This window comes from Hypanus sabinus, chromosome 1 (assembly GCF_030144855.1).
Source record: "Hypanus sabinus isolate sHypSab1 chromosome 1, sHypSab1.hap1, whole genome shotgun sequence".
NCBI classification, from domain to species: Eukaryota; Metazoa; Chordata; class Chondrichthyes; order Myliobatiformes; family Dasyatidae; genus Hypanus; species Hypanus sabinus.
In genome coordinates this window covers 115,115,805-115,248,543 of record NC_082706.1, presented here as the reverse complement: position 1 = coordinate 115,248,543, position 132,739 = coordinate 115,115,805, and the positions used below count along the sequence as shown (strand labels likewise).

At 41.8% G+C, this 132,739-nt stretch overlaps 1 protein-coding gene and 1 long non-coding RNA gene across 6 annotated transcripts; one reads left to right on the top strand and one right to left on the bottom strand.

Annotated features, from left to right (window-relative positions):
• The first annotated feature begins 12,195 nt into the window (after positions 1 to 12,195).
• On the top strand, positions 12,196 to 128,750 carry LOC132396921 (zinc finger protein ZFAT-like). 4 transcript variants are annotated; one of them, XM_059975043.1, is made up of 16 exons: positions 12,196 to 12,389; positions 24,070 to 24,240; positions 30,238 to 30,504; positions 32,467 to 32,631; positions 42,681 to 42,834; positions 61,226 to 62,547; positions 74,735 to 74,967; positions 86,934 to 87,021; positions 90,793 to 90,942; positions 94,982 to 95,155; positions 100,569 to 100,657; positions 104,617 to 104,755; positions 113,050 to 113,171; positions 119,343 to 119,472; positions 125,262 to 125,389; positions 127,499 to 128,748. In XM_059975043.1, exons 2-16 carry the CDS (start codon positions 24,087 to 24,089, stop codon positions 127,742 to 127,744), a joined length of 3,561 nt encoding a protein of 1,186 aa, XP_059831026.1. In that variant the 5' UTR covers positions 12,196 to 12,389; positions 24,070 to 24,086; the 3' UTR covers positions 127,745 to 128,748. The 4 variants fall into 4 exon arrangements, with proteins under 4 accessions (XP_059831026.1, XP_059831012.1, XP_059831002.1 ...); XM_059975029.1 differs by lacking the exon at positions 12,196 to 12,389 and adding an exon at positions 17,782 to 18,505 and having other exon boundaries at positions 119,346 to 119,472; positions 127,499 to 128,750; XM_059975019.1 differs by lacking the exon at positions 12,196 to 12,389 and adding an exon at positions 17,785 to 18,505 and having other exon boundaries at positions 127,499 to 128,747.
• Positions 90,988 to 114,346, bottom strand: LOC132396953 (uncharacterized). Of its 2 annotated transcripts, none has more exons than XR_009513196.1 (3): positions 114,270 to 114,346; positions 108,083 to 110,481; positions 90,988 to 93,961 (listed from the first exon to the last, which is right to left on the bottom strand). It is a non-coding gene; the product is annotated as an uncharacterized LOC132396953 (long non-coding RNA). The 2 variants fall into 2 exon arrangements; XR_009513192.1 differs by having other exon boundaries at positions 108,083 to 108,183; positions 114,270 to 114,334.
• Positions 128,751 to 132,739: the final 3,989 nt, after the last annotated feature.

The following is a 132,739-nucleotide window of genomic DNA, read 5'->3' as shown; positions in this document are numbered from 1 at the left end:
TATCCTAGGACAACCAAGTTCAGCTGCAATATCAAGGAGCTTCCTTCAGTCACAAAGCCAGAAGCAGGGATGTTCACTGACAATTGCACAATGATCAGTTCCATACAGAACTCAGTAAATGAAGCAGGCAGTACCTGCATGCCACAAAAGCTACACAACATTGAAGCATGAACTGAAAAATGGCAAATAAAACTTGCACTATAGAAGGATAGGCAGAATCACAAGCAGGTTTAATACCACCGACACAAGTCATGGAATTTGTTGTTTTGTGGCAGCAGTACTGTGCACTACATAAAAAGATTTCTATAAGTTACAAAATCAATTAAGTAGTGTGAAAGACAATGAACAAGTTAGTGTTCATGGGCCATTCAGAAATCTGATGGCAGAGGGTAAGAAGCTGTTCCTGAATGAAGGTCTTCAGGCTCCTGTACCTCCTCTTGACAGTAGTAACAAGAAAAGAGCATTTCCCAAATGGTGAAGGTCTTTAATGATGGATGTCACCTTCTTGAGGCACTGCCTTGATGGTGGGGAGGGCTGTGCTCATTATGGAACCAGCTGAGTTTACAGCTTTCTGCGGCCACTGGCAATTTTGTGTATTTGAATCTCCATACTCATCTGTGATGCATCCAGTCAAGACAATGCACATCTCTAGAAGTTTGCAAGAGTGGTGACATACCAAATCTCCATTTCTAATGACATCTCATCAGTGGTGTACGTTTTTCATGTTTGTATCAGTGTGGGTCCAAGATAGATCCTACAAAATGTTGATGCCTAGGACCTTGATGCTGTTCAGCCTTTTCACTACTGATCCCTCAATGAAGACTGGTATGTGTTCGCCCAACTTCCCCTTCCTGAAATCCACAATCATTTCCTTGGTCTTGCTGATACTGAGTGCTAGGTTGCTTTTGAAACAGCATTCAACCAATCAGAATCAGATTTAATATCTCCGGCATATGTCGTGAAACTTGTTAACTATACAGCAGCAGTACAATGAAATACATGATAAGTAAATACAGTTGGGGGAAAAAACTGAGTTATGTTAAGTATATATATATTAAACAGTTAAGTTAAAATACATAGTGCAAAATAACAGAAATAAAAAAGTAGTGAGGCACTGTACATGGATTCAATGTCCATTTAGAAAATTGATGGCAGAAGGGAAGAAGCTGTTCCTGAAATGCTGAGTGTGTGGCTTTAGGCTTCCGTACTTCTTTCCCACCAGTAACAATGTGAAGAGGGTGTGTCTTGGGTGGTAGGGATCCTTATTGATGGACGCTGCCTTCCAAAGGCACCGCTCTTTGAAGATGTCTTGGATACTATGGAGGCTGGTACCCGTGATAGAGCTGACTAGTTTTACAAGTTTCTGCAACTTATTTCAATCTTATTTCAATTTATTTCATGGTGATGCTGCCAGTCAGAATGCTCTCCATGGTACATTTGTAGAAGTTTTCAAGTATTTTAGTTAGCAAATCAAATCTCCTCAAACTCCTAATGAAATATAGCTATTGTCTTACCGTCTTTATAGCTGCATCAATATGTTGCATCCAGGTTAGGTTGTCAGAGATATTGACACCCAAGAACTTAAAATTACTCACTGCTACTCACCTAAATGACCTATCTTGCTCCCATCTGCTTTTTCATCACCATCTGAAATTCTGCCAATAATGGTTGTATCATCAGCAAATTCATAGCTGGCATTTGAGGTATGCCTAGCCGCACAGTCATGGGTATAGACAGTTGAGCAGTGGGCTAAGCAGACATTCCTGTGGAACGCCAGTGTTGCTCGTCAGTGGGGTGGAGAGGTTACAGGCAGTCCCTGAATTACGAACGTCTGACTTACGAACAACTTGTACTTATGAACAGAGGGAGGAGAACGCCGTCCGCTATTTTAAGTCTGATCATGACGCCGTCCACTATTTTAAGTCATTGCCATTAACACTGTGTTGAGTGTGTAACTTTGTAATTGGCTTAAATATTTCTTAGCAAGATTCACCCTGACCCCCCCCCCTTTTTCCAGTCAGCATTGCCCCCTTTTGCCCCATTTAACCTGTTTCAGTGTGAGTGGACTTTAGGACCCAGGGGAGCAGAGGATCTGCGGCTGTTGCTGAATCTGCAGTTTTCAGTTCCGTTGACAGAAAACGATCGCAATTGAAAATGAAGTGGAAATAATAAAGCGATCGGAAAGAGGAGAAACGTCATAAGTCTTTGGAAAAGCTATAGTCAGTCTATAGTCATTGGCTATAGTCAGTCAACGATCAGAACAATTTTAAAGGATACAGGTAAAGGATAAAGTGAGAATAATGGAACATGTGAAAGACCCTGCCCCGATGAAAGCTACAATTATTACTAAGCAATGTAGTGGTTTAATTATTGAAATACACATGTTTCTTAAGTATTTTATATGCATAGAAAGGTGAAATATATACTATATACTAAGACAAACATTTGACTAACTTGATGCTAAATAATACTGGATGTACCTGTTCCAACTTACGTACAAATCCGACTTAAAGATGGACTCAGGAACAGAACTTATTCGTAACCCAGTGACTGCCTGTATTTTCAATCTGCACAGATTATCGTCTTCCAGTTAAGAAGTCGAGGATCGAGTTTCAGAGGGAGGTATGAAGGCCTAGGTTCTGTAACTTTTCGATCCGGACTGTAGGAGTGACAGTGTTAAATGCTGAGCTACATTCAATAAACAGCATCCTGACAGAGGTATTGGCACTTTCCAGGTGGCCCAAGGGTGTGTGGAGAGCCATTGAGATTAGGTCTGCTGTAGACCTTTTGTGGTGATAGGCAAATTGCAGTGGGTTCAGGTCCTTGCTGAGACAGTTGTTGGTTCTAGCCAAGACCAACCTCTCAAAGCATTCCATCATTGTAAATGTGAGTATGACTGGATGACAGTCGTTGAGGCAGCCATGCTGCACTTCTTGGGCACTGATATAATTGTTGCCCTTTTGAAGAAGGTGGGAACTTCCGACTCTAGCACTGAGCGACTGAAAATGTCTTTGAATACTCTCATCAGTTGGTTGGCACAGGTTTTTAGAGCCTTACCGAGTACTCCATCAGGCCCTGTGGCCTTGCGAGGGTTCACCCCCTTGAAAGATAGCCTGATGTCAGCCTCTGAGACAGAGATCCCAGGGTCATCAGATGCTGCAGAGATCCTCTTATCTGTAGTTTTATTCTCCCTTTCAAAGCGAGCATAAAAGGCTCATTAAACCCATCTGATAGTGAAGCATCGCTGCCATTCATGTTTTGCTTTATAGGAATTACTGGCCTGCAAATCATGCTTGAGTGAACGAGCATCTGATGTTGCCTCCAACCTTGCTTGTAATTGTTTCTTGGCTCTACATACCTCAGTCACCAGAATTAAATACCACAGATCTAGCCCTCAGCAGACTTTGAACCTCCTGATTCGTCCACAGCTTTTGGTTTTGCTTGTAGGAAGTAACAGCCTGCAAACCCTGCCCGAGTTATCGTGTATACGATGTCGCCTCTAACCTCTCCAGTGTGCTTCTTCATCACTATCTATAGTTTTGCAAACAACAGCAGTGTCACTCGACAAATTTAGATATTTTAGAGGTGATGTTATTACGATCCACACTGACTGTGATCTCCCAATAATAAAGTCAATGATCCAGTTGCAGAGGGAGGTATGGAGATACAGTTTTGAAGCTTATTTATTAGTACTAAAGGGATGATGGTGTTGAATACCATGCTGTGATTGATAAAAAGCAGCCTGACAAATGGGGCTCAAGGCAAAATGGCAAAAATACCACAGGTGCCATTGCTCAATACTGCCATCAGTGAGGAGGTGCAGGAGCCTGAAGACCCACACTCTATGCTTTAGGAACAGTTTCCCCTATGTCATCAGATTTGTGAACAGTTCATGAACCCATGAACACTATTACCTCACTATTACTGTTCTGACTATTTACTTTTATATTGTTCCTTGCAGTATTTTTTAATGTCTTACACTGTGCTGCTGCCACAAAGCAAAATATTTCACAACATATGTCAGTTGTAATAAATCTGCTTCTGATTCTATAGTACAATTAAAGACTGCTTAAATATAGCAGAATGCAAGAGATGTTTGGCATTTATCTTGAAAAGTTACAGGAAAAACATTGAATGAAAAAAATTCATACTCTCTATGGAAAATACAGTCATGAAACATGAGCTAACTTGGCACCACACAGTGTAGATGATGTCTTATTTGGTGAAATGGTAGAGTAATGTTTCAATCCCTATGATAAGTCGGCACTCTCGATGTTGGCAGTGGGCTTGGAGTGGTGACAAGGAGGGTAGGTACCCCATCGGGAACATCAGGTGGGCACCCTCCTTCTTTGATGTTTCATTAATAAGCCCACAACATCTTCAGAGGGCTCAATGGTGCTAGCTGGTGTCCCAGATACAACCCCCTCAGTTCAATACCATCCTGTCTTCATCTGGCAGCCCAGTTGTTGTCTTTCTTTTTAATCCAAATCCAATTACTGCTTTCTTCTGCTGCATCTGACAAGGACTTGATTGCTTGTTAGAGTGAATAACCCCTCACCCCCATCTTCTTCAATAGACTGGTCATAGATGTGGCCACAAATCCCCTGCACCCCACTTCTACAGGGAAGATCTTGGTCTTCCAACCGTTCCAGGCAGTTTCAGTTGCCAGTTCAGAGTACTTGGTCCTTTTCCTCTCATAAGCTTCTTCAACACCATCTTCCCATCTTCAATTCCACAACAAACACATGCCAGCTTGGCTGTTGTGGATGACAGGATCTTGTCTAGCTGGAGCGTTGTAGCTGCAATGTCTGGGGGAAACACAAGCTTTTTTTCCAAGTCCATGTCCATTTTCCAATCCCGAGCAACCTGCAGAATGCTTATATCCTTTGATGTTACTTGGTGCTCTGGAGGTTGGCCTGCTGGTACAAATCGTGTGATGTGAACATTTTTTGCGGATGTTTGTGGTGATTTGCCTCTGTTCCAAGATTGATGTCAGCTGTCTGAGAACTTGGTTATGCCGCCAAGTGTACCGCCCCGGCTGAGGCTCGTGGTGCATCCTGTTAAAATGTGCCTTAGTGATCCAGGTGCTTGACAAAGAGAGCAAGTGGGGTCTTCTCTCCACCACTGGTTCAGGTTCTGGGGTGTGGGTGAGAGGTTATAAGTGGTTCTGATGACAAAACTCAGCTGGGATCCCTCTATCTCCCAGATGTCACACCAGCTGAGTTTTGTCATCAGAACCAGCTGAGTTTTGTCATCAGATGTCACACCAGGCTCTCCCAATTAGTCCATTGGCCCTGCTTGACCATTGCGACGGCCCTGGCGTGTCGCTCTGCCTCCTCACCTCCTCCACCACGAGCCATCTCTTCTGCACTGATGTTGCTTTGTGCCATTGAGCAGTCTTTGGGACGAGCCCGAGCCTGGCTCTCTCAAGTTGGATTTGGCCAACCACATCCCTGAACTGAAGAGCAGACTTAGCACTCTGAACAGCTTCAGATGGGGTCAACTTCCTCCCCGTTCCCACATGGGTGGCCGCTGTTCGAATAACAGCATCTTCAGATTCAGTGAGGGTCATGCCCAACCTCGCTTTGGTACATTTCAATTCTTCCACAAGACTTGCAATTTGTAATTCCAATTTGCTGTTCCCATACAGTCCAACAGGAGTTAAGCATCGTGGAAGTCCAAGCCACTGTTTCACATGTGTGCTGATTACTCTTTCGAGCTTCTCCACCTTGTTGATGGGGATTTCATACACTGTTGAAGGCCACATGAGTCTTGGGAGTATGCCCAACTGAAAGCACTACAGCTTGAGTTTTCCTGGCAGCCAGGTCTTGTTGATGCGAGCTATGTACATGGTGGTATCCTTTTTGAGTTGTTTAAACTGCTCAGTGTCCTTAAGCTTAGCATCATACCATTAGCCCAAGATCTTCAGTGGCATTTCTGACACAGTTGGAACAGGTGTTCCGTCAATATGAAATCTTTGATCCATGACTTGACCTTTGACAAAGGAGATGCTTCTGCACCTGCTGGGCTTGATCTTCATCCTCGCCCATGTGATGTTTTGATGAAGCTTCTGCAGAAGTCTCTTGATGTAGGGGACAGTTGTCGTCAGTATTGTTATATCGTCCTTATAGGCTCGTATCGGTGGTAACCTTTGACCAAACTGAAGCCGTTTTCCTCCCGCAACCCATTTTGAGGCTCTGATAATGAGCTCCATTGCCATAGTGAAGGCCAACGGGGAGATGGTGCACCCCGCCATGATGCCTATTTCCAGTGGTTGCCAAGCTGTGGTGAAGTCTGATATTGTGAGACAAACTTGCAGATCCTGGAAGTCCAATGTAAAATCCAATGTAACTTCTGCCACCTCCTATGTGATCCCACCACCAGCCACATCTTCCCCTCCCCCCCACTCTCGTCTTTCCGCAGGGATCGCTCCCTACACGACTCCCTTGTCCATTCATCCCCACCATCCCTCCCCACCGCCCCCTGGGCACTCATCCCTGCAAACGGAAGAAGTGCTACATCTGCCCCCACATTTCTTCCCTCACCACCATCCTAGGCCCCAGACAGTCCTTTCAGGTGAGGCACCACTTCACCTGTGAGTCAACTGGGGTGATATACTGTATCCGGTGCTCCCAATGTGGCCATTTATACATTAGGGAGACCCGCCGCAGACTGGGAGACCGTTTTGCCAAACACCAGCGCTCAGTCCTCCAGCAGTGGCGGGATCTCCCTGTGACCACACACTTCAATTCCACAGACCACTCCCACTCCAACATGTCTGTCCATGGCCTCCTCTACCGTCAAGATGAGGCCACACGCAGGTCGATGGAGCAATACCTTCTCTCCTGCCTAGGTAGCCTCCTACCTGCCGGCATGAACATCCAACTCACAGACCTCCGTTGATACCCCATGCCCCCCCCCCTTACGCCCATCCCTATCTATTATTTTAGTCTGGTTCTCTTTCTCTCTCTTTTTCCCCCCTCACTATAATCTCCCCCCAGCCCTATCTTTCTTTCTCTTTTATTTCCCATAATTCTCCACCTTCCCCCAGCCCATTTCCCTCCAGCCTATCACTTCCTAGCTCTCTACTTTATCCCTCCCCCCACTTCTTATCCCCCCTTGACCATCCCATGTTACTTCACTCCTGATGAAGGGTTTTGGCCCGAAACATCATCACTACCTCCTCCCATAGATGCTGTCTGGTCTGCTGAGTTCTGCCAGCATTTTGTGTTTTTATTAGATCCTGGAAGTAGTGTTTTACCAGATTTGTTACTGTTGCAGGCACCTGAAAGAATTCAAAAGCAGTCCACAGTAAGGAATGAGGAACATAGGCATTGGCCAGGTCGAGGAACAAGACATGCAGATCCTTTCCATCTTTCTTAACCATTTGGATTCGATGCCAAATAATGCTGGTTATGTTCAAGGCACCCTGAGAAGCCTGCTATGCCAGCCTTTTGGGTTGACATATCAATCAAATGGTTTTGTTTCAGATACTTTATAAGTCTTTGTGCTGAAAAGGATCTTGCCTTCCATGTTCAGGTTTATTTGGTGAAATTGTTCGATGGTGGACGAATTCTTTTCTTTTGGGATCAGAACTACCCCCCCCCCCCCCCCCCCGCTCTTCTTCAGGCTTTGGGGATCACTTGTTTTTCCCATGCAACCCTCATGTTTCTCCAGAGAAATTTCAGAACATCCAGGACGTTCTTGTAGACACAATACGGAACACCGTTAGGGCCTGGCGCTGATGCTGATCTCGCCTTCTTCACTGCCTCTTTCACCTCACTCAGCTTGGGAGGGCTGATGTTAAATTGACATTGTGAGGGTGAGATTGGTGGAATGTCAGCTGGGACATGTGTCAGTTCATCTTTTAGCTCATCAGTGTGGATGGTTCTAAGATGTCTTTCAACCTCTTTTTTTTGATACTTTCAGGGATCCGCTTTTCTCTTTTGTGAAAATGCCTTTCACATATTTAAAAGGGGTCTTTGTAGAAGTCTGTTCTTGCTTTTTCCTTTTTGTGTTGTTACCTTAAATTCTCTGCTCTGCGCGGCTTCGAGAGCCTCTGTTTTTGGTCCTTTTGAAGGAGGTTGATGCCCTCCCTTCCTTCTGCTGTTGCTTTTTTCCACAACTTCCTCAGGCCTCTTCTTTCTTTAACAAGTTGTTGGATTTCTTGGAGACGATGGGATTTGGGGGGGGAGGAGGCATATCTTTCCTGCTCACTTGCTCCTTCACTCCAAATTTCTCCTTCTCCGCTGTAAATCAGGTCGCCCATCTTCTCCAACTTCTTTTCTGCTGATCCCTTGATGCCACTTAAGATCAGGCTCACATCTGAATTGATCGTTTCCCACTCCTTGCTGTTAGACTTTGGCCATTTCACCAACGGCTTAGATCCTTGCATATCCTTCACTTTACGATGTGCCTGGCAGTGTCTTGGACTACTGCTTGTGCCTGAAACTTCTTCCAGATCCCGTAGGGTGCTGATACTCTGCAGACTGTGGGTTTCTTCCTGCTGCTGAGTTTCATCTGACTGATTTGATCTTCCTCTTAACAGAATTTGGTCAATGCGGGGCCCTGGGTTGGAGATTTTCAAGCATTTTTTCTGTACTTGATGAATTTTGGACAGACAGACATACTTTATTGATCCAAAGGGAAATTGGGTTTGGTTACAGTCGTACCAACCACAAATCGATGTTACTTTAGTTCAGCCACACCTACAGGTCTGAAGAACATGTCTTGCGCTATGCTGCTGCCACAAAGCAATATATTTCACAATATATGTCAGTTGTAATACACCTGCTTCTGATTCTATAGTACAATTAAAGATTGCTTAAATATAGCAGAATGCAAGGGATATTTAGCATTTATCTTGAAAAGTTACAGGAAAAACAATGAATGAAAAAAAATCATACTCTCTCTGGAAATACAGTTATGAAACACGAGCTAATTTGACACCACACAGTGCAGATGATGTCTTATTTGGTGAAATGATAGTAAATTTAGGGACAACTTCAACCTTACAACGTCTGAGATACACCCTATCCTCATTATATGCGGGGGATACGTTCCTCACAGTTGAAGCATAATGTGAAAAATTATTTAAATGGAGTAAACAGGGATGCATTCTGGAGGGCTTCCTAAATATGTTTTATCTCTAATTTATTCACATTTTCATACCAATATGACACAAAAACAGTACCACAAGGCAACATTCATATTATATTTCATTAATTTAAGGTAATATTCAACGTAATAAATCATAGAAAGCTAACATACCAGGGTGTACAGTACTCAAACCCTTAAGAGCACAGGGGGTTTAGTGAATGGTAAACTAAAACAGGCTTCATCTTACAGTCTCCTTCAGCATTGGAACACATAAGCAAAGTCAATCTATCCTTTGCTGCCTTGAAACCTGATGCAGTTTTTTCATCCTTACTTATGTAAGTGTGTTTCGGCATACGCTTCCAAAAAAGCCCAGTCTTGTCTGCATTAAACACATGCTTTGGTGTGATGCCTAACTCAGTTATCACAGCCCGTAACTGCACAGGGTAGCGTTCAGCAGCTTCGTGGTCAGCACAAGCCTGCTCACCACGCAGAGCTAAATTGTGAAGCCTGTGATGATTAACAAACTTAGAAAACCATCCCCTACTTGCATTAAAGCTAACAATATCACTTGACACTTCCTCACTAGCCTCTGAACAAAGGCAACCATAAATTTCCAAAGCTTTTCACATGAAGATGATCAGAACTAAGTGTTTTTATTTCTGTTTCATGCTCAATGTACAAACTCAACATTTCCTCCATTTTTGTCATAATCGGGTTACGCACTTTGGTAACAATCTTTGAAGACTCTTGTGGTGAATCAATCACTGCACTTTTTATTTTCGCAGCATTTTTCTTTATGTTTCTGATCGTGGACTCATCCAGGCCGAAATAACGTCCTAGAGCTGTGTTACCTTCAACTGATGTGGCCCTATTTATAACTTACAACTTTTTTTCAAGTGTTAAAGCAGTTCTCTGCCGCTTGGCTGATGGCTCAGGACTTGACATCGGATGCTTAGGAGACATAGTTAAATATTTCAAGCACAAAATCACTGAACTGTAGGTAAAAACAACAAAAGTTTAAGACCGCAAGATTGCACATCCACACATTGTCAAAACCAATGTGAGACTGTGAGGCGTGCTCACATGATTTGTATGGGCGGGAAAGTGGTGCTTCTCATCCCAACAGTGAGACTGTGAGGCATGCGTACCTGACTTGAACTGACAGGAAAGCAGGGCTTCTCATTCCAAAAGTGAGACTGTGAGGCAAGCGCACATGACTTGTATTGGTGGGAAAGCAGTGCTCCTTGCATAACTGTGAGTTTTGGACGCGTAAAAGGAGAAGTTGGTAGAAATAGATTCCTCACATAACTGTGAATCCGCATTGTCTGAAGATGCATATAATGAGGATAGGGTGTATTTCAGAGCTACAATTTCAGTACATGTCAAAACACGTCAGAGTAGGTGATTCTCAAAGCTCTAGTTTTGGAAAGGACACATAATTATGCTCAAAAATCGATTAGTGTACACAGACCAGGTACTTCAACACCCCAGGTCTTATTTTTGAATAAAGGTAATGCAGAAGAATTTTACTCAGTTTTTGATGCAGATATGAGATCAGTACAATGTCACTGGAATGGTAACAGTAATGTCGGCTGTGTCTTCCAGATCGGAAAGTTGGGAATACCTTGCTTTACATATTGACAAAAGATGGGAGGCCCTGCTATTGACACCAAGGCAGATACTCAGATTTGTTTTGTCCATTTAAACAGCCAATTACTATAACCGCAAAAAAAATGTTAGGCATTGCACACATTAGCAAAAAATGGAAAGTATAGTCCATGTATCCTTGAATATGCAGAGCACACTGGTGGGGATGCCATGAGTACCACAGGAATAAATAAAATCATGGTAAGTTTAAAACTATCCTTAAGATTAATGTTCTGTGTATTATGATGCATAAAGATACTTCAGTGGGTTGCAGAGTGATGGGATGAAATGCATCCAGGCACCAACTGTACCCAAGTTCCTGTGCCCAGGAGCAACTCCTGCTGTACACAGACAGCAGAAGGGCTGGAAACACTAGGATGAATGAGGCAGAAGGGAGAAGATGAGAAACTTTTCCCTTGACAGAGATGTCTGTGAAGGGAGGGCTTAGACTTTTTCTGAAAGGAATTTGAGAAAGGGTTGTTTTTCATGCTGAAAATAGTTGAAACCTGGAATGCATTGCCCCAAAGGGGTGGAGGGGTGGCGCTGGGTGCAAATAATCTCACTACATTTAAGAGGCATTTATTTATTGATTGCATACTTTCATGGGCTGTTGCATCAAGAAGTTTCCAGCACTAGACAGGGTCAAGACTGGAGCACTCTGGTTAACCACTGCACCAATTCAGCAGAAAGGACCCCTTATAATTCGACTACTGTCAGAACCGGTCTACCGATGACACCGTAGCCACATCACTAACACCATCCTCACTCACCTGGAGAACAGGGATGCATGTGTTAGAATGCTGTTCCTGGACTACAGTTCAGCATCCTACACCATAATTCCCTTCAGAGTTGGCAGGAAGCTCAGAGACCTCAGTCTGCACCCCGCCTTGTGCTGCTGGATTCTTTCAGATCACCGACAGGTGGTTAGGATGTGCTCCCTCACCTCTGCCCCTCTAACCCAAGGCTGTGTCCTGAATCCCCTTCTCTACTCCCTTTGCACCTTGAGTGTACTGCTAACTCAGTACAGCTCTTCCACATCAGGCGACTGAAGAAGTTCGGCATGAGCCCCCAAACCCTCAAGATCTTCTAAGGGCACCATTGAGAGCATCCTGACTGGCTGTATCACCGCCGGGTATGGGAACTGCACCAGCCTCGATTGCTGGGCACTGCAGAGAGTGGTACAGACAGCTCAGTGCATCTGTGGATGTGAACTTTCCTCTGCTGAAGACATTTACAACGGCAGGTGCAGAAAGAAGGCCTGGAAGATTATTGGGGACACCAGTCACCCCAACCATAAACTGTTTAAGCTGCTTCTGTCTGGCAAACGGTACCACAGCATTAAATCCAGACTAACAGGCTACAGGACAGCATCTTTCTACAAACCATTTGACTTATAAATTAACACGTCAATACATTGCAATGGAATCATAACGCAAAGATTCTTACTGTCTCACATTGTGTGATGGATGTAAGATTTAAATAATTTCTAGTTCTTAAAAAAAAGGTGAGGGGCAAATTAACTGTGTTCTTTCCCCTCCAGAATCACATGCTCCACCTCTGACTGAGCACAGAGAAGAGGAGGAGAGGACCAAACTGTCCAAGTAGAAGTGCAGCATTGAGCAACTCTGAAAAGTGCCTATAAGGTAAAAAAAAGAAACAGCACAAAACCACTCAAAGGGCTGTTGCAATAGATGAGATTAAAAAATACAGGAGCAATAAGAAAGAGTGCAGCAAAGACCATGGAGCTCCTGCTGAACTAGAAGAATAAGTTGTGCTAAAGCTGAGGAAAAATTACCAGAGGTGGAAAACAGTAACGTTGATGATGAGCTTGTCAATCACAAAGTTATGATTTCCAAAGAGGATGACAGGGACAGGTGGTTATAGCTTGGGAATCTAAATGAAGACTTCTTTACACATTTGGATTGACGCTGGCTTTCAATCCAATCAGCTCTACATAGAAATTTCCTGCAGATGATAAAAAAGTGAATTAAAAGTAGAACATATCAGAAATTCATCAGGAACATGGCACTTCTGGAAGGAAAATAATTAATATCATCCCTCCCCCAATACTTGAAGATGGGAAGTATTCACTTGCTCTCACATTGTCATTGGTAACAAAACAGATTTTTTGTTTAAAAGCAAGGATGACAAAGGGTCATTGAGATTTACAGCACAGAAATAGGCCCTTCACCTGCCGTGTTGCCTAATTCCATCTCCCTCTATGCTTTTTTTTATTCAAATACCTGTCCAGAAGCCTTGTTAATGAAGATACAAGAGTCTACAAATACTGGAGTCTGGAACCACATCCAAACTGCTGAAGGAACCCAGTAGGCAAGACAGTATCTATGGAATGAAATGAAATGATGAATCTAGAGTGCAGATGAGCCAAGTTTAAGTTCAAGTTTATTGTAATTTCAATAGCATACCTGTACACTGCCAAATGAAACAATGTTCCAACGGACCAAGATGTACAACACAGTATGATGTAAGTTAAAAAATAAACTGCATAATGCTACTGGTGCTTCATATGTGATGAGACCTGGATGGTGGCAGGGTCTTACAGCCTGGGGGAAGAATTGTTTCCCATCTGAACAGTCCTTGTCCTAGTGCTACATGGCGGGGGAGAGCAAAAAGATTATTGCACAAATGGGAGGGATCATTGACAATGCTAAGGGCCTTGTGTTTCGCAGTATTCCAGGAAATTATCTGTCAACTGTCCACTCCTTTCATTGATGCCAATTTCCTCTAACAGTTTTTGTGTGTTGCCTTGTAAATGTTGCTGTTGACCCTACCTCTGCCACCTCTGGCAGCTCATTCCAATATCAGCCACTCCTTGTGTGAAAGGAGCCCTCAGGCTCCTTTAAAATTTCCTCACCCCCACTTTAAACCCCCATTCCCTAGTTTTAGACACTTCCTACCATGAGAAACATATTCTGGAGATCTCCCTTTGCCTCATAATTATATATACAGGTTTCCCCTGCTATTTGAAGGCAGAGCGTTCCTATGAAATGGTTCGCAAGCTGGAATGTCATAAAGTGAAGAAGCAATTACCATTTATTTATATGGGAAAAATTTGTGAGCGTTCGCAGACCCAAAAAATAACCTACCAAATCATAAAACCTAAAATAACAGTAACATATAGTAAAAGCAGGAATGATCTGATAAATACACAGCCTATATAAAGTAGGAATACTTTTCAGCAATCATTGCAGCACTGTCCACTGCAGCGAAAATCTCACGCAAGGGCTCTTGGCAGAAACACTCTTTCCAGTAACCTTTAAGCTATGAAGCTGCCAAATCATACCAAATAACACATAAAAATACACAGCCTATATAAAGTAGAAATAATGTATGTACAGTGTAGTTTCACCTACCAGAATCGGGAAGACAGCGAGCATGCTGATGATGGTGTGTTCGGCTGAGCCATCAGAGGCTGGGTTGGTGGGAGGTTGAGGAGACTGGGGTGTCATCTCATCGTCATCTGTTTCCATCAGAGCAGGCAGCTCACTAATGTCTACTATGTCTGCCTGCCTCGATGTCGAAGGTCGGGGTCCGTTGTCTGCTGTGGCTGATGTGGAAGGCTTGAAAAACGACAGTATGCTTCACTGCTTAGCCTCGTGCATTTTTCTATCATACAGTTCTTTGTAAGCACTCAAACCATCCTGCAAACCTGCCCTAAACCTACATACCCTTTCAAAATTGAAGTCATACTTTTCTGCAATCATTTCAGCATTGTCAATCACAGCGAAAACCTCATGCAATTGCTTCGTGTTCAGTTCCTGGATGACTTCACTTTCGAGCTGTTTACTATTGCGTTCAGTTTCGATTGTTATCCTTTCCTCTTACAATTGTAGCAGCTCTTCACCTGTCAGTTCTTGGTCATGGGATGCCAAAATCTCTTCACTATCATCTTCGTTAACTTCGACAAACCCAGTCTCCTTAGCCAAACTCACTGTTGCTGTATTTATTGTTGATGGTTCGAAGCCTTTAAAATTGTTCACTGCATCGGGACATAATTTCCTCCAAACGCTATTTCTCATCAAGACTGTTAGCCTATCGAGAACATCTCCAATGTTGGCAATTGCCAGTTTTATATTGTACTCTTTCCAGATCTCTCGCAAAGATGCTTCGGAGTTGCCCTCTCTGTCAATGGCACTTACAATAAAATCGCATCACATTTTGTGTATAGTAAACCTTGATTGTGGCTATTAGGCCTTGGTCACATGGCTGCAGCAACGATGTCATATTCGGCGGTAAAAACGCAACATGAATGTTACCGCCATTCTCGGTAATGCCAGGTGGATGAGCAGCACAATTATCGACAATCACAAGACACCTATTATCGAGGTTATTTTCTCCACAGTATTTTTCAACAAAAGAACTAACATATCCACTCATGTACTTAGAAAAAAGCACTTGGGTATTCCAACCACTTGGATGTGAATTGAACACACCGGGAAGTGATTTCTTATCAATGCCTTTAAGTACTCTCGGATTTTCTGAATGGTAGATGCCTTGTGCCCCTTAGCCTGCTTTTCTTCTATCAAAAAAAGTGCCTTGCTCAGCAATTTTTTGCAATAAATTGCAGTCTTGTCACAGTTAAACATAGCGACATTCTGTAGTTATTTTTTTCAGTTCTGCTGGGAACTTTGCGGCAGCTTCGGTATCAGCTGAAGTACTCTCCAGTAAACTTTAAGCTATGAAGATGCCCTCGCCTCAGAAACTGATCAAACCACCCATGACTGCCTTTAAATTTCACTTTCGCAACACTTTCATTACCATTGTCCAGTGCTTTCTGTTTCAGCTTATTAAAAAGACTGACTGATTTCTCCTTAAGTATAAGATAACTTAACGGAACACCACGCTTTGTACACCCATCAATCCACTCAAGCAATAGACTTTCCATTTTATCCATTATTGGATGCCGACTAAGAGAGACCACTTTGCTATGAGCAGAACCAACAGTAAATTCATGGCAGATGCAATTTAATGTGAATAAATGTGAGGTTATCCACTTTGGTTGCAAGAACAGGAAAACTGATTATTATCTGAAGGGTGGCCGATTAGGAAAAGGGGAGGTGCAACGAGACCTGGGTGTCATTGTATACCAGTCATTGAAAGTGGGCATGAATGAGGGGTCACAGTTTAAGGATATTGGGAAGCCTTTTAGGACCGAGATGAGGAAAAACTTCTTCACACAGACAGTGGTGAATCTGTGGAATTCCCTGCCACAGGAAACAGTTGAGGCCAGTTCATTGGATATATTTAAGAGTAAGTTAGATATGGCCCTTGTGGCTAAAGGGATCAGGGGGTATGGAGAGAAAGTAGGTACAGGGTTCTGAGTTGGATGATCAGCCGTGATCATACTGAATGGCAGTGCAGGCTCGAAGGGCTGAATGGCCTACTCCTGTACCTATTTTCTATGTTTCTATGTAACATCAGCAGCTTTCAATACTCTTTCTCTAAATAGTGTGAATGGTGGACGCAGGTAAGTTCAACGTGCGGACAATGTCCTTACTTCATTCACCACGATCAAAATGCTTAATTATGTCTAGTTTTACGCTAAGTGTAACACCCTTATGAGCTCTTTCAGGCTTTTCTGATACAGGTACCTTAGAACTCATCTTGCTAACAGATGTACAAAATAAATCGAGATAAAGCACAGAGGCTCACAGGCACGTGTTTAAGCTATGGTAGTTAGAATGCAGTTCCGGGGGAGGAGCTTGACTGCTCAGGGCGCGTGCTGCCTTATTTTGTAAAAGTGAAACACTTCTGTTAGCGAAAACAGGTAACTAATGTAGGTCTTTCATAACAGTGAGGTGTCGTAAGGCGAACGTTAGAAAAATGGGGGTCACCTGTACAGTACATCCATCACGTTACCTCTCAGCCCCATTTGCTCATGGTGAGACAGACCCAGTCTATCCAATCTCTCCTGATAACTCAAGTATTCCAATTCAGACATCTTTGTAGATCTTTTCTGCAGCCTCCTCTGTAATTACAACTTTCCTGTAGTGTGGTGACCAGAACAGCTCCCAGTGCAGCCTAACCACTGCTTTCAACTCGTATAACATGGTCCCAACTACTGTACTTGTTATCTCAGCTAATGAAGGCAGGACTTCTTCAGCAACCTGTCTACCTACATTGTCACTTTCAGCAAACCACACACTTGTACCCCGAAATCTCTCTATTCAGCACCACACCGTGGGGACCTGCCATTCACTGTGAACAGGTGAACCCTATGTTACGGCTGTTCACGTTACAGAACTCACAAATCACTACTCAAAAGTTTGAGAAACAGAACAGAATTTATCTGAAAAAAAATCAATGCTTTAATGTTTTTCAACATATTTCCTGACATGTGCAAATGATACAGTTCCACTGTTTAGAAAATCATGATTTGGATTATTTTCTAGGAATGTAACCCCTTCACAACAGCGGGTTTTGCCTGTACAACCTGTCCTGGTTCAACTTCCCAAATGCATCAATCTCACCTGTCCAAGATAAATCTCATCTCCTATTCTCTTGTCCACTTGATCTATATCCCGTTGTAACATCAGCTTTTTTTCACTGCCCACTATTCCACCGTGTTGTATGAAAATTGTTAGCATTTATAGAGAAATTGGAATACTGATGAAATATTTAAACATCGTTTTCTTTGTAGGTCACCTGTGAACTAGGATCTAGTCAAAAAATTACATTCTAATCAGAATGCAATAGGGGTGATGTGAGAACGGGTGGTATAAAATACTTTTAGAATGGAGATGGGGTCTCTGGCATAGCTAAGAGAGCACCACTTTGGGCTGTGAACAAGATTGGAAATTGGGATTGTATGAGGAACAGGCTGAGAATTGGGAGACAAGGGTGTAAGTTGTGGATCAGCTGAGATGATTAAGAGGGCAGATTGACAATCAGGAGATTTGGCTGAGTCAACCAGAAAAGCAGCAGCCAGAATTGGTAAGAGGGTCACTCTTGATTGAGGTTGGATTGCGACAGGGCCGATGTCCGAGAGAGTTGAGATGGAAGACTAGAGGTTAGGAGAGCAGGTGGGTGAGAGAGGCGGTGGCTACTATTGTAAAAGTAGTAAGAGTGAATGGAGAACTGGTGAAATTCAGAGCTGGTGCTTGTGGATGGTGGAGGACAAGTAGGTGGGAGATGGGAGGGAAGAAGGTTGGTACTCCTAGCAATGGTAACCGATAGTTACTGTACGGTGTTGGGGAAAGGGCTGTTATGTTCAGTGAGAAGAATTGGTGAAGTTCTGCCCTCCTGCACCACAGAACGAAATATAGTTGAGGCACCACGTGAGGAATTTCACCCGATCACCATCCTCTCAGAGAACTAATTCCACAGATAATGCAGATTTTTAAAAAACTTCAATTTTATATTCGTCTGTAGTTACCAAGAACCAAAATGCTTAAAAGTGTTCTCTAAACCCAAAGCCACGTGTCTTTTCTCTCGGAGCACTCGCCAAATTTCCAGCTCCCTTCACGTCACGAGAGACCGAGGAGCGGTCGGAGGACCAGCGCCCTCTGTCTGTCCAGCGTCACTTCTTGCACCTTCCCGCCCAATCGTAAACCTCCTTGGTACGCGTGATGCACTCCGGGTAAGGGGAGCCGCCATATTACTTCCGCAGATTCGTCAGAAAGTGAAAAATATTTTTAAAAAATATAATACAATGACACCTCTTCGAGTAACGTCTAAATGTAATTAGAATTAAAATATCACGTATTTATATCTAAACTCATGGATCATCGGACTCCGGGTGAGTATTGGCGACCGAGTCATTTTCTGTTTCTTCTCTTTCTTTTGAAAGGTAAAAGTAGTGCGAGCTACCAGCCGAATGGAGTTCAAAACCAAAAAAAACCTCCGGACCACGGTTACAAAGTTTTAATTAATTGTTTGTATTGACTGGCGATGCATCTTGAAAAGCAAAAGTTCTAACGAATATATAGAGAAAGAAAAGTCAATGAACGCCTGTCCGCCGTCGGCCATGGTTTGATTGACGACCGATTGCCAACGAGGATTGGCGGAGGCCACGCTCGGACCCGCCCTTCCCCTGTCACTCAAAGGGACGTTGTTGCTCACATCTGCATGAGGGTTGGTGTGAAATAAAACAGTTATTTAGATAGTTCTCGTTTCGTGAGAACAGAGTTCATAATTGAGCGTGGTTGCTTTGTTGGTACTACTCAAAGGTTCTAGCACCTGTAATTAATTTTCTTTTTTCGATTAAAGTCTAAATACAAATCGCCCCATCTGAGAACAATAACTTACATCTTCAATTCAGGTCTAAAAGTACAGGTTAACACACCAGGGAAAGGTAAAGTAGAGTCTGAGCCACAAGTTAGAGATTTTCATGCAGGTGTCTATTAGGAAAGAGAAGCTCACCGGTACAGAGTATTAAGGTGCAAAAGTTCAGAGAAGCGTTTCAGAACTTGACAGCTGAAGGCATAAGTTAGTGATGGAACATTTCGAAGTTAGTGAAAGCAGTAGTAACCACAGTTAAAGGAATGCTACGCCTTTGTTAGAGGAGGGGCCGATCAGAAATTAACTCAACAAATTGGTGGGGAATTTAAAATGTTAATCAGCTATTAGCACAAAAAAAATCTAGCGATATTAAAACAAAAAACTTAATGCTTTCTTCAAAGTTGCATCCTCTGGGCAGTTAATCTTCTCAAACATTCTATTTATTGCCCCATTCCCTCTATTACCTCCATAAGTACAACACACATTAACCACTTCCTATAATGCTCTTTACATTGTAAATGCACATTGGCATTTTATGCACATTCTATTCAATTTCTAACCTGTTTTAGACCATATGACATAGCTGCAGAAGTTGGTCATTTGGCCCATCAAGTCTGCTCTGCCCTACTATCCCTCTCAACCCCATTCTCCTGACTTCTCCCCTTAACTTTTGCACCCTGATCCACCCTCTGGCCAAAGAAATTCTTCATCCCTTTTCTAAAGGGATGTCCATCTATTCTGAGACTGTGCCTTCCGATCCTATACAACCCCACTATAGGAGACATCCTTTCCACATCCACTCTATCTAGACCTTTTAATATTTGATAGGATTCATTTCAATGCCACCCACCTCCCCCATTCTTTTAAACTCCAGCGAGTACAGGCCCAGGCACAGAGGAATCATTGTCATGAATCTCCTCTGGACCCTCTCCAATACTAGCACATCTTTTCTTAGATAAGGGGCCCAAAACTGTTCACAGTACCCCAAATGCCATCTGACCATGCCTTGTACAGACTCAGGATTATATCCTTGCTTTTATATTCTAGTCCTCTCAAAATTAATGCTAACATTGCACTTGCCTTCCTTACCACCAACTCAACCTGCAAGGTAACCAGTAAGGAATCCTGCACAAGGACTCACGAGTACCTTTGCTGCTCTGAATTTTGAATTTTCTGCTGTTTATAAAATAGTCTCTGCCTTTATTCTTTCAATCAAAGTGAAAGAATACGTCCCTACACTATGTTTCATCTGCCACTTCTCTGTCCTTTTCTTAATCTAAGTCCTTCTACAGACTCCCTGCCTCCTCATATCTTCCACTGACTCCCCTTTGTCTATCCTGCCTATTCTGTCCTCAAAGATTTCCAACAGATTTGTCAGGCATGATTTCCCCTTAAGAAAACCATGCAGACTTTGGCCTGTTTAATCATGTACCTCCAAGTACCCTGAATCCTCATCCTTAATACTGGACTCCAACACCTTCCCAACCACCAGTCAGGCTAACTGGTCTGTAATTTCCTTTCTTCTGCCTCCCTCCCTCTTTAAAGAGTGGGGTGACATTTGCAATCTTCCAGTCCTCCAGAACCGTTCCAGAATCTAGTGATTCTTGAAAGATCATTACTAATGCCTCCACAATCTCTTCAGCCACCTCTTTCAGAACCCTGGGCTGTTGTCCATCTGGGTCAGGTGATTTATCCACCTGCAGACCTTTCAGCTTCCCAAGCACCTTCTCCTTAGTGATAGCGACTACATTCATTTTTGCACACTGACACTCAAATTTCTGGCATAATGTTAGTGTCTTCCACAATGAAAATTGTTGCAAAATAGTTATTAAGTTCATCTGCCATTTCTTTGTTCCCCATTACTACCTTTCCAGTGTCATTTTCCAGCATCTGATATCCACTTTTACCTCTGTTATCACACCTTATTTATCAGCAAAAAGATTTTGTATCCTCTTATATTATTGGCTAGTTTACTGTCATATCTTATCTTTTCTCTATGTTTTTTGGTTGCCTTCTGTTTTTTTTAAGCTTCCCAATCCTTTAACTTCCCACTAATTGTTGCTGTATTATATGCCCTCTCTTTTGCTTTTATGCTGTCTTTGACTTCCCTTGTTGGACACCTCATCCTCCCATTAAAGTACTTCTCCTTTGGAATGTGCTTATCCTATGCTTCCAAATTACTCTCAGAAACTCCAGCCATTGTTGTTCTGCCATCGTCTCTACTAGTCTCCCCTTCCAATCAACTTTGGCCAGCTCCTTTCTCATACCTCTGTAATTCCCTTCACTATGCTGTGATACAGGTAGTCCCCGAGTTATGAACTTCTGACTTACGGACAACTCGTACTTGCGAACTAAGGAAGGAGAACACTGTCTGCCATTTTAAGTTGGCTTGCGATGCTGTCCGCCATTTTAAGTCATTGCCATTGACACTGTGTTGAGTGTGTAACTTTGTATTTGGCTTAAATTTTTCTTAGCAAAATTCACCCTGACCGCCCCCCCCCCCCCAAGTTCCGGTTGGCTAGTGGCGCAGTGAGATCAGCGCCGGGCTTGAGAGTGGAGTTTCCCGAGTTCGATCCAGTGACTCCCGTACCATCCGTGCCGGGTTGATGTCAAGCTCACAACTCGACCTCATTAAAAAAAAACACTGTCATCTCCAGTTTAAATTCCCACATGGAATATTGTGGAGGATCAAATACAGTACCCAGACCCAGCCCAGCCCCCACTTGTACCATTTAACCTGGCTCAGTGCAGTGGACTTTAGGACCCGTGGAATTCAGTGCTGTGGTCCTTAGGACCCAGCGGAGGTCGGGACCTGTCGCCCATAGTGTTTCTGTTCCGTTGATGGGAAGCGATCGCAATTGAAAATAAAGTGGAATTAATAAAACTTTTGGAAAGAGTTGAAATGCCATCAGTCATTGGAAAAGCGTTAGGCTACAGTGGGTCAATGATCGGAACAATTTTAAAGGATAAAGTGAGAATAATGGAGCATGTGAAAGGCCCTGCCCCAATGAAAGCTACAATTATTACTAAGCAACGCAGTGGTTTAATTATTGGAATACATACATTTTTTAAGTGTTTTATATGCATAGAAAGGTAAAATATATACTATATACTAAGACAAACGTTTGACTAACTGACGCTAAATAATACCGGATGTACTTGTTCCGACTTACGTACAAATCCTACTTAAAGACGGACTCGGGAACAGAACTCGTACGTAACGCAGGGACTGCCTGTACTGATACATCTCCCTCTCAAACTACAGGATGAATTCTGTTATATTATGATCACTGTGTCCTAAGGATTCCTTTACTTTAAGTTCCCTAATCAAATCTGGTTCATTATGTAAAGCCAATCCAGAATTGCATTTCCCCTAGTGTGTCTTTTTGGACAGGACTTCCTTGACTGTTACAACTTGGGAGTTGTTTTTATACACCATTTGCCTCTCATGTTATCCCATGTGACATTAGACACTGCCTTTTACATTTGTTTCAACGGTATATGTTAGACAATTTACATTCTTAAGATGGCAACAACAATAACTTGTATTCACGTTGTTGAAATCATACCAAGGAATTGAATTGAATTGACTTTATTTCTTACATCCTTCACATACATGAGGAGTAAAACTCTTTTCGTTACATCTCCGTCCAAATATGCAATGTGCAATCATAGTAATTTATAATAAAAAGAACAGTCAATGTAACAGAAATATACTCAAATCAGCGTGAGTTCATCAGTCTGATGGCCTGGTGGAAGGAGCTATCCCTCAGCCAGCTGGTCTTGGCTTTTATGCTGTGGTACCGTTTCCTGGATGGTAGCAGCTGGTATAGATTGTGGTTGGGATGACTTTGGTCCCCAATGATCCTACAAGACCTTTTCTTCCACCTAGCTTTACAAATGCCTTGGATCATGGGAAGTTCACAACAACAGATGTGCTGGACTGTCCACACCACTTTCTACAGAATCCTATGATTGAGGGAAGTACAGTTTCCATACCAGACAGTGATGCAGCCCAGTCAGGATGCTCTCAATTGTGCCCCTATGGAAAGTTCTTGGGATTTGCGGACCCATACCGAACTTCCTCAACCGTCTGAGCTGAAAGCGGTGCTGTTGTGCCTTTTTCATCCTTAGTTGGTGTGTACAGACCACATGAGGTCCTCAATGATGTGAATGCTGAGGAACGTGAAGCTGTTTACCCTCTCAACCACAGATCCATTGATGTCAATAGGGGTTAGCCCGTCTCCATTCCTCCTGTAATCACAACCAGCTCCTTTGTTTTTGCAATATTCAGAGATCAAAAGAACAACTACCAGACAGCAGGAGGTCTCTGTACCTTGTTCAATCTTCTTAGTGAAGCCAGTTTCATCTGGGATAGCCTAATGCATGATTACTTCAATCAACTCTACTGTACCCTTATCCAAAATGTTTCTGTAATTCTTCAGTGAGTACACAGTCCTCCTTGAGCAGCTTTTAAGATTTTGTACTGTATGCTTCTGTTTATAATGCCTAGAATACTATTTGCCTAGTAAATGGATTCTTGAAACTGTGATTCCATTTTCCAAGAGTGTGCACAAACACACAGGGTTTCTTCCGTCCTGTTTAAACTTACTTCATTTACATTGTTCTGTCTCCTTTCATTCTTACAATGTCTCACATACAACACGGACTTCTTAAAGGCAACAAGGTGGGCTTCACTCCTTCACCTCTTGTACTGCATCAAATATTAATAGGTGTCTCAGGCTTCAGGAAAGTAGAGAAAAGCTGACCCTGCATTCCATAAATTCAGAGTGCCTGGCAGCTTAGACCCTTTATCAATGGATCCGTGAGAAGGTGGTCAGGATTGGCAGTATCAGGAACATGAAAGAGTTTGGATGGGAAGCTTCAGGTTGATTTCCCCAGGGAGTCTTCTTTGTAATTTGTTTTTCTCTCAGTGGGATTACCGCTAGACTGGCAGATAATCTGGATCTCAAAATGACACAAATTATGTTTTAACAAAGTAACTGGAATAAAATCTGAATAATTTCCTGATTGTTAAATTTCTGCTCTTTTCCTTCACGTCCTTCCCATGTCGTTGCACAGAGCTGGTTTCAATCTTCATGTGCAAGCTCTGCAATTTGTTTTCCCCATGTCAAGATGAGCTGTTAACTCACTTCTCTGAGAAGCATGCGGATGAAGGCCATGCACCAGGTGATGTCATTGTCCCATTACGACCTCTTCCAGCATCGGAGAAGCCTGTGAGAACTGAAGAAGGTAGGATCCCAAAGTAATCTCGCCTTTCTTCATTCACATAATGCATTTATTCTCAAATAATTTTTTTCAGATCTTCAGTCTGATCTATCAATTAACTTACTGAGTTTGGAGTCCTACCTTTGGATTAAAGAATCAATGGGTTCAAAGATACCATAGTTTTGTCAGCTACATGAAACCCTTGACAGAATACATATCTATAAATGAATTGATGCTCTGTCAATGTTGGGTCCAACTGTGACCCAAACTGATCTGAACAAAACCAAACGATCGCAGTGTTACAGTAACCAGTCAAGTTTCTCAGTTATTCATCAAGTGGAATTTTAGAGGGAACCTTTACTTTCAGGAAATTACATTGGATCCAAAGAGTGGCGAGTGCTTCATGGGAAATGGAGCATTTCAATACAGCAGAATTTCTGAACCTGTAATGGGAATTGGTAGGAACCAGAAAGCTAAGTAGTTAACTGCTTAATACAAAATATCATAGTAGACAAGAAATCACAAGTGTTGAAAATTGATGGACTCCTTAACTGTGACAGAAAAGGAGATGGATTTTTTTTAAAGATGTCAGTTTGCACTTTATAGAATCCATTTGTTTTAAGAGTTAATTGTGGTCCAGGAGATATCTTTTTGAAATATTGTGATGAAATCTTTTCCATACTTCTACAGAATTACACGTTCAGAATTACAGAATTCATTCTATACTGGAGTGCCGGCCTTTATTTTTGTGCTAAGAGCTCTGAAGTACAACTACGCTAGGACATTTGGAGGGTGATGGAAGCAAGGTCATTATGTTTTTAAGAAATGCATAGATAAATATTTGAAAGGCTATGGAATAGAGGATAAGTCAAAACTGGCACAGAACAGTTGTTAAGGCCAGCATTGATGGTCATAATGAATGGTGGGGTATGTTTGAGAGATCTGCTGGCCATATGTTCTTGAGTCTGTTTTCCATTTCACCCCAATATCATTGCTGCGAAAACAATATTAATTCAATTAAGTCCAAAGAGCTTTCCAGGAGCACTGCCAGTTTATTCAAAAATATTAATTAGCCAAGTTAAAAATGAAAGCCCGATCCTAAAGCCAAGAGATCCTGCAAGCAACAGGAAAGATCTCACAGCCAGAAACATGCTTGTCTCAGTTTTCCACTTCTGATGAGGAATACTTGAATATAAATGTTGATTCTATGTCTCCTTTTGCTGACACTACCTGACTTTTTGAGTGCACTAAAAAACTTTGCTTTTGTATGAAAGCAGGGGAGCCTTGTTATAGCTGTATAAGTCAATTTTAAGAGCACATATGGACAGTGAGGTGCAGTTTTGATCTCTTTTTTAGGAAGATAATTTTCAAAAAAAAAATTAACAGTTTTATGTGATGAAGGAGTTAACTTAAAGGAAAAATGTAAGCAGGTTTTGCATAACCTCATGCAGTTTAGAAGAATGTCTGAAGATTCCGTAGAAGCTTGTGAGATTCTGTATGGCTGCTTTTTCTTGTGTGAAACCTAAAATTAGTGTGCACATAGCTTTAAGAGTTGCTCACTTAAGACCAATGGAAGCCATATTTTTCTGATGGTTGCGAATCTTTGGAATACTCTACTCATACAGACTGTGGAGGCTGAATATTCATGGTCATAGAGAAATCTCTCCTCTGTAAAGGTGCCTAAAAAGTGGAGCTGAGGCAAAGATCAAATTTTATTTTCATAATCAAAGGGTTTTTTCTGTAAAAAAAAATTACTGGACATGAACAAACAAGAGGAAAGATGCTGGAAATCCGAGCAACACACACAAAATGCTGGAGGAACTCAGTAGGCCAGGGAGCATCTATGGAAAAAATACAGTTGATGTTCCCATCCTGCTGAAGGGTTTTGGCCCGAATCATCGACTGTACTGTTTCCCATAGATGCTGCCTGGCCTGCTGAGTTCCTCCAGCATTTTGTGTGTGTTATTGGACAAAAAATTCATTTCAGGAGAATCAGTGACCAAAATCTCAAGGCAGCTCTTGTGGCTTTCATTTAAACTAATCACCTGCACTGGAAGCTTTCACTCCAAGACCAATTGGCACTGAAAGCACCAATCTACATTTATGTGACGCCAAGGAAAGTGTAGGAGCATTTTTTAATAAGTTACTCTATTGTCATTAAGGAGACTAAGTAGATGCAATTAGTAATGCACTAGATGAAACTTCAAATTTCTGCAAATTGATATGGTTCAGGACATTGCTGGTAAGCAATTATCCCATGTGGTTGGCTGTTTTAATTCTGCTATCATTTACCTTTCCTTTAGTCGAAGTCCCTCCACTTAGTGAGACTGCAGAGGGTATGTTGTTGACTATTTAACCTAAAAAGGCAGTAACCTTGCACTGGTGTCACAATGCTTGTCAAAAATTATAGCAAATCTGGACCCAAAGACGTGATGTAATGAGTTCAGCTGATGTCACAATGAGCAGCCCACTTTTGTGTATGGTATATAAAGCTGCAACAGACATAAAGATGCACAATCTGTGAACATCAAGCTTGAATATGACGATGTGTTGCAACAGGAGACAGCGAAGGCCAAAGCCAGCTATGACTCATCGGAATTGCTCAAGTCCAATTCACCGCCGTAAGAATGCCAAAAGAAAATGTAAAAAACAAAGAGTTAAGAATAGATGTGCACGTTGCAGGCAATGAAAAGATGCCCTATTAGTAAAAGGCCTAGAACAAGAAGTAAACATGAAACAAACTGTGTTGTAAACATCTCCTGGCCTAAAAGACAGCCCATCATTGCTTTTACTGTACCATATCAATGTACATGAAAAAATAAAATTCTCAGAAAGCTTGAGAGTTCAAATGAAAACTAGGTTTGTGTGTTTCATTTTAACTAATAATCTATGGTTAGCATGCGGTGGGTGTTAAATTTGAAACTTGCCCATCTACTGTGGCTCCACATTTAGATATCTACATCGACACTTTAGATTCAGATTGCTTAACAACGTGTACATTAAAACATACAGGCAAATGCACCATTTGTGATAGTCAACGCACCAGAGGGTGCGTGGGGGCAGTCTACAAGTGTCGGGACACATTACAGAGAAGATAATGTATGCCTACAACAGAATGCAGAACACAAAACAATAGCAAAACAAGCTCTGTACCTTCCTCCCAACAACACACACACACAATCCTCTAAACCAAAGACAGGTAATCTTCTTTGGCCTCTAGCCATCCATGCTACTGTCCTGGGGCATGTCAGGAGTAAAGGAAAGCATGGATGATTAATTTTTCATTGTTGGTGTTCCAATTAGTTAAGGAGAGATTAAGGGCCTCTTAATGATCAATGTGGATATCTATGTGTGGAGCCACAGTAGATAGCCGTGGTTTTAAATGAATATTTCTTGTCTGTATTTGCATAGAGAAGGCCATAGAATTCAGAGAAAAGAATAGAGATGCCTTGAATTGTATCTGCATAACAGAACAGGAGGTGGTGGCGGTGTTAGAAGAGCACGAAGATTGATAAGAACCCAGGGCTTGACCAACTCTACCCTAGAAAATAGAGGGAAACTAGAGAAGAAATTGCTGTGGCCCTGGCCAAGATATTTGTATCAGAGTTAGGCATGGGATGACTAGAAGGTAGCTAACATTGTGCTTTTTAAAAGGCTGCAAGGACAAGCCATAGAACAGGCCAGTGAGCCCAACATCAGTTTTGAGAAAGTTACTGGAGATGCTTCTGGAGACAGGATCCATGTGCATTTGGAAAGGCATGAATTTGAGTTTTTTGAAGAGGGGAGCAAGAAATTGATTTTATTTTAAAAGTCAATACGTCATGTCATTTAATTTGTCATTTCTAACAAAGAGCAGGATTGTAGATGTTGTCTACGTAGATTTTAGCCTTTTGAAAGATCCATTACAGCGGAATCTAGAAAAAAACTGGGTAAGTGGGACAAGGAATGACAGGTGGAATTTGAACTCTGACCGCTGCAAAGGCTTGTATCTTGTTAAGTTAAAGCAGGGCTGGACTTGCACAGTAAATGGCAGGGTTCTTGGGAGTGGTGCAACAGAGAGAGGAAGGGGTACATTCCCTGTTAGACAAGGTGGTGAAGAAGGCATTTGACGTGCTGGTCTTTGTTACACAGGGCATCAAGTACAGCAGTTGAGACATCATATTACAACTGTACAGGATGTTGGTAAGGCTACGCTTGGACTTGTGCGTGGCCTGATTGCCAAAGTGTGCAGAACAAAGGGTGTGAGTTTTAAGGAAAGACTGGATAGGCTTGGGCTTTGGAGGTTGAAGATTGTACTTGTAAAGATTTATAAAATCACAATGGCCTTAGATAAATGGTTACAGTCTTTTTCCCAGGATAGGGGAGTTTAAAACTAGATGAGATAGGTCGAGTGTGGGAAGGATTTAAAGGGGGCAAAGAGGCCTTTCTTTCATACAGAGGGTGGTGGATATTTACAAACAGCTGTCAGAAAAAGTAGTAGTTAAAAGGAATTTGAACAGTTACATGGATTGGAACGGTTTGGATGGATATGGGCCAATACAGGCAAATAGGACTAGCTCAATTTTGTTACTCAACGAGTTGGGTCAAAGAGCTGCTCAAAAAAAAAAGTAAAATCGAAATGTATTGTAATCAACCATGCCGAAAGTGTCTATTCTGAAACATTCTTCCTTGCAATACATCTTCAAACTTGATGGTCTGAATGACCTCTTTGTAAGTTATATTGTTCTTTCAAGTTTGATTGGGGAATCAAGAACTAGAGGGCAGAAGTTTAAGGTGAGAGATGAGAGGTATAATAGGAACCTGAGGGGAATCTTTCACACAGAGGGTGATTAGTCTATGGAATGACAACATTTAGCTGGTACTTGTATGTGGACAGAAAAGGTTTAGAGGAATATGGGCCAAATGTGGGAACATGGGACCAGCTTAGATGGAAATCTTTGTAGGTTGAGGACAGCTGGGTCAAAGGGTCTATTTCTATTCTCTAGTGCGACCACAGAATATGAGTTTCAGTTAATAGGAATTATTGGGTGTGAAGCAATGTACAAGCAAATAAGCTTGAAAGTTAAAATCCAGGGACGTAAAGAGTTACACACCCACATCATTTTCTCTATATCCAATTGTCACCCAATTAAAATCATTGATACAGATCATAAAACCACAAGACATAGGAGCAGGATTAGGCCATTCAGCCCATTGAGTGTGCTCTGCCGTTCCATCACTGCTAATCTTGGATCCCACTCAACCCCATACACCTGCCTTCTCGTCATATCCTTTGATGCCCTGCCTGATAAGGAAATGATCAACTTCTGCCTTAAATATACCCATGGACTTGGCTTCCATTGCAGTCTGTGGCAGAGCATTCCAGAACTTTACTGCTCTCTGGCTAAAAAATTCCTCCTTGCCTCTCTTCTAAAGCATTGCCCCTCAATTTTGAGGCTGTGCCATCTAGTTCTGGATACCCCCACCACAGGAAACACCCTTTCCACATCCACCCTATCTAGTCCTCTTAAATTCGGCAGTTTCAATAAGATCCCATGCATTCTTCCGAATTCCAGTGAGTACAGCTGCCAAACACTCCTCGTATGTTAACCCCTTCATTCCCAGAATCATCCTCTTGAACCTCCTCTGGACTCTCTCTAATGACAACACATCCTTTCTGAGGTATTGGGCCAAAAACTGTTGACAATAATCCAAGTGTGGCCTGACTAGTGTCTTATAAAGGCTTGCTGAATTCACAAATCATCACCCAAAAAAATTTAGATGATGTAATTCGGTCTCAGAATATATGTGGGGAAAAATTTGGTTTTTTTTAATTTGTGCAGATGGTATGACTTTGTGTTATGGAAAATTGTGGTGTAGTCAATTTTTAGCATTTTTAACTCTACACCCCTTCCTCTACCCTAGTAACACAGGGTTTGCCTGTTATAATTTTAACTATAGGTATTTGATTGAATCATTCATAATGGTATGGAAATCTTTTAACAAAGTTGGTGTAACCCTGTTATGTTTCTGTTATTATAGTCACAGTAGCTGCAAAGAGAAAAAGAGGAAGACCCAAAGGGTCAAAGAAGAAATTCTATGCTGAAGCAGAGGAGTCGGGAGATGCCAGTAACTGCGGCCTCAGTACAGAGGGCAAACCTGACCAAGACGAGGAAGACTTGGAAGAATCAGACAGCTTGGATTGTCGGAAGTGCAGTCGGAAATTCTCAAATAGGAGGCAGCTGCGGAAGCATCGTTGCTTTGTTGTATTGAAGGATGATGGAGGGGAAGAGGATGAAACAGAAGATGGTAATAACTCACACTGGTTTAATATTGTGAAATTGTTTTCTAACCGGGTATAGTTTGATTTTATTTATCATTTATAGGTGTGAAAATCTGAACGAAAAGCTCAGCAATTTCACTGTGAGAAGTATTTGAATTGCCAATTCTAACAATTTCAAGGCTGATTTATAAATCTCTGCTTGATGCTCATAATGAAGTCCCAGCCTAAAGTGAGTGCTGGAATCTCAATTTCAGGACCCAACTGTTGTATGTATTAACTGTCAAAAATAATGATCAGTTAGGCACAGAAGGGATTTGTATTTGACAAGTACCTTTATTGTCTCAGCTAACAAGCATGTGAATTTACACTCTAAATACCTTCATGCACAACCACTAGATTGCCCTGACCTCCATGAACAGTCAAAGAATAGTAAAGGTAATACCCAAGAAAAGGAGTCTATGCTGGCCAGGCATTCCATGTGATCCCAAAGTAATCTCCATGTTTCCAAAGTGGAGTTATCCACAACCATATTGGCTGGTCTCCAGAGTTGTTGCTCCCCAAATCCTCCATTCATATTCTTTTCTTTATCAAGTCAGTTTATGATGCTTCAACTTCATTGGCTCAGGCTGATCTGACTGACTTGTGTCAGCCTCCCATTGGATGTGGCCCATGGCTACAAGCAGTATTGCTTTATAGCTCTTCACTCCAGCCTTGTGGCCTAGGACATTCATTTTGTTCTTTTCAATTCAGACTGGTTTAAACTCGTCCAACCAGATCAGCCAAAACCTGAATCCAGACGATCAGATCACGGGCTGTTCTTTCTGTCTACATAATAAACAGCTTCTTATCTACAGAAACTGCCTTGTGTCCACATTCATCAGAGATAGGTCTGGTTAAGGTATCCTTGAACAAGAACCAAATAGGTCACAAAATGGCAGCTGCAAAAACACTCTTGCAAAATGGCTGCTTTCATTCCTGCAACATGGCAAGAACAAAGACTTTTGCTTTTTTTGTTTCCACCGTCCTTGCCTCATTCCTATTCACTGGTTTGTGGATTGTAGTTTTTTTTTGGGGCCAGCACAATTCTGAAACTTGAGGGCACTTGTGAGTTGTCCATCCGAAGTTAGGTTATGGTCCAAACCAAATATGGACTCCATGAAATACAAAATTAGGGTTGTTCTGCTTACTTTTCTTTGGACTTTTCTTTACACCATTGCTGAAGAGGCAAGTGGCTTGGCTCTTGTGATCTTTGAAGCTGTGAGGTGTATTCGGAGGCATGGGAGGCAGTGCAGCCAGCAAAAATCACCACTAAACTTGACCTACAATGTTCTTTTGACTACAGAGGTAGATAATTTCCCAGATTTATAATGCTGAAGTGCCCAAAGTCTGTTCATTTTAATTCTGTTCTCTGATACTAATTATAACTTTAATACTCCCATCTTGTTTGGGATCTTCTTGCATTTAATGGCTGTTATGTTTCAGTGCTAGAGGCCTTTGCAGTACTGTTTGACCTACTGCTCTCTATTCTGTTTTTCTTTACAAAAATGGTATAAAACCTAGGACAGGACCCATTTTGAATGGTTCTCTGCCGAATTGGGTTATTACATTTGGACAGGAACAGGTGCACTACATTTGCTTTTGGACAAGAAAAATTCTAGTCATGGAATAAGTTCCCACATGTTCTGAAAGTCCTTGTATGTAGTTGGTTTATGAGAGCATGATTATGAAAAAAATAGCTGCTTTTGTTTTGGATAGAAGCAAGTCGTTGAGATCAGTAGTTCAGAAGTGATCAGTGATAAACAAGAGAGAAAATGAAAAGAGAGGAGACATAAAAATAAAACAGGCAATCACCTCTTAATATCTGGGAGCATAAGGACAATTCTCCTTATACATAGTGGAGAATAATATTTCAAAGCATCTGATGATGTGGACAGGACGGTATTTGATACATTAGTTTACATTCTCTCTTCCTCTCCTTTTCTCTCTAGATAAAATGGACCCTGAAGCAGAACTGAATGAGGAAAGAGAGAGGGCGATTAAGAGACCACGTTGGCAAAAAACCGAAAAGTTGACATATAAGGATGCTGATCAAAACGGAGGAGGAAAGAAACCAATTATCAGTGTGGTTCTCACAGCACATGAAGCTATCCCAGGTGAGCAGCAATGAACCATTCATTAGGCACCTTGGCTCATCTGTCAGACTATTTGAATTGCATTGAATACCTTTGGAAAACCACAGTATTATATAGTCAAAGTTCAAAAGACCAAAGTAAAATTTATTATTTGAGTATATACGTCACCACATACAACCCTGAGAGTCCTTTTTCCTGCAGGCATATTCAGCAGATCTATAGAACAGTAACTGTAAACAGAATCAATGAAAGAACAAGAGCATTGAAGAGAACAAACTGTTCAAATGTAACTATAATTAAATAGTGATAAGTAATGAGAACAGGAAATAACAAGATAAGGAGTCCTTAAAGTGAGACCATCGGTTGTGGGAACAGGAGAAATAGAATGAGTGTAGTTACCCATCTTTGTTCAAGAGACTGATAGCTGAGGTCCAGTTACAGTTCCTGAACCTGGTGGTGTGAGTCCAGAGACACTTCTACCTTCTAATTGATGGCAGGAGTGAGAGAAGAGGATGGTCTGGGTGGTGAGGATTTTTGATAATGGATGATGTTTTCCTATGACAGCGTTTTGTGCAGATGTGCTCAATGGTTGGGAGGGCTTTACCAGTGAAATACTGGGCTGAATTCACTAACTTTTGTAGGATTTTTTGCTCAAAGGCATTGGTGTTCCCTTATCAGGCCATAATAATGCAGTCAATCAGTACACTTTCCACTACACATCGATAGGAGTTTGTCAAGGTTTTTGATGACATGCTGAATCTCCATAGACTCCTAAAGAAGTAGAGGCGCTGTCATGCTTTCTTTGCAGTTGTATTTATATAATGGGTCCAGGACAGGTTCTCTGAGATAGTGACACCTAGGAATTCCACCTCTGCTCCTCTGATGAGGTCTGGCTCGTGGACCTCTAGACTTTCTAGACTTCTAGACTTCTAGACTTCTAGACCTCTAGACTTCGATAAGGTGCCAGATAGGAGATTGGTGAGTAAAATTAGAGCTCATGGCACTGGGGGCAGGGTTTCAACATGGATAGAAAACTGGTTGGCAGATAGAAAGCAAAGGGTAGCAGTGAATGGGTGTTTCTCGGAATGGCTGGAGGTGACTAGTGGGGTTCCACAGGGCTCTGTATTGGGACCACAGCTCTTTACGATTTATGTCAACGATTTAGATGAGGGCATTGAAAACTATATCAGCAAGTTTGCTGACGATACTAAACTGGGTGGCAGTGTGACATGCGAAGAGGACGTTAGGAGAATACAGGGAGACTTGGATAGGCTGGGTGAGTGGGCAGATACTTGGCAGATATCATTCAATGTGAATAAATGTGAAGTTATCCACTTTGGAAGCAGGAACAAGAGGGCAGAGTATTGTCTGAATGGTGTAGAGTTAGGTAAGGGAGAAATGCAAAGAGACCTAGGAGTCCTAGTTCACCAGTCAATGAAGGTGAATGAGCAAGTGCAACAGGCAGTGAAGAGGGCAAATGGAATGTTGGCCTTTGTTACAAGGGGAATTGAGTACAAGAGCAAGGATGTCCTTTTGCATTTGTACAGGGCCCTGGTGAGACCACACCTGGAATATTGTGTACAGTTTTGGTCTCCAGGTTTAAGGAAGGACATTCTGGCAATTGAGGAAGTGCAGCGTAGATTCACTAGGTTGATTCCTGGGATGGCAGGGCTGTCTTACGTAGAGAGATTGGAGAGATTGGGCTTGTACACGCTGGAATTGAGGAGATTGAGAGGGGATCTGATTGAAACGTTTAAGATAATTAAAGGATTTGATAGGATTGAGGCTGGAAATATGTTCCAGATGTTGGGAGAGTCCAGTACCAGAGGGCATGGATTGAGAATAAGAGGTCAGTTATTTAAAACAGAGTTGAGGAAGAGCTTCTTCTCCCAGAGAGTTGTGGAGGTGTGGAATGCACTGCCTCGGAAGACGGTGGAGGCCAATTCTCTGGATGCTTTCAAGAAGGAGCTAGATAGATATCTTATGGATAGGGGAATCAAGGGATATGGGGACAAGGCAGGGACTGGGTATTGATAGTGAATGATCAGCCATGATCTCAGAATGGCGGTGCAGACTCGAGGGGCCGAATGGTCTACTTCTGCACCTATTGTCTATTGTCTATTGTCTTTCTCTCCTGAAGTTTACAATCAGTTCCTTGGTCTTATTGACATTGAGTGAGAGATTGTTGCTATTACACCACTCAGCCAAATTTTTAATCTCTTTCCTGTGTACTGATTCATCACCAGCTTTGATACAGCCCACAACAGTGGTGTCATCAGCAAACTTGTATATGGTGTCGGAGCTGTACTTGTCCATACAGTCACAGGTGTAAAGTGAGTAGAGCAGGGCTAAGCACACATCCCTGTGGTGCTCCTGTGCTGATGGAGATCGTGGAGGAGATTTTTTGCCAATCTAAACTGACTGGGGTCAGCAAGTGAGGAGCTCCAGCATCCAGTTGCACAGGGGGGTATTGATGCCCAGGTCTTGAAGTTTACTGGTTAGTTTTGAGTGGATGATGGTGTTAAATGCTGAGCTGTAATCAACAAAGAGCATCTGACGTGCATTTTTGCTGTCTAGATGCTGAAGGGCTGTGTGAAGAGCCAATGAGATGGCATATGCTGTAGACCTGTTGCTTCTGTACTCAAATTGGAGCAGATCCAGGTCACCACTCAGACAGGAGCTCATATGTTTCAACACCAGTACACAGGAAAGCACTAATCACTGTGGATGTAAGTGCCACTGGGGATAGTCACTGAGACTGGCTTCCACGCTCTTATTGCTCACCGGTATGATTGAAGCAGCTGGGTACCACACCCTGCCTGAGTGGGAGGTTGAAGATATCTGTGACCACACCAGCCAGTTGGTTGGCACAGGTCTTCGGTACTCCACCAGGTGCTCTGTCCGGACTGCATGCTTTCCTTAGATTCAGTCTCTTGGAGGCAGCCCGCACGTCATCTTCAGATACTGAGACCAAAGGATCATCGGGAGATGTGGGGGTGCACATTGGTTCCTCCCTGTTCTGGTGGTCAAACTGAGCATAGAAGGCACTGAGCTCATCTGGAAGCGAAGCTCTGCTGTCCCCCATTTCATTAGATTTAACTTTGTAGGAGGATGATCTTTCTCCTGCCACATTGATTCCAGTCTCGTTCAGTATCGCTACTCCGTCTGTGAGATGGCTTTCCGGAGATCTTCCCTGCACTTCTTGTACCATTCTTGATCTCAGACCTGAATACCTCTGAACTGGTTAATCCTTTAGGTTAATCCTTGCAGTGGCCTAAAAGGCAGTGCTTTTTGTTAATAACGGATGCAAAAATGTTCCAACTACAGCAAACAACAAATAACACAACTGCAAAATCACGATTTATACATTGACTTGATTTGTTTATGTTCCCATATGGAATTTTAATAGTATTATTTTTAAAAATGGAAAGAACTGAGCCAGTACAGTATGAAGGTGCTTAAATGTCTTGCATGACCGCAAAATGTTTTGCATTGTGAGCTTTGTCTGTGGTGAGCTCTTTGTGTCTCCTTGATCTTTTTATTGTCATGTGTACCAAAATAAAGTGATAAACCTGTCTTGAATACTGTTCATGCAGAACGATTCATTACAGCAATGCATTGAGAGGTATTGGTATTGTTTTCTTTCTGAAAAGAGTATCTTACGCAAAATTTATACTGACCAAATCATTACGCAGTGCAGTATGGTAAAATAAGGTTAAAAAAACATTGCAGAATGAAGTGTAAGCAATATGAAAAATGATTGCAGCTAAACGATAAAGCTCAAGATCACAATGAGGTAGATTTTGAGCTCATGAGTCCATCTTATCAAACAAGATAAAGTGTCTGATCACAGTGGGATAGAAGCTGTCCTTGAACTTCGGGATTGTATCTTTTGTCCATTAGACAGTGGAAAAGTGTCTGAGGTGGATGGGGTCTTTGATTATGCTGAGAAATATAGACCAAGTCCAGGTCAGCTCATTCACACGTGTCTGCGACTCTCTTGCTGTCACATGCAGAGCATTAGCCGTTAAGCGTCCAGATAGAATGCTTTGTATGGTGTATCAATAAAAGCTGGTAACGGTCAACGGAGACATGCTAAATTTCTTCAGCTTCTCCAGGAAGTAGAGGTGGCGGTGAGCTTTTTTGGTCATGACACCCACATAGTTGGACCAGCACAGGCTGGTGATGATCACACCCAACAAATTGAAGCTCTCAAACTTTTTTACTTTCATTGCTGTTGATATAGACAGGAGTATATTCACCACCCCGCTTCTTCTGAAATCAATGTTCAGCTCCTTTGTTGAAACTGAGGGAAAGGCTGTTGTCATGATACCATGTTACTAAGTTCGCTGTTCTCAGTTGCCATACCAAGCTGTGATGCATCAATAAAAATTAATGAAGGTCAACATGGACATGCCAAATTCCTTTAGCCTCCTGAGGGAATGAAGGCATTGGGGGTTTTCTTGACTGCGGTGTCCATGTGGTTGGATCAGAATGGGTGATGTTTACTTTTAGGAACTTGAAGTTCCCAGCCCTCTCAACCTCAGTAATTATTGATGTAAACAGAAACATGTGGACCACCCTTTCCTGAAGTCAATGACCAGCTCCTTTATTTTGCCGACATTGAGAGAAAGGTTGCTTCCATGCCACTAGGCTCTCTACCTGTTCCTTCAGATAATGGCCACTATGATAGTGTGATCTATAAACTTGTAGATGGAGTTAGAGTAGAATCTGGCCACATAACCATGAATATATAGGTCATGAAAGTCAAATCTGAATTTTTTTTGAAGTGCCTAACTTGATGAGGGACTATCCATGGATTGTGGCGACCCACTTTCTGCGCAGGCGAACCGGCTCACAAATAGCCAGCGCGCGGGGGGAGACTTTGGTAATGCACCTCTGACATCAATTCCGCCTGGAGAGGGCGGGCGCTAGGGATTAAATGCCAGCGCCGCAAAGTGTGAATAAACTAGTCTCGAAACGGCTCTAGCTCTGTACATAGTACATCGCTACATTGGTGACCCCGACGGTCCAAATGGAATTTGGACCAAAGATGACCAACTCTTCATCTGTTCATGCAGTTTCGCTAAAACTGCCGACCTTCTGGACACTGCGACCACGCGTGTGGTTTAGCCAAGCAGAAGCCCAGTCCCAGATTTGGCAGATACCTTCTGATTCCACGTGTTACTACCATTTGGTGAGCACCCTTGACCAGAAGACGGCCGCCCAGGTTGAAGATTTCATACAGTCGCCCCCAGAAGAAGGCAAATATGAAGCATTCAAAGCGCTGCTCATTGGGACCTTTGGCCTCTCACAGCGTGAGCGGGATGCCCGCCTACTTCACCTGGACGGTTTGGGAGACAGACTGCCATCAGCATTGATGAACGAGATGCTGGCCCTGGCTGACGGACACAAGTCCTGCCTCATGTTTCAGCAAGTGTTCCTAGAGCAACTGCCCGAGGACATACATCTGCTGCTGGCTGATGCAGATTTCAGCGACCCCCGGAAGGTGGGCAGACATGCTGTGGAAAGCCAAGAGGGAGAACGTGGTGTCTGTCGGTCAGATTACCAGGCCACACACCCAACAGCGGACCAGACCAGGCCCGGCAGGGGGGCGCACACAACACAGAGGCAGGAGTGAGGAGGACAGTGGTGTTTCTACCACCAGTTGGGGGGAAAAAAGCCCGCTGTTGTTGCCCACCCTGCAAGGGCCAGGGCCAGGGCCAGCTGCCGCTAATGGCTATGGCGGCTAGCCACCAGGACAGCCTCTTGTACGTCTGGGACAAACAGTTGGGACGCCACTTCTTGGTCGACACCGGAGTGGAAATCAGCATCTTGCCCTTGATGGGGTACAACACCCGCAACAGGAAGCCAGGACCCACCCTGAGGGCTGCAAATGGCAGCACGATACGGACCTACGGCACCCACACAGTGCAGCTGCAATTTGGTGCCAGCCGGTTCATGTGGGACTTCACACTGGCCGCCATGGCCCAACCACTCCTGGGGGCGGACTTCTTGCGAGCTCACAGCCTGCTGGTCGACTTGCAAGGGAAAAGACTGGTACATGCGGAGACTTTCCAGACGTTCTCCCTGAGTGAAGCCAAGTTGCTGGCCCCACACCTGGACTCCATCACGCTGTTGGACAACGAATTCACCAGAATCCTGGCGGACTTTCCATCGACTCTGGCACCGCAGTTCACGGCAGCCATGCCCAGACACGGGGTACAGCACCACACCCTGACCCAGGGACCACCCCTCCACACCCGCGCACGAAGGCTTCCCCCAGAAAATCTCTGCCTGGCGAAGGAGGAGTTCAAGAGGATGGAGTAATTGGGGATCATACGGAGGTCCGACAGCCCATGGGCCTCCCCCCTGCACATGGTGCCCAAAGCAGCCGGGGGTTGGAGACCATGCGGCGACTACCGCAGACTGAACGAGGCTGCAACTCCAGACCACTACCCCGTGCTGCACATACAGGACTTTGCAGCAATCTTTTCCAAAGTAGACCTCGTCTGGGGATACCATCAAATCCCGGTGCACCTTGAAGACATCCCCAAAACAGCACTCATCACCCCGTTCGGCCTGTCCGAGTTCCTCCGAATGCCGTTCGGCCTGAAGAATGCCGCACAGACATTCCAGTGGCTAATGGATGCGGTGGGACGCGACCTGGACTTTGCGTTCATCTATTTGGACGACATCCTTATAGCCAGCAGTAGTCACCAGGAGCATCTGTCCCACCTCCGCCAGCTCTACTCCCGCCTGAGTGATTTCGGCCTCACGATCAACCCGGCCAAATGCCAGTTCGGTCTCGATACCATTGACTTCCTGGGCCACAGGATTACCAAAGATGGGGCAATACCTCTGCCCGTCAATGTAGGCACGATCCGCCACTTTGCACGGCCCAACACAGTCAAAGGCCTGCAGAAGTTCGTCAATATGGTGAACTTCTACCACCGTTTCCTCCCCTCAGCAGCCAGTATCATGCGCCCTTTGTACATCCTGATGTCGGGTAAAGGCAAAGACATTACTTGGGACGAGGAGGCCGCGGCTGCTTTCGTTAAGGCCAAGGAAGCCTTGGCAGATGCCGCGATGCTGGTGCACCCAAGAACGGACGTTCCGACCGCCCTCACGGTGGACGCATCCAACACAGCAGTCGGTGGGGTGCTGGAGCAGCTCATTGAGGGGCGCTGACAACCCCTGGCGTTCTTCAGCAAGCACCTACGACCACCCAAACACAAGTACAGTGCTTTCGACCGGGAGCTGTTGGCACTGTCTCTGGCAATCCGGCATTTCAGGTACTTCTTAGAAGGCAGGCCGTTCACCGTGTTCACGGACCATAAACTGTTGACCTTCGCGTTTACGAAGGTGTCTAATCCCTGGTCGGCTCGCCAGCAGCGACATTTGTCCTACATCTCGGAGTACACGATGGACATCCAGCATGTCTCGGGTAGGGACAACATCGTGGCGTACGCACTCTCCAGACCAGCTGTCCAGGCCCTGTCCCTGGGTGTGGACTACGCAGCACTGGGGGAGGCGCAGCAGGCAGACGACGAGATGCCCAGCTACAGGACCGCAGTCTTGGGTTTGCAGCTGCAGGACTTTATTGTAGGCCCAGGTGAGAGGACCCTCCTGTGCGATGTGGTTACCAGCCAACCTCGCCCCCTCGTCCCTGGAGGCGGCGGGTTTTTGACTCCATACACGGTTTGGCGCACCCATCTATCAGGACAACCATCCGGCTGGTCTCCAGCAAGTTTGCGTGACACGGACTTCCCAAGCAGGTCAGTGAATGGGCCAGAACGTGCGCGCAGTGCCAAACAGCCAAGGTGCAGCGGCACACTAAAGCCCCGCCGCAGCAGTTCGAACCCACCCACCGGAGGTTCGACCACATTCATGTGGATGTCGTGGGCCCCCTACCAGTGTCCCAAGGAGCGCGGTACCTCCTAACTATTGACCCCACTATCCCACTGGTTCACAAGGTGGCCAGAGGCGGTCCCGCTTACTGACACATCTGCCGGTTCCTGCGCCTGAGTACTGATTGCAACCTGGGTAGCACGTTTTGGGGTACCGGCCCACATTACCTCCGACAGAGGCGCCCAGTTCACCTCCAGCCTGTGGTCGGCTGTGGCCAGCTTGTTGGGAACGCAGCTACACCACACTACTGCCTACCACCCACAGTCAAACGGACTAGTGGAGCGTTTCCACCGTCACTTGAATTCGGCTCTTGGCCCGCCTGAGAGGACCTAACTGGGTGGACGAGCTTCCCTGGGTCCTGCTTGGAATTCGCACAGCGCCCAAAGAGGATCTGCACGCCTTGTCGGCTGAGTTGGTGTATGGCGCACCTCTGGCCGTCCCTGGAGAGTTCATACCAGCCCCAAGGGGGCAAGAGGAAGAACCTGCAGCAGTCCTGGACAGACTACGTGAAAGGCTCGGCAACCTGGCCCCTGTACCGACTTTACAGCGCAGATGGACCCCGACCCATGTACCCAAAGACCTGCAGGACTGTAAGTTTGTGTTTCTACAAAGGGGCGGACACCGGGCACCAGGGATCACTACAGCGGCCGTACGAGGGGCTGTTTACGGTGATCAACAACGACGGGTTCACGTACGTTCTGGACATTGGGGGGAAAGAGGAGGTTTTCACGGACCGACTCAAACCAGCCCATGTGGACTTGGCACAACCGGTCGAGGTTCAGGCACCGTGGTGCAGAGGCAGACCTCCCAAACAGAGGCTGATCCAGACTGTGGACATTGGGGGGTGTATCGCCGGTTCTGGGGGCGGGTTATGTGGCGACCCACTTTCTGTGCAGGCGAACCGGCTCACAAATAGCCAGCACGCAGGGAGAGACTTTGGTAATGCACCTTTGATGTCAGTTCCGCCCAGAGAGGGCCGGCGCTTGGGATTAAATGCCAGCGCCGCAACGTTAGAATGAACTAGTCTCGAAACGGCTTACTGACTGCGTGTCATCTCTATCTCTGTATGTAGTACATCACTACAGGATTGTAATTATGTGGACTTCTGAGACAATAATTTATTTTATCTTTAACTCAAGTAGAAGCTCATGGAATTGAAGACCAATTGAGAATTTGAGATGAGCAGCCAGAAGACAAAGTGTAGGAGCAATGGCCAGATTATCTCATTAGCAGGTGACTAGTGGCATTCCACAAAGATTTATGTTGTGATAGTAGCTATTCATCACTTCATAAACAACTGAGATCATTTTCCTTCTTAATGATAGGTGCTATTTTTAAGGAGGAGATATTATTAGATTAAATGGATGCTAAAACAGTAGAAACTGGTTTTCAATGTAAGCAAGTGTGAGGTCATCTACTTTTGACCAGGATAGATCACAATACTTTGGAGTAGCAAAAAGTTAAAAACTGATTATTGAATGATCTGGGTTCATTGATAATTAAACTGAATTTTAGAAAAGATGAATGAATTACTGGTCTTTCCTACACACCCTAAGTGCCGCGAGTATAAATGGGCTCGAGTGTAGAAGCAAACTATTTGGCAGGTTTGTTTAATAGAATGATACCTGGATTGGAGTGAAATAGAGATGTTTTGATTTCTAATCAATGATGATTAAGGGAGGATTTGATAAAAGTTTTCAAGCTATTCCAAGGAACTGGCAAAATGGAGAAAAATTACTTTTTCAGCAGGTATAATTTTGTGATGTGAGCCAAAAATTTAAACCAGTCTTTTCAGGAATTAAGTTATGAAATCTCACAATTGGTAGGTACCATTTGGCAACTGATTCTGTACTTTGAAGTTCAAAGTTGGTAGATTTTTTTTTGAAAGAAAAATGAAGTGATTTGTGAAGTGGGGTCAAAGACAAGTTAATAACACCAGGCCACAGCTATTAAACACAATAACATATACACAGATCATAAACACATAAACCCAGGCCACAGATCAGCCACCACTTCCATGCACTATGCAAAAGTGATTTGAGGGGGTAGATACTTAATTGCTAGTCCTTTATCCCAAATAGTGTCAAAGCCAATTCTTGTCTTACCTTGTAACTGCTATTCTCTGTCGCAACAAGAAATAATATTTTTCTGTGTTCTAGGTGCCACTAAAATTATTCCCATCGAGGCCACTCCAGCTGAGAAAACTCCAGCAGCTGAGCCTGAAAGTATTGGTCAAGAATCAGCTCTGCGAAAGGGTTACCAGGAATATGCTATCCAACAGGCACCATTGGAGTTGGCCCAGAATTCTTTCAGGCAAGTGCACTTTGCAGAAAAGCAATAGCTTCAAATGGCACATGCTTACTTACCTCACTTTCCATGAAATTAACTGTGAGGAACACTGCCAATGCAGCCATGTGCCCTGCTTCCAATTATTTTTCCTGACTTTAGAATACATTGATGGGATTTGGGTTTGGGTCTTCTCTGAAGTTGTTTAGCAACTTCCTGCAGTCGAATAGGGTTGCTGATACTGAATTCCAAGGGGAATAGATTATAGAGCTGGCATTTATTCATTCAATCTTAAAGTACAGGAAAGATCATGATGGAATATCATAATTTTGTGGCATGATGTCTAAGATGTGTAGCATGTTTGTGAAGCAAAGGTGATTGTAGTTGTAGTGTTCTCGCATGGTGTGTAAGATAATGCTGAACTAAACACCGAGGTAAACCATTGTTAATGAAGACAGGGTCACAATAAGATTAACCGTTTACTGTTCACCCTTCCACAGTAACGTATGGTGAAAACTGTTGATAAAACAATACAAGATTTGTACAGCATTTGTTTCCTTCTTGATATTACATTTACATAGTAAATACTTGCAAAAGTAAAACTACAACAACTACATCATATTAAAGTGCAGCATACGGTCAGAATCTACCTACACCATTGACTGCTTTAAATACACTTCAACACAAACTATCCGCAACTCTTTAACTAACGAAAACATAAACCTTATCGACCGTCGTTACTTTTAACAGGATCGGCGTTAACATTTTAATTCAACATATCGATTATCTCATGACTTACGGCGTTGCCTCACTATGTTTCTAGTGCGTAGAAGACAACTTTTCTTGCGCTGGACTCGCACATATCAGCCCCCACCTTCCCGTTTCTCCAAACCGGTATTTTCCCACAGGACGCGGCGAAACCGGATATGACGTCATCGCATGCCGCGATATATCACAGTCAACGAATTTACTTTAAACAATCCTAACTTTAACTAACATGCTAACAAACGAATTACTAAGCGAAAATATTATAAACTAAATAACTGCCATAAAGGCAACACAGTAGTCCTTCCAAATATACTTACAACTGCAGTTTTCTTCATATCAAGTCCAAACTTGTTACTTATTAATATCATGATTCACTAGTCGTTTCAATTTCAATCTCAAGTTTTTTCATTGGGCATTTGTGATGTATCCAGAATGTATCCAGTTCACAGATTCCTTAAAAAGTTTTTGAGTTGTCTGATGAAGCACATGTAGGGCATGTTATGCTTCAGATTTAGCTTCCTGTAATAAAGGATGGAGCAGAGAACAGAGTGATTATGGAGCATTATTTGCATTTACATCTATTAGGAATTTGCTTCTGTGTGCTTGCAACACCAACAAAAACACCATCCTTCACCAATGATAAAGAATGCAAAATTATACAAATGAGGTTGAAGCATGGACATGAATAAATGTACATAAGTACATAAATATCAGTATGTATTTACAGTGTAAACAGCATTATAAAAGGTGTTTTAAAGCACAGTGACTGAAGTAAGAGATAGGGAGGGGATGGAGGTTAACAAGAAAGGATGATCAGATTAATTGCCTGGGAGAAGAAACTTAAGAAGGTGTGTTGTTTCTGTTTTAATAACCTTCTGTGTTTTTCAGTAGGGAGCTTTTGGAAAGGTGGGTAGTGTTTGAAATTTTCCAGGCTGCTTTGTCCCTGATACATATGAGTCCTGCAGTGATTGTTGGCTGCAGCCAGTGACCTTTTCTGCTGACCTGACAGTTTGCTGTAGTTTTTGTTATGTACTGAGAGGATGCTGCACTAAGCCAGACAGCTGATGTGAGGATGATCACTATGATTTAATAGGATCCTGAGGGGCAACATTTCCATTAAGAAAGTGTTCTGCATATGGAATTAACTGTCAGAAGAACCTTGCTTCTCTGAACGTTGCATCACAGGAACATGGGATGGTGAAGCAGGCTTTGGCATTGAGTGTAAACGGTAGGATGTTATGTTGCAGTTGGACAAGACATTGGTGAGGTTGCATTTGGAATACTGTGTTCGATTTTGGTCACCCTGCTATGGGAAAGATGCCATAAAATTGGAAATAGTGCAAAGGAGCATTAGGGGGATGCTGTTGGCTCTTGAGGGACTGAGTTATGGAGAGAGGTTGAACAGTTTGAACTGTTTTCATTGGTGATTAGGAGAATAAGGGGTGATCTTATAGAGGTGACTATAATTAAAAGGGCATGTTTAGGGTGAATGCCTACAGTCTTTTTCTCAAGGTGGGTAATCAAGAACTGCAGAGCATTGGTTTAAGGTGAGATTTAATAGGAACCTGAGGGGCAACTTTTTTTCCAAGAGCACCGTCAGTATAAAGAATGAACTGCCAGAGGAAGTGGTTAAGGAGGCTACATTAACCACATTTAAAAGGTACTTGGACAGGAACATGGAGAGGAAAGGTTAAGAGGGATATGGGCCAAACATGGCTAACTGGATGGAGCTTAGATGGAAGTCCTGATTGGCATGGACCATTTCGCCCAAGGAGTCTTTTTCTCTGCTGCATGACTCTATGACTCCATTAATAACTTTGGAAAAGGTGCAAAGGAGGCCCACAATGTTGATCTTCAGTTTGGTTACCCGAATAATTTTGAATGACTTGACCTGCATCATCTTTGAGATATTCAAACAAGTTTTATAAGATAGTGGAAGAATTGGACAACACTTGTGAAATTCAATTACTTAGTGAATTATAAAGAATACAAGGTGAAGGCAGATTAATTTAGATGTTGTTCAAAGAAAGCTGATTCTATTTCTGATATGGAAGGATATTGTCTTCTACAAGAGCTATGTCTAAGTGCTTATCCATGCTTGAGTGAGTCCTCACCAATTTTCATTGCTTTTGTTTCCTTCTATTGACTTTGAGATTTAACTTTTTCTCTTATTCTTTCAGGCACTCCAGGCCTTCTTTACTTTGTTGTTAAAGGAAAAGTATTTGTTAAATATTAGATTTTAAAGAAGTGAGATGTGCTAATAATTTTTGAAACGGTGTTTATTATGGTAAAAAGGGTAAAATACCAGTGGTGAAAGTCACAGTGAAAATTAAGTATCCAGAAAATTTAATACAGAAAGGCAGGAAGTGTGCAGAATCTTAGACACAGGACCCTTACAGGCAAGAGATCATAATATGATGGAATTTCACCCTGAAATTTGAGATGGAGAAGCTAAAGTCAGATGTGGAGTAAAGGGAATTACAGAAACATGAGAGAGGAGTTGGCCTGAATTCACTGGAAAAGAACACGGGCAGGGATGATGGCAGAGCAGCAATGGATGGAATTTCTGGAAGCAATTCAGAAGGCACAGGATATATACATCCAATCAGGAAGAAGTTTCTAAATGCAAGGTGACACGACCGTGGCCAACAAGATAAGTCAAAGCCAGCATAAAAGCCAAAGACAGGGCATATGATAGAGGAAAAATTAGTAGGAGGTTAGAGGATTGGGAAGATTTCAAATACCAACAGAAGGCAACTAAAAAGGCCAGCCAGTAATATTAAAGAGGATACCAAGAGTTTCAAAAGATACATAATGTGTAAAAGAGAGGCAAGAGTAGATAACAAGCCACTGGAGTGGTAGTAATGGGGGATAAGGAAAGAGAGGATGAAACAAACTGAATAAGTATTTTGCATCAGCCTTCACTGTGGAAGACACGGGTAGTTTGGTGAAAGTTCCATGTGTCAGGGGCCATGAAGTGTGTGAAGGTACCATTACTAGAAGAACGTTCTTGGGAAACAGAAAGGTGTGAAGGTAGATAAGTCACTTGGACCAGATAATGTACACCCCAGGGTGAAAGAAGTAGCTGAAGGGATTGTGGAGGCATTAGTAAAGATCTTTCAAAAAATCACTGGATTCTGGAATGGTTCACAAAGACTGAAAAATTGCAAATGACACTCCACTCTTTAAGAAGGGAGAGAGGTAGAAGAAAGGAAATTATAGGCCAGTTAGTCTGAAATAACAACCAGGATAGACAAAGGAGAATCAGCTGATGTTGTGTACTTGGATTTTCAGAAGCCCTTTGACAAGATGCCACACATGAGGCTGTTAACAAGCTATGAGCCCATGGTATTACAGGAAAGATTCTAGCATGGATAAAGCACTGGCTGATTAGCAGGAAGCAAAGAATGGGAATAAAGGGAGCCTTTTCTGGTTGAATGCTGGCAACTATTGGTGTACCACAGCGGTCTGTGCTGAACCAATTCTTTTTAACATTATGTGTTAATGACTTGGATGATGGAATTGATGGCTTTGTTGCAAAACTTGCAGACAATATGAAGATAGGTGGAGGGGCAGGTAGTTTTGAGGAAATATGAGGGGAGATTGATAAGTTTGTGGCCTAGGGTAGAAGGAGTCAGTTTTAGAAAACCTAGCACATTTATTTTTCACCCACACCTAGTGTTGCCACCATGTCCTCGTGGACCTCCTTGGGTGATAAGCCCTTGAGACCGAGGCAGCGGATGACTGCACAAAGGCTGATGTTGTCCATTTTCTCAGACAGTGCTTACTTGCAATTTTCAATTATCTGAAACAGAAATACCCCAAAAGTTACTAACTTCTTTCTGCATATTCACTGCATGTGCATGTAACGAGAGCTGTATAACTCAATCTCCTACCTTAGGCCATGAACTTATCAATCACCCTTGCTGTGGACCACTTTCTGGAGGTCCAAGATGCCAACTTCTACAAAGCGGGGATCCATATCCTCCATGACTGCTGGACTAAGTGTGTAAATGTAGGAGAGGACTATGCTGAAAAATAAATGTGCAAGGTTTTCTAAAATTGACTCCTTCTACCTTAGGCCACTAACTTATCAATCCCTCCTCGTAGAGAAACTACAAAAGGACTTAGACAATTTAGGAGAATGGGCAAAGAAGTGGCAGATGGAATACAGTGTTGGGAAGTGTATGTTCATGCAATTGGGTAGAGGAAATAAAAGGGTTGACTATTTTCTAAATGGAGAGAAAATACAAAACACTGAGGTGCAAAGGGACTTGGGAGTGTTTTGCAGGATTCCCTGAAGATTAATTTGCAGGTGGAGTCTGTGATGAGGAAGCCAAATGCAATGTTAGTATTCATTTCAAGAGGACTAGAATATAAAAGTATGCGTGTAATGTTTAGACATTGTTAAGCACTAGTGAGGCCTCACTTAGACTATTGTGAGCAATTTTGGGCCCTTTATCTTAAAAAGGATGTGCTGAAACTGGAGAGGATTCAAAGAAGGTTCATGAAAATGATTCCAGGTTTGAACAGCTTGTCAAGTGAAGTCAACATGTACAAACAAACTGGAGGAACTCAGCAGGTTGGGCAACATCCATGGAAACGAACAGTTAACGTTTCAGGCCGAGACCCTTCGTCAGGACTGAAGAAGGAGGGGGCAGGGACCCCATAAAGAAGGTAGGGGAAGGGTGGGAAGGAGAAGGCTGGTAGATGCCAGGTGAAAAACCAGTCAGAGGAAAAATCAAGGGGTGGGGGAAGGTAAGCAGGGAGGGGATAGGCAGGAAAGGTGAAGAAGGAATGTAAGGGGAAAGCACTATGGGTAGTAGAAGAAGGCAGAATCATGGGAGAGGTGATAGGCAGCTAGAAGAGGAGGCAAAGTGAAAGTGGGATGGTGGAAGAGAGAGGGAGGGAATTACCGGAAGTTGGAGAATTTGATGTTCATACCAAGGGGCTGGAGACTACCCAGGTGGTAAATGAGGTGTTGCTCCTCCAACCTGTTTGGCCTCATTATGGCAGTAGAGGAGGCCATGTATGGACATATCCGAATGGGAATGTGAAGCGGAGTTGAAGTGGGTGGCAACTGGGAGATCCTGTCTGTTGTGGTGGACAGAGTGGAGGTGCTCGATGAAGTGGTCCCCCAATCTGCATTGGGTCTCGCTGATGTAGACGAGGCTGCACCGTAAGCACCGGATGCAATAGATGACTCCAGCAGACTCACAGATGAAGTGTTGCCTCATCTGGAAGGACTGTTTGAGGCGCTGAATGGTGGTAAGAGAAGAGGTGTAGGGACAGGTGTAGCACTTACGCTTAGGCTTGTCAAGTGAAAAGTGTTTGATGGCACTAGAATTCAGAAGAATTAGGGGGACCTCATTGAAAACTATTGAATGGTGAAAGGCGTTGATAGAGTGGATTGGAGAAGATATTTCCTGTGGTGGAGTATCTAAGACTAGAAGACACGACCTCAGAATATAAGGGTGTCCTTTTCGAATGGAGATGAGGAGGAATTTCTTTAGCCAGAAAGTGGTGAATCTGTGCAATTGGTTGCCACTTGCAGCTGTGGTGACCAAGTCTGTATGTATACTTAAGGCAGAGGTTGATAGATTCTTGATTGGTCAGGGCATTAAGCAATATGGGGAGAAGGCAGTAGACTGGGGCTGCAAGGAAAAATGGATCAGCCATGATGAACTGGTAGAGCAGGTTCCATGGGCCAAGTGGCCTAATTCTGGTGTTATGTCTTATGGATTTGTACTCTTTGTAGAGAAAGAGCAAGCAGTGCTGGTGCATCAGAGCTCCGGTTACCCAAGTTCAGTCGTTACTTACAATGCCATCCGTGTGGAGTTTGCATATGCTTCCTCTGAGTTCCCCCTTGGAGCACCGGTTTTCTCGCCCTTCCTACAGACTGGTCGTTTAATTGAACATTATGCATTGCCCCTACTGTGTAGGTGAGAGATAAGAAGCAGGTGGAATTGATGGGAATGTCTTACAGAGAAAATTAGTGTGGCAAGTGGGAGTGCTCTTTTAGCCAGCATTGACTTAATAGATCAAAAATGGTCTCCTTGTATGTCATAAATATGTAAAAGCCATAGAACACCACAACCTGGAATCCAGCCTTTCTGCTCATTGAGTCCGTGCTGAAACATGAATCTGCCTAGTCCCATTGACTTGACCCAGACCATAGGCCTCCATACCCCTCTGATCCATGTACCTATCCAAATTTCTTTTTTTATGTTGAAGTCAACCCTGCATCCACTTCTTTGGCTGGCAGCTCATTCCATGCTCTCACCAACCTCTGAACATTTCCCCCCTGAACAATTCACCTTTCACCCTTATCCCATTACCTCTAGTTGCAGTCCCACCCAACCCCAGTGGAAAAAGCCTACTTGCATTTACCCTATCTATACCCCTCATAATTATATATACCTCAATCAATTCTCCCCTCAATCTTCTATGTTCTAAAGAATAAGGTTCTAACTTATTCAACCTTGCCGTATAACTCAGGTCATGACAACATCCTTGTAAATTTTCTCAGCACCCTTTCAATGTTATTTACATCCTTGGAAGGTGATCAAAATTTTACACAACATTCTAAATTGGGGGTCACCAATGTCATACAATTTCAACATGACATCCCAGCTTCTGTACTGAACACATTGATTTATGACCAATGTGCTAAAGGGTTTCTTTATGACCTTATCTACCTATAGCACCACTTTTAAGGAATTATGGATCTGTATTCCCAGATCACTCTGTTCTACTGCATGCCTTGTTGCCCTAACGAATACTGGTTGGTTCTCCCAAATTTTAAAACTTCACACATGATTGCATTAAATTCTATCTGCCATTTTTTCCAGCTGGTCCAAATCCTGCTTCAAGCTTTGATAGTATTCCTTGTTATTCAGTACACCCCCAATCCTGGTGTCATCCACAAATTTGCTGATCCAGTTTTCCACATTATCATCGAGATCATTGGTATAGATTACCAATAACAATGGACCTAGCAACAATCCCTGTGGAACTCCACTAGTCACAGGCCTCCAGTTAGAGAGGCAAGCATCTACTGCCCCTCTCTGGCTTCGTCCGCAAAGCCAATATCTAATCCACTTTACCATCTCATCTTGAATGCCAAACAACTGAACCTTCTTGACCAACCTCCCACGTGGGACCTCGTCAAAGGCCTTGCTAAAGTCCATGCAGACATCTACTGCCTTGCCTTCATCAACTTTACTAGTAACTTCTTCGAAAAACTCTGTAAGATTGATTAGGCATGACCTACCAAGGACAAAGCCACATTAACTATCCTTAATCAGTCCCTGCCTATTCAAATATTTATATATCTAGTCCCTTAGAATACCTTCCAATAAATTTCCCATTGCTGATGACATACCCACCGGCCTATAATTTCCTGGCTTATTCTTAAAGCCTTTCTTAAACAACGGACAACATTAGCTATCCTCCAATCCTCTGGCACCTTATCCGTGGCTAAGGATGTTTTAAATGTCTCTGCTAGGGTAGGGCCCCTGTAATTACTGCACTAATCTCCCAAAGGGTCCAAGGGAACACCTTGTCAGGCCCTGGGGATTTACTCACTCTATCTTGCTCCTCCTCTGTAATCTGCTCATGACCCATGACCTTGATGCTGCTTTTCCTTTTATCCGTCAGCTCTGTGTCTGTGTCCTGAGTGAATACAGATGAAAAAATCGATTTATGATCTCCCCATCTCTTACAGCTCCATGCATAGATAACCAATCTGATTTTCCAGAGGATCAATTTTGTCCCTTGCTATCAATGTGAGATAGATTTATTTGGAATATATATATAAATATATACCTGTATACTTTATTAGATAATTAGAGAGATTGTTCAAAGTTGAAAAGTTCAAAGTAAATTTATTATTAAAGTGTAGGGGTAATAACTATTACTGAACCTAGTGGTGTGAGTCCTGTGGCTCCTGTTCCTTCTTCCTGATGGCAGCAGTAAGAAGAGTGCATGACCTAGTTGGGAGTGGTCCCTGATGATGGATGCTGCTTTCCTGTGACAACACTCTTTATGTAGATGTTCTCAGTGGAGGGGAGGACTTTACCCATGATGAACTGGTCCATTTCCACTACTTTTCTATGATTTCCTGTTCAAGGGCATTGTTGTTTCCACATCAGACTGGAATGTAGCCAGTTAACATACTCTCTACCACACATCTACAGAAGTTAGTCAGAGTCTTAGATGTCATGCCAAATCTTTGCAAACTCCAAAGGAAATTTAGGTGCTGCTGTGCTATCTTCATAATTGCAATTATGCACTGGGCTTAGGGTAGGTCCTCTGAAATTATAACACCAAGGAATGTAAAGTTGCTGACCCTCATCCACCTGTGATTCTCCAACAAGGACTGGCTCTTGGACCTCTGGTTTCCTCCTCCTGAAGTCAATAATCAGCTCCTTGGTTTTGCTGACACTGAGTCAGAGGTTGTTGTTGTGGCACCACTCAGCCAGATTTTCAATCTCCTTCCTGTATGCTGATTTGATTCAGCATACCACCTTTGATTCAGCAAACTTGAAAATTGCATTGGAGTTGTGCTTAGCCACACGTTCATAAAATGTAAAATGAGTAGAGCAGGGGACTAAGCACACAGCCTTGAGGTGCACCTGTGCTGATGGAGATCATGGAGGGTACGTTGTTGCCAAACCAAACTGACTGAGGTCTGCAAGTGAGGAAATCAAGGATGCAAGTACACAATGAGGCATTGAGACCAAGGTCTTGAAGCTTATTGATTAGTTTTGAGTGGACGATGGTATTGAATGCTGAGCTATTGTTGATAAAGAGCATCTTGATATATGCATCCTTGCTGTCCAGATGTTCCAGGGTTGAGTGAAAACCCAATGAGATGGAATCTGCTGTGGCCCTGTTGCGTCGGTAGGCAAATTGGAGCGGATCCAAGTCATTTCTCAGGCAGGTGTTGATATGTTTCATCACCAACCTTTCAAAACACTTCATCACTGGGGTAAAAGCAGGTGTAGTGGTTACTTAAAAACAAACCAAAACCACTGAGAGGCTGAGTGAGGAGCTTGACTCAGTGTGATCTGCTTCCAGGTAATTGAGTTCCAAGTCAAAAAAAGTATGTTTGATCTTTTATTATGAAACCAGCAAAGACAAATAATCTTATAGAGTCACATTAGAAATTAGTGTAACCAAAGTAGCAAAATAATGAAATAAATGGAATAAGAGTAATTAGTGTTCAAGTTAATCGTCAATGAAAATATATCTATTCGCTGGCTGCCTCTAGCTAGCAACTTAACTAAACTTAACTAACTAAGACAAAACACGAATATATAACTATACTCATTTGTTTCTACCATGCCCCAACCCATGTGACAAATTACCGTAACTCATAATAAATGCACAACACAAAATACAATACCGACGGACCAAAAATAGATGCATAGCTCCTACTTCCCAACCCCTAATTATTGCACTGTAATACTAACAAGTACATACTACAATAATAGGACACATGAAATTTTCAGGGATAAGCATTTTAACATTTATGCAAATATCATCTTTCTATTTTCTTCTTCCAGTCAAGTTGTGTAACAGTCATTTAGGCCAGAGGTTACCAACACTTAGCCCAATACAGTGATCTTACCAACACTCCTGTCAAGTCAGTAAGTCAAGTCAAAAGTCATGAAGTTTCCAGAGCTGTAGCTCCTCAAACCTCTGCCACCTGTAAAAGACAGACTTTTGTTATAGGCCTGTCCACACAGCTTGTCTTAATCTTGAATCATCTCCAGCTGCTCAAATCCTCTTCTGTCTGGAAAGACAGGAATGACTCTTCTCATATTTCTTGAGTTTCGAGGCGCTGAGTCGTCAACTATGCACACAATGTTACCTGGGAGGAAATTGTGTTATATACCTGAGGCAACAGAAGGTTAGGTGTTAGTGCTTCCAAACCATTGGGATCAGATGACGCTTTAGTAATTAGGTCATCATTGATAATAGCCTCTAGTTCACAAAAGACTATGTGGAAATGTTCTTCATCAAGATTCTGTACCTTCATGGTGGAATTGAGAACCTTTCACACAGATCTGATCAGTCTCTCCCATGTTCCTCCATGATGCAAAGCAACTAGACGTGGGGGGACGGAGTTGAAAATCTACTTAATTCCTTTCTGAAGATGGACATCACTGATCTATGAGTGATTCTAGTTCTCGCAACTCACACACAGCTTGAGCAAAGTTTGTCATATTTTCAGAGTGCAGTTCACGAACCTCTCCTCATCTTGCTATAAAGCGTCGAAGTGCATTAACAAACATTCTGTGTCTCAAGAATGCCTTTGTTGTTCTTCATCGAAGTCAGACTGAGTAAGAAAATGTTCAATTGCATCCTCTTTCAACTAAGCAATGAGAGCAGGTTCTTAAATCTAAGAATCCAGTCTACTGTCTTGGCCATTCCCTTTCAAGCTGAAGAAGATACCAAGGCCTTGACACCCATGTCTCATTCTTCAGAAATGTTATCACCCTCAGCCCTTTAGAGACCAGATCTGCTGGGTAGCTTGAAGTGTTTACATAACTCCATTGAAATGCCTGTGAGACCTTAAGAATTTATGAAACTTTGGTTCCAATGAAGGTTTGAAAACCTGGAAGTTTCATTTTTGATATAATTTAACATCAAAGTACTATCAGTCCAAAAAACTGAGTCATTAAGCTGCATTTGCAACTCCTTCCTCCACAATGTGTCCATACAGCTTGCCATCTTAGCAGTGGTGAAGTGGAGCTATCCTAGATTTTCCTATGATAAAAGCACTGTGCACCTGAGAGCCCATGTTGTGCAGCAGTGCTCCATAGCCATCTTTGTTTGCATCTGTAAAGTTCTGTAACTGTGCAGCAGTAACTTATCCAAAATCCAGGGGGTTCTAGCATCTAACAATCTTGAAGTCTTCCAGCTGGCAGAGTTCTTCCAGGCAGCTGGTGCACTCATGAGCAACTGATGTATGTACAGTGTCATCCCAGCCAAGCTCATTTTTATATAGGTCTTGTAGGATCCTCTTAACAGATAGCACAACCGCACTCAAGATTCCTAAAGGATTATAGGTGGAACGAACTGTGGGGAGGACCCCCCTTCTGGTTTAGTGGTCTATCTTGGATCATGATCTTAAAAACTTGAAAGTAGTGTCCTGAATGCACCATCCAGTACTCTCTCCACTGAAGGAGTATCTTGATCCAAATGCAAATCCTTCATGTCTTTCACTCTTCGCTCTTCTGGTGTCATGGCTAGCACTATGCCTGTTACTTATCCACCTTGTGAGTTGAAAGCTGCCTTTAGCACAGATGGATACAAGGTCATGACAGAGAGACACTACTTCTTCCTCAGAGGACACAGACATAAGGAAGTCATCAATATAGAAACAATGCAAAACCGTATCCATTGTCACACAGCTGAAATGTTTTTCATTGTCTTCTGCACATTTCCTAAGAGCAAAATTGGCATAGCTCATCCAAGTTCAAAACTGGATCCTATTAACTGTCAGCTCAAGCTGTGCACTGTCTTTCCCATCACCATTGTCTCCTTTCAGTGTTCCATCCACAGTCCAACTCAACATTGTTCTAACTGCATAGGGTCTATCATTAACACTGTGAATTACTTGTAATAGCTCCGATGTTTTAGGTACATTTGTCCCTATCAGCAGCTCAGTTTCTGAATCAATCTCTGGCAAATAGGCATGTTTTAGATGAGACCATCCCTGGAGATCCCTCTATCATGTAATGTTCCCTCTGTGGACAGAATACTTGCCTGTGTATAGACATTAGGTAGTTGACAATAGCTTTTACTATCCAAGCCAGTCACTTCCAATCCTGAAACAATGTAGCTACTCATTACATTCCCTTGACCCATGGTCTGTAAGAGAATGCATGTCCTTTTTCTTGTGAGGTTGAGCTTGTTCATGAGGCCCTCTGTACAGAACACTGCTGTACCCCCTGGATCTAAGAAAGCGTATGTAACCACCATCTTGTTACCCCTCTTAGACTTCACTTGTACTGGAACTATGGGAAGTTTACCATTATGATCATTGGCCCCTTAACAAAATGTTCCTGTAGTAAAGCCTTAGCCTTGACATATCATTTTTTAGGGTGGACATGCTGGCAACTTCTGACAAGTTCTCAGGGCAATCCCTAGTGTACAGTCCAAGGAAACAGAGACAGTCACTATAGCCGTCAGTCTTGCCTTCAACACAAATTTTCGAAGTGCTTCATGAATGCATGATACTGCAATGGATCACCATTGAAGATTTGAATCATTCTTTTAGGTAAAGATGAAATGCATTGCTGTGTTGCCACTGAGGTTGTTATTTCATTTTTCTTTTGCATAATATCCATAATACTGTTTTGACCTCTATCATCTGAAACAAGAGTGTTTCTATATTGTACACGAATGTCTCCATGAGCACTTTGAACTGTTGGATATGACATAGGTTCAGAATGCCTCATTAGTGCAGGCTGAACTACCTTTAGGGAATTTGTTCCTGTAACCCAAACACTTGAGGAACAAATAAATCAACATTGACATTGTGTGTTTTTGTTTTTCTCTGCCTTTTCAAAAAAGGAATTCACACCATAGAACTGTCCTGCTGGAGCAGTTTTAGCACTTGAAGCCCTTAGCACATTAACTTTAGCCATATGTATGGCAGTTTCTTCCTCCAACTTAAGCTGTTCCTGCCTTTTCTGTAGCTGTTCCAAGAGGAACAGCTCCTACTCTTCTATAGCATGTTTGCCCTTCAATAATCATCAACATGTGATCAATGCAACTAAATTAGCCTCTGTTTTAATACATCCAGAGGAGGTATTAGGTACAGAAGATTTTCTTTCTGCAGCAGAGCTTTGAGCGTTGATAGATGACACACTGTGATTTTGTTTCATATCACCTTGTGGGTCATTTGCTGTATACGTATTCAAAACGTGCCTTGAAATCTGAGAAACATTGTCTGTTGTAAGGTGAAACACATATTGTTGCAGCAACATAACCTTCACTGAAACGTGCTTGTGCCAGCCATTGTTTCACATCCACTATGAATACACTGCATATAGCTATCAATGCTTGAAAAACACTTATTCTGTTTTTCTTGTTCATTCTTGGGAAGTAATGAAAATAACTTGCGATGTTGCTTTGCAACAGCTTTACAGAGATTAGTCAAGACAAGATTGCACTTGTAAGACATTTTCCGTAAGATTCTTAATTGATGATATTAAAGCTTGCATTATGTTCACATTTGTTTTATACTTCTTTTGAAGGCATTCAATTTGATTTTCCTTAGCTTTGGCAGTAAGTTTAATTACTCTTTCCCCATACCCTACTTCAGGGTTGCTGAAGTCAGTTCCTTCCTTTGATTCACTCATGTTAATTTCTCCTTATTGTACAACTTGCAGTTAACTCTGTTCAGCCACAGTACATTTGCAAATGCACTGGCAATATTTCAATAAATGACGGCAACAAACAAGCTGTCCAGACATCCATAACGCTTACACCAGACTAAACAAACAGCATTCAATTCAAATGTCAGCAACCAGTGAAACAAGGCGACAAACCCACAGGCAACCACCACACAATTGAGCAAATCTCCATAATGGACAGGCAGCACTGACCAATCAAAACTGTGTTCAAACCAGAAATAGACAGCATGAATGAACAAACATTGGCAGATAATCCTACCACAAACTGCTCCAGTTTTGCCAGCAGGTCTGAGACCATCCTTTGCCATGACTGCTGTTCGTTTGGTATAGCTTTTTAGATTACAAAATTTAGCCGTTTCTTGAAAACAAATCAAAACTGCTGAGAGAGAGGCTTGACATTATGACGTGTTTCCAAATAATCAAGTTCCCAGTCAAAAAAAGTATGTTTGAACCTTTATTATGAAACCAGCAAAGATAAGCGATCTTGTATCACGATATTAGAAATTAGCATAACCAAATTAGCAAAATGATGAAATAAGTAGTATAAGAATAATTAGCATTCAAACTAGCGGTCAACAAAAAAAAAAAATCCATTCCCCAGCTGCTTCTAACGAGCAACTAAACTAAATTAACTAACTAGGACAAAGCATCAATACATAACTGTAGTCAGTTTCTTCTTCCATGCCCCAACCCACATAACAAATTTCCATAACCCATAACAAACATGCAAAACAAAATACAGTACAGATAGCTTGAAAAAGATACATGGCTCCTACAACAGGAAACTACAGATGCTTCATTTGTGAGGAATTTAGTAGAATCTGTGAGGAGCAAATTGTTTGAGATAATATGAGGTGATCATGGAGATCTTCATGAAGGATCTCAGATCAAAAATTCTATGGTTTATTCCCCTCCATAGATGCAGCCTGACTTGCTAGTTCGTCCGGCAAGGTTTGACAAATAGCAATAACCAGGTTCTTGCTTTGGGCCTAAGATTTTAATTGTGATTATTTATGTATGAAATTATCTTCCTGGGTGGCATATAAATACACTTTTGTTACAGGGTCCAGATCACGGGAAATCTTCTGTGGATTGCTATCTGTTGTTTTGTGTTAATAAATCTATAATCTTCCATGTTCTGCACCACCTGGAAGAATACACTGGAAATAGCAAAGGCACTTCATCCACACTGTATTCTGCCAGAATATTCCTCCAAGTGGCTAATGTCAAATATTTTTGTGACATCTTGGCAATGGTCTAAATTATTTTAAGTCAAAATAAAAAGCAACGTTATCAAAAGTCACTGCTTTGAATCGGCATCAGTCGGCCCAAATGGATAAGATAACACAACCACACACAACTGATACTATTTATAAACTGTTTGCTTTAAGCATGGTGTAGTGTCTAGTGGCCAGACAAGTGAACATGACTGACGCTACTTAGAAACTTTTCAACAACAGTCTCCTGTCCCAATTGTGTGCCACGGTGTCCTAAATAAATTAAAGGAATCCTAGCTATTTCCGTGATTACTCTGTTCTGTAAGAGTTGTCCCAAATAAGCAGCTGTCCCAATTAGCTGGAATCCACTGTATATGGTGACATAGAATACACACACCGATAATTAATTTTCTTTGAACAATGAAACTTCTTACAATACTCCAAATGCGGTCTGACCAATACTTTCTAAAGCCTCAGCATTACATTCATGTATATTTTAATCTTGCAATGAATGCTAACGTTGTATTTGCCTTCCTTACTACTGACTCAACCTGCAAGTTAAACCTTTGTGAATACTGCATGAGAACTCCCAAGTGTCTTTGTACCTCTGATTTCTGAATTACCTCCTGAATAGAAAAGAATGTTCACCTTTATTCCCTCTACCAAAGTGCGTGACCATACACTTTCCTACACTGTCTTCCATCTCCAATTTCTTTTCCGTGCTCTGTTGATGGTGGAATGGAGCTCAGATACAGTTACATTAGCATATGATCTCCTGTTCATTTCAGGCTCCTGAATTTGCCATGCATGGTGGTCTGTCATGTGCAGAGCAACACACTGCAAATAGCAGGCAGTTCTCAATGCATTTACCATATAAATGTAAGCTATTTTCACTCCAATATTCTCTCAGCTGGCATATGATGTGTAAATAATGTCAAATATTGATGACGAATTTTTAATTCAAAATCAAGAGTAATCTATTTATGATTTGAAGATCTTGTCTGCCTTTCACATAAATTTGTGACTATAACTACTATCCTAAATAAAATAGCTGTTAATTTTAACTTTCCTGTGAGAAAGGGTTATCCAGTAGATTTTCTGAAGATCTTGACATTAAAATATACTTCATTGGGACAAGCTAGGGTAGCAGAACTATGTAATGCCTCCTCCTTAATCCATCAATAATCTGTTGCCCACAGGACTTTGACAATCTGTTTAAACCCTGTTTGGGTGAGGTGTCTATGGAATGTATAGTGCCATTAATTAGCTATTGAGTTCTGATTGCAAAATAACTAAACAAAGTTAAGGTAAATTAAAAACATTAAATGCATCAATGCAATAAACCAATATAAAACTAATGAACATAAGAAATAGAAGTTCCATTATGGGTGGAAATCTCCCAAATATAAAGAACTTCTTCAAAAGGGATTGTTTCAAGAAGGCAGCGTCCACCATAAAGGACCTTCATCAGGAGCCTGAAGTTACCCTCACTCAACGTTTTAGGAACAGTTTCTTCCCCTTTGCGATCAGATTTCTGAATGGTCCATGAACTCAGAAAAAACACCTTGGTATTCCTCTTTTGTTCTATTTATTTATTTGCTCTCTTGCAACTTACAGTTATTTATTATGCCTGCACTGTACTCAGCGTACACACAGCGTACGCCAGTGACAATAAACCTGATTCTGAATTTATATCATCCCCTGAGTCAGTTTTTTCTGACTTCTTTCAGATTCAAATTTATTTCTTACAATTACCTCAGAACATGCAGTGGCATGTGTCATTTGTGTTAACAAGCAACAGAACTGAGGATGTGCTGGGGACAACCCAGTGTCTCCACACATTCTGGCATCAAACATAGCATACCCTCAAGCTTTGCAGAACAACACAAAGCACAACAAAGCAAGCCCATGTCTTCTCACTCACCCTTCCACCCATCATTCAGCAAGATCCTCTGACTCATGTGTATTTTTGCCATCTGATCCTCATATCCTCTAAACTCGTCCTTGCATGCTATTGAGGATCCACACTTGCTATCTTGAATATTTTGCACCTTGCTCCCAAAGGAATGCCATCTCATTCAGCTGTATCTATGTATGCTTTGAATGATAATTAAACTTGTTTTGATTTTGAGGGAGAGAATTTCAAAAACTCAGAAACCTGAAAACATCTTGAAAACATCTCTCGTTCTAAGTGGTCATCCCATTTTCTGAATTTGCTCTGTGATTCTAGACTTGGCTCTCAGTATCTTGCCTGTAAATCTCTCTCAGAACTGTGTGAGCAATTCTCTCTTCAGGAATTGATTCTTAATCTGCATTGAAACAGTAGATCACTGTTGGGACTACAGAAGCAGCTGTACGATTGGTTCTTAAGATAGAAAGGAAAAAGGGAAAGCCAGCATCTTTGTTTTTTTTGATCATGTACAAATGTACTGCAATGTGAGTGAAATTTGAGGAAAAGGTTAGGCTCTTGAGCCTATGACACTCATTCATTAGCTTTTATCAGTGGAATTGTTGTTCAGAGATGTCAGCGGAAAGCAAAAATATTTCCTTACAGTCCCAATTTTCATGACCTGAACACTATGCAATAGTAAAAACTTTAAATGCGCATCATTGTAAAGTTCAAATTATGCTGAATAATTTGAAGGCACATAATTCTATGACAGCAATGACCAGTTAATCTATTTTTAGTAATGCTAACTGAGGATTAAAATTGTCTGAAATTCCAAAAAGTACACCTTTCAGATAATGTTGTGGATTCTAGTGCTCAATTTACAATTTTACATTTCAAATACTCTGGAAATTTCCTAGAACTGCAAAGGATGATCATTCTGTACTTTGTGATCAGCTTTCTGGAGTGTAATTTGAATCCACAGAATTTTGAACATGTGAGACTAAATTAATTTGCAGGATGAATGATCAGTACAATTTCTATCACATTGTGCAAGTAAAGGGTTTTGTCGCAGCTGAAAACTGACAAGATATTTTTTTCTTGTCTTTCAGACAAGGGACAACCCAGCTGAAGATATTTACCTGTGAATACTGCAATAAAGTTTTCAAATTTAAGCATTCACTTCAAGCTCACCTCAGAATTCATACTAATGAGAAGCCTTATAAATGTTTGCAGTGTGACTATGCAAGTACTATCAAGGCCAACCTTATAGTTCATATGCGGAAGCACACAGGAGAAAAGTTCAGCTGTGACTACTGTGCCTTTACTTGTCTAAGCAAAGGGCATCTAAAAGTGCACATCGAGCGGGTGCACAAAAAGATCAAGCAGCATTGCCGCTTTTGCAAAAAAAAGTACTCTGATATCAAGAACCTCCTCAAGCACATCCGGGAGAGCCATGACATGGATGAGGAGAAAGTCAAGGAGGTCTATGATGAGCTGCGCCTTTTGACTAGGGAGGGAAAGCGGCAGCTGCTCTATGACTGTCACGTGTGCGAGCGTAAGTTTAAAAATGAATCGGACCGCGACCGGCACATGCTTGTCCATGGCGATGACCGCCCATTCGCCTGTGAGCTCTGTGACCATGGAGCCACTAAGTACCATTCACTGGAAACACACGTACGCAAGCACAAATTTATCTACATTTGTTCTGTGTGCACAAAGAAATTTGTTAGCTCAGTCAAGTTAAAGTCTCATGTAAAGGAGGTCCACAGCGACTTGGGGGAAGATTCAGTATTTAATAACTCCATTAATCAGAGCTTCTATCTCCTGGAACCAGGAGGTGACATTCAACCAGAAGCCTTGGAGGATTCTTCTGGGAGTACAGGCTTCAATGGCTCTGACCATGATTCACAAGGGCACCAGGTCCTTATTGAACTTGAAAACGGAGGAGCTCATATTCCATTAGAGAGTCTTAGTCAGCATGAAGAAGTTCTAAATAACCCTTCATTTCACACTGGGACAATCCAGCATAATACCGTTTCTTTGGAAGAAGGAAATATACCTTTAACTAATGAGCAGAGATCTTTGGACAGGTGTGGAGAGGAAGTCTTGTCAGCTTTACCTGTCAGCAGTGATAATGTAGTAGATTCTGAAAGCATAGAAACAAACCACATGTCTAATTCTGTAGACCAGGAGGGTGCTGACTCCCTCAAAATATGTGGATCGTGTGAGGTCCAAAATGAAGACCCTTTTGAAATGGTTCACCTTGATGATGGTGTTAAAGAAATTCCGTTATCAACAGAAGCTCAAAAGGATGATGTGGACTCTGGAGCTTTCCAACAAGTTCTTGACAGCTTACAGAAGAGACAACTGAATGTCAGCCTATTTGAGAAGATCAGGAAAGTCTATGGGGACCTGGAGTGTGGATACTGTGGTAAGAAATAGTCCATCTGTCATTGCTAAATCTATTTTTTTTATGTACAAAGAAAGTGGAATTACCTAAACTGTGAATTTTTAATTGGTGTTTAATTGAAGAAAATAGTTCTGTTTTGGTATTTCATCCTTGAGTTTCTTGCACAGTTTTAGACTGAACCATTTGCTTCATTGAGTGTTGATATTTTAAGATGTATAAATAGGAAATTAAAAGTTATAGATGCTGTTTTGGGTGCCTGACAGCAAGATTGTATTGTTTTGGGTTCCGCTGTTGAAAGGCACCAGTCTCGTTAATATCAGCCAACAAGGATCGTAGCCATCAGGATCAAGCTATTCAATTGCCTGATAAGAGATTCTTTTGGTTTGATGATGGAACATAATAAACCTGCATAGCCAGTCAGTCTACTCCTTGTGCACAGTCCTGGCAATGTTGAGTGGGATACAAGACCTTGTATCTCAATTTCCCTTGCTTTGGATATTCAACAATTTCAAAATATCAGAGGGTTATTGATGTTGACATTAATAGGTTTACAACCAAATTAATTTAAATCTTCAAAAGAAAATTAATCCTTTTTTCAAACTTGCCCTATAATATGACAGGTTGTTAGCTATTCAGGTATTTCAAACATTTTCAGTGGTAACAAAGTAAGCATTGACTCTTGAGCAATTATCTTGTTTTTTTCCTGATCCATGATACATTGTGAATAATATACCATCTAGCACCTCCATTAAATTGAGGTGCTTGAGTGAAAGTTCTTTTGTTCTTAATTCTTTTGCAACCCCCCCCCCCCCATCAGTTTTCACTGCTTGAGAATCTCATGCAACTTAGACTGGGTGTAATATGCTAATATCCATTGTTAAATAGCCTTTGATTTTGTAATCAGACTTCTATCAAAACTTCTTTTTGAAGGTAATCATCAGTTGAAATCAAACAGTATTGCTTTGCTGAACAGATGCTGTAGAGATGCACTATTTTGAACCTTGAGATTTATTTATGGCATTTCAAGAATGGAAAGAGACCAGTCATGGCACTTTATGATCCATAAGCCAAGACTCTAGAAACTTATAACTGCTGATAACTGCTTAGACAGAGTCCACTTGAGCTATACATACTTAACAAACTGCTTCTTGAATTACCTTCTCAGCCTTCATGTCAATCTGTGCCTTGAGACTTGGAACTTCAGTTACTTTTTCAATACATAAATATGCAACTCTGCCTTGAAAATCATAGCTGAGGATAATCCGTTTATAGTATTCAAGTGTCTATTATTCTCAACAAATTATCACTGACAAAAGAATGCTGCAGTTGCATGATATCCTTCATTTTACTTCTTAAAGCAATTAAAAATCTGTATGAAATACCTTCCCTGCACCTATTAAAAATACAGATGGAAGAATCATCATTAATTCTTTCATAATGAATTCCTTCATTAATATCACCAACAGTAATTCTAGAATTTAACTTTTTGTGTAGATAATTTGACCTTTCTCAAATGCAGCAAATGATAAAAAAAAACGTGATTGAAATTCACTGGGGTCATTGATGTTTTGGGATCTTGGAACTGATAAATCTACAAAGCCAATTTCAATGAAGTAAAATATTAGAAAGGAAAATGCCGAGAAAAACTACAGATTTGATTGCTAATTGTTTTGTAACTCTAATAAGTAAAGAATAGATTTGAACAATTAATAAAAAAGAAATGAAAGTGTGATGAAGGTCCTCAGTTTTTAACTTTAAAATATGGTAGAGAGTAAAAGATGGAAACAATGGTCAATTCTCTCTTCTTGACTGTACTTTATCTTCATTAATAATATGAGAGAAAAATTATTGGAAAGAGTACCTGATGGCATCTGTAGGAAATTGTTTGAGGGAGAAAGAAGAGATGCTGACCATTGTCTCAAAATAAACTTCAGTATACAAATTGAATCATTTGGTCAAAGGGTGGCACTTTAAATTATCCTTTTCAGATAAGGCTGAGCTGCCAGCACAAGTGTGTGCATGTGAGCTCGATTTCAAGTTTAAGAGAAGTTTGGATAGGTACAGTACATGGATAGTAGCGATATGGACGACTATGGTCCCAGGTGGCAGTTTGCATTGTTTTTGGCATGGGCTAGATAAGGCAAAGTGTCTGTTTCTGTGCTGTACTTCTTTATGACTCTAAGACAAAAGCAATATAATTAGATGTCTGTACATTAGTTTAAAACTGCCAGAGGCCATAAAATTAGTACTTAGCTGAAAAATCACGGCTCAGTTCAGAATAATCAGTTTAAATCTGCAAAGAGAAGTCAAATTTAGTGCTGTACAGTTTTTGACAGAAAGGAATAATTGAGCACTACAGTGCCATTGTTTAAGTATTAATTCAACTAAGATTTGAAATTATGTTATTGTTATTCTGACAGAAAAGAGAGCTTAAATAAAGAAATTTGTACATCATCTCAATTGTAGGACTCCCATATCAACTGTGGAGCCCTTCACCAGAAAAATTTTAACAGTTCAAGAAAATGCCTCCTTCTCATGACAGTTAGTCACACTGGACACTAAGATCCCTAAAAACTGAATAAAATATAACTGTCTCTCTGCCTTTGTTGTCACTCATAAGTACTTCCTCAATTTCCACAAAACTGCATTTCTGCAGGAAACACAGTCCGCTGAAGAAAACAGAAGTCACCAGGAATTCCCAACCCTTGCTTAAAGTTGTACAATTAGCTCTGATTCTGCAGAGTTCATAGGAAATCACAAGTCCCTTTATAAATTCTGCATAGAAGAAGTGCTTATATGTTGGGTGTCTTCAAACTGAATCTGGACAAATCTGGAGATAATTGGAAAATACAAATAGTTGTTAATTAATAGTTGTTCAGTGTCCTATGGTGTCGTGCAGAAACAGATCATGGGCATATAACAAGTCAATCCACATATAGGGATGGTATCACAGTGATATACTCTAATACTAGCACAACTATTTGGCTTAGAATCGAAATGTCAAATTCTAGTGGATGTTCTATGTTAACAGCAGCAGTTTCAAAGATAATTACGCTATTTGAAGTCAACTTAAAGCCCAATCCACCTAAACACTGGATACCAATGGGTATCAATGAACCAGTCGGGTCATTGTATTTTATTCTGATGACCATAATTAACGATTAATTTTAGAAAATTGCGCATTATCATTTGAACTCCCAGCATCTGGATTATACACCTCCATTTGAGTATATTTAGGAATTAGAAAAAATCTGCACAAAAGTGTAAAATAAATTTGGAGTGTTCTATCTATCCTATCCACAGTTCCATTCCATGCAAAAATCTCAAGTAATTCTAAGCTGTATTGCTAAAATGGGAAAATCAGCACATAATTCTGCTATTCAATGATGTCATAGCTGGCTTACCTTATTACCATCTCTGTGCTATCTACAGCTTTGTCAGTTCTCTTGCTTATTATATTTTCAGTCAATCTTTTTTTAAGAATATCCCTCTCTAGTGCTGCCTGACCAGCTGTGTGTTTTCAGCACTTTGCTTTTGTTTTGCCTCGCATACAACTGGCTGTGTTTAATTAGGGCTCCAGTTCAATCTGATATAATTTTAAATAAGAATAGTTAATGCTGGAAGTTGTAATCAAATCAGTTGTGAGACTCATTGGGCTAATAGTAATGGCCAATCCTGAGAATCAAGGAGCTTTAAAAGATCCATTCAGGTTCCCAGTACAAGGTCCTGGTACAATATCTTGGAAAACCATTTTTATTTCTAGATGTTGAGTTCAGCCACAGGTCTTATTCAAAGTGAAGTTCAGCCAAATGAAGCAGAGTGGAAATGGCAGGCTCTGCTCGGTGTTCAGTTATTGCTTCCTTTGGTCCTGATAGTCAAAACATCATTTCAAGTCCCCATCATAGTTTGCTATGATTACAAAACCAATTGACCAGGAGAGAATATCAGAAATAATTCAAGCAAACAAACCAATGTAAGAAATTCATAACTTGCTTTTTGACCACTAGGTGGTTCCATTACACTGTGTTGAATGGCCTGATTATCATTTACTTGAAGGATTTTAGAATTGCATCACAATAGAGGAGAGCGAGCTTCAAAATTGAACTGAAGTTAGTAGTATACTGTAGATTTGGAATGGAGCTCGCAACATAGCCGCTGTATGCGGCGCCATCTTAGGAAACAAGAGAGATAAGTTTTCCTTCAGAAATGAACTTTATTCATAATTTGTTATTGAATCCAGATGAATGACTATTTCCTGGTATACCATTTGTACAATCAACCCTAGTCCACAGCTCCAGGAAGACCATGGTTCTGAGCTGTGTTTTAAATCCAATATGCAAACTATATTCAAATCTGAAGACCAGTTGCTATTGAATTTAAAATTTACTTATAAACCCAAACTGCAGAGTACATGCTAACAGTCATTCCTCTTGGCCTTCCTGGACAAAAAGAAATCTGTTCCAGGAAAGGCGAAACTTTAAGGAGCCAGTCCTGCTGAAAGGTCTTGGACCAATATGTCGACTGTAATTTTTTTCCATAGATGCTGCCTGGCCTGATGAGTTCCTCCATCATTTTGTGTGTTGCATCTACGCTATCATCCCTAATAACTAACTACAAGACTCTTAAGCAGTGATTATTTCAGAAATCTGACCAACAGTCTTTAAGATGCAGCTTTGTTATTCATATGGCTGTTGGCTCTTGCCCTGTTGCCCAATTGCAGCTTTATTACATTCTTTTATCTTTGCCTCTTCATTTTCTGATAGCTAAAGCTCAACAGTAGCTAACAGTGGTGAGAGGCACCAGAAAGGTAAATGAATATGGCTCATAGGTAATAGTTCACACTCCATGCCATGTCAAAAAGTTGTCAGAATTATCAGACAAACTAGTCTCGCAGACTGTTCTATTGATGTAGGAGGATTTGGGGTGCTGTCTGTTTGAAGGGCTGCAGTGACCCTGGTGGCACCCCCTCCCAGACTGTCAATTTGATCGCTAGTTCAACCACTGAAAACGCCCAGCTCCCCGTTGAGGCTGGTGTGACTGCTTTCATACTCTGCGGGCAATTTCTTCTCTTTCTCAGTCTTCCATGCTACTGAAGTTGTGGAACCTGACCTCTCTGCTGTAACTCAGATCCCTTCCCAACTGATTTCTATTCTGATCTGTACAACTAATCATCTACCTTCAGCAACCAACCTTCAATATGGAGTACAGTTACCATTAAACATTACCCCTTTTCACAGCTCACTGTCACACTCCCTCCGTGTGCATTTGCTGTGGGTCTGCTTCCGTCAGCTGTGGTCAGCTCTCATGCAGCCGGTTGGTGTTTATCACTGGGTTTTCAGCAATGACTCTGTTACAGAGTACACTTGATCTCCTGCTCTGTCTGTGGGGGGTGACAAGAAGGTGAGTCATACTGTGGCTACCTCGTCAGGTCTATTCACCACTGCAAGTTTTGTTTGTGTGAGAGCAAAATCTGTCCTTTCAACCAGCTCCCTTACCATCCTGCTTTGCTCGATCCCTCAATGTTTTATTCTGGTTACAGTGGACCTTCATGTCTCCATGTAATCTAACTTGACATTTGCAGTTACTTCCTGTACATTTGTAATTTCTGCTGCTTCCTGCTCTCCGCTGCCCTCCTCACACTGACGTCTGCCTGCTCGTTCCCTTTCTGTTCCTTACTATCCCCTTTCTGGTGCATCTTTACTTTGATCACTGCTACCCCCTCAGGCAGCTGCACTACTTCTAACAGCTCCTGACTGTGCTTGGACCCTCCCCTTGGACCCCCAGACATGATTCCCACACATTGTCCCATCTCTCCTCCCTGCTCGGGGCTGCAGTCTCCCTGTGGGCCACGTTAGCTGCTTTGTGGATCACACGTTTACTGTCCCTGTCTTGTCCGTGTTATTTCTCCTTCTCCTGAGTTGATGGTAGCACCTGCCTCACTCAGTGAGTCTGTCCCCAGGATTATTTGGGCACACCCAAAAAAATACACTCCTTCAATCTCAAGTACATGGGGCTGACTTCTCTCCGCCCTCATTGTTTCATCTCCTGCACTAGTAATGTAAATCGCTTCTCCAGTTATGGGCAAGGGTAGATCAGGTATCAATACTGAAGACCCTACATTCACTAATGTTTACTGCAACATTGCCCGCCCCTTAATAAACCTCTTGTGTACACCCATGGATGGCCACCGATAGTAATAGAGGCTGCCTTCTGGTCAGCAGTCAACTCAGAAAGAGAAGGCTCCAGTGTGGATTCTGCCTGCTTTGGTGAGAGATTCTCACACTTCCTCTTTTTTCAGGGCACTGTCTCCAACCATAGCCTGAGAAGCTGCACATGTAACAAATCATCTCCTTCACCCTCTCACCCTCCAGTAGTTCCTTTCTTTTCCTTCACCCTCTAGTAGTTCCTTTCTTTTCCTTCACCCTCTAGTAGTTCCTTTCTTTTCCTTCACCCTCTAATAGTTCCTTTCTAGACGCCCTGGTTGCTAGCTGACAAGGCAAGTCCTCTGTGATGTCACCACAGCTACTTTACGACTTCTCTTCACCCTCCTCTGATCTTTTTCATCGGCCCATAATACTATCATAGAGTCGGTTGATCCCACTACTATCACCAAATCTAAAACTGGGCTGAACTCAGGCCTTCCTTCAGCATTTTTAGCACTATTGAGTCATCCCTACCTGGATTACAATCCTGAATACTCCTCATATATTTGATATTTACATTCTGCATAATCCATAGCAGGCTTATCAGCTCCCTAAACCACTGACATTATTGTTCCTCAGTTACTCTCACCTCCTGCCAGTCACTACCTCATCTTCCCTGTTAAAGAGGCGATATCTGTCTTCATTGCTAGTGTTCTCAGTAGTTGCCCATGTACCATCCTGCACCCCCTGGGCTATACTGCCCCACGTATTCCTCGGGCACTTTGCTTGTACCAACATGTGTATATCTTTAAAGTATATCTAATGAACTTCAATCAGTTCCTCGAGCTTGCGCCAGAATTCTGCATTCTTGCAGGAGACTTTAAGAGAGGGCAGCCCTGACAAAATACTCTGCTTCTCCCTGGGGCTGAAGGGTTTATGGATGGTTGTGATCAAGGTCAAGGTCTAGCTTGGGTCATCAGGGTTCTTGACCTGACATTGCCTAACCTCAATCGGTGCCATCCCAACAGATACAGTATATCTGGGTATAACTTCTCCCTCAAGTAGCTCCATCCTAATTCCCAACTACACAAAATATAAATGAAATAAAAAATAAAAAGTACATATTAAAAACCACAGTGTATGCACTCTGCAATCTACCACTTGTGTGTGTCTGAACTCATAATGCCTGTTTTATTCCTTTGCATTTAAAACTGTTACACCAAAGTTACAGACTTATTGTTAAAACATATGAACATGCTCGGAAATGAAACTGCTATTATGCACTTCCCCCAAACGAGTATACTCCCATTCCAAAGGCATCCCGAATGATCATCAAACACCCTTCACAACTGGCCCTGTCTCACCAAATTACCCAAAGAAGTCTAGTCTCTTACATAAACACATGCTGCCACACAGACCATTGATATACTTTTATATCAATTAGTTCAGCTGTCTGCTGTATTTGTGATACTTCATGATCCTGTGGTTACCAACCTGAGCAGATCATAGTGTAAATGCTAATCTTAAAAATAATTACCCAGTTAAATTACTGAGGTCACTGGCTACATGATGGGTCAAGAATGTATCCCGGACGAGCCCCCAAATGTTGTGAATGAAAAAAGTCACTAAGAGATACTGAAGCCGGCATAATTCTGCACACACGCAAGCATCATACTCAAGGCACTCTTGAAAGAAGAGACCTCCTAACTGCAAAGTACATCATGTTTTTAAACCCTTAAGACAATGAGCATTGATTCTCTAGCTGCATTCATGCATCTGCAGGCATCTCAGGTGAATGAGTATTCCCTGGTATACCATTTGTACAATCAACCCTAGTCCACAGCTCCAGGAAGACCATTGTTCTGAACTGTGTTTTAAATTCAAACTGCATTCAAATCTAAAGACCGGTTGCTGTTGAAATTAATATTTGTTTCTATGCCCTAACTGCAGAATACACTCTGCGCCACCACAACACTCCGCGTTTTGTACCTATAGAAATTACGTTATTCTTTACTATTTGGCATTAGGGCTGATGTTGACATTAGAAGGTTTGGGATTGTTCACTGCATGTATGAGCGAGACAGAAAAGAATAACATAATTTCTATGGGTATTAAGCTCAGAATATTGCAGTGCTACATTCATTCCAGACTAACATACAGAAGCACATGTTGGACAGAAGCAAAGCAAAATGAAATAAGACTTGAAGCAGCAGAGATGTGTTTTTTTTAAAGAATGATAAAAATATCGTGGAAGGACAGAGCAACAAGTAAGGAAGAGTTGTGAACAACCAGAATGAGAAGAGTGCTAATATTGTCAATCAGGAAATGGCAGCTGGAATTTCTGAAATATGTAATGAAGAAAGAGAAGCTCCAACAGCTTGCAGTGACAGGAAAAACTGATGGATGATAAAGTTGACAGTGCATGGCATTCATAAGTTACATCAAGGGATGGTTAGGCAAAAGTTTTGAAGAGCTTATTATAACTTCTCAGCTTAAAGACATATGAAAGACCACGATCGCTCACATCATGCAACATGATGATGATGTAATGCTGAGGTTTCTTAAGTCATTGGTCAGAGCACATTTGCAGTGTGGTGAACAGTTTTGGGCACCATATCTAAGCATGAGTCTGCTGGCATTGGAGAGAGAGTCCAGAAGAGGGTTAGAAGAATCATCCTGGGAATGAAAGGATTAATGCATGAGGAACGCTTGATGGGGCTGAACCTGTACTTGCTGGTGCTTAGGAGAATCACAAGGATCTCATCGAAAGCTATGAAATATTGAAGGGCCTGGAAAGAGTAGGCGTAAAGAGGATGTTTCCATTAGTGGGAGAGTTTAGCACACCATCAGAATACATCCCTTAAGAACAGTGAAGAGGAGGAATTTCTTTAATCAGAGGGTGGTGAATCTGTGGAATTAATTATCACAGACAGCTGTGGAGGCCAAATCATTGAGTATATTTAAAGCAGAGATTGATAGGTTCTTGTTTAGTAAGGATGTCAAAAATTATGAGGAGAGAACAGGAGAATGGGATTAAGGGGGAAACTATATCTGCCATAAACAAACGTCAGAGCTCAAAGAGCCAAAAAATCTAATTCTGCTTCTATGCTTTTGTTGTCTTAAAATCCTAATAGATCAGACAACATTTGTGGAAAGAAAAGTAAGTACTTTGCTAAGAGTTCTCTAGTTTCTCTTTCAACCAATGCTGCCTGACCTGCTGCATTTATATAATGTTTTCAGTTTTTATTTCATAATTTTTGTCATGTTATTCTAATCATCAGGTATCTCCTTCCTTGTTAATCAAGCAATATATGAGGGGTGATTGATAAATTCATGGCCTAAGGTAGAAGGAAACAATTTTAGAAAACCTAGCACATTTATTTTTCATCATCGTCCCTTCCTACATTTACACTCTTAGTCCAGCGGTTGTGGAGCATATGGATCCCTTCTGTTTAGAAGCTGGTGTCTTGGACATCCAGAAGTGGTCCATGGAGTTGGGGTGTGGCCTTAAGGTAGAAGGAGATAAGTTATACAGCTCTCGTTACATGCAGGTGCAGTTCAACTCTTTCAGTAATTATGCAGAAAGTTTGAAGTTAATAACTCATCTTCTACTTTAGACCATGAACTTATCAATCACCCTTGCTATGGATCACTTCTGGAGGTCCAAGACGTTGACTTCTAAACAGAAGGGATCCGTGTGCTCCACGACTGCTGGACTAAGTGTGTAAATGTAGGAGGAGACTATGTTGAAAAATAAATGTGCTAGGTTTTCTAAAATTGACTCCTTATACCTTAGGCCACTAACTTATTGATCACCCCTCATATATCGTCACCACTCACTAAAGAAATTAACTCATTTGTGAATACTGCTAACACAGCAATGAAGAAATATCTTGCCAACTGGCCCTGTTGTAACAATGGAGAAATGCTTCTGTTATTTAAAAAGGATGGTTTGAAATCAGCTATTTGAGCAGTTTCCCTGAGGGTGATCAAACACACAAATCTATTGGTAACAAGATCACCAAATCCCCATGTGAATTTGCATCATCTGATCGTAGCAACTATGAATTGAATTGAATTCACTGTATTACTTACATCCTTTACATACATGAGGAGTAAAAAATTTTACATTCCATCATGGCTGAGCACATTTCCCTGTCTAAATGTGCAATTTATAGTAATTTGTAATAAATAGTATGTGCAATAGACATGAGGATTTTCTCATGAAAGTTTGAGAATTTTCTGCTGAAAACACAAAGGATCACCAAAGGATTTGACAAAAACAAATTTGATTCCTTTATCTGATTTTTTTAACCTACCAAATGTTGAAAGGACTAGATAGGGTGGATGTGGGGAGGATTGTTTCCTATGGTGAGGTTATCCAGAAATAGAGAGCACAGCCTCAAAATTGAGGGGCGACCTTTTAGAATAGAGGTAGGGAAGAATTTTTTTAGCCAGAGAGTAATGAATCTGCAGAATGTTTTGCCACCGAGTTCGGTGGAAGCCAAGTCCGTGTGTATACTTAAGGTGGAAATTGATCATTTCTTGATCAGTCAGGGCATCGAAGGAGATGATGAGAAGGCAGGTGAATGAGATTAAGTGGGATCTGGGATCAGCCATGATGGAATGGCAAAGCAGACTCGATGGCCTAATTCTGTTCTTATGTCTTATAGTCGTATGGTCTTATGGAATGTGGTGTAGGTTTGCCTATACGCTGTTCGTAACACAATCTTTTTTTAACAGTTATGCTTCTGTCCAATTTATTTTTGTTCATCGTAGTCAATAAAACTCATGATACACCGTGATACCATTTATTCCCTTCCCAATGGCACAATTTTTTTTCTGATAAAGATAGCAATCAGCAAATGCAGTCAGAGGAACAAATAGAACCTGCAGATATTCTCAGGAGTACAAAACAACACACATAAAATGCTGGTGATACGCAGCAGTCCAGGCAGCATCTATAGGAAGAAGTCCTGACGAAGGGTCTCAGCCCGAAACGTCAACTGTACTTCTTACTATAGAAACTGCCTGGCCTGCTGCGTTCCACCAGCATTTTGTGTGTGTTCCTTGAATTTCCAGCATCTACAGATGTCGTCATGTCAGGGATACTAAAATGCTTTATGACTAATCCACTATTAATTTGAAATATGAAATGTTTGCAAAGCAGGAATTTAGTTCCTAATTAATACACAATAAAGCCCATTATTGACAATGTAAAAGTAAAAAAATATATTGTCATGTTGTTTGACAAGGAACAGTCCTCAGAATATACCTCTTTAAATCCTGGAAGTCTGCATTCCTTTCCGTTCCTGCATTAGAAGAGATGAAAAAGTTGAGAAAAGAGCTGCATTTGTTTTTGAACAGTAATGGTCAAAGATGCCTTAATGAGAACAAGGGGTTCCCTAGGAAGCTTAGTCAAAAATTATCCCCCGACCAGCATCATAAACTGATTGATGGTATCTCTTGCTGTGCATATTTTGGGCATTATATTTCTTGCTGCATAGCACTTGTAAAAATACAAGAATGTGGGAATAGGGGAGTAGAAAGACCACTAGGTCTCCAAATATTAAATAGGAGCACCAACAGTGCTTACGTATATATATGCATTTTTTTAAAGCAGTTAAGTGCCAGTGCATGGCCCCTATTTTCTGTAAATATGCTTTGGGAACTCTGAGGTTGTGTAAACCCATAACAACAAAAATGTATTTTGGACATTAAAAAGCAAGGCCACATACATTTCACATTTTATGATGTAAACCTTTTTGCACAAAGCTTTTAAGTATATTACTATAATTTGGTGGCTATTATTTAAAGTAGAGCAGAGTTATGAACTGATACATATGAGCGCTTTAAAGTGAAACTTATGCAAAAGGAACTATAAGCTTCACCCTGAATTTTCCATATAGATTTCCCAGCTAAAATGGACCAGCATTTCTAGACCTGCTTATTTATTTAACAGAACTGTCTTCCCCCTCCCTACCCAAACCCCTCACCCTCCCTACCCTACTCCTCATCTACTGTGCCTCCTCTGTTTATCTTTCTGCCCTGTCCCTTCTTTAAAGGAAAGTTATACTGGTACCAGGTCCACTATGACATGCATATTCGGACGCACACGAGGGAGCATCTTTACTACTGTTCTCAGTGCAGTTACTCCTCCATCACCAAGAACTGTCTCAAGCGCCATGTTGTGCAGAAGCACAGCAACATTCAGCTGAGGTGCCCGGCCGAGGGATGCCGCTACACCACTGCGGACAAGTACAAACTGCAGGCACACCAGAAGAACCACGGTGAGCTGGTAAGTTTCTCTCCCAAACATGATAATCCATGCCAAAGGATGATGTGTCAAGAGGCATTGCTTCTAAAATGATGCTGTCCACAGAGTTTTGCTCCAAGCAGTCAGGCTTTTACTTTTTGCCCAAGCTATCTGATCTTTTTTAAAAAAAGCTTAAATCAATCATCAAAATAGAACTAATTTTCTCAAACCTATTTAAATTATGTCTCACAATGGAGAATATTTTTAATGTATTTTCTCAAAGCATGTTTACATTGTCTATCTGTAAGTGTCCTTGAAACAAACGACTTTATATACTTACTGAGAGCACAGCTAAGAATCGATCACTTTTCTCTGGCATTGTAATTTGTCCATACAGCTTAGGAACTACTGTGCAACACACTCAAGGGCTCTCAGCCTGAAACATTGTCTGTTTAATCCCCTCCATAGATGCTGCCTGATTTGCAGTGTTCCTCCAGCATTTTGTCTGTGTGCTCAAGATTTCCAGCATCTCTGCAGAATCTCTTGTGGTTAAGAGCTATAGATTTTATTTACCTAAATGTTTCCAAACTTAGTGCTTTTTTACCAAAACTTTCATGATTATAGTTTTTAATGTGAGTTTTTATTTTACTATAGATTTATTTAATTAACTGAAAGTAAGTCAATTAAATTCCTTGGTAAGGTTTGGTAATATCTCCAGTTCACTAGTTTAAGCTTCTGGATTTAAGAAAATTTCTCTTAAATGTCATTTATCCTTCAAATAACCCTTTTGCATTGTCTGAACTTTAATGGCCATAAAAGCACCAATTTGTTTGTGAGCCCTAGCTAGCTAACAACAGAGATTTAAAAAGTAATTAATTGGCTGTGTATTTCTTTGAAATGTAAAAATTGTATTCAGCTGTCCAGAATACAATTATTATTACATCACCAGCTGTCCTTCCTGTAACTCCATTTTACAGTTGGAATAGGATAATTGACAACTTGGTGGTGTATTAAGTATTGTCTGAAGTGTCAGATGGGATGAACATTCTTATTGTTGAATGATCTGAGCTCCCCAAGAGCAAGTGTCAGTCTTGCTCATAGCTAAATCCTGCACTTGTTGTGTCTGTTTCACTCTATCTCAACATCAAAGTGACCAAAAAACTGCCTACACTGTGAATTCAGACTCATTCTGTCTTGGTGACAATGATGGCAAACTATGCTTTGCAGTTATTAGCAATCAGATCATTCTTTTAAAAAGTGTGTAGAGGGTTAGTGTTTCCATGCATACAAAGAAAATATGTCAGATATTTTATTGTTATAAGACCATAAGATATAGGCCATTTGGCCCATCACGTCTGCTCTGCCATTTCGTCATGGCTGATCCAATTTTCCTTTTAGCCCCAATCTCCTGCCTTCTCCCCGTATCTTTTTATGGCCTGACCAATCAAGAATCGATCAACCTTTGTCTTAAATATACATAAAGACTTGGTGCTGCCTCTGACAAAGATCCACCACTCTCTGCCTAAAGAAGTTCCTCCTGATCTCTGTTCTGAAAGGATGCCCCTCTATTCTGAGGCTGTGTCCTCTGGTCTTAGACTTTCGCACCAAAGAAAACATCCTCCCTGCATCCACTCTATCAAGGCCTTTCACCATTCGATAGGTTTCAATGAGGTCCCCCATCATTCACGAGGAAATCTGCAGATGCTGGAAATTCAAGCAACACACACAAAATGCTGGTGGAATGCAGCAAGCCAGGCAGCATCTATAGGAAAAAGCACAGTCAACATTTTGGGCCGAGACCCTTTGTCAGGACTAACTGAAAGAAAAGATAGTAAGATGTGCATGACCATTTGGCCCATCACGTCTGCTCCCCCATCATTATTCTGAATTCTAGTGGAAGAGGCCAGAGCCATCAAATGACAAGCCATTCAATCCAGGAATAATTTTTGTGAACCTTGTGGCTGGTAGCTGGGGATCTATGGCAGATAGATGCTGGCTCCTGTGGGCAGAAATGGGAAAAATGGGTGATAAAAATGAAAAGATTAATTTTGGGGAGAAAACCAATGTCCAGGTTCATCAAAGTAAAGCAACCGTTGTCATTGCTAAAGTAAAACTAGTGAAATTGTTGATTTGACCAGTACAGGTGTGGAAATGGTCAGGTAAAGGTAAGTTTAAAATGTGTTGCTGAGAAAATAGTTCAAATGCCCATAGAAAGAGAGCCAATCATTCAGCCACAGCCTAAAATAAGCCTACTTGTTTCCTTCTGGCTTTTGTGCTTTAGCAAAAATATTGGATTAAAAAATATTATGCTTGGAAAGTTGATAAAAACGGTAAAAGATTACTTTCAAGAACTGTAATCCAAAAAGGTGGATGGATGGCATTAGAGAGTTACTAACATGATGTCTCTACAATTGCTGTTGGTTGTAATTGCTAGTCAGGATAACATGCCATATGGATGAAAAGATTATATGATCAGGTGCTATGCCTGCTTTTCTAAATGACTGAACTTTCACTTTTATGAGTTGCTGTTTTGGATGCTTAGGAGATACTTAACTGTCAAAATATTGTAGGTGTAGGCCATACTATCATTTAAGACCCAGAATTATATTGGTAAATTTCTTCTGCACCCTTCTAAAGCCTTTACATCGTTCCTAAAGTATGCTGTCCAGAGCTGGACACAGAACTCCATATCTGGCAAAGGCAGAGTTTTATAATGATTCCTCATATCTACCTTCCTTTTGTATTATGTACCTCATACATTTTCACTCATTTTCATAACCTGTCCTTATTTACCCCGTTTGCTCCTACTTCAAAATACTCAATGAAATGAGAAGGATGCAATTTGTCTTCAGGAGGTCCATGCTGTTTTTTCCGTAATCAGTGCACTGCTCCTGGAAATTTTCCCCAAACCAAGGTTAAGCTACATGCTAATATATTTACTGGGAATAAAGATATGTTATGAATATGGTTACAACATTTGTAATTTTCCAGTTCCCTGAATAATACCTGAATCTGTAGCAGTTACACTTGAACTAGTTTGGATCAGTTTATCTTTCTAATTTTGCGTAAGTTTTGATCTCATCCCGAATCTCTGTAACTCCCTAACCCAGAGGGCTGTGGAGGCTAGATTACTGATGGCACTTAAAGAGGAGATCATTCGTATTTTGAAATATTGGTTAAGTGGGATCTCTGTGGAATAGGTATGAAAAATTGAGGCCTAGGATAGGTCAACAATAATTACATAGATAAATAGATAATTGATCTCAAAGGAAATTATAGTGTCACAATTGCATTATGAGTAAACAGATATCCAAATATTAGAAGAGAAGTAAGAAAGAATAAAAAAAAGTTAGCTCTAACAGTCTAACAGGAGGGAGTCATCCATTATAGAGCCTAATGGCCAAGGATAAGAATGACCTCATGTAGCGCTTTATGGAGCAGCACAGTTGCCTTAGTCTATTACTGAAAGTGTTCCTCTGTTCCGCCAAGATGACATGCAGAGGGTAAGAAACATTGTCTGGAATTGCCAGAATTTCCATAGGGTCCTTTGTGCTACCACAGTCTCCAGTATGTCCAGTTTGACTCCTATAACAGAGCCAGTCTTTCTGATCAGTTTATTGAGCCTGTTGACATCACCCATGTTCATGCCATTGCCCCAACACACCACTGCATAGAAGATTGTACTGGCGTGTCAGGGTCCGGTCCGGTCCGAGGGCTCCGGACTCCAGGTCTTGTAGCTGTCCCTCCCAGCCCCTTTGAGCCTGTTAAGATCAGCCTGGATCAAGGAGGCACACCTGTGGCCAATTCGGCTGCAGGTGTTTATAAGGGGCTGTGGGACGGAGACCAGGTGGGTGGTTGTTTTTTTTTCTGTATCCTGTTTTGCCCTGGTTGCTGCCCTGCTCAGAATCCTGCTCTGCCCTGGTTGCTGGACTGTTCTGTATATGCTCTATCTGGTTGGTCTTGTTCCCCTGCACGCTGGTCCTGCTGTTCTGCCTTATTCTCCTTGCTTGCGCTGCCACACTGCCGGTTGCCTTTCCCAATTTACCAATGGACCTGGTGGATCACTGTAGTTTTGCTGCTTACTCTGGACCCAGCTTCCTACCCTTTGCCTCCGTCGGGCAGATCCTGCCAGACTGCCGCTGCCTGGCGGGGGTTCTGCCCCTTCCACCTATTGCTCTCTAAGGGTTGTGCCCTGCACCTGCCCAGGTGTTCGCGACTGGCCCAGGCCTCCGTGTTTTCCACCTGGGAGTGTTGTGATTTCTTGTGCCCCGCAAATGACCAGGAGATGCAGAAGATTCTTCAAGAAGTGTTAAACTTTAATGTGCAAATCAAAGCTGAGACAGTCATTGAGCTAGTTGCTGATTGCCCACCGATCCTTGTACATAGCATTTTTTATAGCAACCTCCTGGTTTAGTTGCATTAGCATATCCAGTTGCGTATCACCAGTACATCAGCTCCCGACTTCCCACTATTGTTTCTACCCATTAACTTAATCATGCTCTAATCTACTTTTTGGGCCACATGTTACCTCATCCCAGGCCACAGTTATCTCTTAGCTAGCTTCTCATTAACACACCATTATCTTCTTATTTGGCTACATTCTTAAGTTACTGATGTGTTCAATAGTACAGAGACAATACAGAGATTTCATTCTGGCTGATAAGTTGGATACATAGTAAGTATAAATTAGCTACATTCTCAAGGCATTGATGTGTTCAATAGTAAAGAGACAATACAGAGATTCCATTCTCCTACTAAATTGGATACATACATAGCAAATAGCAAACACGAAGCTGACTACATAGTTTTGGTTGCACAGCAAACAATGCAACTTTATACTCCAATAGGAGGCGGCCCTGCCTGGGATCCATGTGGCCCGCCCTAGGGACTCCTACCCATTCCTCCCCTCGTTTCCCATGGGTTGTGCCCCGCGCCTGCCCAGGTGTCCATGACTGGCCCAGGCCTCTGTGTTTTCCGCCTGGGAGGCGGCCCTGCCTGGGATCCCTGCCCTAGGGACTCCTACCCATTCCTCCCCTCGTTTCCCATGGATTGTGCCCCCGCCTGCCCAGGTATCCGCGACTGGCCCAGGCCTCTGTGTTTTCCGCCTGGGAGGTGGCCCTGCCCGGGATCCCTGTGGTCTACCATGAGGAATCTGCCTGCCTGCCTGCCTGCCCCGAACTGTGGAATCTGCCTGCCCCAAACTCTAGGATCTGCCTGCCTGCCTGCCCCGAACTCTGGGATCCTCCTGCCTGCCTGCCTCATTTGAACTCTTGGATCCAACCCTGCCTGCATTAACCCTTACATGCCATGGCATCCCCATCCTGTACTCCCCCCGGTACTTCAGTGTCTGCATCCTGTGTTTGGGTCCATCCGGCCCCCGTTCCTGACATGGTGACAACAAACTGGTAGAACATGTAAAGGACAGGCCTGCGTACTCCAAAGGACCTCAGTCTCCTCACAAATAGAGGTGATTCTCGCCCTCCTTGTAAACAGCCTCTGTGTTGGTGCTCCACTCAAGTCTGTCATCCAGGTGCATCCCCTGGTACTTGTAGGTCCTCACCACATCCACATCCTCACCATCAGTAGTAACTGGGAGCAGTAATAGTAACAGAATAATACAGCAGGCTTGAGGGGGCAGATGGCTGCTCCTGTTTCTGTTTCTTTGTATTTTAACCAGATATTCCTTTGCTTAGAGCCAAAGTGTTCATTTCATCTTGCTCAGTCTCCACCTCCTCTTGACACACACTGACGCTGATGTACGTTGTGCCAGTCATTGGACTGCTTTACTGTAGGTGGCTCTTGGATCTTATCAGAGCTGAAGTATCAGAGAAGTAAAGAGTATTCTATTGTGCTCCAAACTTGTGTCGTGAGACATCTTTTGTTTTGGCACAGTGCTCTCACAGGATAGCTGCTCTTGTACTCTCACAGACCCCAGCCCCCATTGGCAGTTAATAGTGGAGGACTCTGCTGTAAAATGTCACAGGTAGATGGTTAGATTCTCTTATCTGTGATGGTCCTACGTAGTGCAATGTTACTTGCTGCTTCTCAGCACAGGCTTTGTTGGTGTCTAGAATTTGTAGCATGGACAGATTCCCTGATTAAAGAGTTATGAATGAAGTTGAGCACTGGAAAGCATTCAGTTTCTGATCTCATAATAAACTGAAGATGGATAGTCATAGCCCACTCCCCTGAGATGGTTATGAAAGTATCACTTGCTGAGCATTTCGAGTGCAAAGCACTGTCAGGTACCCACTACTAATTGGATGCAATATAGTGACATTTTGTCATTGCAGCAAGATTTGGTTGTACCTATATCAGAAACAAGGTATCCTTTGCTTGTAGAAGTGGATGTTAACTCCAGTAGAAATCAAATAGTGTTACTCTTCTGAAATGAATGTTACAAATATACAGTGAACCTAATACAAGAACCAACACAGTCACTTTAGGAAGGCTGCATTATGCACAAACACACATACACATATGCACTTGTGCAGGCATCATTTATAGTCAATGATTATGAGAGAGTTATCTCCAGTGCATGTCTGAACCCTTTCAATCTACATTTCAAATAAACTTAATTATGATTAAGGAACAAATGAGGCCTTATTATTTTTGAGCAAGGTCAAAAATTGGAGAATAAATGTTGTAGTGTTTAAATATCATCCAGCCTGTTATAAAGTGAAGCCTTATTTTCTGATTTACATCAATCCATTCAATCACATGCCTAAAAGTATTTTGAAACACTCGGGTCTATTTAGACTGCAACATTTTCATGAATTAACTGATGCAGCACAATATTAACAATGTACTGATTGTTCTTGTGCACTGCTTTTGAAGGAAGACTGATGTTTTTATTCACTTTTCACATAGAATCAGATTGATATGGTACATAAGCATACATAAAGAAGCTGCAGAGGGTTGTAAATTTAATTAGCTCCATCTTGAGTACTAGCCTACCAAGTACCCAGGACATCTTTAGGGAGCAGTGTCTCAGAAAGGCAGCGCCCATTATTAAGGACCTCCAGCACCCAGGGCATGCACTTTTCTCTTGTTTACCATCAGGTGGGAGGTACAGAAGCCCAAAGGCACACGCTCAGCGATTCAGGAACAGTTTCTTCCCCTCTGCCATCCGATTCCTAAATGGACATTGAATCCTTGGACACTACCTCATTTTTTTAATATATAGTATTTCTGTTTTTTGTATGATTTTTAATCTATTCAATATACGTATTGAATAGACACTTGTTATTTCTTCAAAGAATTCCAACGGATTTGTCATGTAAGATTTTCCATTGAGGAAACCATGCGACTATAGCCTATTTTGTTATGTGCCTCTAAGTGCCTGGAGACCGCATCCTTAATAATCGACTCAACATCTTCCCAATCACTGAGATGAAACTAAGTGAGACTAGTTATCCTTCTTCTGCCTCTCTTCCTTCTTGAGTGGAGTGGCATCTACAATTTTCCATTCTTTGGGAACCAGTCCAGAAACTAGTGATTCTTAAAAGATCATTACTAATGCCTCCGCAATATCTTCAGCCAACTCCTTCAAAACCCTGGGGTATACACTATCTGGTCTAGGATATTAGACCCCCCTGTGATTCAGCTGTAACATATCCCTTTTGCACAGGTTGTACCTTCCCCAGAGGGGATCCCAGTGATCCAAAAATCTGAATCCCTGCCCCCTGCACAAGTTACTTAGCCACACATTCACCTGCCAAATCATCCTATTCCTACCCTCATTGACATGTGACACAGGCTGCAGTCTAGAGATTACCACCCCGGAGGTCCTGTTTCTCAGCTTTCTACCAAGCTCCCTAAAATCTTTCTTTAGGACCTCCTCACCTTGTCTGCCTATGCCACTGGTGCCAATATGCACCAAGACATCAGGCTGCACACCGCCCTCCCTTGAAAATGCCTTGGACCCAATCTGAGATTCCTGATCCTAGCACCAGGGAGGTAACGTATCATCCTGGTGCCACTGTCACACCCTCAGAGCCTCGTCTCTGTTCCTCTGACAATGGAATCTCCTATTAACACTGCAGTTCTCTTCAGCTCTCTGGTCTTCCGAGCCACAGTACCAGAATCAGTGGCAGAGACTTGGTCACTGTGGCTTCACCGGTAGGTCATCTAGCTCAACAGTATCTAAAGTTGTATACTTATTATTGAGGGAAGGGCCACAGGTGTTTTCTGCACTGGCTGTGGATTTCCCTTGATTTTCCTGACAGTCACCAAGTGACCTGTCCTGTAATCGAGAAGTGACAACCTTCCTGCAGCTCCTGTCTATCGCCTCCTCATTCTCCTGTATGTGGTGAAGGTCATTGAGTTGCAGCTCCAGTTCTGTAAGCTGCAGCTCAGTGCTCCTGATGCAGGTGTTTTTATCTGGGAGACCCCCAGACTCCCGGATTTCACACATCCCGCAAACAGTACAAGACACTGTTCCTGGAGTCATCCTCACTAAACTTCTATGCTCTTAGAGGTGAGGAATTAACAAATCTGAACAGAAAGAGAGACCTACCAAATACTTAATGTTGCCCAAGCCTGATCCCAGCTAAGCCTAATGAGCTAAAGCCACACTAAACACTGGCAGACTCACAAGAATGGCCATTTAGATGTTAAACCATTACAATAACAATGCTATTTTGAAATGATAGCTTCTCAATTGTATTTTTTAAATTATATTAATTTTTGAATGGGTTTTCTCAAATGCTTCATTTATTTTAATCTGTTTTACTTTTATTAACGGTAAAACGATTACACATAAATAGCAGCGGGATTCATCCTCTTTCTTTAAAAAAAAAGTCCATTATTATTGTTACTAATTCACTAATGATAATCTTTACTCAGAAATAACATGGCAAGTGAGAGAATTAGTTGAAAATGTTACTGACAGTTTAGGCACACACTATCAAAAAGCTTTGCTGTCCCTGACTTAAGGCAACCTTCCTGGCTATCCACGGCACCAAGAACTTCCTTGTCATTCTTGGGCATACTGGAGAGTATTAGGGGCTACATCATTAAATATAGTTAAGAGACCGTTCAAAGCAGGGGAATTAAGGATTATGGGGGAACAGGCAGGGAATTAGAGCTGTGTCGCATCTAGATTAGCCATGTCTTTTTGAATGTTAAGCAGGCTTGATAGGCTAGATGTCTGACTCCTGCTCCTATTTCTTGTGTTCTTATACCATGTGGGATAAGTCCCTTTCAGTCTATTTGACAACACCTGCAATTTTCTTAGTTACCACCTTCTCAAAGAAAAATCAGTTAAGTTAGTGAGAACCACAATCCTAAAAGAAGTTACAGAACCTGGGCCTCTGTACCTCCCTCTGCAAATGGATCCTCGACTTCCTAACTAGACAACCACAATCTGTACGGATTGGTGATCTCCTCCATGCCGACAGTCAACACTGGTGCACCTCAAGGGTATCTGCTTAGCCCACTGCTCTACTCTCTCTATACCCATGACTGTGTGGCTAGGCAGAGCACAAATATCATCTATAAATTTGCTGATGATGCAGCCATTGTTGGTAGAATCTCAGATGGAAATGAGAGGCAATACAGGAGCAAGATATGGCAACTAGTGGAGTGGTCTGACAACAACAACTTTGCACCCAATGTCAGTAAGACGAAAGAGCTGATACAGGAAGGGTAAGACGAAGAAACACATACCGATCCTCACAGAGTGATCAGAAATGGGGAGAGTGAGCAGTTTCAAGTTCCTGGGTGTCAAGATTTCTGAGGACCTAACCTGGTCCCAACATATCGATGTAGTTATAAAGAAGGCAAGACAGAGTCTATACTTCATTAGAAGTTTGAAGAGATTTGGTATGTCAACAAATACACTGAAAAACTTGTACAGATGTACCATGGAGAGTCTTCTGACAGGTTCCATCACTGTCTGATATGGAGGTGGAGGTGGGGCGGGGGGGGGGGGGGGGTGCTACTGCACAGTACCGAAAGAAGCTGCAGAGGGTTGTAAGCTTAGTTGGCAGGATGTGGATCTCATGATTCATCTAGGGTTTCTGATTGGGGTAGACTCTGAATTATTTTCTGGGGACTCACTCATCTCAACTGTTTTTATAAAGTCTGTGACAACCATGGTGTATTTGTTCAGATCCTCTGATCCACCAATTCGGAACAATCCCAGAATCGTTCCTCTGCCTCCCACGACCACCCCTTTGTTGTCCTTACTCCTGGAGCATTGCTCTAGTCTCTAACTCTCCAGGAACTCTCAGGAGTAATGTTCCTTTCTTCAGTCAATCTTTCTTCATGCATACAGCACGTAGGAGAAGGATGATCCAAATGATCAGATTTGCCAAAATGCAGTCTAGGGATCGAACAGCGTGCATTCCTTATGGTAGTATAGCAGCGCTTGAGTGTGTTGGGTCCCCTGGTGCTGCAGGTGATACATTGATGATAATAGGCAGAGATTGCTTCAAACAAACATGATTGAAGTTACTGGCAATAATTTGAAAGGTGTCGGGATAGGTTGATGACGACACTCAGTATCTTGAGTGCTTGCTTAACATTTCTCTTAGGTGGTATGAAAACTTAGGTCAGGATCACAGGAGAGAACTCCCTTGGTCAAGGTCAACAAAAGTAAGATAAGACTGCTGTATTCGGGCACCACAAAGAATTTATCAAGAAATACTAACCCTATCTTGCACTGAATCAGCAGTCTGATTTATCCTGTGTATTGAGAAGCTCCCAGCTCTGATTGCCAAATTTGGTGTATCTTGAGTTAGTCATGTCTCTGTGAAATAAAGAATGTAGCAATCCCTCATTTGCATTAACAAGATACCAGGTAGAGGAAGTTTCATACCCCAGCATTTTAGTCTGACTTGGAGTCATCCCCTCCTCCCTCTCTTACAGCCATGGTGATGCACCTTCATCTATTCAAAGGTTCTGTACCTGCATTCTTGGGAGTTAAGACTGCCAAGTCCTTCAGAAGATTGTGCAATCACTTGTTCAAGTATGACACTAAAGGGAGTTTACAGGCTGCAGCTTGCCATGAGAGTAATTCAGAGGAGTATACTTCAATGTTTTGTATATTGCCTGTAAATTATCGCTGCTTTTCACAGACACCATCTTGATTACATGTCTCTTGATTCAGACCTCTGTAGAGAAGATATATTAACCCCTATGAAATCAGTAATGCTGATCTGGTCCAGATTATCCACATGCTCTTCCCTGAACTCACTCTTCCACGTCCTTCTCTTTGGTGAATACAGATGAGAAATATTCAGTTAGGACTTCACTCACATCTCCTGGCTCCATAAATAGATGATCCCTTTGGTATCTGAGGGGATTCACATTTTCTCTGGCTGTGCTCATGCTCTTGATATATGCACAAAATGCATTATTTCACCGGAGGCCTTTTACGGGTCCCTTGAGGAAGGAAAGGCATATATTTCAAATAGGGGTGACCATGTTCAGCTGTGTGAGAGATATCCACATCTTGAAATTCACATATATAATACAGAAAAGCACGATCTGGCAGACCACCACTGTGGGCATACTTGCTTAGAAAATGAATTTCACCCATTTATTTGGTGTGCAAAGTTAGTCTAACGATCCAGAATAAATAATAACTTGGCAAAATTTACGTGATGAAAAATATTAAACCTGCTTTTGCAGACTTTTTCCCTCAGTGAAAGATTACCTGCGTATTTCCAAACCACAGGAAGACCTTACAATCTTCAAGTTATTCCTGCTCTGACAACAGAGAGATGTGTTATAGCCATAAAACTAATGATGTGATAAAACTAAGGCACACACAAATGACATTTAGGGACAGTGGAAGCAAGAGTCCAACATTGCAATGAGTGAGGACTGGACTGAGACTCAAAGGTGAAATGCTGGCAAATTGTAGTTTATACAAGATTGTGTACAAAATGCAAGATGTAAATGCTAAAATGCTCTAGCAAATATACAGTTAAAAATAAGTCAAAAGAAAACATGATTATTTTGACAACTTGCCCTTTCTATTTTGCAATGCACCTACTCAGGATAAGAAAACATACAATTGTCCTGTCTGTGAGAAATCCTTTACGGATGATCGACTAATCAAATGTCACATCACCACGTATCACCCAGGTGAGTTATCACACCCTTTTCTGTCTTGTCACTGAGTAAAAGATAAGGTTGTTCCAAAAATTGAAGTAAGTTTGCACTTCTTTTATTAAATACTTGCCAAGTATGAAAGTTACGTAACACAATGTGTACATGAAGAATAGGTATTTAGTGCCAAAATTCCTATTACTACCCTACCCTACTTAGTGCTAAAAAAAATCAAATACAAAATGATTGTATTGCATATGTTGACAAAGATCCCCAGACTGGGGCTTAGAATAGAAGGGCATGGCAGTCATAACACACCTACAGAAAATGTTGATTCAGCTACTGCTCAACTATTGTGTAAGGTTCTAGTTGCTGCACTGTGGGAAGGATATAATTGAAGTGGTGAGGATGTATGGAACATGTATGTTTTCTGAGTTGGAATGTTTAAATTGTTTAGAGAAACAGGATAAGCTGGTTTAGTTTTCCAGGGTCTGATGAGAGGGTGGTGAAGATCTCAAAATTATGAATGGCATTGATAGGGTACATGGTAGAAAGCTTTTTTCATAGTAGAGGACTCTAAAATCAGCCCTAGATCTAGGATAAGGTTATAAGAACTTAAGGAGTGATCTTAGCAAGAAATTATTTCACCGAAAGTGCACTTGGAAGACATTATCTCAGCGGGTCATGGAGGCAAGTACTCTCATACAGACAAAGCACCTGAAGATCAGAAGCAACTTGGAAAGGTCAAATGTCCAGTTTCTATGCTTCATGTCCCAATATCTCTATGATTAGCTAAGCTTTTTCATGGAGTGGAAGCTTCTATTCATCATTTCCAATGTTAAATCCATAAATGAAAGTAATGAAGGCATATACTTTGTTGACAGACAAGAGAAAATATACAGATGCTGAAAATCCAACCAACACGAAAAGTGCTAGAGGAACTCAGCAGGCCTGGCAGCATCTATGGGAAAGAGTTCAGTCGACATTTCAGGCTGAGGCTCTTCTCTTTTCCAGCATTTCTTCTACCTCCAGCATTTTGTGTGATATACTTTGTTGATTTTGAATAAACCTATGGAATCAGATACAGTTGGTTGGGGTACCATATTTGTTTTCAGGAACTCAAGTGTTCTGGTGGATGTAAATAATTGCTCTAGGTATTGAGAAGAAAAAAGTGGAATGTAAATTCAAATTATTGAGAGAAGACCTAAGCTTCATCATTATAGAATTCCCACCTGAACATAATGCTACTGGCGTTCCAGGGACTTGTGGATTTGGACAGTATTCATCCAAAAAGTCATCCCATGCTTATATATTTTTTGATGAATGAATAAGGTAAAGTGATCAACTCTTGTGAAGTACTTGATTAACTCTTCTTCTGGTGGGAAATCCTCCCCTAAGTGAATGCAGTATTTGGCATCTGCTTGGCAGCCTATGTTTATTGGTCTTTTCTAGATAGCCTTCCAAAGATGAATCACCTATTTAACATTTCGCAATAGTGATGATAATCCCACAATAATGATACAGTTCCAGTGTTTAAACCCAGCAATCAACAAGATACACCCTAGTCAGAAAATACAGCAGTGTGGTGTGACTTGGAGTCAACTTATGGTGGTACATTTCTTTGAGCCTTCTACCTTTGTCCTTTTATGTGAAAGATGTCATGTGTATCAGAGATCCCATAAAATGGCATTAGCAAATGCTCTCTGTACATTTTTGGGTGACATGTGTCGCTAATATAATACACTGATAATAAAGAGAATATTTCCTCAGCCACCAAATCAATCTTTGGCTTCATTGAGTGCTGTGTAGTCATTCAGGTAAGTTTTCCATGGCAATTAGGCATACAGCAGTGGAAGTCATTTAAAGGAGTATAGGGTTTTTGACCAAATATGTTAGCAAGGAGTAAAGGGTCGAACTTCCAAATAAACAGATGGTATGGTCAATGCACTGTATACAAAACTTGTCCTTTGTTTCTTGAATTAATGTATACATCATGTATTAATGACAGATACCTTGATACTCAAGACTGAAAAATATTTGTGAAATAGCAGTATTCAAACATGGGCAGGTGAAATTACACTACAGCTCAGATATGATTCATTTTTAGAACAGATGCAAGGGACTCCGAAATCCATTCCTATTCCTATGTTCCTATTAAATCAGTGAGACAGGTTTGGCAAACTAACTTTTTACACTGGAGTAAAATGCTAGCGGTCACTGCTTTAAAATGAGGTATCACCTAGTTCAACAGAGAGGAGGTGAAATTTTCCCTTTAAATGTGACTTTGGAATATACAATTTTCTGAGGGGATATGAAGGTGATGTTTCTTTTGTTGAATAACCTACAACTAGAGTAACTATTTGTCCAGTTGATGCAGAAATGTGCAGATTTTTTCCTCTGTCTCATTACGTTGTGTATCTACAGAGCACTCATCCTGAAAGGTTTTTGGAAGCAGAGTGTTTCTGTATTTTTAAGGCAGACATAGATAGACCTTTAATAATAAGAGAGAGCAAAAATGTTACTGGAATTTGGAAGAACATCAAATTAAAGTTACAGTAGAATTAGCCATGAATGGTGGAGCTAACACAATGTTTGCAAAAAGATGGCTCCCAGAATGGTCAATACTTTCCATGATCATGATGTTAATTTTTATGATTGGAAGAATGTAAATTCTGAAGAATTGGAACTGATTTGGCAAAAAAAAATGAATACAAGATTCTTTGAAAAGTTGGCAGGACAGATGCCAAAATGCTGTTTCTCTATGAAAAACATTTAGAATTAAGGATAGAGAGAATAATTGAGCCTTATGCAATAGAGATAAAAATAAATTTCATTTCTTGGTTTTGAATTTTTTGGAATTGTAAGCCACTGAAATCTGTAAGTCATTGAGACAGAGATATTTTTGAATGTAAATGTAATCAAGAGATATCAGGATAGCTTTGAAATATATATAAGGTAGATAATTAGCTCGGACTTTTTTAAAACAGACATGAAGTGGAGGGCCTGTTATTGGTGTTGTTTTCAATACTCTAAGGAAGGGTGTGATTAGATATCATAGTAAAATAAATTAAAGGCTGTTGATTTTCCACAGCTGGCTATTGACAGAAGTGATTGTGATGGTATTTCATTCATTCAAGTGATGTAGCCAATGTTTCCCAACAACTCTCTCCATCTTCCCCTGATGTTTCACTCTGTGTCTTGCGTCTTCCCCACAGCTAATAATCCCATCTACACTTTCACCATCACCAAGTCCAAGGGAATACCTGGCACTGAAGTGCAAGAATAATCTTCAACATTTGAATTTCTATATCCTTGGTGTTACGACGTTGACTCCATCCAAGAATTCTGATAATACCTTAATTTAAAGTCCAATATCCTTGAAAGGAAAAGAAACTTGTTACTGAAGCAAAAGCACTAAAACCACCATTAGAACGTTGAATAAAATGCACAAATTGCTCATTTATTTGCTGTCAATTCAAAGACGAATTTATTTTTCAGGAGTGCACATGATCTTTCTGATGTGCTTAATTTTAAATATATTTTCCAACACGTTCCATGTAATATATTAATGTAAAATACAGCCTCCAACTCTCTGTTTGATAATTTCCTCTGATGATATAGATTTTCTTGATTCCTGCTGTTTGAAATGTAAATAAGAGAGTGTACTTATCATCATTATTCTGTAATCCTTCAACCAGTGAATCTCCCAGTTTTCTACATGGTCTCACACTTTAGTTTTAACATCAACTATTAATGGACAAGTTATAAAGTCACTCTGATTTAAACCTTTTCAACGTCTATCTGCAGAAGTTCCCATGAGCACCATCTCTGAAATTCTGGGAAAACGGGTACAACTTAAAGGACTGATTGGAAAACGAGCAGTAAAATGTCCTTACTGTGACTGCTATTTTCGGAAGAATGGCACTGACCTGCAGCGCCATATTTGGGCCCACGAAGGTATGAACAAGTGCATAGATAACTGTAACTTCATTTGGTATGTTTCCACCCCTAGCCCCATCCCCTCACTCCAGACACAACTTTTGCTGGCATATTATTCAACAAGTTCTCAGCTTCCATTTAACCAGAACTGGTCTACACAGTCAACATCAATAGAACCTAAGAAGAATTGGAAAATTATTAAGACTTTTATTTTTGCAGGGACATGTTTTTCTTGTTTAGAATTTTACTACTTTGTTAATTCTTAAGATAATTTGATTTCATAATATCTCCTCAATATATTTATAGAAATTTCCTTAAGTCTTTGATAACATGCTGAACCTTCTGAAACTCCTAACAAAGTAGAGCTGCTACTCTGCCTTCTTTGTGGTTGCATCAATGTATTGAGCCCAGGATAGATCCTCTGAGATGTTGACACCCAGGAATTTGAAGCTGCTCATCCGTTCCACCGCTGACATGAGTGAATTGATAAATGGTGTTTCAACTGAAATTAGCCACGCTGTTATGAGTGCAGAGATGTACTCAGTTTCTGCCGGCTGCATATGTCTAAGGAAGACAATCTCTGGCCCCTTCAAAAATGTATGAGACTGAGGTGCAAAGCCTCCTGTTTATGTGAATGCTGCGTAATATGTTACCCTGTTACAAATCAATACCACAAAATAACAGACAGTACACCATATGCAATTAAACGACACACACAAAATGCTGGTGGAACGCAGCAGGTCAGGCAGCATCTATAAGGAGAAGCACTGTCAACTGTCAACTGAAACCCTTCGTCAGGACCTGTGTTTGCAACTAAACGAGCTGTATAGTTCTTAATTTGACTAAAGGGTTAATAAAGTAAAACAACAAGAAAAGGGCCCATTTTAATAAAACAGTCTAACGTGCACGTTGGAGATCACGGTTTCCCTTCTGCTGGTCCTCCATCGATTTCCTCGGGCTTCGTCGACTCCCAGCCCCACTCCAAGTCCACTCCTTTCTGGTGTCTATGACCTCTCCTTTCTGGCATCTTCTCCTTCCACCTTCCACCGAACAAATGATGCTGATCACCTCAGTCTCAGGCACACCGCAAGAAAAAAGCACTCCCTTCACTGGATGGTGCACATTCCAAAACCCCCGTTATCTCTAGCCATAACCCAAACACTGCTGCTACAGAAAAACCATTACATTAGCAGTGAAACCTTTCCCAGGGTGTTACAGAGAGAGTAGAGCTGTTGTCTAAGCATATATCCTTAAGGTGCACTTGTGTAGAGGACATGTTGTTACCAATCCACACTGATCTTGGTCACTTAAGAAAGTTAATCAAGTAATTTATCTGCAAATTCGAAACTCCTCATTCCCAGAAGCATTCTAGCCATTTTTCCTGCCCCAGTCCAGTGCCATTACACTCCACCTCAAGTTCAGATTGGCTTATGTATTCCAGTGTTCTAAAAAAATTCAAAATAACCTTGCAAGGCACTCTGTCCCACCTAACAATACAATGTTGTTCAAGAAGGTGGTTCATTATTTCATTCCATAAGACCATAAGATTTAGGATCAGAAGCAGGCCATTCGGTCCATCAAGTCTGCTGTGCCATTCAATCATGGGTAGATCCAATTCTTTCAGTCATCCCCACTCCCCTACTTTCACTCCATACCTTTTAATGCCCTGGCTAATCAAGAACCTATCAATCTCTGCCGTAAACACACCCAATGACTTGGCCTCCACAGCGGATCGTGGCAACAAATTCCACAAATTTACCAGCCTCTGACTAAAGTCTAAAAGGACACCTTGCAACCTGGTCGTGCACTTTGGCCTAGAATACCCTGCCATGGGAAATAGCTTTGTCATATCTAATCTGTTCAGGCCTTTTAACATTCCGAATGTTTCTATGAGATCCCCCCTCATTCTCCTGAACTCCAGGGAATAAAGCCCAAGAGCTGCCAGACGTTCCTCATACAGTAACCCTTTCATTACTAGAATCATTCTCATGAATCTTCTCTGAACCCTCTCCAATGTCAGTATATCCTTTCTAAAATAAGGAGCCCAAAACTGCACACAATACTCCAAGTGTGGTCTCACGAGTGCCTTTTAGAGCCTCAACATTACATCCCTGTTCTTATATTCTATACCCCTAGAAATGAATGCCAGCATTGCATTTGCTTTACACACAAAATGCTGGTGGAACACAGCAAGCCAGGCAGCATCTGTAGGAAGAAGCACTGTTGACGTTTCAGGCTGAGACCCTTCGTCAGCACTAACTGAAAGAAAAGATAGTAAGAGATTTGAAAGTAAGAAGGGGAGGGGGAAATCCGAAATGATAGAAAAAGACAGGAGGGGGAGGGGTGAAGCTAAGAGCTGGAAAGGTGATTGGCGAAAGTGATACAGAGCTGGAGAAGGGAAAGGATCATGGGACGGGAGGCCTAGGGAGAAAGAAAGGGGAGGGGAGCACCAGAGGGAGATGGAGAACAGGCAAAGAGAGTGGGGGGAAAAAAGGAGGGGGAATAAATAAATCAGGGATGGGGTAAGAAGGGGAACAGAGGCATTAACAGAAGTTAGAGAAGTCAATGTTCATGCCATCAGGTTGGAGGCTACCCAGCCAATATATAAGGTGTTGTTCCTCCAACCTGACAGACTTGAATGCCACAGATCTAGTCTTCAGCAGACGACATACCTCCTGGTTCATTCTCGGCTTTTGGTTTAGGAAAGTACAGTAATCATTGTAGGCACACACTCATCCACAGAGGTTTTAATGAAGTTGGTAACAACTGCAGCATACTCATCCAGGTTTGAAGATGAATTACTGAATACTGGCCAGTCCACCAATTCAAAACAGTCCTGTAGGTGCTCCTGTGCTTCCCTTGTCCAAACCTTCTTGGTCCTCACTACTGGTGCTGCAGTCTTCAGTCTCTGCCTATACTCAGGAAGTAGAAGTACAGCCAGGTGATCAGACTTCCCGAAGTGAGGGCGTGGAGTAGCACGGTAGGCATTCTTGATGGTGGTGTAGCAATGTGTTGTGTCTCTGGTATTCCAAGTGATCTGTTGATGGTAATTGCATCGTGATTTTTTTCAGACTGCTTTAATCCTACTTGCTCTTATTGGAGTATAAAAATATTATGGAATATAAAACTTGTATTACTTGCTGTGTAACCAAAACTATGTAATCAGTTTGCTATGCATGTACCCAAGATGAAATGCTGGAAATATAGAAGACAATGGTGTGTTAATATATGTTAATGAGAGGTAGCTAAGAGACGTAGTCAGCTTTGAAGTTTGCTATTTGCTATGCATGTATCCAATTGAATGTAAAAAACAAGGGTGCAGTAATGAGAGGTAGCTAAGAGATGTTTTGCTTTGAACTTGTTTGCTGTGTAACCAAAACTATGTAGTCAGCCTTGATGTAGATTATGTAGTTTGAACTTGCTATTTGCTATGCATGTACCCAATTTAGTAGGAGAATGAAATCTTAAGAATGTAGAAGACAATGGTGTGTTGGTGAGAGACAGCTGGGAGATGTGGACTGGAACATGATTAAGTCAATGGGACGTACGTGTGAAACTGGACCAGGATTTTGCTATAAAAAATGCCGTGTCCGAGGATCGGTGGGCAATCAGTGACGAGCTCACTGATTGTCTCAGCTTTGATTTGCAAATTAAAGTTTAACCCTTCTTGAAGAATCTTCTGCGTCTCCTGGTCATTTGTGAGGCACGAAAAACCACGACACTCTCCACTCTATCACAAACTTTTGTCCTTTCTTCTTCTCCATGCTTTTCCTACATCTTGAAATAACATTTTCTCTCATTCCTACAATAGATCCTAAATCTGAAATGTTACCATTCTTCTCTACAGATGCTGCCTGATCTGTTGGGCATTTGCAGCGATTGTTGCTTTCCTTACAGATTTTAGATGTCTGCTGAAATACGAAGCAATAGTGATTTAATTAGGGAAAACAATTAATTGATGTTAAAAAAGCAACAGCAAAGATATCATCAATACCTAAGTGTAGTCCTTTTTTCATGTGATATGTGCATTAATATTTATGATTTACTTCACCTCCAGGACTGAAGCCCTTCAAATGTTCAATTTGTGAGTATGCCACACGTAGCAAGAGCAACCTGAGAGCCCACATGAATCGTCACAGCACTGAGAAAACCCACCTCTGCGACCTGTGCGGAAAGAAATTCAAATCCAAAGGCAGCCTTAAGAGTCATAAGCTGTTGCATACTGCTGATGGTGAGTAATACCATCCGGTGGAGCCTATTATTCCTGATAACTGTTACAGCAATAAAGGCAAGGGTATTGTGCTCAGATGCAGATTCTCAACCTGAAAATTCAACTGTCCTCTACAGGTGCTGCCCGGCCTACTGCAGCTCCTGCAGTAGTTTATTTTTTGCTCCAGATTTCAGCACCTGCAGTCTCCTGTGTCCCCTGTAAATGCAGGAATAAATATCTTCTTTAAGTAAAGACTTACCTAAAGTTGACAACAAAGGGGCAGCAGAAAAATACCAATTCCTTCCATATGCACTGAATATAAGAATGGAAGAAAAATGAGCAAGAAAGGGCTATCAGACCCCACTTTGCTTTCCCATCATTAATATCGTGGCTAGTCTGCTTTCTCAATGACATTTTCCTGAGCTACCAACATAATCTACGATTCTCTTAATGCTCAGAAATTGCTTAAATTCTGGAATGAACTCAGTGACTGAGCCTTCAGAGCAGTGAATGCTGAGGTTCACCACCTTCATAAGACATAGGAGCTGAATTAAGCCATTCAGCCCATTGAGTTGTTCCACCATTCCATCACCTAATAAACCCTAAAGAATGTTGTTCCACAGTCCTTAATAGCTCCTTGTTACGATAACCTTGCTATCTTTGGGATCAGTACAGTGAATCTTGGCTTGGCTTTGTTACAGGGAAGTACTTTTTTTATATCAGAAAGCAAAAGCTGAAAAACAGGTTGAGTCTCACCAAAGCCCTATGTAATTACAGTGAGATACCTTTACTTCCATACTCAGGTTCTTTCCTGATAAAAGCCAAAGTGCAGTTTGTCTTCCTGATTGCTATTGTGCCAGCACATTTGCCTTTAATATTAACTTTGTGCGAACATTCCTAGGTGCCCTTGAACAATGACAGCTCTCACCATTTAAAACAAAATACGGTGCTTTTTCACCATGAGGGATATTTTCACATTTTCCACATTATATTGCATTTGCTATATTCTTAATCCCGTGCTGGGCTTGTATGGATGCCTTTGACACCTCCATGCGTCCTCTTATCTATTTGCAATTTCAGGTTTACTCTCATAAGCAAACATGGAAAAAAGTACACATGGTCCTTTCAGATAATCCATTGATATATTGTGAATATTTATGGCCTAAGCATTAAGACATTCAGTCAGTGAATTCATTTAAAACAAGAATTGACACATATCTGGATATTAAGGCAATCAAGGGAAATAGGATTGTGCAGGAAAATGGCATCGAGGTAGAGTAATGGCCATGATTTCAGAAGGCTAAATTGTCCACTCCTGCTCCTACTATTCTGTTATCTTCATTTCTAATTTAGTTACTTTTATTTATTGACTAATTGATTTTGTCATGCTAATAGCAAAGTCAGCAATTATTATCCATAGCTAACAACTCAAGAGAGCACAGTGGTGAGCAATGTACTTGATTTGCAGTCATGTTTCATTCAAGTCCTCTCTCATTTTCCTAAATTATTGCAGATACAAGATTAGCCTAACCAACCTTAACTTATGTGGGAGCAAGTCCATCCCATGTACTAGTCTTCTGTACCTTTTCCAAATAACTTCCAATTCATTACCTTCCTTTTTTAAATAAGAAGCATTAGTGCAGAAAAGCAGCATTCATCGGGACTGTTACTACCCAGGTCATGCTCTCTTCTCACTGCTGCCATCAAGAAGGTACATGAGCCTCAGGATCCACTCCACCAGGATCAGGAACAGTTATTATCCCTCAACCATCAGGCTCCTGAACCAAAGGGGATAATTTCACTCACTTCCACTTGCCCCATCACTGAAATGTTCCCACGACCTAAGGACTCACTTTCAAGGGCTCTTCATCTAATGTTCTTGATGTTCATTGTTTATACATATATTTATTATTATTTCTTTCTTTATGTATTTGCACACTGGTTGAACACCCATTTGGTGCAGTCTTACATTGATTTTATTATGGTTATTATTCTGTTATGGATTTACTGTGAACGCCTGCAAGAAAGTAAATCCAAGAGTTGTATATGGTGACATATATGTACTTTGAAAATACATTTACTTTGAACTTTGAACTTGTACAGTATTCCAGAAGAGGTTAAAAGCTAGAGGACACCGGTTTACGATAGGAGGAGAAAGATATAAAAGGAACTCGAGCAGAAGGTGCTTATATCAAACATGTTGTCAGAGGAAGTGGTTGAGGAGGGTACAATAACAACACTGAAAAGACATTTGGACAGCTAGCAAGACAGGAGAGATGGGACTAGCCTAGATGGGCAACTTGGTTGGGATGGACAATGGGCCAAAGGGCCTGTTACTGTGTTGTACTACTCTGACTCTACTCTCAGTGGCCACCTTATTAGTTACCTCCTACAACTAATAAAGTGCCACTGAGTGTATGTTTGAGGTCTCCTGCTGCCGTGGCCCATCTACTTCAAGGATTGATGAGTTGTGTTTTCAGAAATGCTTTTCTGCTCACCACTCTTGTAATGCATGGTTATTTGAGTTACTGTAGTCTGTACTACAGTACTGACAGACTGCCTTCCTGTCAATCTGGCTATTTATCTTTGACCTCTTTCATTAATGAGCCATTTTTGCCAACAGAACTGCCGCTCACTGTATAATTCTACACACTATTCTCTGTAAACTCTACAGACAGTTATGCGTGAAAATCCCAGGAGATCAGCAGTTTCTGAGATACTCATATTACCCCGCCTGGCACCAACAATCATTCCACAGTCCCTGTTCTGATGTTTGGTCTAAGCAATAATGGAACCTTCGATAAGTTCCTACAGCAGGTTGCTTTGTTTTTTGGAGAAATAAACGTTTGGCAGAGCCTATGATTCATATGAAGATCATTTAGGGATGGAGGTTAACTCATGGGGACAAAGGATAGAAACAAAGCTATTAAAACAGAAGTTATCAACAAAACATGATAGGAAGGGATGGGCTGTGCAAATTTATGATTACAGCAGTAGATAAGCCTAAAGGTTACAGAACTGAAGACCATGACCCTGAATGTTCATAGCATTGAAATAAATCCAATGAACTGAGAGCCTGCATGCAACCCAAGTCCAGGCAAACAGGATGCAGAAGTGACTTGACTCTGAATAAGAAGTAATACAGGGAAGTAGTAGGAGTTGGAAACAGATCCCCAGAGCATAACTACAAGGACTATATTCAGTCAGAACAGGTTTTGAACCCCCTTTCTTTACCTTTGCTGAATCTATAGAAACTGCATCAGGAAACAAAGATAAGGCTTTGTGGTGTGTGTACGGATTAAACCAGATGATACTCGAAACACTCAGCAAGGATCAAAAATGTACAAATTTAATTACAAACACACGAAAATTATCAGATGCTGGAAATCCAAAACAACACACACAAAATGCTGGAGGAATTCAGTTGGTCAGACAGAATCTATGGAAAAGAATAAACAGTCATTGTTTCAGGCCCAGACCCTTCTTCAGGGCCCATTTAATTATTTCTCTTTCCACAAATGCTTCCTGGCTTGCTGAGTGTCTCCAGCCTCCTTTTTCATTTCAAGCTTCTAGCATATGCAGTTCTTTGATATTTAATTTTACTCTTTGCATGGACTTTATAAATGTTGTTCTGAAAAGATTTTGTAATTTGTTTGATGCCAATGTTTACATAATTACTGCTTTTGACTAAGACTCTATATATTATTTTGTATATTTTAAGATGAGCAACTGGGTGATCATGAGTAAGTCAACAATTGAGTTCATAATGGATAGAAAAAACTAGGGGGCCTGCTGGTTTTAACTGAAGTTCATAAGTCATGGCCACAGATCCAGGAAACACTTGATTTTTTCCTGGGAGTCCAAAGAAACTAATGCTTCACCGTAATAGGATCTTGATACCAAATAGATACCAAACGCACCTTGATATCAGATAGACAATGGCAAACCTGTTAACAAAGGATGTTGGATGCTTACCATATCAATTGAATCCTTTTCAAATATCATACTTATACTTCCCATCTTCCATTTTTGGGTGAGCTACTGGTCCAAGGTTCTGTGTTTGTGTTTCAGCTTTCTTTCCAATTGTCCTTACCCTTATCACAAGTAGATTATGTCTTTTGGGTAGCATTAGGTTTCCAGCTCAAGCAACTACTTATCTTTGATTTCTAAGTTAAATTGTAAACGATTTTAAAGTTTGACCTCAGTCCTCCACCTTCCACAAATTCTCGGCTTTTTCCTTTGTTCACAATACTGTTGGTCTCTATTACACGTCCGATGTGACGTACTATTACACATCTGATGTGATGTGCTGTATCTCATCAAACTCCGAACAGAATAAAGCTAGCTGCTTGCTGTGCCTAATTTGTGATTATATCAATGTGTTGACCCTAGGACTGATCCTCCAAGATGTGACAAAGGAACACTCTTAGCACTGTTGACCCCTCAATGAGGTCTGGTGTGTGTTCTCCCAACTTCCCCTTCCTGAAGTCCATAATCAATTCTTTGATACTCAATTCTTGCTGAAATTGAATATCAAAGTTCAAAATAAAATTTATTATCAGAGAACATACATATCACCACATACAACCCTAAGATTATTTTTCTGCAGACATACTTAGCAAATCTATAGAACAGTAATTGTAAACAGGATCAATGGACAACAAACTGTGCAAACACATTAAATGCATAAATAAATAGCATTAAATAATAATGCTATTATTACTTAAAGAGTCCTTAAAGTGAGATCATTGGTTGTGGAAACACCAGAAGTAAAATAAGTGTAGCTATTCCCTTTTATTCAAGAGCCTGATAGTTGAGGGGTAGTAACTGTTCTTGAACCTGGTGCTGCAGGTCCTGAGGCTCCTGTACCTTCTACCAGATGGCAGCCACAAGAAAAGAGGATGGCCATGGTGGTGAGGATCTTTGATGATGGATGCTGCTTTTCTACAACGTTTCATGTAGATGTGCTCAATGGTTGGGAGGGTTTTCTGAATTCACTTCCTTTGCAGGATTTTCTGCTCAAAATGTGTTGCAGCCAGACAGTACACATTCCACCACACACGTATAGAGGTTTGCCAAGATATGAGGGTGTTGTTGCGATAGCACTCAACCAGTCTAACTAACTCACTCCATATGTCTCCTCATTGTCATCTGATATTCTATCAACAACAGTAACTTCATTGGCAAATCTATAGATGATATTTGATCTTAGTCATGTGCTAAGCATATAACCTTAAGGTATACCTATGCTTTTTGTCAGTTAAGATATACTATTAGCATTCCACACTGCTTTGTTTATATTTTATTTGATTCTATATTTTATTCATCGCATCGTTAATTTGATCAATCTTAACTAAGATCCAGAGTGTCAGGTTGGTTAAATAAGCAATAAATATGTATTTTATTTCAATCTCCATTGTTTTCTTGCTTGCAGGTAAACAGTTTAAGTGTACAGTGTGTGACTACACCGCTGCCCAAAAACCAAACCTTCTTCGGCATATGGAGCAACATGCTGCCTTTAAGGTAAAGATTAATTATCTATAATAAGGATTAGGAATCTTAACCATGTAGATAATGATTGATTTTCACTATTTCAATTGAAGTCCATTTTTCAAAGTAATGCCATTATTCAGTAACACAAGAAATTCTGCAGATGCTGGAAATCTCACACAAAATGCTGGAGGAAATGTACAAACAGTCAACACTTCAGGCTGACTTTTCTTCAGAACTGAAAGGAGGGGAGAAGGCACCAGAATAAAAAAGATGTGGGGGGGGAAGGAAGATAGCTGGAAGGTAATAGGTGAAGCCAGGTGGGTAGCAAAGGTGAAGGGTTAGAGAGGAAAGAATCTGATAGGACAGGAGAGTGAGCCATATGAGAAAGCGAAGGAGGATGGGCACCAGAGGGGGCTGATAGGCAGCTGAGAAGTGGTAAGAGGCCACTGTGGGGAATGGAAGAAGAGAGAAGGGGAGGGAATCTTTTTTTCCAGAAGGAGAAATCAATGTTCGTGCCAACAGGTTGGTGGCTACCCAGACGGACTATAAGCTGGTTGCTGAGCGTGGCTTCATCATGGCTCAAGAAGAAGCAATGGACCAACATGTCAGAACAGGAATGGGAATCAGAATTAAAATGTTTGGCCACCAGGAAGCTCCACTTTTGGCGGATGGAGCAACGGTGTTCATCGAAGTGGTCCTTCAATTTATGAAGGGTCTCAGTAATGTAGAGGAGGTCACATTGGGAGCTGTGGGTACAATAGGTGACCACAGCAGCTTTGCAGTCGAAGTATTGCCTCACCTGGAAGGACAGTTTGGGACCCAGAATGGAGATGAGGGAGGAGATAAATGGACAGATGTAACACTTTGGTTGCTTGCAAGGGTAAGTGCTAGGAGGGAGATTAGTGGGGAGGGATAAATAGATAAGTATATCACAGAGGCAATGATTCCTGTGGAAAGTGGAGGCAAAGGGAAAGAAAGATGTGTTTAATGGCAAGATCCCTTTGGAGACAATGGAGGTTGTGGAGAATGATGTAATGAGGAAGCTGATGGGTTGGTAGATAAGGGTAAGAGGACCTCTATCACTATTAGGACGATGAGAAGATGGGGTGAGCGTGGATGTTTGGGAAATGGAGGAGATGCAGGTGAGGACAATGTCAATGGTGGAGGAAGGGAAACAGCATTCTTTGAAGGAGGACATCTCTGATATCCTGGAAATGAAAGACTCATCTTGGGAAAATATGCAGCAGAGATGAAAAAAGCTAAGAGAAAGGAATAGCATTTTTACAGGAAACATAGTGGGAAGAGGTATAGTCAAGATAGCCATGGGAACTGGTAGGCTTATAAAAAGGTGTTGGTTGACAGTTTGTCTCCAGAGACGAAGACAGAGTGATTGAGAAAGGGGAAAAAGGTATCAGAAATAGACCAGATGAATTTAAGGGCATGGTGGAAGCTGTAGAAAAAGTTAATGAAATCAGCATGGGTGCACGAAGCAGCACCAATGCTGTCATCAATGTAACAGAGGAAAAGTATGGAAACATTTCCAGAGAAGGGTTAGAACATGGATTGTTCTATGTAGCCAACAAAAAGCCAGGTGTAGATGGAGCTCAAGGCTACCCCTTGAGTGCAGTGGAAGTGGGAGGAGCTGAAAGAGAAATTGCTGAGGGTGAGGACCAGTTCTGCTGGACAGAGGAGGGTAGTTGTGATAGGGCAATGTCATTTTCCATATCTTCCGCCATCTTCAATGGAATCGTACCGCTAAACTCGTCCTTCCCTCCTCACCGCTCTCCACTTTCCACACATATTTGTCTCTACGTGACTCCCTTGTCCTCTTGTTCCTCCCCACTGATTTCCCTCCTTGGCCCAAACAGCCCTTCCAGATAAAGTGATGTTTCACCTGCAAGTCCATCACAATCATCCAGTGCTCATGTGTGGCCTCCTCCACACTGGTGAAACCCCATGTTGATTTGGGGGACTACTTTGCTGAGCATCTTCGCTCCACCTGCCACAACAGGTAGGACTTCTTGGCAGCCATCGATTTTAATTCTACTTCCCATTCCAGTTCCATGGCCTCCTCTACTGCCATGGTGAGGCCACTGTCAGGTTGGAGGAGCAAAACCTCAAGTTCCATTTGGGTAGCCTCCAACATGATGGCATGAACATTGATTTTTCTAATTGCTGGTAATTTCTCCCCCTCTTCCTTTTTTTTCCCATTTCCTATTCTGGCTCACATCTCATCCCTTCTCTTCTCACCTGCTCATCACCTCCCTCTGGTGCCCACCTCCTTGCCTTTCTCCTATGGTCCACTCTCCTCTTCTATCAGATACTTTCTTCTTCAGCCCTTTACCTTTTCCAATTATTATCTCCCAGCTCACCATCCCCTCTTCTCCCACCCATCCACCTTCCCCCTCAACTGACTTCACTTATCACCTGCAGGCGATTGTCCTTCCCCTCTTCCGATCTTCATAACCAGGCTTCAATTCCAGTCCTGATGCAGGGGTCAGCCCAAAACATTGAGTATTGATGCCATTCCATGGTTGCTGCCTGATGTGCTGAGTTCCTCCAACATTTTGTGTGTGTTGCCTAATTATTTAGTTCCTCCCCCTCTCCCAACCTATGCATAAGCATTGAATAGTTGCAGTGTATTTGACATGGAAGTGCACAGGACATCCTCAATATTTTTAGCAAGTAATTTCCCTTTTGCATTGTATTCATACTGATTTAGACACCATAGGCAGTTACAGATCCTGTTCCAGTTTGGTATATATTAGTGCTCTGAATTCTGCTTTTATAGCAGTTGCATCATATTACATGATGATTTGCCTTTCATTATCATTAGGCAGCTATTTCAATCGTGATTTCTGGAGCACTTGGTTTTGCTGACAATGATGCTACTATCGTTCTTTTGGAGATTTGATCATGGGGGCTAGTTGTTGCACTTGTGGCAATTACTTTCTAAATATTATCAGAATTACTGCAGGCTTTGTCAGAATGCAGTCCTTCCCAGGCCTTCGTTGTCAAAGTCAAGCTTATTGTCATATACACAAGTCCACGTCCAGGCATTGGTGTGATTTCCTTATGACTGTATCTAATTGTTGAGCCCAGGACAAGAATTGAAAACTGCTGACATTCTTGACCATCGAACTTCCAACACAGAGTAGTGCAAGTTCCCTTCCTTCCCCTTCCTCGAGTCAGCAGTCAGCTCTTTCATTTTGCTGATATTGACCGAGAAGCTATTGTTGTGGCACCACTAAACCAGGTGTCCTATCTCATTCTGTTAAGCTGACCCTTCACCATCTCTAATTCATCCAAACAGTAGATAGATACTTTATTGGTCTCAAGAAAATGATAGTGTCACAGTAGCATTGCAAGTGCACAGGTATACAAATATTAGAAGAGAAGTACGAAAGAAGTTACTTCCAACAGTTTAACAAGAGGAGGGTTATCCCTTCCCTAAGGTGATGGATAATTGACTCTATGGATGTGAGGAGAATTTGAAAATGGGATTAACATAGGGTTAGTGTAAGTGTGTGAATAGATAGTCTTCATGGGTTCAATGGGCTGTAGGGTTAGCTTCCATACTGTCTCTCAAAGTGGAAGCAAGTCATCCTCAGCCCTGAGAAACTGCCTTCATTGTTGCAGTAGGTGTTGCTGCCTCCTCTTACAGATCAGCTGGTGCTATGAGCCCAATGTTGGTTCTGTCTATTTTGAAAATGCAGGTGTTGTACCTGTCCCTGCCGTCAATACAAGAATTGCTATCCTTCCATGTTATTAAAAGATGTTGCCATTGTTTCAGTTGTTCATGTAGGTGTTATCTGTTGTTGAGCTAGCTGTTCCAGCTTCCTTTACTGTTGGTGCTAATATCAATTCTCTTCTTATTTTCCCAATTGTTGATGCAAATAATGATGTAATCTCAGTAGTCTGGTGTAAATGTTGCTTCTGTTTGCTGCTGGAGTAGATTTTGATGGTAATGTTTTCCTTATTTACTTCAGCCTTTCCGATGTGCACTCTGCCACTACTCCTGTAACATGGCTGGATCACTGAAGAGACATTACCACAAAAAGCACCCCAATGATGAATATGTCAATGCTGGGACTGGTGTGCTAGCTCAGGAGAGTGTGGCGCAACAAGGTATCAAGGGTTCAAAATACTGCATGTTGCTTAAAGAAACATTCATTACTGTAATATTTTTACATCGTGATGTAATTTTCAGTGTGACATCATCAGTGAAGGTTCTTTGTCCTGAAATGTTATCTCTATTTCTCTTTGCACAAGTGCAGCCTGACCCAATCAGTATTCTTGGTATTTCATGATTTTGTTTCAGCATACCACTTCTTGCTAACTATTACATAGAACATAAGATTACAGCACAGCAATAGGCCATTTGGCCCACAGCGTTGTGCTGAACTAACTGAAAAGAAAATCAGAAACACGCAAACACTAATCCCTCCTACCTACACCATGTCCCTATCCCTCCATCTTCCTTACATCCATGTGTCTATCTGAACACCTCCTAAAAGCCTCTAATGCATTTGCCTCTCCACCATACCAGGCAGTGCATCCCAAGCATCCACGACTCTGAGTAAAAAATTTACCCCGGCACCCCCTTGAGCCTACACCCCATCTCAACTACAATTAATGCTCTCTGGTATTGGACATTACATCCCTGGGAAACAGATACTCTGTCCACTCTATCTATGCCTCTCATAAACTTATAAACCTCTATTAGGTCTCCCCTCAACCTCCGACACTCCAGAGAAAACACCCCAAGTTTATCCAGCCTGTGCCCTCTAAACCAGGTGGCATCCTGGTGACCTCATCTGTACCTTCCCCAAAGCCTCAACACCCTTCCTATAGTGGGGCAACTAGAACTGTATGCAATAATCCAGATGTGACCTAACCAGAATTTTATAAAGTTGCAACACAAATCTTCCTTCCTGGCAATCGCTGATCAGATTTTGTACTTCTATCCATTCTGGTTGTCTTCCATGCTAACTTGTAGTTAGCAACATCAGAATTTAAAAAGCAAATGGGCCTGTCAGGACTTTCTGCAGAGCTTAACATCCCTCTGGTTAATAGGTAACTGTCAAGGGCCAATAAAAAGAGATTAAACCAATAAAAAGGAGAAGTTTTTGTGTGAGGCTTGACACTAGCACCTGGGTAGTGTGAGAGATGACAGAGTTAGAGTGGGAGCCGAGGTTCTGGCTCAAGGTGCTTTGGTAAGAGAAGTGGAGGCCTGGTGGAGGTTTCTGTCTCTTTCTTTATTAGTGCCTGGCTAGAGTTGTGAGAGTGGATCCCAGGGCAGTGAGTGGTGTGCTGCTTTTGTGTGAGATTTGGGCAACCACCAGTCTTTTTGATTGCTACATCTGCAAGAACAGCATCCGGGTGCAACCCTCTACAGGTCGTGTTAGAGTTCTGGAGCTGGGTGACCTGTGGCTCATTTGGGAGATTAATCAGTTGATAGATAGGAGCTACAGAGAGGCAGTTACACTTGTGTTGCAGGAGGCAGGTTGCTAGGTGACTGTCAGGAGAGGGAAAGAATAGCAGACAGTGTAGAGAACTCCTGTGGCAATTGCATAGAAATCATAGAAAGAAAATCATAGAAAAAACCTACAGCACAATATAGGCCCTTCAGCCCACAAAGTTGTGCTGAACATGTCCCTACCTTAGAAATTACTAGGTTTACCCATAGCCCTCTATTTTTCTAAGCTCCATGTACCTATCCAGAAGTCTCTTAAAAGACCCTATCGTATCCGCCTCCATCACAGTTGCTGGCAGCCCATTTCACACACTCACCACTCTCTGCGTAGAAAACTTACCCCTGACATCTCCTCTGTACCTGCTCTCCAGCACCTCAAATCTGTGTCCTCGTATGGCAACCATTTCAGCCCTGGGAAAAAGCCTCTGACTATCCACATGATCAATGCCTCTCATCATCTTATATACAAGATGATCTTCCCTCAATCAGAAGCATCGTCTTGGGTACTGGTCCGGGGGACAAACTACCAAGGGAAAGCTGCAGCAACTCCAGCTCAGAAGGGAAAGGAGTGAGAAGAGCAGAGTGATGATGATAGGAGATTCAGTTGTTAGGGTACAGACAGGAGATTTTTTGGACATGAAAGATACGTGATGATGTATTGCATCTCAAGTGCTAACATCAGGGACATCTTGGATCAGGACCACAGCATTCTGAAGAGCGGAGATGAGCAGTCAGAAGTTGTGATACATATTCTTACTGATGACGTAGGTAGGAAAAGCAATGAGGTCCTGAAGTGCGAATATAGGGCATTAGGTAGGACGCTAAAATGGCTGCCTCAGGTGTGGCATCTCAAGGGTGATGCCTGTGCCAAGCACCAGTGAGGGTAAGGATAGGATGATATGGCAGATGAAGGTGTGGCTGAAGAATTGGTGCAGCTGGGCAGCATTTAAGATTTGTGGGTCATGGGGGCTCTTCTGGGGAAAGTATGACCTGTACAAAAAGGATGGGTTACACCTAAACTAAAGAGGAACCAGGATCCTTGTAGGTAGGTTTGCTAAAGATGTTGGGGAGGTTTTAAAGTAGGTTGACCTGGGTTTGGAACCGGAGTGACAGGTTGGAGGATGGAGTAGTTGGTGTAAAGGTAGATGCAACATGTAGACACACGTAGAGAGTCTGTGGGGATGGATAGGCAGTGGGGAGAATATATTTGCACTCAGTTGGATGGGTTGAAATGTGTCTATTTTAGTGCAAGAAGTCTCAGGAACCAGATGATGAACTTAGAGCATGGATCAGTACATGGGACTACAACATTCTGGCCATTCTGGCTGTCACAAGGAGAGGATGGCTGCTGGACGTCCCTGGCTCTAGATGTTTCAAAAGCACAGGGAGAGAGGTAAAAGAGGTAGAGGAGAGGCAATGCAAATCAGCGGTAGTATCACAACTACAGAAAGGGAACATGTTGTGGAGGCATCATCCACTGAGTGGGTGTGGATGGAAGTCAGAAACAAGAAGGGAACAAACACTTTTGGGAGTTTTCTATAGAATCCCGAGTAGTAACAAATTCCAGGAAAGTGCAGAAATACCAGGGTGGTTGTTGTGGGTAACTTCGACCTCTCTAGCATTGTTTGGCACCTCCTTACTGCAGAAGTTCTAGAGTGGCAGAATTTATTAGGTATGTCCAGGAAGAAGTCCTGACACATTATGTGGACAGGCTGACTAGAGAAGAGTACTAGTGGATCGAGTACGAAGCAATGAACCGAGTCAAAGGATGGATCTCTTAATGTGTGACATTTGGGAGACAATATAGAAAAGTAATTATTTTTTTGGGGGGGAGGGTGAATTATGATGTGATTGGACAAGAATTTAGGAGCATAAATTGGGAACAGGTATACTTGGAAAATGCACGTTGGGCATGTTTATAAGTTAAGTATTTAAAGTAAATTTATTACCAAAGTACATCTATGGCACCATATACAAACCCGAGATTTGTTTTCTTGTGAGCATAATCAGTAAATCCAAGAATCATGAAGGACCACATCCAGCAGGGCAGTCAAACAGCCAGTGTGCAAAAGACAACAAACTGTGCAAATACAAAAGAGAAAGTATTAGTAATATCCCCCCCGGTTCAAGAATCCAATGGTTGAGGGGAATTAACTATTCCTGAACCTGGTAGTGTGAGTCTTGAGACTCCTGCACCTTCTTCCTAATGACAGTGGCAAGAAGAGAGCATGACCTGGGTGCTCAGGTCCCTGATGATGAATGCTGCTTTCCTCCAACGCTTCATGAAGATGAACACAGTGGAGGGGAGGGCTTTATCCACTACTTTTTGTAGCATTTTCTGTTCAAAGGCCTTGGTGTCTCCATACCAGGATACATGATACTGTCTACCACGCATCTATAGAAGTTTGTCGAAGTATTAGCTGTCATGCCGAATCTTCACGAACTTCTAAGGAAGTAGAGGTACTGCCGTGCCTCTTTCATAATTGCACTTACATGCTGGACCCAGGACAGTTCCTCTGAAATGATAACACTGAGGAACTTAAAGTTGCTGACCCTCTCCACTTTTGGCACCCTGATGAGGACTGGCTCACGGACCTCAGATCTCCTCCTCCTGAAGTCAATAATCAGCTCTTGGTTGAGCTGACATTGAGTGAGAGGTTGTTGTGGCCCCACTCACCCAGATTTTCAGTCTCTCTCCTATATGCTGATTCATCACTACTTTTGATTCAGCTAATGACAATGTGGAACTTGTTTAAGGAGCACTTCCATGGGGCCCTGGTTTGGTTTGTCCAACTAAAGAAGGTGGAGGGAAGGAACAATGGTTGACAAGAGATGTAGAACATGTAGCCAAGAGGAAGAAAGAAATATACTTAAGGTTTAAGATATTAATTTCCAGATAGCAATTTCTCCCAGTTCTTTGTTCTGTTTCCTCTCTCAATCAATAATGTCAAGAGCATTTATTTCATTGTTGCTGAAGGCAAGTTATATTTACAGTCCAAAAGTAATTCACTTTCTCAGAACTCTTTTTTAGTGTGTCTTATAATTTTTGAAGAACACAATGTTGTGCCAAAGTTTTAACCTAGTCCAAGATCATTGTAACCTCTCCCTCACTCCCACACAGCGCTCCATTTCTCTATTATTCTTGTGCCTACCTAAGAATCTCTTAAGTGTCCCGACCACCAGCCATGGCAGTGTGTTCCATGCACTTACCACACTTTGTGTTTAAAAAAGAACTCCCTCAAACATACCCACACAGCAGGACAGGCAGCATCTAAAGAAAAGAGTACAGTTGACATTTCGGGCCAAGACCCTTCATCAGGACCCTTTCAGATTAGCCGGTTCTACCATGAGAAAAGGTGCTCACTGTCCACTCTACCTAGGCCTCTCATCATCCAATGCATGTGACAGTAGTAAACCAAGTTGCCAATTTTCATGGTTTTTAAACTTACTCATCATACCTCTTACCCTCAATGCATATAATAAACAGCAATACTGTTCCTATTTCTGATCTACCCCACGTTGTTTCTGATGATAGTTCATTAGCCTGAAATAGCAACAGCTCCTCTTTCTTTTGCACACTTTCAGAAAGTTTTAGTCTGAAATTTAAAAATTTTTTATTTGGCTTCACCTCTCCATATCCCTGTAAATTGTGTCATTTTACAGTTTTACTGTTGAATATGTTATCTTTCCACATATCAGCAGCTTTAACTCTGAGGGGATTGCATTCCAATTAAAGAAAGCTAACTTGTTTTGAGGTGGCTGAATTTAACAGTAATATGTCAACCAGTGCTCAAAAAAGCAGACTGAATAATTGGCCTGGAAGACTGTTTTAAATATGAATTGTAACAGAAGCTGCTTCTGTGTTCGATCTGATGAGCTCTGTGAGAAGGGACATAGCTCACGGAATTGCCAGCAGTTTATCTTCAATGCAAGCGTCCTGCCATGCATTTGAAGTGCTAATGATTTCTCCTTCAGATATGAGAATCCTGCTGTGCACATCATTCGTGTTCTGATTTATTTCCAGTTTACAGCACTTGTTTTGCTTTTAACTTTCTTATTCTTTGGAATTGTCATTTTAGTTCCTTGGAGATGAAAAGCTGTCATGTCTCCTGCAATCAAGATAATACGGTTTACCATCAATGAGATGCACCACTAGATTAGCTACTGTACATAAGTACTGTGGCTCACCCAAAATCCTTATCGTCATCTGAAAGGCACTAGTCATAGTTTTTTAGGGAATACTTCCTTCTTGCTTGATGAGTTGAGCTCCAACACCAGTTAAGGAGGACAAAGCAGCCCACTTGATAAGTACCCCATTTATGACTCTAAACGTTTACTCCCTCCACCTGTTGTGCACAGTGGCTGCAATGAGTAGCACCTGCAAAATGCAACACAGTTATTTGCCACGGCTAACCCATTAACACTCCTCAGAACTTCAAGAAGTGCAAGGGTAGCAGACACACGGGAACATAACTACCTCCAGTTACTTTTCATGTCACAACATCTTGACTTGGGAATGCTTTGCCAGCCCTTCCTTGTCACTGGTCTAAGTTTCTCATCGGCATTGATGTGGGAGTTCCTCCACAATATTATTCCTTCAATGCCCAAGTAACACGTGAGCCATTGAATGAATACAATAAAGCTTCCTTGACTGGTTTCAGGGATGGCAGCTTTGGCATATGAGGAGAGCTTGTATAGTTATAACCTGAATTCTCTAGAACTTTGGAATAATGACAGATCAGCTCATTGAGACTTCACAACGCCAAATCCGCTTAAGATGCTAAGAACGTAGAGGCACCAGCATGCTTTCTGAACCAACAGCATGATTGCATCTACATTCTGAGCCTAGAACAGGTCATCCAAGGTGATAACACTCAGGAATTAAAGGGTCTCCGCCACTGACTCACCACAGAGAACTACCACGTGGTCTCCCTGCTCCTCCTTTCTGAAGCCAGTGATTAACTCCTTAATTTTGTTCATGTTGAGCAAATGGCACCACTCAACTAGATGCCTTATTTGACTCATGTACGCTAACTTGGCCAACAACAGTGGGGTCATTGATGAATTTATATACAGGTATGGCATAAAGAGTTAGAACAGGGGGCTGAGCATGCAGCTGGATTGATGATCAGTGAAGTACTGACTGAGATCTGATGATCAGCAAGTTAAGGACCCAGTTACAAAGTGAGGTAAGAGTCCAGGACTTAGAGCTTGGCGAAAAGATTGCAGGAGATGTTGAATGTAGTTAATGAACAGCATGCATATGTATTACTGTTCATAGAGAGCTGTTTTCCTGTAAGATGGTGCCAGAGAGAGGTGATATTATATAGGCACAAAACTTTATATTTATGTTCTGAACGTTTAAACCTCAAATCTGCAGCCAGAAATATTACAGAGCTTTATAAATGCAAAGCAGGCTCAAAAGGCAGGCTAGCCTACTTCTTGTACATGACCTTATGAAGCTATTTAATTTATCTGAAAGCTTATCATATACTTCTGGAGAAAGAAATCTGTTGTCCTTTCTTGATTTCACCTATATATAGCTCAGTTCCACACTCCAGGTTAACTTTGAACAAAATTATAATTTGAAGAATAGTTAAATCACTGGCAGAAAAAAAGAGCATTGCCCTTTACTGTTTTTTGAGAGTCATATATATGGTATTATCAATCTGATCTCTCAATTTCATATAAAATAGTTATTCAGAATTAACTGCTGATACCACTCCAAACCTGTAAACAAAATAAATAATTTGAAAAAAGTACTGACAACCAGCAAGATTTACATGCTGATTTTCACTTGTTAGATTTCTATGTCATGTCGTATTTCCATCTTCACAAGTCTTCTATAAAGTATTGTCAAGCTGACCTTCCAACGTGAGTGTCTGCTCTTCCCCCTTCCGAGGAACAATTGAACTGCTGAATATGGATGGAAATGCAAGGCAGTTGAGATGGGAAATTATTTCTAGCTGTGAACCCTGAATTCCTGCAGAATCTAGCTAAACTTTATGTAACCAGCAATATATTGTTTCTTAAATACTATCAACTCTTACAGTTAATTCTATATTCTAAACAGGGGAATGTCCAAAAATCAGAGGTGCAAAGAGATTGGGGAGACCATGTGCAGGACTCCTAAAGGTTAACTTGCAGGTTGAGTCAGTGGAAAGGTAGGCAAATGCAATGTTAGCATTCATTCCAAGAGCACTAGAATATAAAAGCAAGGATGTAATGCTGAGATTGCTCAGACCACACTTGGAGTAAGCAGTGTTGGACTCCTTATCGAAGAAAAGACGTGAAGGCATTGGAGAGGGTCCAGAGGAGGTTCATGAGAATGCTTCCAGGATTGAAAGTGTTAATGTATGAGAAGCATTTGATTGCTCTGGGCTTGTACGAGCTGGAATTTAGAAGAATGAGGGGGATCTCAATGAAACCTATCAAATATTGAGAGGCCTGAGTAGAGTGGATGTGGGAAGAATGTTCCCCATAGTAGGTGAATCTAAGACCTGGGGGCACAGCCTCAGAATAGAGGAACTTACATTTAGAACCAAGAGAAGATGGAATTTCTTTAGCCAGTTGGTGGTGAATCTGTGGAATGCATTGTCATAGATGGCTGTGGAGGCCAAGTTATTGGATATATTTAAAGTGGAGGTTAAGTGGAGGTCAAAGGTTATGGGGAGAAGTCAAGAGAATGGGGTTGAGAGGGTTAATAAATCAGACTCAATGAGCTGAATGGCCTAATTCTGCTCTTACATCTTATGGTCTTAATTTTCAGAAATTTTTCACATTAAATTAGCATTTAATTCTCAGTTATTCTGAATATAATATTGAAAGTCACTGATCATTGAAGTCAGGATGCACAAAACTGGTTAATGATACTTTGAAGTTTCAAAAATAGCTGGATTATTAGAAGATTTTTTAAAAAGAAAATTAATTTACTCTCTCTTATAAGGTGGTGTAAAGTGTCCGGTCTGCAGTTTTGTTTATGGTACCAAATGGGAGCTGAACAGACACCTGAAAAACAAACATGGATTGAAGATTGTGGGCAGCATAGAAGGAGAAGCCATAGAACAGGTACTTACTTACCTCTCCTCTGAAGATGCTAGATCTTACTTGGTTCTTGTGCTTGATTGAGTTTGAACCTTAGTCATCTCATCAGAAGACCACAGTCAGTCTGGATTGGAAATAATTTCTCCTCCTTGCTAACAATCGAGACAAGCGCACCTCAAGGGTATATGCTTAACCTACTGTTCTACTCTCACTACACTCGTGATTGTATGACTAGGTACAACTCATTCATCATTTGTAAATTTGCCAATAGCACATCCATTGTTGGCAGAATCTCAGGTGATGATGAGGAGGCATACAGGAGTGCGATGGATTGGTTGGTTGATTGGTGTCACAACATCTACCTTGCACTCAATGTCAGAAACACCGAGGAACTGATTGTGGACTTCAAAACGGGGAAGTCGGGGAACACGTACCAATCTACATTGAGGGTTCAGCAATGGAAAGGGTGAGTAGCTTCAAGTTCCTGTGTGTCAACACCTCTGAAGACCTATTCTGGGCCTAACATATTGATGCAATTACGAAGAAGGCATGTCAAAAGCTATATTTCATTAGGAGTCTGAGGAGATTTGGTATGTTACCAAAGACTCTAGCAAATTTCTACAGATGTATTGTAGACTGCATTTGGACCAGTTGTACGACTGTCTAGTATGAAAGTGCCAAGGCACTGGATCAGATAAAGCTGCAGACGGTTGTAAACACAACTAGCTCCTTCATCAACACTAGCCTCCCCACCATCGAGGACATCTTCAAAAGGCAGTGCTTCATGAAGAAGGCATCCAAGTTTAAGGGTTCTCACCATCCAGGACATGCTCATTACTACCATCAGGGAGGAGATACAGGAGCCTGAAGACACACATTCAACATTTTAAGAACAGGTTCTTTCCTGCCACCACCAGCTTTCTAAATGGACCTTTAACCCATGAACATCACCTTACTTTTTGTTCTCTTTTTGCACTACCTATTTACTTTTTATATTTCTCAGTGTAACTTGTAGTACCTTTTACATATAGTACTCTAATGTTCTTGCAAAACAAGATTTAGTAACATATGACAGTGATAGCAATGCCGGTTCTGATTCTGTCATAGAATAGAGTTCCTTACCTATTTTTTCTTGTATTTGGTATTGCTGGTAAAACCAGCTTCCTGAACCACTGCACTCTTCTGATGAAGGTATTTTCTTAAGGATATTGTGAAGAGAGTTCTAAAGTTCATTCCAGTCAATAATGAAGAATTAGTAATATATTTCCAAGCCAGATTGGTGTATAACTTGAGGACAAGCCTGCAGGTAGTGACATTCCTTTTCTCCCAAGCCATTCTCCTTCTTAGTGGTAGAAGTTATTGGCTTTGGAAGTGTTTTATGAGGAGTTTATGTTAGTAAATGCAATACAGTTTTAAACAGTACGTAGTGCATCCAGTCCTCTGCATTATAGTGGAGGGAATAAAAAACAGAATAGACTTCCATTCATATACCTGCTCAACTATGAGTAGGATTGTAGCTTTTACTTCAGTACAACTTTCATAAACTAACTCTTTTATTCCCTAAATATCCAAAAGTCTACCAAGCTCTGTCTTGAACATATGTAACAACAGGACCTCCATAGGCCCCTTGGTTGAAAATTCCAGAATTTCTCTGCCCTTCGGGTGAATGGGTTGGGGTGACTCGGTTAGTAAAAAATGAAATCAAATCCTTAGAAAGAAGTAACATAGGATTGGCAGAATTCTTGTGAGTAGAGTTAAGAAACTGCAAGGGCAAAAAGACGCTGATGGGAATTGTGTACAGGTCTCCAAACAGTGGCTAGGATGTGGTCATCATCATAACTTGCCACACCAGACAGCCAGCCACTCTAGTGTTATTTAGTTGATGTTGAGCAGGTCAGTGGCAGCTAAATCAGCTGAGAGTGGGCAGTTGCGCAGAACATGTTCAATGTTCTACACCCTTTCATCAGAGGCGCCAGAATACAGTTACTGTTTACAATGGAAGATAGAAAAGGCATGTAAAAAGGGTAATTTTATGCTTCTCATGGAAGATTTCTTTTCTTTTTCAATATGCATGTAGAGGAAAATCAGATTGGTGCTGGATCCCAAGAGAAGGAATTTGTAGAATGCTATGAGATGGCTTTTTAGAGCAGCTTGTGGTTGAGCCCAGTAGGGGAACAGCAATTCTGGATTGAGTGTTGTGTAATGAACTAGATTTGATTAGGAATCTGAAAATAAAAGAATCCTTAGGAAACAGTGATCATAATATGATAGAATTCACCCTGTAGTTTGTGAGGGAGAAGCTAAAATCTCTTCACCTTTGCCCTAAATCTATATCCTCTAGTTTTATCTACCTTTGAAAAGGGTAGAAGTCTCTTGCAGTCTAGCCTGTCTATTACTCTCATAATTTTATCTACCTCAATCATGTCCCCTCCACTCCAAGGAAAACAGGACTAGCCTCTCAATCTCTCTTCTTAACTGAAATGGTCTATCAAAGCAACATCTCAGTGAATTTCCGCTGCATTGTTTCTGGTACTATCACATCCTTCCTACAGTGTAGTGACCAGACTGCACACTGCTGAGATCCGACCAATGTTTATTTATGTAGAGTTACAGTGCATCTCTAATGGGCCCTTTTGACCCAACCAGCCACACTATCCAGCAATGCACCTATTTTATTCTAGCCTAATCACAAGTCAATTTACAATGACCAATCAACCTACTAACTGGTACGTCTTTGGACTGTGGGAGGAAGCCAGAGCACCAGGATGAAACCCACATGTTTTACAAGGAAAACATACAAACTCCTCACAGAATAGAACTCTGAAATGCCCCGAGCTGTAATAGTGTCGTGCTAAGTGCTGGAGGAACTCAGCAAGAGAGGGGGAAGAAATTAACGGCAATGAAGAAATCAATGTTCGTGCCATCAGGTTGGAGGCTCCCCAGACAGAATCTTCCCCATCTGTGTGACACCCACTCCCTCCTGTCTGCAGGAGCCCTGCCCTTCTCTTTCTGCATGCCCCCTCTTCCCGTCTGTGTGGCAATGAAGCATGACCTTCTTTCTGTTATGTTCGGTGCCCCAACTGCAGAAGGCCAGTATATCATATACCGTCTGAACAACATTATCTGTCTTTAATGCATACTAGGGTCCATCTATTCCTCGGTTCTACCTAGGACCTTACCATTCATGGTGTATTTCCTAGGAGATCTTACAGAAACATATAAAACAATGAAAGGGGATAGGTGAGATTGAGGCAGGGAAGTTGTTTCCACTAGTAGGTGAGACTAGAACTAGGGGATATAGCCTCAATATTTGGGAGAGTAGATTTAGGACAGAAATGAGGAGGAACTACTTTTCCCAGAGAGTGGTGAATCTGTGGAATTCTCTGCCCAATGAAGCAGTGGAGACTACCTCAGTAAATATAGTTAAGACAAGGTTGGGTAGACTCTTGCATACTAGGGGAATTAAGGGTTATGGGGAAAAGGCAGGTAGGTGTAGATGAGACCATGGCCAGATCAGACATGATCTTATTGAATAGCAGAGCAGGCTTGAAGGGCCCGATGGCCTACTTCTCCTCCTATTTCTTATGTTCTAGCCTCACTGGCATTCCCCAAAGTGCATCTGCTACTTCTGAGCCCATTTCACCAATCAGGACTTCAACCAGGCCAGCTTGAAGAAATCTCTTACAAACACGTCACCTGTGGAACCAGAAGAGGCTGCCCGCTTGATCACCGATGCACCACTATCAAGAATGTTCACCATGCCACCCCAAGCCCATTACCTGACTGTGCTCCTCCTCCTGGCATGTATGCAGAGACTGAGGGCCACAGCACCAGTGTAGATAGGTGTTGCAGACATGTATAGATGAAAGTGTGCCTTCAGGAACATACCGAGTGTACCCAAACCAGAACCCGTGGATGAATCAGGAGGTCTGCAGTCTGTTGAGGTCTAGATCTATACCATTCAGGCCTGGCAATTCAGATCCCTACAGGAAGTTCAGTACAACCTGCTGACAACCATTGTAAGAGTAAAAAAGGCAGTTCCGTATGCAATTAGCAACACAGGATGCTGTGGCAGAGATTGCATGCTCCTACTTCCTATAAGGCAAAACCTACGATATTAGTGGCTATAATGCTTCACTTGCTGATGAGCCCAATGCCTTTTATACACATTTTAAAAGGAAGAATACAACTACATCTGTGCAAATCCTCACATTATCTGGTGACCCTGTGATCTGTCTTGGAGGCCATCAACAGAGTGTAAACCTTCACAAGTCATTAGGGCCTGACGATGTTCGTGGCAGAGTACTGAAAACCTGTGCTGACCAACTGGCTGGAGAGTTAAAAGACATCTTCAATCTCTCACTTTTTCATTCAAACGTTGTGCTTTAAAAAGGCATCAATCACACCGGTGCCCAAGAAGATCTGAGTGTGTAGCCTCAACAACTATCACCCAGTAGCAGTCATATCTACTGTGATGAAGTGCTTTGAGAAGTTAACATTGCTAGGATTAACTGCTGTCTGTGCAAGGACCTGGAACTGTTGCAATTTGTGTAATGCGACAAGAGGCCCAGAGTGGATGCAAAATCATTGGCTCTATACTCAGCTTTGGAGTACCTAGACAACAGCAAATCATGCATCATTTATCAATTGCAGCTCAATGTTCAGCACCATCAACCCCTCATTACTAATCAACAAGTTTCAAAACCTGGTTCTCTGCTTCACTCTGCAACTAGATCTTTTAACTTGGTTATCACAAGACCACAGTCAGTGTAGATTTGTAATAACATCTCTTCCCTGCTGACTACCTCAAAGATGCCTGCTTAGCTCACTGCTGTACTCTCACTAATCTCGTGATTGTGTGGCTATGCACAGCTCAAATGCCATGTATAAATTTGCTAATGATCCTACTGGTGTAAGCAGAATCTCAGATGGCAACGAGGGGGTGTACGGGAATGAGATAGACGGTCTGATTGAATGGTGTTGTAACAACCTCGCACAGAACATCAAGCAAGACCAGGAAATTGATTCCAACAACACACACAAAATGCTGGAGGAACTCAGCAGGCCAGGCAACATCTATGGAAAAGAGTAAGCTGACGTTTCAGGTCGAGACCCTTAAGCAGGACCCATGGACATCAGAAAAGGGAAGTCCTCCTTCAGAGATCAGAGGTGAAAAGGGAGACCAGGTTCAAGTTCTGGGGCGACAATATCTTGGAGTATCTCTCCTAGGCCCCCCCTAGTGATGCAATCACAATGAAGGCATAGCAGCAGCAACTCTTCATTTGGAGTTTGAGAAGATTTGGTATGCCACTGATGTCTCTTGCAAATGTTTATAGATGTATTGTGGAGAGAATTCTGACTGGTTGGCATGAGTCCTCCAGTGCACAAGTTCAATGCACACCTGCAGAGAGTTATAGACTCAACCAGTTGATCACGTGTGCAACCCTCCCTGCCATCGAGGACATCTCCAAGATGCAGTACCTTAAGAAGGTAGTTTTCATCACTAAGGACTTTCACCTCCTGGAATATACCCTCTTCACTGTACTACCTTTCGGGAGGAGGTACAGGAGCCGGAAGATGCACATGTGATATTTTAGAAGTAGCTTCTTCCTCTGCACCATCAGGTTTCTGAACCATCCACGAGCCACAAACACTGCCCCATTATTCATCTTTTATACTATTTATTTACTTCAGTAACTTATCTAATTTTTATGTCTTATACTGCATAACTGCCGCAAAACTGCAAATTTCATGATCAGTGATGATAAACCTGATTCCGATTCTCACATCAATACCATCCTGTAGCTTAAGGATTGTCAACATTTCCCACCAATCCTAATATCATCACTTTGCTTGGCTCAATCATCATAAAGCAAACAGCTGGAAGTTGATATTAGAAGTGATGAAGCTCAACCCAGTGGAAAGCAGAAAGGAGAGATAGTATTGTTAAACATAGTGAAGGTTTTCAGTTTACGGTCCTACAACTGGCTTCATCATGAGGATCACTGATGAAGAAAAAAATAATAAAGCTTTTCTCCACTCCTGTCCTTAGACTACCTGATGCTAACATTGAGTGAGAAAACTTGAAAAAATGTAATGTTCATTCACTAGTAATCACACATTTTAAATTGATTAAATGAGAACTATTTATGTTGAGGGAAGTGATTTTGGACATGTTTGGTTTTTTTTGTACAGCAGGTTCTCGAAGCTCCTGCAGAGCAGACTCAAACACAGTACTTTCACATAGCAGAGAGTGAAGAGGATGTGCAAGGAGCCCAAGCAGCTGTGGCAGCTCTTCAAGACTTGCGGTACAATACAGAGAATGGTGCGTAAAGCAGTGTAACGTGGCCATGTTGGTTACTTTAACTCTCTAATATAAACACCAGTTTTGAATTACTGTGAGCCAAGATCATTTCAAAGTAGTAATCTAAGAGTATGTAATTAAGTTACACAGTTAAGGTTTAGAGTATTTTGTTGAAGATTAGTTTACAGACCTCATAAGCACCTGATATCTACAAACGTTTGTAGTTGGTAACATGTGGAATAATTCATATAAGAGTTAGTGTAGTAGGACATATAGAAGTAACCAGCACTTTGGTGAATGGGAGTGTATAATAAACTAGTAAGTAGGAAGGAAGGAATTTACATAATACCTGGGTTGAAATCTATCATTATCATCAGGTTAAGGATATCATCACATTAATACCAGCCTAGTTTAAGTCACGCATAAACCATGTTTAAATTTCCTTTCTGAGCAACTTATTTATTAAGGAGTCATAGAATACCACAAAGCAAAAATAGGCACTCCAGACCATCTAGTCCATGGCAGCCTTGTCTTCTGCCTAGTCCCACCTATAAGCAATTGGACCATATCCCTCCCTACCTCTCCAATCCACGAACCTATCCAAGCTGATTTGAAGAGCCTGAGAGTGTCTTCAGGCTGGATGGTGAAATCTGGGCCCCAGGTGAGTCACTGGGCAGTGTGGTCAAGGCTCAGAGCCTTTTGTAGCAGTGTTGCCTAGGTCCTAGTGTGAGGTACAATAGACAAGTTAAACACCGGCCCAGGTTGGAGGCAAGAGCTGACTTTGCTTGCTCTCTGCGATGTTCACTCCTCCCTACAGGGTACTGGAGCCTTTTGCTGTTCAGTTGTTTGGTCAATTTAAACACCGACTCAGATAGACTGAAAAGACAGGGTGTCGAGATCGGAGGCGAGAGCCAGTTCCGCTCGTTCTCCACAGTGGTCGTTTACTTGGATTTTCAGAAGGCATTTGATAAGATGCCACACATGAGGCTGCTTAACAAGATAAAATCCTATGGCGTTATAGACAAGATACTGGCATGGAGAGAGGAATAGCTGATAGGCAGGAGGTCGCGAGTGGGAATAAAAGGGGCCTTTTCTAGTAGGTTGCCGGTGACTAGTGGTGTTCCTCAGGGGTCAGTATTGAGACCGCTATTTTTCACATTGTTTGTCAACAATTTGGATAATGGAATTGATAGCTTTGTGGCAAAGTTGTGCCAGAGTTAGGTGAAGGGGTAGGTAGTGCTGAGGAAGCAATGCGATTAATTGCAGCAGGACTTAGACAAATTGGAGGAATGGGCAAAAAAACTGGCAGGTGGGACATTTATGATAATGTATTTTAGTAAAAGGAACAATAGTGTGGACTATTATCTAAATAGGGAAAAGGTTCAAACATCAGAAGTACAGGCAGACTTGCAAGACTCCCATAAGGTTAATTTGCAGGTTGAGTCTGTAGTAAAGAAGGCAAATGCAATGTTGGCACTTGTTTCAAGGAGAATAATATATAAAAGCAAGAGGATAATGTTGAGCCTTTATAAGACACTATTCAGGCTGCACTTGGAGTATTGACAACCCTCTTGAGCCCTTTATGTCAGAAAGGATGTGTTGTCATTGTCATAGGATTAGCCGTGATGAAATTTCAGAGCAGACTCAATGAGCTGAATGGCCTAATTCGTCTCCTCCGTCTCGTGCTTTATGGTCATCTCCATGGCACTGAGGCTGTGAAGACTGCCCCAGCTGCTTGCCCACTAATGTGATGAACTGATATACGAGGCCTAGGGCCTACTCCGGTCTGTCCAGATATTCCAAGGTTGAGTGAAGAGCCAATGAAGTGGCATTTGCTGTGGACTTGTGCCAGTAGACAAAGGGGAGCGGATCCACGTTGCTCTTAGTTGATAGGTTTCATCACCAACTTCTCAAACTATTTCATTGCTGCTGATGTGAGTACTACTGGCTGATGGTCACTGAGGCAGGTTACCATGTTCTTCTTAGGCTCTGGTATAATTGAAGACAGCTTGAAGGAGATAGATACCTCAGACTGCTGAAGTGAGCGTTTAAACATCTCAGTGAATACTCCAGCCACTTCTTTAGTACTGGAGTGTAGCACAGGTCTTTAGTACTCGGTGGTACCCCATCTGGGCTGGATGCTTTCTATGGATTCACCCACCTGAAGGATCCTTGCACCTCGGCCTAAGAGACTGAAATCACAGGATCATCAGAGGCGGTGGGATTTTGTGATGGTTCTTCCATGTCTTAACAGTTGAAGTGAGCATGCAAGACATTGACCTCACATGGAAGTGAAGTTCTGGTGTCTCCTAAGATGCACAAGACCATTTAGGCATTGTGCCTGTTGTTGAGTATCCTTCGTTGATTCAAGTTTACTTCAGAGTTGCCAATTCACCTTTGAGATGGCTTTCTGGAGATCGTTCCTGGACCTCTTGTAATGTTCTTGGTTGCCAGACCTGAATGCCTCTGATCTGGCCCTCGGAAGATAGTGGATCTCATGACCATCTACGGCTTCTGGTTGGGGAAGACACTGGATAATTTTAGGGGTCACATGCACCTACTACTGTTTTTATACAGTTTGTGACAAACATAGTGTATTCATTCAGATCCACAGATGAGTCCTCGAACACAGCCCAATCCACCAACTCAAAGCAATTCCATAGCCTCCCGTGATCACCTCTTTGTTGTAGGAGGAAGACTGCCAAGTGATCAGATTTCCTAGAATGTGATCTGGGCATGGAACTGTAGACGTTCCTTACCCTGCTATAGCAGTGGTCTAGTGTGTTGGGAACCTCTGCTGCTACAGGTTATATGCTGATTCTAATTGGGCAAGAATTTCTTCAAACAAGCCTGATTGAAATTCCCAACTATGATATGAAATGAGTAAAGGTGGACTGTTTCTTCTTTGGCAACAGCATCATGAAATATCTCAAGCACTTGATTGTAGTTGGCAGCTGGTGGTATGTAAACTGTGGACAGGATCACAGAACTCTCTTGGTAAATAGAGCAGTCAGCACTTAATCTTTAGGTGTTATAGGTCGGGGGAATATGAGTACGACAAAACCACCACATCAGACATTTCAATTTTGGCACAGTGTAAAGAATTCATTGTGCTTTTAGTCACTTAAAAAGTCTGTGCAAGCTCAATGTTTATCTTGTTATTTAAAGCAATGTACGTTTGTAAGACTTGACCAGATTTATAAAAAATCATAAATTATTGGAAATCTGAACTTTTTTGTACTTGAAGATGGGGCATTCGCATTAACTAGAATATGGTTTGTTTCTGATCAGTGCTAAAGGGTCTGATTTCACTTGTTGACAGGACATTAGTGACATGCCCTTAAGCATTGTACTAATTGCCCAAGTGGCAATGTGCTGATAAAGATTAGTATTTGGATTCACCATACAAAGCTGAAGTCATGTGGACAATTAGTGCCATTAATGCATGCACAGTCTGTTGGAAGAAGGTGTAATGTAAAACAATCAAATATTCATTTGACCTATGATGAATGTGTTGAATTGTTATTTTTGACAGATAGATACTTTATTGATCCCAAAGGAAATTAGTGTCACTGGAGCATTACAAGTGCTCAGATATACAAATATTAGAAGAGAAGAAAGAAAAAATAAAAATAAATTACCTTCAGCAGTCCAACAAGAGGGGATCATCACTTCTCTGGCTATAATTGACTCATTATAGAGCCTAATGGCCAAGGGTAAGAATGACTTCATGTAGCGCTTTATGGAGCAGCACAGTTGTCTTAGTCTATTACTAAAAGTGCTCCTCTGTTCAGCCAAGGTGGCATGCAGAGGGTGAGAAACATTGTCCAGAATTGCCAGGACTTTCCAAAGGGTCCTTTGTTCTACCACAGTCTTCAGTGTGTCCAGTTTGACTCCAATAATATATAGCCAGCCTTTCTAAATCAGTTTATGGAGCCTGTTGGCATCACCCGTGTTGATGCCACTGCTCCAGCATGCCACCTCAAAGAAGATTGCACAGACTGGTAGGACATGTGAAGGAGAGGCCTGGATACTCCAAAGGGCCTCAGTCTCCTCAAGAAGTAGAGGCGACTCTAACCCTTCTTCTACACAGCCTCTGCGTTGGTGCTCCACTCAAGTCTGTCATCCAGGTGCACTCCCAGGTACTTGTAGGTCCTCACCACATGCACACCATCAATAGTCTTACTGATGTTGAGCTGTGGACTATTCAGCTTGCACCATTTGACTAAGTCCTCCACCGGGGCCCTGTATTCATCCTCCCATCCTCCCTTTACGCATCCACTCTTGCTGAGTCATTAGAGAATTTCTGTAGATGTGACTTAGTGTTGTATCTAAAGTCTGAGATATACAGGGTAAACAGCAAGGGAGCCAGTATAGTCCGGCTTGGGACGACACAGCTCTGAAGCTGCACAAACTGTAGTCTGCCAGTCAGGCGGTCCGTTATCCAGGATACAATGAAAGTGCCAGCCCTGCATTGAATGGAGTTTCTCCCCAGCAATGAGGGCTATATGGTATTGAAGACACTTCAGAAATAATAAAAACATGATCCTCATAGTGCTGCCCTGCTTATCCAAATGGGATACCTGTTCAGCAAGCAGATGACAGCATCATCGATTCTAATATGCTCCTGGTAGGCAAACTGCAGCGGCTCAAGATCTGTCCAGGTGTCAGAGGCGAGCCAGGACCAACCTCTCTAGGGTCTTCATGATGTGTGAGGTCAGAACCACTGGACAGTGGTCATTCAAGACTTTTGTTTGGCCCTTCTTGGGTACTGGGACCACACATTTCAATGGTTCAATTTAATATCAGAGAATGCATACAGTAAACAACCTGAAATTTTGCTTGTATTTTACTTGTATTTAACTTTCCTATGATTGCTTGTATATTTATTTAATTGCCTATATGCATTAATTGTTCAGTGAAATTTCCAGTAATTATGATACCATTGCTTCTGCACTTTCCTATAAACTTAATTAAAGTACACGAGTCACACTACTTGAATTACTATTTTTAGGTTTATTCTTATCATTGGAATTTTTGGTATTTCTAGTCAAGAATGAGATGACCATAGCGACTTTTTCCTTTGTTTTCTTTTTTTCCTTGGCTCCACTATCTTCTTTTTCTCTTTCTTCTAACATTGAATAAAATCATCATTAGCAACAAATTTATGCCTTATTCTTGACTTCAGTAGAACCTTTGGATCGCAAAAGCATTAGGATCCAACAGATCAGGTGCCCCTCCTCCTTCCCTTTCTCTCATTGTCCACTTTCCTCTCCTTACAGACTCCTTCATCTCCAGCGCTTTACCTATAACACCTATCACCTCCCAGCTTCTCACTTCATCCCCTTCCCCCAAACACCTGGCTTCACCTGTCCCCTTCCAGCTCGTACACCTTCCTCTCCCCTACCTTCCTATTCTGGCTTCTTCCTCTTTCCTTCCCAATCCTCAAGAAGGATCTCGACCCAAATCATCGACTGTTTATTTATTTCCTTAGATACTGCCTGACCTGCTGAGTTCCTCCATCATTTTGAGGGTGTTACTCAGGATTTCCAGCATCTACAAAATCACTTGTACTTAAGATCCAACAGTGGTGCCTATTTAAACTTACCTTTGTGACCTGAACATGGCATATATCCCTCCCTTCCTTGCCCGTTCATAAGCTTGTGTGAATACACCTTAAACATTGCAATGATGTGTATAAAATAAAACTTGCCCTGTAAATCTCCTTCTTCTCCAGAATTTGAAGAAAAAGAAATTAAGGATGAGGAGAAACACTTCTCTGACTTTATTCCTGTTGCTTCTTTTTCTAGGAGATCGGATGGATTCAACGGCTGTGAACATACTCCAACAGATCATCGGTTTAGCTCCTGAGCACCACGATGCTGCTGTGGCTTCAGTAGTTACCATGGCCCCTGGTACATTAACAGTAGTAGAACAAGTAAGATTTCCCATCTCCATAGTAGGAATTATCTATCACTGAACTATGTCAAACATAAAGCTCCATTCTGCCTCAAACTCAAAAGAGTACTTCCAGCTACATTATAGTAACAGTTTTTGTGACACACTATGGTCTGAGTAGTTCTGCAGTTGCTTTTTCTTGTATTAATGGCATTCTTACTATGCAGGCATATACAGTTCACTCACCTTTCTCATTCCTCTTTGGTGGCCACTTTATTAATTACATCTGTACACATACTCATTAATGCAAATATCTAATCAGCCAACCATGTGGCAGCAACTCAATGAATAAAAACATGAGACATGGTCAAATGGTTCAGTTATTGTTCAGACATCAGAAAGAGGAAGAAATGTGATCTAAGTGACAATGACGATGGAATGATTGTTGGTGCCTGATGGGGTGGTTTGAGTATCTCAGAAACTGATCGTCTGGGATTTTCATGCACAATATGTTCCAGATGCTGGGAGAGTCCAGTACCAGAGGGCATGGTTTGAGAATAAGGGGTAGGTCATTTAGGACAGAGTTAAGGAAAAACTTCTTCTCCCAGAGAGCTGTGGGGGTTTGGAATGCACTGCCTCAGAAGGTAGTGGAGGCCAATTCTCTGGATGCTTTCAAGAAGGAGCTAGGTAGGTATCTTATGGATAGGGGAATCAAGGGATATGGGGACAAGGCAGGAACAGGGTATTGATAGTAATTGATCAGCCATGATCTCAAAATGGCGGTGCAGGCTTGAAGGGCCGAATGGTCTACTTCTGCACCTATTGTCTATTGTCCTTTGTCTATTTTGCAGTTTGATAGGCCCAACCAGGATAAGTCTTACAAAGTGAATGGTAGGGCACCAAGAAGTGTGTTAGAACAAAGGGACCTAGAAATAGCAGGTCCGTAATTTGTTGAAAGTGACATCACAGGCAGAAAAGGTTGTGAACAAAGCTTTTGGTACATTGGCCTTCATAAATCAATGTATTGAGTACAGGAGATGGGATGTTATGTTGAAGTTGTATAAGATGTTGATGAGGCCTAATATGGAGTGCCTACCTACAAGGAAAGATGTAAACAAGGTTGAAAGATATCAGGGAAAATTTACAAGAATGTTGCTGGATCTGGAGGACCTGAGTTATAACAAAAGATTGAATAGGTTAGGATTGCATTCTTCAGAATGTAGAAGATTGAGAGAAAATTTGATAGAGGCATACTAAATTATGAGGGTTATAGATAGGGTAGATCAGGGAGGGTGGAACTACAACCAAAGGTCATAGGTTAAGGGTGACAGGTGAAAAGTTTAAGGGGAGCATGAGGGGAAACTTCTTCAGTCAGAGGGTTGTGAGAGTGTGGAATGAGCTGCCAGCACAAGTGATGCATGGGAGCTGAATTTCACCATTTAAGCGGTTTAGATAAGTGCATGGATAGTAGAGATAAGGAGGGCTATGGTCCTGGTGCAGGTCAATGGAGTAGGCAGTTTAAATGGTTTGGCACAGACTAGATGGATCAAAGGGCCTGTTTCTGTGCTATATTTCTCTATGACTCAGTCACATGCTCTCTGTACCTCGCACACAGACCCATTGCTGTTCCTCATGATCACCATCTGCTTCCCTCATTGCTTTCATGCACCGGAGATGACCATGCAGGAGTTCTGTCGGTAAATTCATCCCCAGTCAATCCCCATTTGGTCATGAATAATAGTATTACTAAAAGTAATCGAAAGTTCTAGTTCCTGCTGGAGGTGACTTGACAAAGGTGGCTGATCCTGTTTCAAAGCCGATCGAGAGTTTTCATGATAATTCCAGGAGCTTACTTCTATTCATGCAGTCATGCATGGTGCAAACTCAGGTTGAGATATTACATACAAACCCTCAACAGTCTGCTGATGAAAATTAATTTTTTGCTGCCTTGGGTTGCTGAAGAATAGGCACTTGATTGACATCTCTGAATGTTGCTACTTGAAAGTACCTGCGCCTTTGGAAGGGAAGGTAGCAAATTTAGGGAGACAAAGAGAATATAGCAGGCAAATTACTTTTATATTGCCTTGTTTCTGTATTGGAAAAATGAATTGGTTAAATTGCATTGATCCTATGCTTTTCTTATCTGCAGGCTGAAGATGAAGCAGCAGGCAACCATACGGTGATGATTCAGCAGGCCTTGGAACAGGCCTCAGTGGAGCTTGGAGAAGGACATCATCTTGTCGAGCAAGTGGTGGTCTCCTCTGATGATGTGGAAGGGATTGAGACTGTAACTGTTTATACTCAGGGTGAAGAGACATCTGAATTCATTGTTTACGTGCAAGAAGCTGTGCAATCAGAGGAGCAGGCAATGGGAAAAAAAATTGAGGAAGTATGACCGCTTCTGTAACCTTCAGCCAGATCTTTAACTAGCTGGAACAAGCAGTCAAGAGGTTCTATGTTTCTGGTTTGCATTTGTTTAAAATGGCAATATCCATGTATTTAATGAACACTGTTCAGCTGAAGAGTGGCAGAAAATTACCAAATATCAATGCTTTTGAAGAAGTAATGGTTTGGGATAAGTTTCCTTTGGTTTCTTCACATTTTTAATTTGTTGGTTCCTTTTGCCAGCCCCCACACCTCATTCCTTCAAGCTTTACTGATCCATGATTCTCTTTAAAATGATCAGGAATAATGAAATGGCCCAAATCCAGGGATATTGCCAAGGTTACCACCCAAGGTTGGCTACCCAGGAAGATTCATTTAGGCAGCCGGGGTGGAGGAGGGCATTATAGTTTACCATACACCTCATCATGTACAGGCAGTGTGATGTGAGAGGGGAAAACCCAAAATGGAGAAGCTCAGGAAAGCCAAGGCTTTGGAACACCTCACAGTTTTGATTTTTCTTGCAGTGTTTTGTTTAAACAAAATCATTCAGCTTGGTGTCCTGTGGCGGATAAGTCTAATAGACTTACAGATTAAAAAAATAAAGTGGAGTGCAGGAATATTTTTAATTTATTCAATGTTAACAGTAACTTGACCTACTTTGAAATGTTAAATATCCTAAACAACAGTGAGACTGTTCTAGGTCAGGTGTGAGCACGAGTTAAACTGATTAATATTCTATGCCGTTGGTGTGAAGCAAATCTTAGCACATCTGGCACACTTGATAAATAGCCTATTTTTGAATTTTGTGGAGAAATTGACGTTAAATATGCATAAATGTGTAACAATGCATGAATTTAATTCAAAACTTGCAAATGCTGGAATTCTGAAATAAAACCAAAACTCCTGGAAAAACTGAGTAGAATTTATCAGATTTTTGATGTTGATCCTTGGACAAATTCAGAAAGTGGGAGTTTAGCCTGTTTCTTTATTAATGAAAACAATATTGTGATGGAGATGGGGAGAATAAGTAGTAAAAGACCAGTTTAGCTCTTAAAGACAAAAATGGGTTTAAAGCAGATCGCTTTCTAAATAGTTAATGGACTCAATATTCATGTGTTCGCTAGTCACTGTGAGTCAGCATTGGGGCCCCTGCTCTCTTACTGCCAGGGATCTGTAGTCATTGTTCAGCAAAATAAAAGAGCATTTTTCTTTTTGTAAGAAGCCTAATTCCAAAGTATTTTGCTGGTTGCAAAGAACCCAATATTCACCTGTAATCAACTGCCAAATGACTCTTCTATTTTGGATTTTTAAAAAGAGTCTTGCTCAAATTTGTTACCTGATCCAGTAGTTTAACAAAAAGTAAGGCTGTTCAATTAATCTGAAGAATGTTTGCCAACAACAGGAAACATCAGCTATTTTTAAATAGCACAGATGAAGTAATCAAATTAGGAAGCAACGAAAACATAAATAAGGGTGGTAAGGGAAAGAAAAAAGGAAGGCTAATTTTGTCATCTCCATTACTGATCATTTTGTAAAGGAATGACACTGTTGCAAATGATTTCACATAGGCTTAGACAATCAGTATCATTTACAAATTAATTTTTTTCTCTAGGAACCTTGGTGTTGACATGATGGCAATGTTTCAAATCCTGCTGCTGGTAACAACATTCTTTTGCTAAATCAGCTGCAATCTTTTCATCTAGGTCGGATATGAACGGGCAGTCCTATTAGTGCATGTTATGCAATGTGGTGGTAATGTAGTGTAAGTAGCAAAAAAAGTTTGAAACGTTGTGGTGGTGTCGAACACCTAGGAAGATGCTCCGAAACAACCTGCACAGTGCAGAGCTACGACCACAGTCAACCTCATACAGCTTCCATGATGTAGCAATTGATGCACAAGGGAGTCCTTAGAGGGACACTCCTTGTTTGCAGTCAGGGATAAACCATCGCAGTGACCACCATGAGGACTGAGTATCTATAGACAATAGACAATACGTGCAGAAGTAGACCATTCGGCCCCTCGAGTCTGCACCGCCATTCTGAGATCATGGCTGATCATTCACTATCAATACCCAGTCCCTGCCTTGTCCCCATACCCCTTGATTCCCCTATCCATCAGATATCTATCCAGCTCCTTCTTGAAAGCATCCAGAGAATTGGCCTCCACCGTCTTCCGAGGCAGTGCATTCCACACCTCCACAACCCTCTGGGAGAAGAAGCTCTTCCTCAACTCTGTTTTAAATAACTGACCTCTTATTCTCAATCCATGCCCTCTGGTACTGGACTCTCCCAACATCTGGAACATATTTCCTGCCTCAATCCTATCAAATCCTTTAATTATCTTAAACGTTTCAATCAGATTCCCTCTCAATCTCCTCAATTCCAGCGTGTACAAGCCCAATCTCTCCAATCTCTCTGCGTAAGACAGCCCTGCCATCCCAGGAATCAACCTAGTGAATCTACGCTGCACTTCCTCAATTGCCAGAATGTCCTTCCTTAAACCTGGAGACCAAAACTGTACACAATATTCCAGGTGTGGTCTCACCAGGGCCCTGTACAAATGCAAAAGAACATCTATAGGGGAGCTGGAGAGAGATCTAGCATCTTCAAGATTCAAGATTGTTTATTGTTATTCTTCTGTACACAAATGTAAAGGAGAATGAAGTAATTGTTACTCTGAATGCAGTGCAGCATTAAGGAATACAATAAGTATAAAAAATGCAATACATATAAATATAAAAGCAATCCTATAAAACACAATGTACAAGTAACTGTTATACACACAGATTGACTGTACATAAAGTGATGTTAAGTGATGTGTATTGTAAGTAGCGGTGGTGGGGTGGCTTAATGGGTGGGGGTGTTGACTTGGAGAAATAACAGTTTTTGAGTCTAATGACTCTGGCGTGGATACTGCGTTCCCTCATCCCTGTTTGGAGTGAGACAAACAGTCCATGAGCAGGGTGAGTGAGATCCTTTTGAATATTGCTGGTGTTGTTCCAGCACATCTTCCAAAACAGCAAGTAGTTTTGGCACCACACCGCAGAACCTTCCTGTGCTCCACTGAGCAGTTCCGTAGCGTTCAGTGATGCAGCTTGGTAAATGCACAGAATGTGTTCTAGGACCATGAGAAGTCGTGCAAGATCAGTTGGATCAAAAAGCCTACATCAGTAATATAGCACTGCCAGTAATATCAGCCACTCTCTCTTCATTTTGTTCTCTCCACTCTTCTATCTTTGCAATTTAAAACATTCTTAGTTTATCAGTTTGTTCTCTTGACAGCTCTGATAAAGCACCCTAAAGATTTCACTCTGTTTCTCTCTCAGCTGTTATCAACCCAGATGAGCAACGCCACCCTTCTCTGTCATCATTTGTAGTTTCGGTGACCGGGAAGAAAGATGACCAGATAGGAAGGGAATGCTAATTGCGTAACCTTTTATAATTGTGCAACATTCATCTGAAAGAATAACCTAATTCTGTATTCTTTGAGAAAAGTGACAAGCAAAGGAGGAAATGGCAATCTGGGAAAGAGCAGAGTACAATAATTAAAGTTGTTCACTTATTCTGGTTTAAAATTAATTTTATCTTGCCAATCAACAATGTAAAAGATTGAAAGTAGTGGACATGAGCTGAATCTTCAAGCACTGGTGAATTCAGTGTGTACTAAACACAAAAGTGACATTGGTGAATTGTTGCACTTAGACCTGGAATCTAGAGCATATCTAAAATATAGTTGAGATTGTGGAACCCTTTGCTGCAGGTTTCAGAATGGCTTCTAAATCAATTTACACAAAATAACAAGGATCTTTCTTATGTACGTAAATCAGAATGGAGAACGGCCAGTGAAGGAGTGGAGCTTTGAGGTTTTGGCAGTTGGATTGTGTAATCAAGTCAATCAAGATTTGTAATAGCTCAGACTCAGCAGAAAACAGCTGACTGGGCAAGTGAAAATTGAAAAGCTCAAACAAATAAAAAGAAGGGTAGCTCAGGCAGAGTGGCCAGTGAGTGAGTGGGCCAGTGAAGGAGTGGAACTTTGAGGCTTTGGCTCTAGACATTTTGGCAAGAAGAGGCGGAGGATGAGCTTGCTCCCAATGAGGTAAGGCCAGGCAAGTTTCTTTAATTAATTTAATTAACTTAGGAGTTGGTAATGGAAGCAGTAGATGGGACAGTCCAGTGCTCCGATTATAGGATGTGGGAAGTCAGGGACAGCACAGTTGTCTCTGATGACTACACCTGCAAAAGGTACATTCAGCTGCAGCTCTGGACAAACCGAGTTAGGGAACTGGAGCAGGAGCTGGATGAACTTTGGATCATTCAGGAGGCAGAGGCAGTAATAGATTGGAGTTTCAGGGAGACAGTCACCCCTAAAAGTCAGGAGACTGGTAACTGGGTGACTGTCAGGAGAGGGAAGGGGAATAGACAGAAAGAGCAGAGCAACCCTGTGGCCGTTCCCATCAACAATAAGTATACAGTTTTGGATACCGTTGGCGGGGTTGACCTACCAGGGACAAGTTTTAGTGATTGCGTCTCTGGCACCAAGACTGGACACTCAGCTCAGAAAGGAAGGAGGGAAAAAAGGAGAGCAGTAGTGATAGGGGATTTGATAGTTAAGGGGACAGATAAGAGGTTCTGTGAGAGAGATCAAGAATCACGGATGGTCTGTTGCCTCCCTGGTGCCAGGGTCCGTAATATCTTGAATTGAGTTCTCGGTATTCTCAAGAGAGGGGGTGAACAGCCAGATGTTGTTGTCCACATGGAGATTAATGACATAGATAGGAGTAGGGATGAGGTCCTGAAGAATTAATAGGGAGTTAGGAAAGAAGTTAAAAAGCAGGACCTCAAGGGCAGTAATTTCGGGATTGCTGCCTGTGCCACAAGACAGAAAGGGTAGGAACAGGAAGTTATGGCAGATGAATGTGTGGCTGAAGAGTTGGTGCAGGGGGCGGGAGTTCAGATTTCTGGATCATTGGGATCTCTTCTGGGGAAGGTCTGACCTGTACAAAAA

Bases quoted from the DNA above. Each gene is read 5' to 3' on its own strand.
- LOC132396921 (XM_059975019.1), top strand. The intron at 62,548-74,734 runs GTAAGAAATAGT...CCTTCTTTAAAG, and splicing joins CCTGGAGTGTGGATACTGTG to GAAAGTTATACTGGTACCAG. The intron at 100,658-104,616 runs GTAAAGATTAAT...TATTTACTTCAG, and splicing joins AGCAACATGCTGCCTTTAAG to CCTTTCCGATGTGCACTCTG.